Genomic DNA, 144,179 nt, shown 5'->3' with positions numbered 1-144,179 from the left:
AAGCATTCTTAAAAGCGAAAAATGGAGCTGGAGGAATCAGGCTCCCTGACTTCAGACGATACTGAAAAGCTACAGTAATCAAGACATTATGGTACTGGAACAGAAACAGAAATTTAGATCAAAGGCACAGGATACAATGCCCAGAGATAAACACACGCACTTATGGTCACATTATGTTTGGTAAAGAAGGAAGAATATAGAGTGGGGAAAAGACAGCCTCTTCAATAAGTGGTGCTGGGAAAACTGGACAGGTACCTGGAAAAGTATGAAATTAGAACACTCCCTAACCTCATACTCAAAAATAAACTCAAAATGGATTAAACACCTAAATGTAAGGACAGGCACTATCAAACTCTTAGGGGAAAACATCAGCAGAACACTCTATGACAGAAATTACAGCAAGATCCTTTTTGACCCCCTCCTAGACAAATGGAAATAAAGACAAAAATAAACAACCGGGACCTAATGAAACTTCAAAGATTTGCAAAGCCAACGCAACCATACTCAAGACGAAAAGACCACCCTTAAAATGGAGGAACATATTTGCAAAGGAAGCAAAAGACAAAGGATTCATCTCCAAAATTTACAAGCAGCTCATGCAGCTCAATAAAAAAAAAAAAAAAAAAAAAACGCAATCCATAAGTGGTCTGAAGACCTAAAGAGACATTTCCCCACTTAAGATAGACAGATTGCCCACAAACACATGAAAGAATGCTCCCCATCACTAATCGTTACGGATAGGAAATCGAAACTACGAGGAGATATCATCTCACACCTGTCAGAATGACCAGCATCAGATAAGCTAGTAACAATAAATGCTGGAGAGGGTGTTCAGAAAGGGAACACTCTTGCACTGTTGGTGGGATTCTAAATTGATACAGTCACTCTGGAGAACAGTATGGAGGTTCCTTAAGAAACGAAGAATACAACTACCATAGGAGACAGCAATCGCACTACTGGACATATACCCAGAGAACAGCGTACTTCCAAAAGACACAGGCACCCCAATGTTCACTGCAGCAGTTTTACAACACCCCGGTCATGGAAGCAACCTAAATGCCCATCGACAGGCCAATGGATAAGGAAGTTGTGGTACCTATAGACAATGGAATATTCCTCAGGCATGAAAAGGAATGAAATTGAGACATTTGTGGAGACCTGGATGGATTTAGAGACTGTCATACAGAGTGAAGTCAGTCAGAAAGTGAAAAACAAATATCGTCCATTCACACATGTATGTGGAACCTAGAGAAATGGTACATATGAAACGGTTTGCAGCGCAGATGTTGAGACACAGATGGAGTGAACAAAAGTATGCACACCAAGGGAGGAAAACAGCAGTGGGGCGGTGATGGTGGTGTGCTCAATTGGGCAAAGGGATTGATATGTATACACTGATGTGTATAAAATTGATGACTGATTCAAGAAAATAAAAATTAAAATCAAATTAAAGTTAAAAAAATAAAAAAAAATACAAAGAATATGGAAGAAATGGACGTCTAACACTTTGCTGGTGGAATGTAAAATATAGTAAACACTTTGAAATATCTCTTATCTTGTCTTCAAAACGTACAAAGGCAGTTATCTTATGATCCCATAGTTCCACCCCTGGATATAACACAAGTGTTTTAGTCTGGGTTCTACAGAGGAACAGAACCCATTAGCTGCCTGAGGTGGGTTGGAGGGGAGGGAAGAGAGCACGAGAGATTGAGAGAGAAATTGAGATTGAGAGATGTCATTGAATTGTCTTAAGTATTGTGAGTGCTGGGAACTCTAAAATATTCAGGGAAGTCTGACACTGGAGACTGTGGAACAGCTGGTCATGCAGATCCCGTTTTTCCTTGAAAGGGCTGTCTTTTCTGTTAAGGACTTTTAGAATGATCAAAAGATAACGCCTCATTCTTCGTTATGTAGAGTGCATTTATTTGCTAGGGCTGCCAGACACAAGGACCACAGTTTACATGACTTAACAGAAATTAGCCCATTGATATATACAGAGAGAGTAACAAGACAAACATAGCCATCTACAATCCAAAGACACCAATCGTACTGAATTAGGGCAAAACCTGATGGCCTCATTTTAACTTCATTACAGTACTAAAGACCCTATCTCTAGAGACTGTGGATTCTATATGCAACTTGTTTCTACTGAAGGAAGAAAATTCCGTCCAAAACACACAACCTGTAATCTCCCAAATTTTATGTTCTTTTTTGCACGAGAAATGCATTCACTTCAAGGAATCCCATTCTAAAACTCCTTTTGGCAACAACTCTAAATGCCAACTCTTATTTAAATACCATCTCTAGCTGTTAAACCCTGAAGACATACAACCTGTTTGCTTTCAAAACACAATTCTGGAAAGAGGAAGTAAAGCTGTCACTGTTTGCAGATGACATGATACTATATATACGGATACCAAAAGAGGCTACCAGGAACATACGAGAGGTAATCAATGAATTTGGTAAAGGAGCATGATACAAAATCAGTGTACTGAAATATCTGGCATTCGTATATACTAATGATGAAACATCTGAAAGTGAACGGAGAAAACCCTCCTCTGTACCATTACAACAAAAAGCATAACATATCTACGGCTCAGCCTACCGAAGGAGACAAAAGACCTGGATGCAGAAAATTATAAGACACTGATGAAAGAAATTAAAGGTGATACAAACACATGGAGAGATATGTCACATTCTTGGATAGGAAGAATCAACATTGTGAAAATGACTCTACTACCCAAAGCAAGCTACCGATTTAATGCAATCCCTATCAAAGTACCACTGGAATTTCTCACAGATCTAGAAGCAAAAATGTAACCATTTGTATGGGAACACATAAGACCCCGAATAGCCAAAGCATTCTTAAAAGCGAAAAATGGAGCTGGAGGAATCAGGCTCCCTGACTTCAGACGATACTGAAAAGCTACAGTAATCAAGACATTATGGTACTGGCACAGAAACAGAAATTTAGATCAAAGGCACAGGATACAATGCCCAGAGATAAACACACGCACTTATGGTCACATTATGTTTGGTAAAGAAGGAAGAATATAGAGTGGGGAAAAGACAGCCTCTTCAATAAGTGGTGCTGGGAAAACTGGACAGGTACCTGGAAAAGTATGAAATTAGAACACTCCCTAACCTCATACTCAAAAATAAACTCAAAATGGATTAAACACCTAAATGTAAGGACAGGCACTATCAAACTCTTAGGGGAAAACATCAGCAGAACACTCTATGACAGAAATTACAGCAAGATCCTTTTTGACCCCCTCCTAGACAAATGGAAATAAAGACAAAAATAAACAACCGGGACCTAATGAAACTTCAAAGATTTGCAAAGCCAACGCAACCATACTCAAGACGAAAAGACCACCCTTAAAATGGAAGAACATATTTGCAAAGGAAGCAAAAGACAAAGGATTCATCTCCAAAATTTACAAGCAGCTCATGCAGCTCAATAAAAAAAAAAAAAAAAAAAACGCAATCCATAAGTGGTCTGAAGACCTAAAGAGACATTTCCCCACTTAAGATAGACAGATTGCCCACAAACACATGAAAGAATGCTCCCCATCACTAATCGTTACGGATAGGAAATCAAAACTACGAGGAGATATCATCTCACTCCTGTCAGAATGACCAGCATCAGATAAGCTAGAAACAATAAATGCTGGAGAGGGTGTGGAGAAAGGGAACACTCTTGCACTGTTGGTGGGATTCTAAATTGATACAGTCACTATGGAGAACAGTATGGAGGTTCCTTAAGAAACGAAGAATACAACTACCATAGGAGACAGCAATCCCACTACTGGACATATACCCAGAGAACAGCGTACTTCCAAAAGACACAGGCACCCCAATGTTCACTGCAGCAGTATTTACAACACCCCGGTCATGGAAGCAACCTAAATGCCCATCGACAGGCCAATGGATAAGGAAGTTGTGGTACCTATAGACAATGGAATATTCCTCAGGCATGAAAAGGAATGAAATTGAGACATTTGTGGAGACCTGGATGGATTTAGAGACTGTCATACAGAGTGAAGTCAGTCAGAAAGTGAAAAACAAATATCGTCCATTCACACATGTATGTGGAACCTAGAGAAATGGTACATATGAACCGGTTTGCAGCGCAGATGTTGAGACACAGATGGAGTGAACAAAAGTATGCACACCAAGGGAGGAAAAGAGCAGTGGGGCGGTGATGGTGGTGTGCTCAATTGGGCAAAGGGATTGATATGTATACACTGATGTGTATAAAATTCATGACTGATTCAAGAAAATAAAAATTAAAATCAAATTAAAGTTAAAAAAATAAAAAAATACAAAGAATATGGAAGAAATGGACGTCTAACACTTTGCTGGTGGAATGTAAAATACAGCAAACACTTTGAAAAATCTCTTATCTTGTCTTCAAAACGTACAAAGGCAGTTACCTTATGATCCCATAGTTCCACCCCTGGATATAACACAAGTGTTTTAGTCTGGGTTCTACAGAGGAACAGAACCCATTAGCTGCCTGAGGTGGGTTGGAGGGGAGGGAAGAGAGCACGAGAGATTGAGAGAGAGATTGAGATTGAGAGATGTCATTGAATTGTCTTAAGTATTGTGAGTGCTGGGAAGTCTAAAATATTCAGGGAAGTCTGACACTGGAGACTGTGGAACAGCTGGTCATGCAGATCCCTTTTTTCCTTGAAAGGGCTGTCTTTTCTGTTAAGGACTTTTAGAATGATCAAAAGATAACGCCTCATTCTTCGTTATGTAGAGTGCATTTATTTGCTAGGGCTGCCAGACACAAGGACCACAGTTTACATGACCTAACAGAAATTAGCCCATTGATATATACAGAGAGAGTAACAAGACAAACATAGCCATCTACAATCCAATGACACCAATCGTACTGAATTAGGGCAAAACCTGATGGCCTCATTTTAACTTCATTACAGTACTAAAGATCCTATCTCTAGAGACTGTGGATTCTATATGCAACTTGTTTGTACTGAAGGAAGAAAATTCCGTCCAAAACACACAACCTGTAGTCTCCCAAATTTTATGTTCTTTTTTGCACGAGAAATGCATTCACTTCAAGGAATCCCATTCTAAAACTCCTTTTGGCAACAACTCTAAATGCCAACTCTTATTTAAATACCATCTCTAGCTGTTAAACCCTGAAGGCATACAACCTGTTTGCTTTCAAAACACAATGCTGGAAAGAGGAAGTAAAGCTGTCACTGTTTGCAGATGACATGATACTATATATACGGATACCTAAAGAGGCTACCAGGAACATACGAGAGGTAATCAATGAATTTGGTAAAGGAGCATGATACAAAATTAGTGTACTGAAATCGCTGCCTTTCGTATATACTAATGATGAAACATCTGAAAGTGAACGGAGAAAACCGTCCTCTGTACCATTACAACAAAAAGCATAACATATCTACGGCTCAGCCTACCGAAGGAGACAAAAGACCTGGATGCAGAAAATTATAAGACACTGATGAAAGAAATTAAAGGTGATACAAACACATGGAGAGATATGTCACATTCTTGGATAGGAAGAATCAACATTGTGAAAATGACTCTACTACCCAAAGCAAGCTACCGATTTAATGCAATCCCTATCAAAGTACCACTGGCATTTCTCACAGATCTAGAAGCAAAAATGTCACCATTTGTATGGGAACACATAAGACCCCGAATAGCCAAAGCATTCTTGAAAGCGAAAAATGGAGCTGGAGGAATCAGGCTCCCTGACTTCAGACGATACTGAAAAGTTACAGTAATCAAGACATTATGGTACTGGCACAGAAACAGAAATATAGATCAAAGGCACAGGATAGAATGCCCAGAGATAAACACACGCACTTATGGTCACATTATGTTTGGTAAAGAAGGAAGAATATAGAGTGGGGAAAAGACAGCCTCTTCAATAAGTGGTGCTGGGAAAACTGGACAGGTACCTGGAAAAGTATGAAATTAGAACACTCCCTAACCCCATACTCAAAAATAAACTCAAAATGGATTAAACACCTAAATTTAAGGACAGGTACTATCAAACTCTTAGGGGAAAACATCAGCAGAACACTCTATGACAGAAATTACAGCAAGATCCTTTTTGACCCCCTCCTAGACAAATGGAAATAAAGACAAAAATAAACAACCGGGACCTAATGAAACTTCAAAGATTTGCACAGCCAACGCAACCATACTCAAGACGAAAAGACCACCCTTAAAATGGAAGAACATATTTGCAAAGGAAGCAAAAGACAAAGGATTCATCTCCAAAATTTACAAGCAGCTCATGCAGCTCAATAAAAAAAAAAAAAAAAAAAAAACGCAATCCATATGTGTTCTGAAGACCTAAAGAGACATTTCCCCACTTAAGATAGACAGATTGCCCACAAACACATGAAAGAATGCTCCCCATCACTAATCGTTACGGATAGGAAATCAAAACTACGAGGAGATATCATCTCACTCCTGTCAGAATGACCAGCATCAGATAAGCTAGAAACAATAAATGCTGGAGAGGGTGTGGAGAAAGGGAACACTCTTGCACTGTTGGTGGGATTCTAAATTGATACAGTCACTATGGAGAACAGTATGGAGGTTCCTTAAGAAACGAAGAATACAACTACCATAGGAGACAGCAATCCCACTACTGGACATATACCCAGAGAACAGCGTACTTCCAAAAGACACAGGCACCCCAATGTTCACTGCAGCAGTATTTACAACACCCCGGTCATGGAAGCAACCTAAATGCCCATCGACAGGCCAATGGATAAGGAAGTTGTGGTACCTATAGACAATGGAATATTCCTCAGGCATGAAAAGGAATGAAATTGAGACATTTGTGGAGACCTGGATGGATTTAGAGACTGTCATACAGAGTGAAGTCAGTCAGAAAGTGAAAAACAAATATCGTCCATTCACACATGTATGTGGAACCTAGAGAAATGGTACATATGAACCGGTTTGCAGCGCAGATGTTGAGACACAGATGGAGTGAACAAAAGTATGCACACCAAGGGAGGAAAAGAGCAGTGGGGCGGTGATGGTGGTGTGCTCAATTGGGCAAAGGGATTGATATGTATACACTGATGTGTATAAAATTCATGACTGATTCAAGAAAATAAAAATTAAAATCAAATTAAAGTTAAAAAAATAAAAAAATACAAAGAATATGGAAGAAATGGACGTCTAACACTTTGCTGGTGGAATGTAAAATACAGCAAACACTTTGAAAAATCTCTTATCTTGTCTTCAAAACGTACAAAGGCAGTTACCTTATGATCCCATAGTTCCACCCCTGGATATAACACAAGTGTTTTAGTCTGGGTTCTACAGAGGAACAGAACCCATTAGCTGCCTGAGGTGGGTTGGAGGGGAGGGAAGAGAGCACGAGAGATTGAGAGAGAGATTGAGATTGAGAGATGTCATTGAATTGTCTTAAGTATTGTGAGTGCTGGGAAGTCTAAAATATTCAGGGAAGTCTGACACTGGAGACTGTGGAACAGCTGGTCATGCAGATCCCTTTTTTCCTTGAAAGGGCTGTCTTTTCTGTTAAGGACTTTTAGAATGATCAAAAGATAACGCCTCATTCTTCGTTATGTAGAGTGCATTTATTTGCTAGGGCTGCCAGACACAAGGACCACAGTTTACATGACCTAACAGAAATTAGCCCATTGATATATACAGAGAGAGTAACAAGACAAACATAGCCATCTACAATCCAATGACACCAATCGTACTGAATTAGGGCAAAACCTGATGGCCTCATTTTAACTTCATTACAGTACTAAAGATCCTATCTCTAGAGACTGTGGATTCTATATGCAACTTGTTTGTACTGAAGGAAGAAAATTCCGTCCAAAACACACAACCTGTAGTCTCCCAAATTTTATGTTCTTTTTTGCACGAGAAATGCATTCACTTCAAGGAATCCCATTCTAAAACTCCTTTTGGCAACAACTCTAAATGCCAACTCTTATTTAAATACCATCTCTAGCTGTTAAACCCTGAAGGCATACAACCTGTTTGCTTTCAAAACACAATGCTGGAAAGAGGAAGTAAAGCTGTCACTGTTTGCAGATGACATGATACTATATATACGGATACCTAAAGAGGCTACCAGGAACATACGAGAGGTAATCAATGAATTTGGTAAAGGAGCATGATACAAAATTAGTGTACTGAAATCGCTGCCTTTCGTATATACTAATGATGAAACATCTGAAAGTGAACGGAGAAAACCCTCCTCTGTACCATTACAACAAAAAGCATAACATATCTACGGCTCAGCCTACCGAAGGAGACAAAAGACCTGGATGCAGAAAATTATAAGACACTGATGAAAGAAATTAAAGGTGATACAAACACATGGAGAGATATGTCACATTCTTGGATAGGGAGAATCAACATTGTGAAAATGACTCTACTACCCAAAGCAAGCTACCGATTTAATGCAATCCCTATCAAACTACCACTGGCATTTTTCACAGATCTAGAGGCAAAAATGTCACCATTTGTATGGGAACACATAAGACCCCGAATAGCCAAAGCATTCTTGAAAGCGAAAAATGGAGCTGGAGGAATCAGGCTCCCTGACTTCAGACGATACTGAAAAGCTACAGTAATCAAGACATTATGGTACTGGCACCGAAACAGAAATATAGATCCAAGGCACAGGATAGAATGCCCAGAGATAAACACACGCACTTATGGTCACATTATGTTTGGTAAAGAAGGAAGAATATAGAGTGGGGAAAAGACAGCCTCTTTAATAAGTGGTGCTGGGAAAACTGGACAGGTACCTGGAAAAGTATGAAATTAGAACACTCCCTAACCCCATTCTCAAAAATAAACTCAAAATGGATTAAACACCTAAATGTAAGGACAGGCACTTTCAAACTCTTAGGGGAAAACATCAGCAGAACACTCTATGACAGAAATTACAGCAAGATCCTTTTTGACCCCCTCCTAGACAAATGGAAATAAAGACAAAAATAAACAACCGGGACCTAATGAAACTTCAAAGATTTGCACAGCCAACGCAACCATACTCAAGACGAAAAGACCACCCTTAAAATGGAAGAACATATTTGCAAAGGAAGCAACAGACAAAGGATTCATCTCCAAAATTTACAAGCAGCTCATGCAGCTCAATAAAAAAAAAAAAAAAACACAACCAAAAACTGGTCTGAAGACCTATAGAGACATTTCCCCACTTAAGATAGACAGATTTCCCACAAACACATGAAAGAATGCTCCCCATCACTAATCGTTACGGATAGGAAATCAAAACTACGAGGAGATATCATCTCACACCTGTCAGAATGACCAGCAACAGATAAGCTAGAAACAATAAATGCTGGAGAGGGTGTGGAGAAAGGGAACACTCTTGCACTGTTGGTGGGATTCTAAATTGATACAGTCACTATGGAGAACAGTATGGAGGTTCCTTAAGAAACGAAGAATACAACTACCATAGGAGACAGCAATCCCACTACTGGACATATACCCAGAGAACAGCGTACTTCCAAAAGACACAGGCACCCCAATGTTCACTGCAGCAGTATTTACAACACCCCGGTCATGGAAGCAACCTAAATGCCCATCGACAGGCCAATGGATAAGGAAGTTGTGGTACCTATAGAAAATGGAATATTCCTCAGGCATGAAAAGGAATGAAATTGAGACATTTGTGGAGACCTGGATGGCTTTAGAGACTGTCATACAGAGTGACGTCAGTCAGAATGTGAAAAACAAATATCGTCCATTCACACATGTATGTGGAACCTAGAGAAATGGTACATATGAACCGGTTTGCAGCGCAGATGTTGAGACACAGATGGAGTGAACAAAAGTATGCACACCAAGGGAGGAAAACAGCAGTGGGGCGGTGATGGTGGTGTGCTCAATTGGGCAAAGGGATTGATATGTATACACTGATGTGTATAAAATTGATGACTGATTCAAGAAAATAAAAATTAAAATCAAATTAAAGTTAAAAAAATAAAAAAAATATGAAGAATATGGAAGAAATGGACGTCTAACACTTTGCTGGTGGAATGCAAAATACAGAAAACACTTTGAAAAATCTCTTATCTTGTCTTCAAAACGTACAAAGGCAGTTATCTTATGATCCCATAGTTCCACCCCTGGATATAACACAAGTGTTTTAGTCTGGGTTCTACAGAGGAACAGAACCCATTAGCTGCCTGAGGTGGGTTGGAGGGGAGGGAAGAGAGCACGAGAGATTGAGAGAGAAATTGAGAATGAGAGATGTCATTGAATTGTCTTAAGTATTGTGAGTGCTGGGAACTCTAAAATATTCAGGGAAGTCTGACACTGGAGACTGTGGAACAGCTTGTCATGCAGATCCCGTTTTTCCTTGAAAGGGCTGTCTTTTCTGTTAAGGACTTTTAGAATGATCAAAAGATAACGCCTCATTCTTCGTTATGTAGAGTGCATTTATTTGCTAAGGCTGCCAGACACAAGGACCACAGTTTACATGACTTAACAGAAATTAGCCCATTGATATATACAGAGAGAGTAACAAGACAAACATAGCCATCTACAATCCAAAGACACCAATCGTACTGAATTAGGGCAAAACCTGATGGCCTCATTTTAACTTCATTACAGTACTAAAGACCCTATCTCTAGAGACTGTGGATTCTATATGCAACTTGTTTGTACTGAAGGAAGAAAATTCCGTCCAAAACACACAACCTGTAGTCTCCCAAATTTTATGTTCTTTTTTGCACGAGAAATGCATTCACTTCAAGGAATCCCATTCTAAAACTCCTTTTGGCAACAACTCTAAATGCCAACTCTTATTTAAATACCATCTCTAGCTGTTAAACCCTGAAGACATACAACCTGTTTGCTTTCAAAACACAATTCTGGAAAGAGGAAGTAAAGCTGTCACTGTTTGCAGATGACATGATACTATATATACGGATACCAAAAGAGGCTACCAGGAACATACGAGAGGTAATCAATGAATTTGGTAAAGGAGCATGATACAAAATCAGTGTACTGAAATATCTGGCATTCGTATATACTAATGATGAAACATCTGAAAGTGAACGGAGAAAACCCTCCTCTGTACCATTACAACAAAAAGCATAACATATCTACGGCTCAGCCTACCGAAGGAGACAAAAGACCTGGATGCAGAAAATTATAAGACACTGATGAAAGAAATTAAAGGTGATACAAACACATGGAGAGATATGTCACATTCTTGGATAGGAAGAATCAACATTGTGAAAATGACTCTACTACCCAAAGCAAGCTACCGATTTAATGCAATCCCTATCAAAGTACCACTGGCATTTCTCACAGATCTAGAAGCAAAAATGTAACCATTTGTATGGGAACACATAAGACCCCGAATAGCCAAAGCATTCTTAAAAGCGAAAAATGGAGCTGGAGGAATCACGGTCCCTGACAACAGACGATACTGCAAAGCTACAGTAATCAAGACATTATGGTACTGGCACAGAAACAGAAATTTAGATCAAAGGCACAGGATAGAATGCCCAGAGATAAACACACGCACTTATGGTCACATTATGTTTGGTAAAGAAGGAAGAATATAGAGTGGGGAAAAGACAGCCTCTTCAATAAGTGGTGCTGGGAAAACTGGACAGGTACCTGGAAAAGTATGAAATTAGAACACTCCCTAACCCTATACTCAAAAATAAACTCAAAATGGATTAAACACCTAAATTTAAGGACAGGTACTATCAAACTCTTAGGGGAAAACATCAGCAGAACACTCTATGACAGAAATTACAGCAAGATCCTTTTTGACCCCCTCCTAGACAAATGGAAATAAAGACAAAAATAAACAACCGGGACCTAATGAAACTTCAAAGATTTGCACAGCCAACGCAACCATACTCAAGACGAAAAGACCACCCTTAAAATGGAAGAACATATTTGCAAAGGAAGCAAAAGACAAAGGATTCATCTCCAAAATTTACAAGCAGCTCATGCAGCTCAATAAAAAAAAAAAAAAAAAAAAACGCAATCCATATGTGGTCTGAAGACCTAAAGAGACATTTCCCCACTTAAGATAGACAGATTGCCCACAAACACATGAAAGAATGCTCCCCATCACTAATCGTTACGGATAGGAAATCAAAACTACGAGGAGATATCATCTCACTCCTGTCAGAATGACCAGCATCAGATAAGCTAGAAACAATAAATGCTGGAGAGGGTGTGGAGAAAGGGAACACTCTTGCACTGTTGGTGGGATTCTAAATTGATACAGTCACTATGGAGAACAGTATGGAGGTTCCTTAAGAAACGAAGAATACAACTACCATAGGAGACAGCAATCCCACTACTGGACATATACCCAGAGAACAGCGTACTTCCAAAAGACACAGGCACCCCAATGTTCACTGCAGCAGTATTTACAACACCCCGGTCATGGAAGCAACCTAAATGCCCATCGACAGGCCAATGGATAAGGAAGTTGTGGTACCTATAGACAATGGAATATTCCTCAGGCATGAAAAGGAATGAAATTGAGACATTTGTGGAGACCTGGATGGATTTAGAGACTGTCATACAGAGTGACGTCAGTCAGAAAGTGAAAAACAAATATCGTCCATTCACACATGTATGTGGAACCTAGAGAAATGGTACATATGAACCGGTTTGCAGCGCAGATGTTGAGACACAGATGGAGTGAACAAAAGTATGCACACCAAGGGAGGAAAAGAGCAGTGGGGCGGTGATGGTGGTGTGCTCAATTGGGCAAAGGGATTGATATGTATACACTGATGTGTATAAAATTCATGACTGATTCAAGAAAATAAAAATTAAAATCAAATTAAAGTTAAAAAAATAAAAAAATACAAAGAATATGGAAGAAATGGACGTCTAACACTTTGCTGGTGGAATGTAAAATACAGCAAACACTTTGAAAAATCTCTTATCTTGTCTTCAAAACGTACAAAGGCAGTTACCTTATGATCCCATAGTTCCACCCCTGGATATAACACAAGTGTTTTAGTCTGGGTTCTACAGAGGAACAGAACCCATTAGCTGCCTGAGGTGGGTTGGAGGGGAGGGAAGAGAGCACGAGAGATTGAGAGAGAGATTGAGATTGAGAGATGTCATTGAATTGTCTTAAGTATTGTGAGTGCTGGGAAGTCTAAAATATTCAGGGAAGTCTGACACTGGAGACTGTGGAACAGCTGGTCATGCAGATCCCTTTTTTCCTTGAAAGGGCTGTCTTTTCTGTTAAGGACTTTTAGAATGATCAAAAGATAACGCCTCATTCTTCGTTATGTAGAGTGCATTTATTTGCTAGGGCTGCCAGACACAAGGACCACAGTTTACATGACCTAACAGAAATTAGCCCATTGATATATACAGAGAGAGTAACAAGACAAACATAGCCATCTACAATCCAATGACACCAATCGTACTGAATTAGGGCAAAACCTGATGGCCTCATTTTAACTTCATTACAGTACTAAAGATCCTATCTCTAGAGACTGTGGATTCTATATGCAACTTGTTTGTACTGAAGGAAGAAAATTCCGTCCAAAACACACAACCAGTAGTCTCCCAAATTTTATGTTCTTTTTTGCACGAGAAATGCATTCACTTCAAGGAATCCCATTCTAAAACTCCTTTTGGCAACAACTCTAAATGCCAACTCTTATTTAAATACCATCTCTAGCTGTTAAACCCTGAAGGCATACAACCTGTTTGCTTTCAAAACACAATGCTGGAAAGAGGAAGTAAAGCTGTCACTGTTTGCAGATGACATGATACTATATATACGGATACCTAAAGAGGCTACCAGGAACATACGAGAGGTAATCAATGAATTTGGTAAAGGAGCATGATACAAAATTAGTGTACTGAAATCGCTGCCTTTCGTATATACTAATGATGAAACATCTGAAAGTGAACGGAGAAAACCGTCCTCTGTACCATTACAACAAAAAGCATAACATATCTACGGCTCAGCCTACCGAAGGAGACAAAAGACCTGGATGCAGAAAATTATAAGACACTGATGAAAGAAATTAAAGGTGATACAAACACATGGAGAGATATGTCACATTCTTGGATAGGAAGAATCAACATTGTGAAAATGACTCTACTACCCAAAGCAAGCTACCGATTTAATGCAATCCCTATCAAACTACCACTGGCATTTTTCACAGATCTAGAGGCAAAAATGTCACCATTTGTATGGGAACACATAAGACCCCGAATAGCCAAAGCATTCTTGAAAGCGAAAAATGGAGCTGGAGGAATCAGGCTCCCTGACTTCAGACGATACTGAAAAGCTACAGTAATCAAGACATTATGGTACTGGCACCGAAACAGAAATATAGATCCAAGGCACAGGATAGAATGCCCAGAGATAAACACACGCACTTATGGTCACATTATGTTTGGTAAAGAAGGAAGAATATAGAGTGGGGAAAAGACAGCCTCTTCAATAAGTGGTGCTGGGAAAACTGGACAGGTACCTGGAAAAGTATGAAATTAGAACACTCCCTAACCCCATTCTCAAAAATAAACTCAAAATGGATTAAACACCTAAATGTAAGGACAGGCACTATCAAACTCTTAGGGGAAAACATCAGCAGAACACTCTATGACAGAAATTACAGCAAGATCCTTTTTGACCCCCTCCTAGACAAATGGAAATAAAGACAAAAATAAACAACCGGGACCTAATGAAACTTCAAAGATTTGCACAGCCAACGCAACCATACTCAAGACGAAAACACCACCCTTAAAATGGAAGAACATATTTGCAAAGGAAGCAACAGACAAAGGATTCATCTCCAAAATTTACAAGCAGCTCATGCAGCTCAATAAAAAAAAAAAAAAACACAACCAAAAACTGGTCTGAAGACCTATAGAGACATTTCCCCACTTAAGATAGACAGATTTCCCACAAACACATGAAAGAATGCTCCCCATCACTAATCGTTACGGATAGGAAATCAAAACTACGAGGAGATATCATCTCACACCTGTCAGAATGACCAGCATCAGATAAGCTAGAAACAATAAATGCTGGAGAGGGTGTGGAGAAAGGGAACACACTTGCACTGTTGGTGGGATTCTAAATTGATACAGTCACTATGGAGAACAGTATGGAGGTTCCTTAAGAAACGAAGAATACAACTACCATAGGAGACAGCAATCCCACTACTGGACATATACCCAGAGAACAGCGTACTTCCAAAAGACACAGGCACCCCAATGTTCACTGCAGCAGTATTTACAACACCCCGGTCATGGAAGCAACCTAAATGCCCATCGACAGGCCAATGGATAAGGAAGTTGTGGTACCTATAGAAAATGGAATATTCCTCAGGCATGAAAAGGAATGAAATTGAGACATTTGTGGAGACCTGGATGGATTTAGAGACTGTCATACAGAGTGAAGTCAGTCAGAATGTGAAAAACAAATATCGTCCATTCACACATGTATGTGGAACCTAGAGAAATGGTACATATGAACCGGTTTGCAGCGCAGATGTTGAGACACAGATGGAGTGAACAAAAGTTTGCACACCAAGGGAGGAAAACAGCAGTGCGGCGGTGATGGTGGTGTGCTCAATTGGGCAAAGGGATTGATATGTATACACTGATGTGTATAAAATTGATGACTGATTCAAGAAAATAAAAATTAAAATCAAATTAAAGTTAAAAAAATAAAAAAAATATGAAGAATATGGAAGAAATGGACGTCTAACACTTTGCTGGTGGAATGCAAAATACAGAAAACACTTTGAAAAATCTCTTATCTTGTCTTCAAAACGTACAAAGGCAGTTACCTTATAATCCCATAGTTCCACCCCTGGATACAACACAAGTGTTTTAGTCTGGGTTCTACAGAGGAACAGAACCCATTAGCTGCCTGAGGTGGGTTGGAGGGGAGGGAAGAGAGCACGAGAGATTGAGAGAGAAATTGAGAATGAGAGATGTCATTGAATTGTCTTAAGTATTGTGAGTGCTGGGAACTCTAAAATATTCAGGGAAGTCTGACACTGGAGACTGTGGAACAGCTTGTCATGCAGATCCCGTTTTTCCTTGAAAGGGCTGTCTTTTCTGTTAAGGACTTTTAGAATGATCAAAAGATAACGCCTCATTCTTCGTTATGTAGAGTGCATTTATTTGCTAAGGCTGCCAGACACAAGGACCACAGTTTACATGACTTAACAGAAATTAGCCCATTGATATATACAGAGAGAGTAACAAGACAAACATAGCCATCTACAATCCAAAGACACCAATCGTACTGAATTAGGGCAAAACCTGATGGCCTCATTTTAACTTCATTACAGTACTAAAGACCCTATCTCTAGAGACTGTGGATTCTATATGCAACTTGTTTGTACTGAAGGAAGAAAATTCCGTCCAAAACACACAACCTGTAGTCTCCCAAATTTTATGTTCTTTTTTGCACGAGAAATGCATTCACTTCAAGGAATCCCATTCTAAAACTCCTTTTGGCAACAACTCTAAATGCCAACTCTTATTTAAATACCATCTCTAGCTGTTAAACCCTGAAGACATACAACCTGTTTGCTTTCAAAACACAATTCTGGAAAGAGGAAGTAAAGCTGTCACTGTTTGCAGATGACATGATACTATATATACGGATACCTAAAGAGGCTACCAGGAACATACGAGAGGTAATCAATGAATTTGGTAAAGGAGCATGATACAAAATTAGTGTACTGAAATCGCTGCCTTTCGTATATACTAATGATGAAACATCTGAAAGTGAACGGAGAAAACCGTCCTCTGTACCATTACAACAAAAAGCATAACATATCTACGGCTCAGCCTACCGAAGGAGACAAAAGACCTGGATGCAGAAAATTATAAGACACTGATGAAAGAAATTAAAGGTGATACAAACACATGGAGAGATATGTCACATTCTTGGATAGGAAGAATCAACATTGTGAAAATGACTCTACTACCCAAAGCAAGCTACCGATTTAATGCAATCCCTATCAAACTACCACTGGCATTTTTCACAGATCTAGAGGCAAAAATGTCACCATTTGTATGGGAACACATAAGACCCCGAATAGCCAAAGCATTCTTGAAAGCGAAAAATGGAGCTGGAGGAATCAGGCTCCCTGACTTCAGACGATACTGAAAAGCTACAGTAATCAAGACATTATGGTACTGGCACCGAAACAGAAATATAGATCCAAGGCACAGGATAGAATGCCCAGAGATAAACACACGCACTTATGGTCACATTATGTTTGGTAAAGAAGGAAGAATATAGAGTGGGGAAAAGACAGCCTCTTCAATAAGTGGTGCTGGGAAAACTGGACAGGTACCTGGAAAAGTATGAAATTAGAACACTCCCTAACCCCATTCTCAAAAATAAACTCAAAATGGATTAAACACCTAAATGTAAGGACAGGCACTATCAAACTCTTAGGGGAAAACATCAGCAGAACACTCTATGACAGAAATTACAGCAAGATCCTTTTTGACCCCCTCCTAGACAAATGGAAATAAAGACAAAAATAAACAACCGGGACCTAATGAAACTTCAAAGATTTGCACAGCCAACGCAACCATACTCAAGACGAAAACACCACCCTTAAAATGGAAGAACATATTTGCAAAGGAAGCAACAGACAAAGGATTCATCTCCAAAATTTACAAGCAGCTCATGCAGCTCAATAAAAAAAAAAAAAAACACAACCAAAAACTGGTCTGAAGACCTATAGAGACATTTCCCCACTTAAGATAGACAGATTTCCCACAAACACATGAAAGAATGCTCCCCATCACTAATCGTTACGGATAGGAAATCAAAACTACGAGGAGATATCATCTCACACCTGTCAGAATGACCAGCATCAGATAAGCTAGAAACAATAAATGCTGGAGAGGGTGTGGAGAAAGGGAACACACTTGCACTGTTGGTGGGATTCTAAATTGATACAGTCACTATGGAGAACAGTATGGAGGTTCCTTAAGAAACGAAGAATACAACTACCATAGGAGACAGCAATCCCACTACTGGACATATACCCAGAGAACAGCGTACTTCCAAAAGACACAGGCACCCCAATGTTCACTGCAGCAGTATTTACAACACCCCGGTCATGGAAGCAACCTAAATGCCCATCGACAGGCCAATGGATAAGGAAGTTGTGGTACCTATAGAAAATGGAATATTCCTCAGGCATGAAAAGGAATGAAATTGAGACATTTGTGGAGACCTGGATGGATTTAGAGACTGTCATACAGAGTGAAGTCAGTCAGAATGTGAAAAACAAATATCGTCCATTCACACATGTATGTGGAACCTAGAGAAATGGTACATATGAACCGGTTTGCAGCGCAGATGTTGAGACACAGATGGAGTGAACAAAAGTTTGCACACCAAGGGAGGAAAACAGCAGTGGGGCGGTGATGGTGGTGTGCTCAATTGGGCAAAGGGATTGATATGTATACACTGATGTGTATAAAATTGATGACTGATTCAAGAAAATAAAAATTAAAATCAAATTAAAGTTAAAAAAATAAAAAAAATATGAAGAATATGGAAGAAATGGACGTCTAACACTTTGCTGGTGGAATGCAAAATACAGAAAACACTTTGAAAAATCTCTTATCTTGTCTTCAAAACGTACAAAGGCAGTTACCTTATAATCCCATAGTTCCACCCCTGGATACAACACAAGTGTTTTAGTCTGGGTTCTACAGAGGAACAGAACCCATTAGCTGCCTGAGGTGGGTTGGAGGGGAGGGAAGAGAGCACGAGAGATTGAGAGAGAAATTGAGAATGAGAGATGTCATTGAATTGTCTTAAGTATTGTGAGTGCTGGGAACTCTAAAATATTCAGGGAAGTCTGACACTGGAGACTGTGGAACAGCTTGTCATGCAGATCCCGTTTTTCCTTGAAAGGGCTGTCTTTTCTGTTAAGGACTTTTAGAATGATCAAAAGATAACGCCTCATTCTTCGTTATGTAGAGTGCATTTATTTGCTAAGGCTGCCAGACACAAGGACCACAGTTTACATGACTTAACAGAAATTAGCCCATTGATATATACAGAGAGAGTAACAAGACAAACATAGCCATCTACAATCCAAAGACACCAATCGTACTGAATTAGGGCAAAACCTGATGGCCTCATTTTAACTTCATTACAGTACTAAAGACCCTATCTCTAGAGACTGTGGATTCTATATGCAACTTGTTTGTACTGAAGGAAGAAAATTCCGTCCAAAACACACAACCTGTAGTCTCCCAAATTTTATGTTCTTTTTTGCACGAGAAATGCATTCACTTCAAGGAATCCCATTCTAAAACTCCTTTTGGCAACAACTCTAAATGCCAACTCTTATTTAAATACCATCTCTAGCTGTTAAACCCTGAAGACATACAACCTGTTTGCTTTCAAAACACAATTCTGGAAAGAGGAAGTAAAGCTGTCACTGTTTGCAGATGACATGATACTATATATACGGATACCAAAAGAGGCTACCAGGAACATACGAGAGGTAATCAATGAATTTGGTAAAGGAGCATGATACAAAATCAGTGTACTGAAATATCTGGCATTCGTATATACTAATGATGAAACATCTGAAAGTGAACGGAGAAAACCCTCCTCTGTACCATTACAACAAAAAGCATAACATATCTACGGCTCAGCCTACCGAAGGAGACAAAAGACCTGGATGCAGAAAATTATAAGACACTGATGAAAGAAATTAAAGGTGATACAAACACATGGAGAGATATGTCACATTCTTGGATAGGAAGAATCAACATTGTGAAAATGACTCTACTACCCAAAGCAAGCTACCGATTTAATGCAATCCCTATCAAAGTACCACTGGCATTTCTCACAGATCTAGAAGCAAAAATGTAACCATTTGTATGGGAACACATAAGACCCCGAATAGCCAAAGCATTCTTAAAAGCGAAAAATGGAGCTGGAGGAATCACGGTCCCTGACAACAGACGATACTGCAAAGCTACAGTAATCAAGACATTATGGTACTGGCACAGAAACAGAAATTTAGATCAAAGGCACAGGATAGAATGCCCAGAGATAAACACACGCACTTATGGTCACATTATGTTTGGTAAAGAAGGAAGAATATAGAGTGGGGAAAAGACAGCCTCTTCAATAAGTGGTGCTGGGAAAACTGGACAGGTACCTGGAAAAGTATGAAATTAGAACACTCCCTAACCCTATACTCAAAAATAAACTCAAAATGGATTAAACACCTAAATTTAAGGACAGGTACTATCAAACTCTTAGGGGAAAACATCAGCAGAACACTCTATGACAGAAATTACAGCAAGATCCTTTTTGACCCCCTCCTAGACAAATGGAAATAAAGACAAAAATAAACAACCGGGACCTAATGAAACTTCAAAGATTTGCACAGCCAACGCAACCATACTCAAGACGAAAAGACCACCCTTAAAATGGAAGAACATATTTGCAAAGGAAGCAAAAGACAAAGGATTCATCTCCAAAATTTACAAGCAGCTCATGCAGCTCAATAAAAAAAAAAAAAAAAAAAAACGCAATCCATATGTGGTCTGAAGACCTAAAGAGACATTTCCCCACTTAAGATAGACAGATTGCCCACAAACACATGAAAGAATGCTCCCCATCACTAATCGTTACGGATAGGAAATCAAAACTACGAGGAGATATCATCTCACTCCTGTCAGAATGACCAGCATCAGATAAGCTAGAAACAATAAATGCTGGAGAGGGTGTGGAGAAAGGGAACACTCTTGCACTGTTGGTGGGATTCTAAATTGATACAGTCACTATGGAGAACAGTATGGAGGTTCCTTAAGAAACGAAGAATACAACTACCATAGGAGACAGCAATCCCACTACTGGACATATACCCAGAGAACAGCGTACTTCCAAAAGACACAGGCACCCCAATGTTCACTGCAGCAGTATTTACAACACCCCGGTCATGGAAGCAACCTAAATGCCCATCGACAGGCCAATGGATAAGGAAGTTGTGGTACCTATAGACAATGGAATATTCCTCAGGCATGAAAAGGAATGAAATTGAGACATTTGTGGAGACCTGGATGGATTTAGAGACTGTCATACAGAGTGACGTCAGTCAGAAAGTGAAAAACAAATATCGTCCATTCACACATGTATGTGGAACCTAGAGAAATGGTACATATGAACCGGTTTGCAGCGCAGATGTTGAGACACAGATGGAGTGAACAAAAGTATGCACACCAAGGGAGGAAAAGAGCAGTGGGGCGGTGATGGTGGTGTGCTCAATTGGGCAAAGGGATTGATATGTATACACTGATGTGTATAAAATTCATGACTGATTCAAGAAAATAAAAATTAAAATCAAATTAAAGTTAAAAAAATAAAAAAATACAAAGAATATGGAAGAAATGGACGTCTAACACTTTGCTGGTGGAATGTAAAATACAGCAAACACTTTGAAAAATCTCTTATCTTGTCTTCAAAACGTACAAAGGCAGTTACCTTATGATCCCATAGTTCCACCCCTGGATATAACACAAGTGTTTTAGTCTGGGTTCTACAGAGGAACAGAACCCATTAGCTGCCTGAGGTGGGTTGGAGGGGAGGGAAGAGAGCACGAGAGATTGAGAGAGAGATTGAGATTGAGAGATGTCATTGAATTGTCTTAAGTATTGTGAGTGCTGGGAAGTCTAAAATATTCAGGGAAGTCTGACACTGGAGACTGTGGAACAGCTGGTCATGCAGATCCCTTTTTTCCTTGAAAGGGCTGTCTTTTCTGTTAAGGACTTTTAGAATGATCAAAAGATAACGCCTCATTCTTCGTTATGTAGAGTGCATTTATTTGCTAGGGCTGCCAGACACAAGGACCACAGTTTACATGACCTAACAGAAATTAGCCCATTGATATATACAGAGAGAGTAACAAGACAAACATAGCCATCTACAATCCAATGACACCAATCGTACTGAATTAGGGCAAAACCTGATGGCCTCATTTTAACTTCATTACAGTACTAAAGATCCTATCTCTAGAGACTGTGGATTCTATATGCAACTTGTTTGTACTGAAGGAAGAAAATTCCGTCCAAAACACACAACCAGTAGTCTCCCAAATTTTATGTTCTTTTTTGCACGAGAAATGCATTCACTTCAAGGAATCCCATTCTAAAACTCCTTTTGGCAACAACTCTAAATGCCAACTCTTATTTAAATACCATCTCTAGCTGTTAAACCCTGAAGGCATACAACCTGTTTGCTTTCAAAACACAATGCTGGAAAGAGGAAGTAAAGCTGTCACTGTTTGCAGATGACATGATACTATATATACGGATACCTAAAGAGGCTACCAGGAACATACGAGAGGTAATCAATGAATTTGGTAAAGGAGCATGATACAAAATTAGTGTACTGAAATCGCTGCCTTTCGTATATACTAATGATGAAACATCTGAAAGTGAACGGAGAAAACCGTCCTCTGTACCATTACAACAAAAAGCATAACATATCTACGGCTCAGCCTACCGAAGGAGACAAAAGACCTGGATGCAGAAAATTATAAGACACTGATGAAAGAAATTAAAGGTGATACAAACACATGGAGAGATATGTCACATTCTTGGATAGGAAGAATCAACATTGTGAAAATGACTCTACTACCCAAAGCAAGCTACCGATTTAATGCAATCCCTATCAAACTACCACTGGCATTTTTCACAGATCTAGAGGCAAAAATGTCACCATTTGTATGGGAACACATAAGACCCCGAATAGCCAAAGCATTCTTGAAAGCGAAAAATGGAGCTGGAGGAATCAGGCTCCCTGACTTCAGACGATACTGAAAAGCTACAGTAATCAAGACATTATGGTACTGGCACCGAAACAGAAATATAGATCCAAGGCACAGGATAGAATGCCCAGAGATAAACACACGCACTTATGGTCACATTATGTTTGGTAAAGAAGGAAGAATATAGAGTGGGGAAAAGACAGCCTCTTCAATAAGTGGTGCTGGGAAAACTGGACAGGTACCTGGAAAAGTATGAAATTAGAACACTCCCTAACCCCATTCTCAAAAATAAACTCAAAATGGATTAAACACCTAAATGTAAGGACAGGCACTATCAAACTCTTAGGGGAAAACATCAGCAGAACACTCTATGACAGAAATTACAGCAAGATCCTTTTTGACCCCCTCCTAGACAAATGGAAATAAAGACAAAAATAAACAACCGGGACCTAATGAAACTTCAAAGATTTGCACAGCCAACGCAACCATACTCAAGACGAAAACACCACCCTTAAAATGGAAGAACATATTTGCAAAGGAAGCAACAGACAAAGGATTCATCTCCAAAATTTACAAGCAGCTCATGCAGCTCAATAAAAAAAAAAAAAAACACAACCAAAAACTGGTCTGAAGACCTATAGAGACATTTCCCCACTTAAGATAGACAGATTTCCCACAAACACATGAAAGAATGCTCCCCATCACTAATCGTTACGGATAGGAAATCAAAACTACGAGGAGATATCATCTCACACCTGTCAGAATGACCAGCATCAGATAAGCTAGAAACAATAAATGCTGGAGAGGGTGTGGAGAAAGGGAACACACTTGCACTGTTGGTGGGATTCTAAATTGATACAGTCACTATGGAGAACAGTATGGAGGTTCCTTAAGAAACGAAGAATACAACTACCATAGGAGACAGCAATCCCACTACTGGACATATACCCAGAGAACAGCGTACTTCCAAAAGACACAGGCACCCCAATGTTCACTGCAGCAGTATTTACAACACCCCGGTCATGGAAGCAACCTAAATGCCCATCGACAGGCCAATGGATAAGGAAGTTGTGGTACCTATAGAAAATGGAATATTCCTCAGGCATGAAAAGGAATGAAATTGAGACATTTGTGGAGACCTGGATGGATTTAGAGACTGTCATACAGAGTGAAGTCAGTCAGAATGTGAAAAACAAATATCGTCCATTCACACATGTATGTGGAACCTAGAGAAATGGTACATATGAACCGGTTTGCAGCGCAGATGTTGAGACACAGATGGAGTGAACAAAAGTATGCACACCAAGGGAGGAAAACAGCAGTGGGGCGGTGATGGTGGTGTGCTCAATTGGGCAAAGGGATTGATATGTATACACTGATGTGTATAAAATTGATGACTGATTCAAGAAAATAAAAATTAAAATCAAATTAAAGTTAAAAAAATAAAAAAAATATGAAGAATATGGAAGAAATGGACGTCTAACACTTTGCTGGTGGAATGCAAAATACAGAAAACACTTTGAAAAATCTCTTATCTTGTCTTCAAAACGTACAAAGGCAGTTACCTTATAATCCCATAGTTCCACCCCTGGATACAACACAAGTGTTTTAGTCTGGGTTCTACAGAGGAACAGAACCCATTAGCTGCCTGAGGTGGGTTGGAGGGGAGGGAAGAGAGCACGAGAGATTGAGAGAGAGATTGAGATTGAGAGATGTCATTGAATTGTCTTAAGTATTGTGAGTGCTGGGAAGTCTAAAATATTCAGGGAAGTCTGACACTGGAGACTGTGGAACAGCTGGTCATGCAGATCCCTTTTTTCCTTGAAAGGGCTGTCTTTTCTGTTAAGGACTTTTAGAATGATCAAAAGATAACGCCTCATTCTTCGTTATGTAGAGTGCATTTATTTGCTAGGGCTGCCAGACACAAGGACCACAGTTTACATGACCTAACAGAAATTAGCCCATTGATATATACAGAGAGAGTAACAAGACAAACATAGCCATCTACAATCCAAGGACACCAATCGTACTGAATTAGGGCAAAACCTGATGGCCTCATTTTAACTTCATTACAGTACTAAAGATCCTATCTCTAGAGACTGTGGATTCTATATGCAACTTGTTTGTACTGAAGGAAGAAAATTCCGTCCAAAACACACAACCTGTAGTCTCCCAAATTTTATGTTCTTTTTTGCACGAGAAATGCATTCACTTCAAGGAATCCCATTCTAAAACTCCTTTTGGCAACAACTCTAAATGCCAACTCTTATTTAAATACCATCACTAGCTGTTAAACCCTGAAGGCATACAACCTGTTTGCTTTCAAAACACAATGCTGGAAAGAGGAAGTAAAGCTGTCACTGTTTGCAGATGACATGATACTATATATACGGATACCTAAAGAGGCTACCAGGAACATACGAGAGGTAATCAATGAATTTGGTAAAGGAGCATGATACAAAATTAGTGTACTGAAATCGCTGCCATTTGTATATACTAATAATGAAACATCTGAAAGTGAACGGAGAAAACCCTCCTCTGTACCATTACAACGAAAAGCATAACATATCTACGGCTCAGCCTACCGAAGGAGACAAAAGACTTGGATGCAGAAAATTATAAGACACTGATGGAAGAAATTAAAGGTGATACAAACACATGGAGAGATATGTCACATTCTTGGATAGGAAGAATCAACATTGTGAAAATGACTCTACTACCTAAAGCAAGCTACCGATTTAATGCAATCCCTATCAAACTACCACTGGCATTTTTCACAGATCTAGAAGCAAAAATGTCACCATTTGTATGGGAACACATAAGACCCCGAATAGCCAAAGCATTCTTGAAAGCGAAAAATGGAGCTGGAGGAATCAGGCTCCCTGACTTCAGACGAAACTGAAAAGCTACAGTAATCAAGACATTATGGTACTGGCACAGAAACAGAAATATAGATCAAAGGCACAGGATAGAATGCCCAGAGATAAACACACGCACTTATGGTCACATTATGTTTGGTAAAGAAGGAAGAATATAGAGTGGGGAAAAGACAGCCTCTTCAATAAGTGGTGCTGGGAAAACTGGACAGGTACCTGGAAAAGTATGAAATTAGAACACTCCCTAACCCCATACTCAAAAATAAACTCAAAATGGATTAAACACCTAAATTTAAGGACAGGTACTATCAAACTCTTAGGGGAAAACATCAGCAGAAGACTCTATGACAGAAATTACAGCAAGATCCTTTTTGACCCCCTCCTAGACAAATGGAAATAAAGACAAAAATAAACAACCGGGACCTAATGAAACTTCAAAGATTTGCACAGCCAACGCAACCATACTCAAGACGAAAAGACCACCCTTAAAATGGAAGAACATATTTGCAAAGGAAGCAAAAGACAAAGGATTCATCTCCGAAATTTACAAGCAGCTTATGCAGCTCAATAAAAAAAAAAAAAAAAAAAAAAACGCAATCCATATGTGGTCTGAAGACCTAAAGAGACATTTCCCCACTTAAGATAGACAGATTGCCCACAAACACATGAAAGAATGCTCCCCATCACTAATCGTTACGGATAGGAAATCAAAACTACGAGGAGATATCATCTCACTCCTGTCAGAATGACCAGCATCAGATAAGCTAGAAACAATAAATGCTGGAGAGGGTGTGGAGAAAGGGAACACTCTTGCACTGTTGGTGGGATTCTAAATTGATACAGTCACTATGGAGAACAGTATTGAGGTTCCTTAAGAAACGAAGAATACAACTACCATAGGAGACAGCAATCCCACTACTGGACATATACCCAGAGAACAGCGTACTTCCAAAAGACACAGGCACCCCAATGTTCACTGCAGCAGTATTTACAACACCCCGGTCATGGAAGCAACCTAAATGCCCATCGACAGGCCAATGGATAAGGAAGTTGTGGTACCTATAGACAATGGAATATTCCTCAGGCATGAAAAGGAATGAAATTGAGACATTTGTGGAGACCTGGATGGATTTAGAGACTGTCATACAGAGTGAAGTCAGTCAGAAAGTGAAAAACAAATATCGTCCATTCACACATGTATGTGGAACCTAGAGAAATGGTACATATGAACCGGTTTGCAGCGCAGATGTTGAGACACAGATGGAGTGAACAAAAGTATGCACACCAAGGGAGGAAAAGAGCAGTGGGGCGGTGATGGTGGTGTGCTCAATTGGGCAAAGGGATTGATATGTATACACTGATGTGTATAAAATTGATGACTGATTCAAGAAAATAAAAATTAAAATCAAATTAAAGTTAAAAAAATAAAAAAATACAAAGAATATGGAAGAAATGGACGTCTAACACTTTGCTGGTGGAATGTAAAATACAGCAAACACTTTGAAAAATCTCTTATCTTGTCTTCAAAACGTACAAAGGCAGTTACCTTATGATCCCATAGTTCCACCCCTGGATATAACACAAGTGTTTTAGTCTGGGTTCTACAGAGGAACAGAACCCATTAGCTGCCTGAGGTGGGTTGGAGGGGAGGGAAGAGAGCACGAGAGATTGAGAGAGAGATTGAGATTGAGAGATGTCATTGAATTGTCTTAAGTATTGTGAGTGCTGGGAAGTCTAAAATATTCAGGGAAGTCTGACACTGGAGACTGTGGAACAGCTGGTCATGCAGATCCCTTTTTTCCTTGAAAGGGCTGTCTTTTCTGTTAAGGAGCTTTAGAATGATCAAAAGATAACGCCTCATTCTTCGTTATGTAGAGTGCATTTATTTGCTAGGGCTGCCAGACACAAGGACCACAGTTTACATGACCTAACAGAAATTAGCCCATTGATATATACAGAGAGAGTAACAAGACAAACATAGCCATCTACAATCCAAGGACACCAATCGTACTGAATTAGGGCAAAACCTGATGGCCTCATTTTAACTTCCTTACAGTACTAAAGATCCTATCTCTAGAGACTGTGGATTCTATATGCAACTTGTTTGTACTGAAGGAAGAAAATTCCGTCCAAAACACACAACCTGTAGTCTCCCAAATTTTATGTTCTTTTTTGCACGAGAAATGCATTCACTTCAAGGAATCCCATTCTAAAACTCCTTTTGGCAACAACTCTAAATGCCAACTGTTATTTAAATACCATCACTAGCTGTTAAACCCTGAAGGCATACAACCTGTTTGCTTTCAAAACACAATGCTGGAAAGAGGAAGTAAAGCTGTCACTGTTTGCAGATGACATGATACTATATATACGGATACCTAAAGAGGCTACCAGGAACATACGAGAGGTAATCAATGAATTTGGTAAAGGAGCATGATACAAAATTAGTGTACTGAAATCGCTACCATTTGTATATACTAATAATGAAACATCTGAAAGTGAACGGAGAAAACCCTCCTCTGTACCATTACAACGAAAAGCATAACATATCTACGGCTCAGCCTACCGAAGGAGACAAAAGACCTGGATGCAGAAAATTATAAGACACTGATGGAAGAAATTAAAGGTGATACAAACACATGGAGAGATATGTCACATTCTTGGATAGGAAGAATCAACATTGTGAAAATGACTCTACTACCCAAAGCAAGCTACCGATTTAATGCAATCCCTATCAAAGTACCACTGGCATTTCTCACAGATCTAGAAGCAAAAATGTAACCATTTGTATGGGAACACATAAGACCCCGAATAGCCAAAGCATTCTTAAAAGCGAAAAATGGAGCTGGAGGAATCAGGCTCCCTGACTTCAGACGATACTGCAAAGCTACAGTAATCAAGACATTATGGTACTGGCACAGAAACAGAAATTTAGATCAAAGGCACAGGATACAATGCCCAGAGATAAACACACGCACTTATGGTCACATTATGTTTGGTAAAGAAGGAAGAATATAGAGTGGGGAAAAGACAGCCTCTTCAATAAGTGGTGCTGGGAAAACTGGACAGGTACCTGGAAAAGTATGAAATTAGAACACTCCCTAACCTCATACTCAAAAATAAACTCAAAATGGATTAAACACCTAAATGTAAGGACAGGCACTATCAAACTCTTAGGGGAAAACATCAGCAGAACACTCTATGACAGAAATTACAGCAAGATCCTTTTTGACCCCCTCCTAGACAAATGGAAATAAAGACAAAAATAAACAACCGGGACCTAATGAAACTTCAAAGATTTGCAAAGCCAACGCAACCATACTCAAGACGAAAAGACCACCCTTAAAATGGAAGAACATATTTGCAAAGGAAGCAAAAGACAAAGGATTCATCTCCAAAATTTACAAGCAGCTCATGCAGCTCAATAAAAAAAAAAAAAAAAAAAACGCAATCCATAAGTGGTCTGAAGACCTAAAGAGACATTTCCCCACTTAAGATAGACAGATTGCCCACAAACACATGAAAGAATGCTCCCCATCACTAATCGTTACGGATAGGAAATCGAAACTACGAGGAGATATCATCTCACACCTGTCAGAATGACCAGCATCAGATAAGCTAGTAACAATAAATGCTGGAGAGGGTGTGGAGAAAGGGAACACTCTTGCACTGTTGGTGGGATTCTAAATTGATACAGTCACTCTGGAGAACAGTATGGAGGTTCCTTAAGAAACGAAGAATACAACTACCATAGGAGACAGCAATCCCACTACTGGACATATACCCAGAGAACAGCGTACTTCCAAAAGACACAGGCACCCCAATGTTCACTGCAGCAGTTTTACAACACCCCGGTCATGGAAGCAACCTAAATGCCCATCGACAGGCCAATGGATAAGGAAGTTGTGGTACCTATAGACAATGGAATATTCCTCAGGCATGAAAAGGAATGAAATTGAGACATTTGTGGAGACCTGGATGGATTTAGAGACTTTCATACAGAGTGAAGTCAGTCAGAAAGTGAAAAACAAATATCGTCCATTCACACATGTATGTGGAACCTAGAGAAATGGTACATATGAAACGGTTTGCAGCGCAGATGTTGAGACACAGATGGAGTGAACAAAAGTATGCACACCAAGGGAGGAAAACAGCAGTGGGGCGGTGATGGTGGTGTGCTCAATTGGGCAAAGGGATTGATATGTATACACTGATGTGTATAAAATTGATGACTGATTCAAGAAAATAAAAATTAAAATCAAATTAAAGTTAAAAAAATAAAAAAAATACAAAGAATATGGAAGAAATGGACGTCTAACACTTTGCTGGTGGAATGTAAAATATAGCAAACACTTTGAAATATCTCTTATCTTGTCTTCAAAACGTACAAAGGCAGTTATCTTATGATCCCATAGTTCCACCCCTGGATATAACACAAGTGTTTTAGTCTGGGTTCTACAGTGGAACAGAACCCATTAGCTGCCTGAGGTGGGTTGGAGGGGAGGGAAGAGAGCACGAGAGATTGAGAGAGAGATTGAGATTGAGAGATGTCATTGAATTGTCTTAACTATTGTGAGTGCTGGGAACTCTAAAATATTCAGGGAAGTCTGACACTGGAGACTGTGGAACAGCTGGTCATGCAGATCCCGTTTTTCCTTGAAAGGGCTGTCTTTTCTGTTAAGGACTTTTAGAATGATCAAAAGATAACGCCTCATTCTTCGTTATGTAGAGTGCATTTATTTGCTAGGGCTGCCAGACACAAGGACCACAGTTTACATGACTTAACAGAAATTAGCCCATTGATATATACAGAGAGAGTAACAAGACAAACATAGCCATCTACAATCCAAGGACACCAATCGTACTGAATTAGGGCAAAACCTGATGGCCTCATTTTAACTTCATTACAGTACTAAAGACCCTATCTCTAGAGACTGTGGATTCTATATGCAACTTGTTTGTACTGAAGGAAGAAAATTCCGTCCAAAACACACAACCTGTAGTCTCCCAAATTTTATGTTCTTTTTTGCACGAGAAATGCATTCACTTCAAGGAATCCCATTCTAAAACTCCTTTTGGCAACAACTCTAAATGTCAACTCTTATTTAAATACCATCTCTAGCTGTTAAACCCTGAAGACATACAACCTGTTTGCTTTCAAAACACAATTCTGGAAAGAGGAAGTAAAGCTGTCACTGTTTGCAGATGACATGATACTATATATACGGATACCAAAAGAGGCTACCAGGAACATACGAGAGGTAATCAATGAATTTGGTAAAGGAGCATGATACAAAATCAGTGTACTGAAATATCTGGCATTCGTATATACTAATGATGAAACATCTGAAAGTGAACGGAGAAAACCCTCCTCTGTACCATTACAACAAAAAGCATAACATATCTACGGCTCAGCCTACCGAAGGAGACAAAAGACCTGGATGCAGAAAATTATAAGACACTGATGAAAGAAATTAAAGGTGATACAAACACATGGAGAGATATGTCACATTCTTGGATAGGAAGAATCAACATTGTGAAAATGACTCTACTACCCAAAGCAAGCTACCGATTTAATGCAATCCCTATCAAAGTACCACTGGCATTTCTCACAGATCTAGAAGCAAAAATGTAACCATTTGTATGGGAACACATAAGACCCCGAATAGCCAAAGCATTCTTGAAAGCGAAAAATGGAGCTGGAGGAATCAGGCTCCCTGACTTCAGACGATACTGAAAAGTTACAGTAATCAAGACATTATTGTACTGGCACAGAAACAGAAATATAGATCAAAGGCACAGGATAGAATGCCCAGAGATAAACACACGCACTTATGGTCACATTATGTTTGGTAAAGAAGGAAGAATATAGAGTGGGGAAAAGACAGCCTCTTCAATAAGTGGTGCTGGGAAAACTGGACAGGTACCTGGAAAAGTATGAAATTAGAACACTCCCTAACCCTATACTCAAAAATAAACTCAAAATGGATTAAACACCTAAATTTAAGGACAGGTACTATCAAACTCTTAGGGGAAAACATCAGCAGAACACTCTATGACAGAAATTACAGCAAGATCCTTTTTGACCCCCTCCTAGACAAATGGAAATAAAGACAAAAATAAACAACCGGGACCTAATGAAACTTCAAAGATTTGCACAGCCAACGCAACCATACTCAAGACGAAAAGACCACCCTTAAAATGGAAGAACATATTTGCAAAGGAAGCAAAAGACAAAGGATTCATCTCCGAAATTTACAAGCAGCTCATGCAGCTCAATAAAAAAAAAAAAAAAAAAAACGCAATCCATATGTGGTCTGAAGACCTAAAGAGACATTTCCCCACTTAAGATAGACAGATTGCCCACAAACACATGAAAGAATGCTCCCCATCACTAATCGTTACGGATAGGAAATCAAAACTACGAGGAGATATCATCTCACTCCTGTCAGAATGACCAGCATCAGATAAGCTAGAAACAATAAATGCTGGAGAGGGTGTGGAGAAAGGGAACACTCTTGCACTGTTGGTGGGATTCTAAATTGATACAGTCACTATGGAGAACAGTATGGAGGTTCCTTAAGAAACGAAGAATACAACTACCATAGGAGACAGCAATCCCACTACTGGACATATACCCAGAGAACAGCGTACTTCCAAAAGACACAGGCACCCCAATGTTCACTGCAGCAGTATTTACAACACCCCGGTCATGGAAGCAACCTAAATGCCCATCGACAGGCCAATGGATAAGGAAGTTGTGGTACCTATAGACAATGGAATATTCCTCAGGCATGAAAAGGAATGAAATTGAGACATTTGTGGAGACCTGGATGGATTTAGAGACTGTCATACAGAGTGAAGTCAGTCAGAAAGTGAAAAACAAATATCGTCCATTCACACATGTATGTGGAACCTAGAGAAATGGTACATATGAACCGGTTTGCAGCGCAGATGTTGAGACACAGATGGAGTGAACAAAAGTATGCACACCAAGGGAGGAAAAGAGCAGTGGGGCGGTGATGGTGGTGTGCTCAATTGGGCAAAGGGATTGATATGTATACACTGATGTGTATAAAGTTCATGACTGATTCAAGAAAATAAAAATTAAAATCAAATTAAAGTTAAAAAAATAAAAAAATACAAAGAATATGGAAGAAATGGACGTCTAACACTTTGCTGGTGGAATGTAAAATACAGCAAACACTTTGAAAAATCTCTTATCTTGTCTTCAAAACGTACAAAGGCAGTTACCTTATGATCCCATAGTTCCACCCCTGGATATAACACAAGTGTTTTAGTCTGGGTTCTACAGAGGAACAGAACCCATTAGCTGCCTGAGGTGGGTTGGAGGGGAGGGAAGAGAGCACGAGAGATTGAGAGAGAGATTGAGATTGAGAGATGTCATTGAATTGTCTTAAGTATTGTGAGTGCTGGGAAGTCTAAAATATTCAGGGAAGTCTGACACTGGAGACTGTGGAACAGCTGGTCATGCAGATCCCTTTTTTCCTTGAAAGGGCTGTCTTTTCTGTTAAGGACTTTTAGAATGATCAAAAGATAACGCCTCATTCTTCGTTATGTAGAGTGCATTTATTTGCTAGGGCTGCCAGACACAAGGACCACAGTTTACATGACCTAACAGAAATTAGCCCATTGATATATACAGAGAGAGTAACAAGACAAACATAGCCATCTACAATCCAATGACACCAATCGTACTGAATTAGGGCAAAACCTGATGGCCTCATTTTAACTTCATTACAGTACTAAAGATCCTATCTCTAGAGACTGTGGATTCTATATGCAACTTGTTTGTACTGAAGGAAGAAAATTCCGTCCAAAACACACAACCTGTAGTCTCCCAAATTTTATGTTCTTTTTTGCACGAGAAATGCATTCACTTCAAGGAATCCCATTCTAAAACTCCTTTTGGCAACAACTCTAAATGCCAACTCTTATTTAAATACCATCTCTAGCTGTTAAACCCTGAAGGCATACAACCTGTTTGCTTTCAAAACACAATGCTGGAAAGAGGAAGTAAAGCTGTCACTGTTTGCAGATGACATGATACTATATATACGGATACCTAAAGAGGCTACCAGGAACATACGAGAGGTAATCAATGAATTTGGTAAAGGAGCATGATACAAAATTAGTGTACTGAAATCGCTGCCTTTCGTATATACTAATGAAGAAACATCTGAAAGTGAACGGAGAAAACCGTCCTCTGTACCATTACAACAAAAAGCATAACATATCTACGGCTCAGCCTACCGAAGGAGACAAAAGACCTGGATGCAGAAAATTATAAGACACTGATGAAAGAAATTAAAGGTGATACAAACACATGGAGAGATATGTCACATTCTTGGATAGGAAGAATCAACATTGTGAAAATGACTCTACTACCCAAAGCAAGCTACCGATTTAATGCAATCCCTATCAAAGTACCACTGGCATTTCTCACAGATCTAGAAGCAAAAATGTCACCATTTGTATGGGAACACATAAGACCCCGAATAGCCAAAGCATTCTTGAAAGCGAAAAATGGAGCTGGAGGAATCAGGCTCCCTGACTTCAGACGATACTGAAAAGTTACAGTAATCAAGACATTATGGTACTGGCACAGAAACAGAAATATAGATCAAAGGCACAGGATAGAATGCCCAGAGATAAACACACGCACTTATGGTCACATTATGTTTGGTAAAGAAGGAAGAATATAGAGTGGGGAAAAGACAGCCTCTTCAATAAGTGGTGCTGGGAAAACTGGACAGGTACCTGGAAAAGTATGAAATTAGAACACTCCCTAACCCCATACTCAAAAATAAACTCAAAATGGATTAAACACCTAAATTTAAGGACAGGTACTATCAAACTCTTAGGGGAAAACATCAGCAGAACACTCTATGACAGAAATTACAGCAAGATCCTTTTTGACCCCCTCCTAGACAAATGGAAATAAAGACAAAAATAAACAACCGGGACCTAATGAAACTTCAAAGATTTGCACAGCCAACGCAACCATACTCAAGACGAAAAGACCACCCTTAAAATGGAAGAACATATTTGCAAAGGAAGCAAAAGACAAAGGATTCATCTCCAAAATTTACAAGCAGCTCATGCAGCTCAATAAAAAAAAAAAAAAAAAAAAAACGCAATCCATATGTGGTCTGAAGACCTAAAGAGACATTTCCCCACTTAAGATAGACAGATTGCCCACAAACACATGAAAGAATGCTCCCCATCACTAATCGTTACGGATAGGAAATCAAAACTACGAGGAGATATCATCTCACTCCTGTCAGAATGACCAGCATCAGATAAGCTAGAAACAATAAATGCTGGAGAGGGTGTGGAGAAAGGGAACACTCTTGCACTGTTGGTGGGATTCTAAATTGATACAGTCACTATGGAGAACAGTATGGAGGTTCCTTAAGAAACGAAGAATACAACTACCATAGGAGACAGCAATCCCACTACTGGACATATACCCAGAGAACAGCGTACTTCCAAAAGACACAGGCACCCCAATGTTCACTGCAGCAGTATTTACAACACCCCGGTCATGGAAGCAACCTAAATGCCCATCGACAGGCCAATGGATAAGGAAGTTGTGGTACCTATAGACAATGGAATATTCCTCAGGCATGAAAAGGAATGAAATTGAGACATTTGTGGAGACCTGGATGGATTTAGAGACTGTCATACAGAGTGAAGTCAGTCAGAAAGTGAAAAACAAATATCGTCCATTCACACATGTATGTGGAACCTAGAGAAATGGTACATATGAACCGGTTTGCAGCGCAGATGTTGAGACACAGATGGAGTGAACAAAAGTATGCACACCAAGGGAGGAAAAGAGCAGTGGGGCGGTGATGGTGGTGTGCTCAATTGGGCAAAGGGATTGATATGTATACACTGATGTGTATAAAATTCATGACTGATTCAAGAAAATAAAAATTAAAATCAAATTAAAGTTAAAAAAATAAAAAAATACAAAGAATATGGAAGAAATGGACGTCTAACACTTTGCTGGTGGAATGTAAAATACAGCAAACACTTTGAAAAATCTCTTATCTTGTCTTCAAAACGTACAAAGGCAGTTACCTTATGATCCCATAGTTCCACCCCTGGATATAACACAAGTGTTTTAGTCTGGGTTCTACAGAGGAACAGAACCCATTAGCTGCCTGAGGTGGGTTGGAGGGGAGGGAAGAGAGCACGAGAGATTGAGAGAGAGATTGAGATTGAGAGATGTCATTGAATTGTCTTAAGTATTGTGAGTGCTGGGAAGTCTAAAATATTCAGGGAAGTCTGACACTGGAGACTGTGGAACAGCTGGTCATGCAGATCCCTTTTTTCCTTGAAAGGGCTGTCTTTTCTGTTAAGGAGTTTTAGAATGATCAAAAGATAACGCCTCATTCTTCGTTATGTAGAGTGCATTTATTTGCTAGGGCTGCCAGACACAAGGACCACAGTTTACATGACCTAACAGAAATTAGCCCATTGATATATACAGAGAGAGTAACAAGACAAACATAGCCATCTACAATCCAACGACACCAATCGTACTGAATTAGGGCAAAACCTGATGGCCTCAATTTAACTTCCTTACAGTACTAAAGATCCTATCTCTAGAGACTGTGGATTCTATATGCAACTTGTTTGTACTGAAGGAAGAAAATTCCGTCCAAAACACACAACCTGTAGTCTCCCAAATTTTATGTTCTTTTTTGCACGAGAAATGCATTCACTTCAAGGAATCCCATTCTAAAACTCCTTTTGGCAACAACTCTAAATGCCAACTCTTATTTAAATACCATCACTAGCTGTTAAACCCTGAAGGCATACAACCTGTTTGCTTTCAAAACACAATGCTGGAAAGAGGAAGTAAAGCTGTCACTGTTTGCAGATGACATGATACTATATATACGGATACCTAAAGAGGCTACCAGGAACATACGAGAGGTAATCAATGAATTTGGTAAAGGAGCATGATACAAAATTAGTGTACTGAAATCGCTGCCTTTCGTATATACTAATGATGAAACATCTGAAAGTGAACGGAGAAAACCCTCCTCTGTACCATTACAACAAAAAGCATAACATATCTACGGCTCAGCCTACCGAAGGAGACAAAAGACCTGGATGCAGAAAATTATAAGACACTGATGAAAGAAATTAAAGGTGATACAAACACATGGAGAGATATGTCACATTCTTGGATAGGAAGAATCAACATTGTGAAAATGACTCTACTACCCAAAGCAAGCTACCGATTTAATGCAATCCCTATCAAACTACCACTGGCATTTTTCACAGATCTAGAGGCAAAAATGTCACCATTTGTATGGGAACACATAAGACCCCGAATAGCCAAAGCATTCTTGAAAGCGAAAAATGGAGCTGGAGGAATCAGGCTCCCTGACTTCAGACGATACTGAAAAGCTACAGTAATCAAGACATTATGGTACTGGCACCGAAACAGAAATATAGATCCAAGGCACAGGATAGAATGCCCAGAGATAAACACACGCACTTATGGTCACATTATGTTTGGTAAAGAAGGAAGAATATAGAGTGGGGAAAAGACAGCCTCTTCAATAAGTGGTGCTGGGAAAACTGGACAGGTACCTGGAAAAGTATGAAATTAGAACACTCCCTAACCCCATTCTCAAAAATAAACTCAAAATGGATTAAACACCTAAATGTAAGGACAGGCACTATCAAACTCTTAGGGGAAAACATCAGCAGAACACTCTATGACAGAAATTACAGCAAGATCCTTTTTGACCCCCTCCTAGACAAATGGAAATAAAGACAAAAATAAACAACCGGGACCTAATGAAACTTCAAAGATTTGCACAGCCAACGCAACCATACTCAAGACGAAAACACCACCCTTAAAATGGAAGAACATATTTGCAAAGGAAGCAACAGACAAAGTATTCATCTCCAAAATTTACAAGCAGCTCATGCAGCTCAATAAAAAAAAAAAAAACACACAACCAAAAACTGGTCTGAAGACCTATAGAGACATTTCCCCACTTAAGATAGACAGATTTCCCACAAACACATGAAAGAATGCTCCCCATCACTAATCGTTACGGATAGGAAATCAAAACTACGAGGAGATATCATCTCACACCTGTCAGAATGACCAGCATCAGATAAGCTAGAAACAATAAATGCTGGAGAGGGTGTGGAGAAAGGGAACACACTTGCACTGTTGGTGGGATTCTAAATTGATACAGTCACTATGGAGAACAGTATGGAGGTTCCTTAAGAAACGAAGAATACAACTACCATAGGAGACAGCAATCCCACTACTGGACATATACCCAGAGAACAGCGTACTTCCAAAAGACACAGGCACCCCAATGTTCACTGCAGCAGTATTTACAACACCCCGGTCATGGAAGCAACCTAAATGCCCATCGACAGGCCAATGGATAAGGAAGTTGTGGTACCTATAGACAATGGAATATTCCTCAGGCATGAAAAGGAATGAAATTGAGACATTTGTGGAGACCTGGATGGATTTAGAGACTGTCATACAGAGTGAAGTCAGTCAGAAAGTGAAAAACAAATATCGTCCATTAACACATGTATGTGGAACCTAGAGAAATGGTACATATGAACCGGTTTGCAGCGCAGATGTTGAGACACAGATGGAGTGAGCAAAAGTATGCACACCAAGGGAGGAAAAGAGCAGTGGGGCGGTGATGGTGGTGTGCTCAATTGGGCAAAGGGATTGATATGTATACACTGATGTGTATAAAATTCATGACTGATACAAGAAAATAAAAATTAAAATCAAATTAAAGTTAAAAAAATAAAAAAATACAAAGAATATGGAAGAAATGGACGTCTAACACTTTGCTGGTGGAATGTAAAATACAGCAAACACTTTGAAAAATCTCTTATCTTGTCTTCAAAACGTACAAAGGCAGTTACCTTATGATCCCATAGTTCCACCCCTGGATATAACACAAGTGTTTTAGTCTGGGTTCTACAGAGGAACAGAACCCATTAGCTGCCTGAGGTGGGTTGGAGGGGAGGGAAGAGAGCACGAGAGATTGAGAGAGAGATTGAGATTGAGAGATGTCATTGAATTGTCTTAAGTATTGTGAGTGCTGGGAAGTCTAAAATATTCAGGGAAGTCTGACACTGGAGACTGTGGAACAGCTGGTCATGCAGATCCCTTTTTTCCTTGAAAGGGCTGTCTTTTCTGTTAAGGAGTTTTAGAATGATCAAAAGATAACGCCTCATTCTTCGTTATGTAGAGTGCATTTATTTGCTAGGGCTGCCAGACACAAGGACCACAGTTTACATGACCTAACAGAAATTAGCCCATTGATATATACAGAGAGAGTAACAAGACAAACATAGCCATCTACAATCCAACGACACCAATCGTACTGAATTAGGGCAAAACCTGATGGCCTCAATTTAACTTCCTTACAGTACTAAAGATCCTATCTCTAGAGACTGTGGATTCTATATGCAACTTGTTTGTACTGAAGGAAGAAAATTCCGTCCAAAACACACAACCTGTAGTCTCCCAAATTTTATGTTCTTTTTTGCACGAGAAATGCATTCACTTCAAGGAATCCCATTCTAAAACTCCTTTTGGCAACAACTCTAAATGCCAACTCTTATTTAAATACCATCACTAGCTGTTAAACCCTGAAGGCATACAACCTGTTTGCTTTCAAAACACAATGCTGGAAAGAGGAAGTAAAGCTGTCACTGTTTGCAGATGACATGATACTATATATACGGATACCTAAAGAGGCTACCAGGAACATACGAGAGGTAATCAATGAATTTGGTAAAGGAGCATGATACAAAATTAGTGTACTGAAATCGCTGCCTTTCGTATATACTAATGATGAAACATCTGAAAGTGAACGGAGAAAACCGTCCTCTGTACCATTACAACAAAAAGCATAACATATCTACGGCTCAGCCTACCGAAGGAGACAAAAGACCTGGATGCAGAAAATTATAAGACACTGATGAAAGAAATTAAAGGTGATACAAACACATGGAGAGATATGTCACATTCTTGGATAGGAAGAATCAACATTGTGAAAATGACTCTACTACCCAAAGCAAGCTACCGATTTAATGCAATCCCTATCAAACTACCACTGGCATTTTTCACAGATCTAGAGGCAAAAATGTCACCATTTGTATGGGAACACATAAGACCCCGAATAGCCAAAGCATTCTTGAAAGCGAAAAATGGAGCTGGAGGAATCAGGCTCCCTGACTTCAGACGATACTGAAAAGCTACAGTAATCAAGACATTATGGTACTGGCACCGAAACAGAAATATAGATCCAAGGCACAGGATAGAATGCCCAGAGATAAACACACGCACTTATGGTCACATTATGTTTGGTAAAGAAGGAAGAATATAGAGTGGGGAAAAGACAGCCTCTTCAATAAGTGGTGCTGGGAAAACTGGACAGGTACCTGGAAAAGTATGAAATTAGAACACTCCCTAACCCCATTCTCAAAAATAAACTCAAAATGGATTAAACACCTAAATGTAAGGACAGGCACTATCAAACTCTTAGGGGAAAACATCAGCAGAACACTCTATGACAGAAATTACAGCAAGATCCTTTTTGACCCCCTCCTAGACAAATGGAAATAAAGACAAAAATAAACAACCGGGACCTAATGAAACTTCAAAGATTTGCACAGCCAACGCAACCATACTCAAGACGAAAACACCACCCTTAAAATGGAAGAACATATTTGCAAAGGAAGCAACAGACAAAGGATTCATCTCCAAAATTTACAAGCAGCTCATGCAGCTCAATAAAAAAAAAAAAAAAACACAACCAAAAACTGGTCTGAAGACCTATAGAGACATTTCCCCACTTAAGATAGACAGATTTCCCACAAACACATGAAAGAATGCTCCCCATCACTAATCGTTACGGATAGGAAATCAAAACTACGAGGAGATATCATCTCACACCTGTCAGAATGACCAGCATCAGATAAGCTAGAAACAATAAATGCTGGAGAGGGTGTGGAGAAAGGGAACACACTTGCACTGTTGGTGGGATTCTAAATTGATACAGTCACTATGGAGAACAGTATGGAGGTTCCTTAAGAAACGAAGAATACAACTACCATAGGAGACAGCAATCCCACTACTGGACATATACCCAGAGAACAGCGTACTTCCAAAAGACACAGGCACCCCAATGTTCACTGCAGCAGTATTTACAACACCCCGGTCATGGAAGCAACCTAAATGCCCATCGACAGGCCAATGGATAAGGAAGTTGTGGTACCTATAGAAAATGGAATATTCCTCAGGCATGAAAAGGAATGAAATTGAGACATTTGTGGAGACCTGGATGGATTTAGAGACTGTCATACAGAGTGAAGTCAGTCAGAATGTGAAAAACAAATATCGTCCATTCACACATGTATGTGGAACCTAGAGAAATGGTACATATGAACCGGTTTGCAGCGCAGATGTTGAGACACAGATGGAGTGAACAAAAGTATGCACACCAAGGGAGGAAAACAGCAGTGGGGCGGTGATGGTGGTGTGCTCAATTGGGCAAAGGGATTGATATGTATACACTGATGTGTATAAAATTGATGACTGATTCAAGAAAATAAAAATTAAAATCAAATTAAAGTTAAAAAAATAAAAAAAATATGAAGAATATGGAAGAAATGGACGTCTAACACTTTGCTGGTGGAATGCAAAATACAGAAAACACTTTGAAAAATCTCTTATCTAGTCTTCAAAACGTACAAAGGCAGTTACCTTATGATCCCATAGTTCCACCCCTGGATATAACACAAGTGTTTTAGTCTGGGTTCTACAGAGGAACAGAACCCATTAGCTGCCTGAGGTGGGTTGGAGGGGAGGGAAGAGAGCACGAGAGATTGAGAGAGAGATTGAGATTGAGAGATGTCATTGAATTGTCTTAAGTATTGTGAGTGCTGGGAAGTCTAAAATATTCAGGGAAGTCTGACACTGGAGACTGTGGAACAGCTGGTCATGCAGATCCCTTTTTTCCTTGAAAGGGCTGTCTTTTCTGTTAAGGACTTTTAGAATGATCAAAAGATAACGCCTCATTCTTCGTTATGTAGAGTGCATTTATTTGCTAGGGCTGCCAGACACAAGGACCACAGTTTACATGACCTAACAGAAATTAGCCCATTGATATATACAGAGAGAGTAACAAGACAAACATAGCCATCTACAATCCAAGGACACCAATCGTACTGAATTAGGGCAAAACCTGATGGCCTCATTTTAACTTCATTACAGTACTAAAGATCCTATCTCTAGAGACTGTGGATTCTATATGCAACTTGTTTGTACTGAAGGAAGAAAATTCCGTCCAAAACACACAACCTGTAGTCTCCCAAATTTTATGTTCTTTTTTGCACGAGAAATGCATTCACTTCAAGGAATCCCATTCTAAAACTCCTTTTGGCAACAACTCTAAATGCCAACTCTTATTTAAATACCATCACTAGCTGTTAAACCCTGAAGGCATACAACCTGTTTGCTTTCAAAACACAATGCTGGAAAGAGGAAGTAAAGCTGTCACTGTTTGCAGATGACATGATACTATATATACGGATACCTAAAGAGGCTACCAGGAACATACGAGAGGTAATCAATGAATTTGGTAAAGGAGCATGATACAAAATTAGTGTACTGAAATCGCTGCCATTTGTATATACTAATAATGAAACATCTGAAAGTGAACGGAGAAAACCCTCCTCTGTACCATTACAACGAAAAGCATAATATATCTACGGCTCAGCCTACCGAAGGAGACAAAAGACCTGGATGCAGAAAATTATAAGACACTGATGGAAGAAATTAAAGGTGATACAAACACATGGAGAGATATGTCACATTCTTGGATAGGAAGAATCAACATTGTGAAAATGACTCTACTACCTAAAGCAAGCTACCGATTTAATGCAATCCCTATCAAACTACCACTGGCATTTTTCACAGATCTAGAAGCAAAAATGTCACCATTTGTATGGGAACACATAAGACCCCGAATAGCCAAAGCATTCTTGAAAGCGAAAAATGGAGCTGGAGGAATCAGGCTCCCTGACTTCAGACGAAACTGAAAAGCTACAGTAATCAAGACATTATGGTACTGGCACAGAAACAGAAATATAGATCAAAGGCACAGGATAGAATGCCCAGAGATAAACACACGCACTTATGGTCACATTATGTTTGGTAAAGAAGGAAGAATATAGAGTGGGGAAAAGACAGCCTCTTCAATAAGTGGTGCTGGGAAAACTGGACAGGTACCTGGAAAAGTATGAAATTAGAACACTCCCTAACCCCATACTCAAAAATAAACTCAAAATGGATTAAACACCTAAATTTAAGGACAGGTACTATCAAACTCTTAGGGGAAAACATCAGCAGAAGACTCTATGACAGAAATTACAGCAAGATCCTTTTTGACCCCCTCCTAGACAAATGGAAATAAAGACAAAAATAAACAACCGGGACCTAATGAAACTTCAAAGATTTGCACAGCCAACGCAACCATACTCAAGACGAAAAGACCACCCTTAAAATGGAAGAACATATTTGCAAAGGAAGCAAAAGACAAAGGATTCATCTCCGAAATTTACAAGCAGCTTATGCAGCTCAATAAAAAAAAAAAAAAAAAACGCAATCCATATGTGGTCTGAAGACCTAAAGAGACATTTCCCCACTTAAGATAGACAGATTGCCCACAAACACATGAAAGAATGCTCCCCATCACTAATCGTTACGGATAGGAAATCAAAACTACGAGGAGATATCATCTCACTCCTGTCAGAATGACCAGCATCAGATAAGCTAGAAACAATAAATGCTGGAGAGGGTGTGGAGAAAGGGAACACTCTTGCACTGTTGGTGGGATTCTAAATTGATACAGTCACTATGGAGAACAGTATTGAGGTTCTTTAAGAAACGAAGAATACAACTACCATAGGAGACAGCAATCCCACTACTGGACATATACCCAGAGAACAGCGTACTTCCAAAAGACACAGGCACCCCAATGTTCACTGCAGCAGTATTTACAACACCCCGGTCATGGAAGCAACCTAAATGCCCATCGACAGGCCAATGGATAAGGAAGTTGTGGTACCTATAGACAATGGAATATTCCTCAGGCATGAAAAGGAATGAAATTGAGACATTTGTGGAGACCTGGATGGATTTAGAGACTGTCATACAGAGTGAAGTCAGTCAGAAAGTGAAAAACAAATATCGTCCATTCACACATGTATGTGGAACCTAGAGAAATGGTACATATGAACCGGTTTGCAGCGCAGATGTTGAGACACAGATGGAGTGAACAAAAGTATGCACACCAAGGGAGGAAAAGAGCAGTGGGGCGGTGATGGTGGTGTGCTCAATTGGGCAAAGGGATTGATATGTATACACTGATGTGTATAAAATTCATGACTGATTCAAGAAAATAAAAATTAAAATCAAATTAAAGTTAAAAAAATAAAAAAATACAAAGAATATGGAAGAAATGGACGTCTAACACTTTGCTGGTGGAATGTAAAATACAGCAAACACTTTGAAAAATCTCTTATCTTGTCTTCAAAACGTACAAAGGCAGTTACCTTATGATCCCATAGTTCCACCCCTGGATATAACACAAGTGTTTTAGTCTGGGTTCTACAGAGGAACAGAACCCATTAGCTGCCTGAGGTGGGTTGGAGGGGAGGGAAGAGAGCACGAGAGATTGAGAGAGAGATTGAGATTGAGAGATGTCATTGAATTGTCTTAAGTATTGTGAGTGCTGGGAAGTCTAAAATATTCAGGGAAGTCTGACACTGGAGACTGTGGAACAGCTGGTCATGCAGATCCCTTTTTTCCTTGAAAGGGCTGTCTTTTCTGTTAAGGACTTTTAGAATGATCAAAAGATAACGCCTCATTCTTCGTTATGTAGAGTGCATTTATTTGCTAGGGCTGCCAGACACAAGGACCACAGTTTACATGACCTAACAGAAATTAGCCCATTGATATATACAGAGAGAGTAACAAGACAAACATAGCCATCTACAATCCAAGGACACCAATCGTACTGAATTAGGGCAAAACCTGATGGCCTCATTTTAACTTCCTTACAGTACTAAAGATCCTATCTCTAGAGACTGTGGATTCTATATGCAACTTGTTTGTACTGAAGGAAGAAAATTCCGTCCAAAACACACAACCTGTAGTCTCCCAAATTTTATGTTCTTTTTTGCACGAGAAATGCATTCACTTCAAGGAATCCCATTCTAAAACTCCTTTTGGCAACAACTCTAAATGCCAACTCTTATTTAAATACCATCACTAGCTGTTAAACCCTGAAGGCATACAACCTGTTTGCTTTCAAAACACAATGCTGGAAAGAGGAAGTAAAGCTGTCACTGTTTGCAGATGACATGATACTATATATACGGATACCTAAAGAGGCTACCAGGAACATACGAGAGGTAATCAATGAATTTGGTAAAGGAGCATGATACAAAATTAGTGTACTGAAATCGCTGCCATTTGTATATACTAATAATGAAACATCTGAAAGTGAACGGAGAAAACCCTCCTCTGTACCATTACAACGAAAAGCATAACATATCTACGGCTCAGCCTACCGAAGGAGACAAAAGACCTGGATGCAGAAAATTATAAGACACTGATGGAAGAAATTAAAGGTGATACAAACACATGGAGAGATATGTCACATTCTTGGATAGGAAGAATCAACATTGTGAAAATGACTCTACTACCTAAAGCAAGCTACCGATTTAATGCAATCCCTATCAAACTACCACTGGCATTTTTCACAGATCTAGAAGCAAAAATGTCACCATTTGTATGGGAACACATAAGACCCCGAATAGCCAAAGCATTCTTGAAAGCGAAAAATGGAGCTGGAGGAATCAGGCTCCCTGACTTCAGACGAAACTGAAAAGCTACAGTAATCAAGACATTATGGTACTGGCACAGAAACAGAAATATAGATCAAAGGCACAGGATAGAATGCCCAGAGATAAACACACGCACTTATGGTCACATTATGTTTGGTAAAGAAGGAAGAATATAGAGTGGGGAAAAGACAGCCTCTTCAATAAGTGGTGCTGGGAAAACTGGACAGGTACCTGGAAAAGTATGAAATTAGAACACTCCCTAACCCCATACTCAAAAATAAACTCAAAATGGATTAAACACCTAAATTTAAGGACAGGTACTATCAAACTCTTAGGGGAAAACATCAGCAGAAGACTCTATGACAGAAATTACAGCAAGATCCTTTTTGACCCCCTCCTAGACAAATGGAAATAAAGACAAAAATAAACAACCGGGACCTAATGAAACTTCAAAGATTTGCACAGCCAACGCAACCATACTCAAGACGAAAAGACCACCCTTAAAATGGAAGAACATATTTGCAAAGGAAGCAAAAGACAAAGGATTCATCTCCGAAATTTACAAGCAGCTTATGCAGCTCAATAAAAAAAAAAAAAAGAAAAAACGCAATCCATATGTGGTCTGAAGACCTAAAGAGACATTTCCCCACTTAAGATAGACAGATTGCCCACAAACACATGAAAGAATGCTCCCCATCACTAATCGTTACGGATAGGAAATCAAAACTACGAGGAGATATCATCTCACTCCTGTCAGAATGACCAGCATCAGATAAGCTAGAAACAATAAATGCTGGAGAGGGTGTGGAGAAAGGGAACACTCTTGCACTGTTGGTGGGATTCTAAATTGATACAGTCACTATGGAGAACAGTATTGAGGTTCCTTAAGAAACGAAGAATACAACTACCATAGGAGACAGCAATCCCACTACTGGACATATACCCAGAGAACAGCGTACTTCCAAAAGACACAGGCACCCCAATGTTCACTGCAGCAGTATTTACAACACCCCGGTCATGGAAGCAACCTAAATGCCCATCGACAGGCCAATGGATAAGGAAGTTGTGGTACCTATAGACAATGGAATATTCCTCAGGCATGAAAAGGAATGAAATTGAGACATTTGTGGAGACCTGGATGGATTTAGAGACTGTCATACAGAGTGAAGTCAGTCAGAAAGTGAAAAACAAATATCGTCCATTCACACATGTATGTGGAACCTAGAGAAATGGTACATATGAACCGGTTTGCAGCGCAGATGTTGAGACACAGATGGAGTGAACAAAAGTATGCACACCAAGGGAGGAAAAGAGCAGTGGGGCGGTGATGGTGGTGTGCTCAATTGGGCAAAGGGATTGATATGTATACACTGATGTGTATAAAATTGATGACTGATTCAAGAAAATAAAAATTAAAATCAAATTAAAGTTAAAAAAATAAAAAAATACAAAGAATATGGAAGAAATGGACGTCTAACACTTTGCTGGTGGAATGTAAAATACAGCAAACACTTTGAAAAATCTCTTATCTTGTCTTCAAAACGTACAAAGGCAGTTACCTTATGATCCCATAGTTCCACCCCTGGATATAACACAAGTGTTTTAGTCTGGGTTCTACAGAGGAACAGAACCCATTAGCTGCCTGAGGTGGGTTGGAGGGGAGGGAAGAGAGCACGAGAGATTGAGAGAGAGATTGAGATTGAGAGATGTCATTGAATTGTCTTAAGTATTGTGAGTGCTGGGAAGTCTAAAATATTCAGGGAAGTCTGACACTGGAGACTGTGGAACAGCTGGTCATGCAGATCCCTTTTTTCCTTGAAAGGGCTGTCTTTTCTGTTAAGGACTTTTAGAATGATCAAAAGATAACGCCTCATTCTTCGTTATGTAGAGTGCATTTATTTGCTAGGGCTGCCAGACACAAGGACCACAGTTTACATGACCTAACAGAAATTAGCCCATTGATATATACAGAGAGAGTAACAAGACAAACATAGCCATCTACAATCCAAGGACACCAATCGTACTGAATTAGGGCAAAACCTGATGGCCTCATTTTAACTTCATTACAGTACTAAAGACCCTATCTCCAGAGACTGTGGATTCTATTTGCAACGTGTTTGTACTGAAGGAAGAAAATGCCGTCCAAAACACAGATTCCTGTAGTCTCCCAAATTTCATGTTCTTTTTTTCACAAGAAATGCATTCACTTCATGGAATCCCATCCTAAAACTCATTCTGGCAACAACTCTAAATGCCAACTCTTATTTAAATAGCATCTCTAGCTGTTATACCCTGAAGGCAGTCAAGCTGTTTGCATTCAAAACACAATGCTGGAAAGAAGAAGTAAAGCTGTCACTGTTTTCCGGTGACATGATACTATATATACGGATTCCTAAAGAGGCTACCAGGAAGATACGAGAGGTAATCAATGAATTTGGTAAAGAAGCATGATACAAAATTAGTGTACTGAAATCGCTGCCTTTCGTATATACTAATGATGAAAGATCTGAAAGTGAACGTAGAAAACCCTCCTCTTTACCATTACAACAAAAAGCATAACATATCTAGGGCTCAGCCTACCTAAGGAGACAAAAGACCTGGATGCAGAAAATTATAAGACACTGATGAAAGAAATTAAAGGTGATACAAACACATCTAGAGATATGTCATATTCTTGGATAGGAAGAATCAACATTGTTAAAATGACTCTACTACCCAAAGCAAGCTACTGATTTAATGCAATTCCTATCAAACTACCACTGGCATTTTTCACAGATCTAGAAGCAAAAATGTCACCATTTGTATGGGAACACATAAGACCCCGAAAGCCAAAGCATTCTTGAAAGTGAAAAATGGAGCTGGAGGAATCAGGCTCCCTGACTTCAGACGATACTGCAAAGCTACAGTAATCAAGATATTATGGTACTGGCACAGAAACAGAAATATAGATCCAAGGCACAGGATAGAATGCCCAGAGAGAAACACACGCACTTAGGGTCACCTTATGTTTGGTAAAGAAGGAAGAATATAGAGTGGGGAAAAGACAGCCTCTTCAATAAGTGGTGCTGGGAAAACTGGACGGGTACCTGGAAAAGTATGAAATGAGAACACTCCCTAACCCCATACTCAAAAATAAACTCAAAATGGATTAAACACCTAAATGTAAGGACAGGCACTATCAAACTCTTAGGGGAAAACATCAGCAGAAGACTCTATGACAGAAATTACAGCAAGATCCTTTTTGACCCCCTCTTAGAGAAATGGAAATAAAGACAAAAATAAACAACCAGGACCTAATTAAACTTCAAAGATTTGCACAGCCAACGCAACCATACTCAAGACGAAAAGACCACCCTCAAAATGGAAGAACATATTTGCAAAGGAAGCAACAGACAAAGGATTCATCTCCAAAATTTACAAGCACCTCATGCAGCTCAATAAAAAAAAAAAAAAAACGCAATCCAAAAGTGGTCTGAAGACCTAAAGAGATATTTCCCCACTTAAGATAGACAGATTTCCCACAAACACATGCAAGAATGTTCCCCGTCACTAATCGTTACGGAAATGAAATCAAAACTACGAGGAGATATCATCTCACACCTCTCAGAATGACCAGCATCAGATAAGCTAGAAACAATAAATGCTGGAGAGGGTGTGGAGAAAGGGAACACTCTTGCACTGTTGGTGGGACTCTAAATTGATATAGTCACTATGGAGAACAGTATGGAGGTTCCTTAAGAAACGAAGAATACAACTACCATAGGAGCCAGCAATCCCACTACTGGGCATATACCCAGAGATCAGCATACTTCCAAAAGACACATGCACCCCAATGTTCACTGCAGCAGTATTTACAACACCCCGGTCATGGAAGCAACCTAAATGCCCATCGACAGGCCAATGGATAAGGAAGTTGTGGTACATATAGACAATGGAATATTCCTCAGGCATGAAACTGAATGAAATTGAGTCATTTGTGGAGACCTGGATGGATTTAGAGACTGTCATACAGAGTGAAGTCAGTCAGAAAGTGAAAAACAAATATCGTCCATTCACACATGTATGTGGAACCTAGAGAAATGGTACATATGAACCGGTTTGCAGGGCAGATGCTGAGACACAGATGGAGTGAACAAAAGTATGCACACCAAGGGAGGAAAACAGCAGTGGGGCGGTGATGGTGCTGTGCTCAATTGGGCCAAGGGATTGATATGTATACACTGATGTGTATAAAATTGATGACTGATTCAAGAAAATAAAAATTAAAATCAAATTAAAGTTAAAAAAATAAGAAAATACAAAGAATATGGAAGAAATGGACGTCTAATACTTTGCTGGTGGAATGTAAAATATAGCAAACACTTTGAAAAATCTCTTACCTTGTATTCAAAACTTACAAGGCAGTTACCATATGATCCCATAGTTCCACCACTGGGTATAACACAAGTGTTTTAGTCTGGGTTCTACAGAGGAACAGAACCCATTAGCTGCCTGAGGTGGGTTGGAGGGGAGGGAAGAGAGCACGAGACATTGAGAGAGAGACTGAGATTGAGAGATTTCATTGAATTGTCTTAAAGTATTGTGAGTGCTGGGAAGTCTAAAATATTCAGGGAAGTCTGACACACTGGAGACTGTGGAACAGCTGGTCATGCAGATCCCTTTTTTCCTGAAACGGCTGTCTTTTCTGTTAAGGACTTTTAGAATGATCAAAAGATAAGGCCTCATCCTTCGTTATGTAGGGTGCATTTATTTGCTAGGGCTGCCAGAAGCAAGGACCACAGATTACATGACCTAACAGAAATTAGCCCATTGATATATACAAGAGAGTAGTAAGAAAAACATAGCCATCTACAATCCAACGACACCAATCGTACTGAATTAGGGCATAACCTGAAGGCCTCATTTTAACTTCATTACAGTACTAAAGACCCTATCTCCAGAGACTGTGGATTCTATTTGCAACGTGTTTGTACTGAAGGAAGAAAATTCCGTCCAAAACACAGAGTCCTGAAGTCTCCCAAATTTCATGTTCTTTTTTTCACGAGAAATGCATTCACTTCATGGAATCCCATCCTAAAACTCATTCTGGCAACAACTCTAAATGCCAACTCTTATTTAAATAGCATCTCTAACTGTTATACCCTGAAGGCAGACAACCTGTTTGCATTCAAAACACAATGCTGGAAAGAAGAAGTAAAGCTGTCACTGTTTGCCGGTGACATGATACTATATATACGGATTCCTAAAGAGGCTACCAGGAAGATACGAGAGGTAATCAATGAATTTGGTAAAGAAGCATGATACAATATTAGTGTACTGAAATCGCTGCCATTCGTATATACTAATGATGAAACATCTGAAAGTGAACGTAGAAAACCCTCCTCTTTACCATTACAACAAAAAGCATAACATATCTAGGGCTCAGCCTACCTAAGGAGACAAAAGACCTGGATGCAGAAAATTATAAGACACTGATGAAAGAAATTAAAGGTGATAGAAACACATGGAGAGATATGTCATATTCTTGGATAGGAAAAATCAACATTGTTAAAATGACTCTACTACCCAAAGCAAGCTACTGATTTAATGCAATTACTATCAAACTACCACTGGCATTTTTCACAGATCTAGAAGCAAAAATGTCACCATTTGTATGGGAACACATAAGACCCCGAAAGCCAAAGCATTCTTGAAAGTGAAAAATGGAGCTGGAGGAATCAGGCTCCCTGACTTCAGACGACATTGCAAAGCTACAGTAATCAAGACATTATGGTACTGGCACAGAAACAGAAATATAGATCCAAGGCTAAGGATAGAATGCCCAGAGATAAACACACGCACTTATGGTCACCTTCTGTTTGGTAAAGAAGGAAGAATATAGAGTGGGGAAAAGACAGCCTCTTCAATAAGTGGTGCTGGGAAAACTGGACAGGTACCTGGAAAAGTATGAAATGAGAACACTCCCTAACCCCATACTCAAAAATACACTCAAAATCGATTAAACACCTAAATGTAAGGACAGGCACTATCAAACTCTTAGGGGAAAACATCAGCAGAACACTCTATGACAGAAATTACAGCAAGTTCCTCTTTGACCACCTCCGAGAGAAATGGAAATAAAGACAAAAATAAACAACCGGGACCTAATGCAACTTCAAAGATTTGCACAGCCAACGCAACCATACGCAAGACGAAAAGACCACCCTTAAAATGGAAGAACATATTTGCAAAGGAAGCAACAGACAAAGGATTCATCTCCAAAATTTACAAGCAGCTCATGCAGCTCAATAACAAAAACAAAAAAAACGCAATCCAAATGTGGGCTGAAGACCTAAAGAGACATTTCCCCACAGAAGATAGACAGATTGCCCACAAACACATGAAAGAATGCTCCCCATCACTAATCGTTACGGAAAGGAAATCAAAACTACGAGGAGATATCATCTCACACCTGTCAGAATGACCAGCATCAGATAAGCTGGAAACAATAAATGCTGGAGAGTGTGTGGAGAAAGGGAACACTCTTGCACTGTTGGTGGGAATCTTAATTGATACAGTCACTATGGAGAACAGTATGGAGGTTCCTTAAGAAACGAAGAATACAACTACCATAGGAGCCAGCAATCCCACTACTGGGCATATACCCAGAGAACAGCGTACTTCCAAAAGACACAGGCACCCCAATGTTCACTGCAGCAGTATTTACAACACCCCGGTCATGGAAGCAACCTAAATGCCCATCGACAGGCCAATGGATAAGGAAGTTGTGGTACCTATAGACAATGGAATATTCCTCAGGCATGAAAAGGAATGAAATTGAGTCATTTATGGAGACCTGGATGGATTTAGAGACTGTCATACAGAGTGAAGTCAGTCAGAAAGTGAAAAACAAATATCGTCCATTCACACAAGAATGTGGAACCTAGAGAAATGGTACATATGAACCGGTTTGCAGGGCAGATGTTGAGACACAGATGGAGTGAACAAAAGTATGCACACCAAGGGAGGAAAAGAGCAGTGGGGCGGTGATGGTGCTGTGCTCAATTGGGCAAAGGGATTGATATGTATACACTGATGTGTATAAAATTGATGACTGATTCAAGAAAATAAAAATTAAAATCAAATTAAAGTTAAAAAAATAAGAAAATACAAAGAATATGGAAGAAATGGACGTCTAATACTTTGCTGGTGGAATGTAAAATATAGCAAACACTTTGAAAAATCTCTTACCTTGTCTTCAAAACTTACAAGGCAGTTACCTTATGATCCCATAGTTCCACCACTGGGTATAACACAAGTGTTTTAGTCTGGGTTCTACAGAGGAACAGAACCCATTAGCTGCCTGAGGTGGGTTGGAGGGGAGGGAAGAGAGCACGAGAGATTGAGAGAGAGATTGAGATTGAGAGATTTCATTGAATTGTCTTAAGTATTGTGAGTGCTGGGAAGTCTAAAATATTCAGGGAAGTCTGACACACTGGAGACTGTGGAAACAGCTGGTCATGCAGATCCCTTTTTTCCTTGAAAGGGCTGTCTTTTCTGTTAAGGACTTTTAGAATGATCAAAAGATAATGCCTCATCCTTCGTTATGAAGGGTGCATTTATTTGCTAGGGCTGCCAGAAGCAAGGACCACAGATTACATGACCTAACAGAAATTAGCCCATTGATATATACAGAGAGAGTAACAAGATAAACATAGCCATCTACAATCCAAGGACACCAATTGTACTGAATTAGGGCAAAACCTGATGGCCTCATTTTAACTTCATTACAATATTAAAGACCCTATCTCCAGAGACTGTGGATTCTATTTTCATCGTCTTTGTACTGAAGGAAGAAAATTCCGTCCAAAACACAGATTCCTGTAGTCTCACAGATTTCATGTTCTTTTTTTCACGAGAAATGCATTCACTTCATGGAATCCCATCCTAAAACTCATTCTGGCAACAACTCTAAATGCCAACTCTTATTTAAATAGCATCTCTAGCTGTTATACCCTGAAGGCAGACAACCTGTTTGCATTCAAAACACAATGCTGGAAAGGAGAAGTAAAGCTGTCACTGTTTGCCGGTGACATGAAACTATATATACGGATTCCTAAAGAGGCTACCAGGAACATACGAGAGGTTATCAATGAATTTGGTAAAGGAGTATGATACAAAATTAGTGTACTGAAATCGCTGCCATTCGTATATACTAATGATGAAACATCTGAAAGTGAACGTAGAAAACCTTCCTCTTTACCATTACAACAAAAAGCATAACATATCTAGGGTTCAGCCTACCTAAGGAGACAAAAGATCTGGATGCAGAAAATTATAAGACACTGATGAAAGAAATTAAAGGTGATACAAACACATGGAGAGATATGTCATATTCTTGGATAGGAAGAATCAACATTGTGAAAATGACTCTACTACCCAAAGCAAGCTACTGATTTAATGCAATCCCTATCAAACTACCACTGGCATTTTTCACAGATCTAGAAGCAAAAATGTCACCATTTGTATGGGAACACATAAGATCCCGAATAGCGAAAGCATTCTTGAAAGTGAAAAATGGAGCTGGAGGAATATGGCTCCCTGACTTCAGACGACACTGTAAAGCTACAGTAATCAAGACATTATGGTACTGGCACAGAAACAGAAATATAGATCCAAGGCACAGGATAGAATGCCCAGAGATAAACACACGCACTTATGGTCACCTTATGTTTGGTAAAGAAGGAAGAATATAGAGTGGGGAAAAGACAGCCTCTTCAATAAGTGGTGGTGGGAAAACTGGACAGGTACCTTTAAAAGTATGAAATGAGAATACTCCCTAAGCCCATACTAAAAAATAAACTCAAAATGGATTAAACACCTAAATGTAAGGACAGGCACTATCAAACTCTTAGGGGAAAACATCAGCAGAACACTCTATGACAGAAATTACAGCAAGATCCTTTTTGACCACCTCCTAGAGAAATGGAAATAAAGACAAAAATAAACAACCGGGACCTAATGCAACTTCAAAGATTTGCACAGCCAACGCAACCATACGCAAGACGAAAAGACCACCCTTAAAATGGAAGAACATATTTGCAAAGGAAGCAACAGACAAAGGATTCATCTCCAAAATTTACAAGCAGCTCATGCAGCTCAATATCAAAAATAAAAAAAACGCAATCCAATAGTGGGCTGAAGACCTAAAGAGACATTTCCCCACAGAAGATAGACAGATTGCCCACAAACACATGAAAGAATGCTCCCCATCACTAATCGTTACGGAAAGGAAATCAAAACTACGAGGAGATATCATCTCACACCTGTCAGAATGACCAGCATCAGATAACCTAGAAACAATAAATGCTGGAGAGGGTGTGGAGAAAGGGAACACTCTTGCACTGTTGGTGGGAATCTAAATTGATACAGTCACTATGAAGAACAGTATGGAGGTTCCTTAAGAAACGAAGAATACAACTACCATAGGAGCCAGCAATCCCACTACTGGGCATATACCCAGAGAACAGCGTACTTCCAAAAGACACATGCACCCCAATGTTCACTGCAGCAGTATTTACAACACCCCGGTCATGGAAGCAACCTAAATGCCCATCGACAGGCCAATGGATAAGGAAGTTGTGGTACATATAGACAATGGAATATTCCTCAGGCATGAAAAGGAATGAAATTGAGTCATTTATGGAGACCTGGATGGATTTAGAGACTGTAATACAGAGTGCAGTCAGTCAGAAACTGAAAAACAAATATCGTCCATTCACACATGTATGTGGAACCTAGAGAAATGGTACATATGAATTGGTTTGCAGCGCAGATGTTGAGACACAGATGGAGTGAACAAAAGTATGCACACCAAGGGAGGAAAACAGCAGTGGGGCGGTGATGGTGGTGTGCTCAATTGGGCAAAGGGATCGATATGTATACACTGATGTGTATAAAATTGATGACTGATTCTAGAAAATAAAAATTAAAATCAAATTAAAGTTAAAAAATTAAAAAAATACAAAGAATATGGAAGAAATGGAAGTCTAATACTTTGCTGGTGGAATGTAAAATATAGCAAACACTTTGAAAAATCTCTTATCTTGTCTTCAAAACGTACAAAGGCAGTTACCTTATAATCTCATAGTTCCACCACTGGATATAACACAAGTGTTTTAGTCTGGGTTCTAAAGAGGAACAGAACCCATTAGATGCCTGAGGTGTGTTGGAGGGGAGGGAAGAAAGCACGAGAGATTGAGATTGAGAGATTTCATTGAATTGTCTTAAGAATTGTGAGTGCTGGGAAGTCTAAAATATTCAGGGCAGTCTGACACACTGCAGACTGTGGAAACAGCTGGTCATGCAGATCCCTTTTTTCCTTGAAAGGGCTGTCTTTTCTGTTAAGGACTTTTAGAATGATCAAATGATAACGCCTCATCCTTCGTTATGAAGGGTGCATTTATTTGCTAGGGCTTCCAGAAGCTAGGACCACAGATTACATGACCTAACAGAAATTAGTCCATTGATATATACAGAGAGAGTAACAAGACAAACATAGCCATCTACAATCCAAGGACACCAATCGTACTGAATTAGGGCAAAACCTGATGGCCTCATTTTAACTTCATTACAGGTCTAAAGACCCTATCTCCAGAGACTGTGGATTCTATTTACAACGTGTTTGTAATGAAGGAAGAAAATTCCGTCCAAAACACAGATTCCTGTAGTCTCCCAAATTTCATGTTCTTTTTTTCACGAGAAATGCATTCACTTCATGGAATCCCATCCTAAAACTCATTCTGGCAACAACTCTAAATGCCAACTCTTATTTAAATAGCATCTCTAGCTCTTATACCCTGAAGGCAGTCAAGCTGTTTGCATTCAAAACACAATGCTGGAAAGAAGAAGTAAAGCTGTCACTGTTTGCCGGTGACATGATACTATATATACGGATTCCTAAAGAGGCTACCAGGAACATACGAGAGGTAATCAATGAATTTGGTAAAGGAGCATGATACAAAATTAGTGTACTGAAATCGCTGCCATTCGTATATACTAATGATGAAACTTCTGAAAGTGAACGTAGAAAACCCTCCTCTTTACCATTACAACAGAAAGCATAACATATCTACGGCTCAGCCTACCTAAGGAGACAAAAGACCTGGATGCAGAAAATTATAAGACACTGATGAAAGAAATTAAAGGTGATACAAACACATGGAGAGATATGTCATATTCTTAGATAGGAAGAATCAACATTGTGAAAATGACTCTACTACCCAAAGCAAGCTACTGATTTAATGCAATCCCTATCAAACTACCACTGGCATTTTTCACAGATCCAGAAGCAAAAATGTCACCATTTGTATAGGAACATCTAAGTACCCGAATAGCCAAAGCAGTCTTGAAAGTGAAAAATGGAGCTGGAGGAATCAGGCTCCCTGACTTCAGACGACTCTGCAAAGCTACAGTAATCAAGACATTATGGTACTGGCACAGAATCAGAAATATAGATCCAAGGCACAGGATAGAATGCCCAGAGATAAACACACGCACTTATGGTCACCTTCTGTTTGGTAAAGAAGGAAGAATATAGAGTGGGGAAAAGACAGCCTCTTCAATAAGTGGTGCTGGGAAAACTGGACAGGTACCTGGAAAAGTATGAAATGAGAACACTCCCTAACCCCATACTCAAAAATAAACTCAAAATGGATTAAACACCTAAATGTAAGGACAGGCACTATCAAACTCTTAGGGGAAAACATCAGCAGAAGACTCTATGACAGAAAGTACAGCAAGATCCTTTTTGACCACCTCCTAGAGAAATGGAAATAAAGACAAAAATCAACAACCGGGACCTAATGCAACTTCAAAGATTTGCACAGCCAACGCAACCATACGCAAGACGAAAAGACCACCCTTAAAATGGAAGAACATATTTGCAAAGGAAGCAACAGACAAAGGATTCATCTCCAAAATTTACAAGCAGCTCATGCAGCTCAATATCAAAAATAAAAAAAACGCAATCCAATAGTGGGCTGAAGACCTAAAGAGACATTTCCCCACAGAAGATAGACAGATTGCTCACAATCACATGAAAGAATGCTCCCCATCACTAATAGTTAGGGAAAGGAAATCAAAACTACGAGGACATATCATCTCACACCTCTCAGAATGACCAGCATCAGATAAGCTAGAAACAATAAATGCTGGAGAGGGTGTGGAGTAAGGGAACACTCTTGCACTGTTGGTGGGAATCTAAATTGACACAGTCACTATGGAGAAGAGTATGGAGGTTCCTTAAGAAACGAAGAATACAACTACCATAGGAGCCAGCAATCCCCCTACTGGGCATATACCCAGAGAACAGCGTACTTCCACAAGACACATGCACCCCAATGTTCACTGCAGCAGTATTTAAAACACCCCGGTCATGGAAGCAACCTAAATGCCCATCGACAGGCCAATGGATAAGGAAGTTGTGGTACCTATAGACAAGGGAATATTCCTCAGGCATGAAAAGGAATGAAATTGAGTCATTTGTGGAGACCTGGATGGATTTAGAGACTGTCATACAGAGTGAAGTCAGTCAGAAAGTGACAATCAAATATCGTCCATTCACACAAGTATGTGGAACCTAGAGAAATGGTACATATGAACCGGTTTGCAGGGCAGATGTTGAGACACAGATGGAGTGAACAAAAGTATGCACACCAAGGGAGGAAAACAGCAGTGGGGCGGTGATGGTGGTGTGCTCAATTGGGCAAAGGGATTGATATGTATACACTGATGTGTATAAAATTGATGACTGATTCAAGAAAATAAAAATTAAAATCAAATTAAAGTTAAAAAAATAAAAAAATACAAAGAATATGGAAGAAATGGAAGTCTAATACTTTGCTGGTGGAATGTAAAATATAGCAAACACTTTGAAAAATCTCTTATCTTGTCTTCAAAAGGTACAAAGGCAGTTACCTTATGATCCCATAGTTCCACCCCTGGATATAACACAAGTGTTTTAGTCTGGGTTCTACAGAGGAACAGAACCCATTAGCTGCCTGAGGTGTGTTGGAGGGGAGGGAAGAGAGCACGAGAGATTGAGAGAGAGATTGAGATTGAGAGATTTCATTGAATTGTCTTAAGTATTGTGAGTGCTGGGAAGTCTAAAATATTCAAGGAAGTCTAACACACTGGAGACTGTGGAAACAGCTGGTCATGCAGATCCCTTTTTTCCTTGAAAGGGCTGTCTTTTCTGTTAAGGACTTTTAGAATGATCAAAAGATATTGCCTCATCCTTCGTTATGAAGGGTGCATTTATTTGCTAGGGCTGCCAGAAGCAAGGACCACAGATTACATGACATAACAGAAATTAGCCCATTGATATATACAGAGAGAGTAACAAGACAAACATAGCCATCTACAATCCAAGGACACCAATCGTACTGAATTAGGGCAAAACCTGATGGCCTCATTTTAACTTCATTACAGTACTAAAGACCCTATCTCCAGAGACTGTGGATTCTAATTGCAACGTGTTTGTACTGAAGGAAGAAAATTCCGTCCAAAACACAGATTCCTGTAGTCTCCAAAATTTCATGTTCTTTTTTTCACGAGAAATGCATTCACTTCATGGAATCCCATCCTAAAACTCATTCTGGCAACAACTCTAAATGCCAACTCTTATTTAAATAGCATCTCTAGCTGTTATACCCTGAAGGCTGTCAAGCTGTTTGCATTCAAAACACAATGCTGGAAAGAAGAAGTAAAGCTGTCACTGTTTGCCGGTGACATGATACTATATATACGGATTCCTAAAGAGGCTACCAGGAACATACGAGAGGTAATCAATGAATTTGGTAAAGGAGCATGATACAAAATTAGTGTACTCAAATCGCTGCCATTCGTATATACTAATGATGAAACTTCTGAAAGTGAACGTAGAAAACCCTCCTCTTTACCATTACAACAGAAAGCATAACATATCTAGGGCTCAGCTTACCTAAGGAGACAAAAGACCTGGATGCAGAAAATTATAAGACACTGATGAAAGAAATTAAAGGTGATACAAACACATGGAGAGATATGTCATATTCTTAGATAGGAAGAATCAACATTGTGAAAATGACTCTACTACCCAAAGCAAGCTACTGATTTAATGCAATCCCTATCAAACTACCACTGGCATTTTTCACAGATCTAGAAGCAAAAATGTCACCATTTGTATGGGAACACCTAAGTACCCGAATAGCCAAAGCATTCTTGAAAGTGAAAAATGGAGCTGGAGGAATCAGGCTCCCTGACTTCAGACGACTCTGAAAAGCTACAGTAATCAAGACATTATGGTACTGGCACAGAATCAGAAATATAGATCCAAGGCACAGGATAGAATGCCCAGAGATAAACACACGCACTTATGGTCATCTTTTGTTTGGTAAAGAAGGAAGAATATAGAGTGGGGAAAAGACAGCCTCTTCAATAAGTGGTGCTGGGAAAACTGGACAGGTACCTGGAAAAGTATGAAATGAGAACACTCCCTAACCCCATACTCAAAAATAAACTCAAAATGGATTAAACACCTAAATGTAAGGACAGGCACTATCAAACTCTTAGGGAAAAACATCAGCAGAAGACTCTATGACAGAAAGTACAGCAAGATCCTTTTTGACCACCTCCTAGAGAAATGGAAATAAAGACAAAAATAAACAACCGGGACCTAATGCAACTTCAAAGATTTGCACAGCCAACGCAACCATACGCAAGACGAAAAGACCACCCTTAAAATGGAAGAACATATTTGCAAAGGAAGCAACAGACAAAGGATTCATCTCCAAAATTTACAAGCAGCTCATGCAGCTCAATATCAAAAATAAAAAAAACGCAATCCAATAGTGGGCTGAAGACCTAAAGAGACATTTCCCCACAGAAGATAGACAGATTGCCCACAATCACATGAAAGAATGCTCCCCATCACTAATCGTTACGGAAAGGAAATCAAAACTACGAGGACATATCATCTCACACCTCTCAGAATGACCAGCATCAGATAAGCTAGAAACAATAAATGCTGGAGAGGGTGTGGAGTAAGGGAACACTCTTGCACTGTTGTTGGGAATCTAAATTGACACAGTCACTATGGAGAAGAGTATGGAGGTTCCTTAAGAAACGAAGAATACAACTACCATAGGAGCCAGCAATCCCCCTACTGGGCATGTACCCAGAGAACAGCGTACTTCCAAAAGACACATGCACCCCAATGTTCACTGCAGCAGTATTTACAACACCCCGGTCATGGAAGCAACCTAAATGCCCATCGACAGGCCAATGGATAAGGAAGTTGTGGTACCTATAGACAATGGAATATTCCTCAGGCATGAAAAGGAATGAAATTGAGTCATTTGTGGAGACCTGGATGGATTTAGAGACTGTCATACAGAGTGAAGTCAGTCAGAAAGTGAAAATCAAATATCGTCCATTTACACAAGTATGTGGAACCTAGAGAAATGGTACATATGAACCGGTATGCAGCGCAGATGTTGAGACACAGATGGAGTGAACAAAAGTATGCACACCAAGGGAGGAAAACAGCAGTGGGGCGGTGATGGAGGTGTGCTCAATTGGGCAAAGGGATTGATATGTATACACTGATGTGTATAAAATTGATGACTGATTCAAGAAAATAAAAATTAAAATCAAATTAAAGTTAAAAAAATAAAAAAATACAAAGAATATGGAAGAAATGGAAGTCTAATACTTTGCTAGTGGAATATAAAATATAGCAAACACATTGAAAAATCTCTTATCTTGTCTTCAAAACGTACAAAGGCAGTTACCTTATGATCCCATAGTTCCACCCCTGGATATAACACAAGTGTTTTAGTCTGGGTTCTACAGAGGAACAGAACCCATTAGCTGCCTGAGGTGCGTTGGAGGGGAGGGAAGAGAGCACGAGAGATTGAGAGAGATTGAGATTGAGAGATGTCATTGAATTGCCTTAAGTATTGTGAGTGGTGGGAAGTCTAAAATATTCAGGGAAGTCTGACACACTGGAGACTGTGGAAACAGCTGGTCATGCAGATCCCTTTTTTCCTTGAAAGGGCTGTCTTTTCTGTTAAGGACTTTTAGAATGATCAAAAGATAATGCCTCATCCTTCGTTATGAAGGGTGCATTTATTTGCTAGGGCTGCCAGAAGCAAGGACCACAGATTACATGACCTAACAGAAATTAGCCCATTGATATATACAGAGAGTAACAAGACAAACATAGCCATCTACAATCCAAGGACACCAATCGTACTGAATTAGGGCAAAACCTGATGGCCTCATTTTAACTTCATTACAGTACTAAAGACCCTATCTCCAGAGACTGTGGATTCTATTTGCAACATGTTTGTACTGAAGGAAGAAAATTCCGTCCAAAACACAGATTCCTGTAGTCTCCCAAATTTCATGTTCTTTTTTTCTCGAGAAATGCATTCACTTCATGGAATCCCATCCTAAAACTCATTCTGGCAACAACTCTAAATGCCAACTCTTATTTAAATAGCATCTCTAACTGTTATACCCTGAAGGCAGACAACCTGTTTGCATTCAAAACACAATGCTGGAAAGAAGAAGTAAAGCTGTCACTGTTTGCCGGTGACATGATACTATATATACGGATTCCTAAAGAGGCTACCAGGAACATACGAGAGGTAATCAATGAATTTGGTAAAGGAGCATGATACAAAATTAGTGTACTGAAATCGCTGCCATTCGTATATACTAATGATGAAACTTCTGAAAGTGAACGTAGAAAACCCTCCTCTTTACCATTACAACAGAAAGCATAACATATCTAGGGCTCAGCCTACTTAAGGAGACAAAAGACCTGGAAGCAGAAAATTATAAGACACTGATGAAAGAAATTAAAGGTGATACAAACACATGGAGAGATATGTCACATTCTTGGATAGGAAGAATCAACATTGTGAAAATGACTCTACTACCCAAAGCAAGCTACTGATTTAATGCAATCCCTATCAAACTACCACTGGCATTTTTCACAGATCCAGAAGCAAAAATGTCACCATTTGTATAGGAACATCTAAGTACCCGAATAGCCAAAGCAGTCTTGAAAGTGAAAAATGGAGCTGGAGGAATCAGGCTCCCTGACTTCAGACGACTCTGCAAAGCTACAGTAATCAAGACATTATGGTACTGGCACAGAATCAGAAATATAGATCCAAGGCACAGGATAGAATGCCCAGAGATAAACACACGCACTTATGGTCACCTTCTGTTTGGTAAAGAAGGAAGAATATAGAGTGGGGAAAAGACAGCCTCTTCAATAAGTGGTGCTGGGAAAACTGGACAGGTACCTGGAAAAGTATGAAATGAGAACACTCCCTAACCCCATACTCAAAAATAAACTCAAAATGGATTAAACACCTAAATGTAAGGACAGGCACTATCAAACTCTTAGGGGAAAACATCAGCAGAAGACTCTATGACAGAAAGTACAGCAAGATCCTTTTTGACCACCTCCTAGAGAAATGGAAATAAAGACAAAAATCAACAACCGGGACCTAATGCAACTTCAAAGATTTGCACAGCCAACGCAACCATACGCAAGACGAAAAGACCACCCTTAAAATGGAAGAACATATTTGCAAAGGAAGCAACAGACAATGGATTCATCTCCAAAATTTACAAGCAGCTCATGCAGCTCAATATCAAAAATAAAAAAAACGCAATCCAATAGTGGGCTGAAGACCTAAAGAGACATTTCCCCACAGAAGATAGACAGATTGCTCACAATCACATGAAAGAATGCTCCCCATCACTAATAGTTAGGGAAAGGAAATCAAAACTACGAGGACATATCATCTCACACCTCTCAGAATGACCAGCATCAGATAAGCTAGAAACAATAAATGCTGGAGAGGGTGTGGAGTAAGGGAACACTCTTGCACTGTTGGTGGGAATCTAAATTGACACAGTCACTATGGAGAAGAGTATGGAGGTTCCTTAAGAAACGAAGAATACAACTACCATAGGAGCCAGCAATCCCCCTACTGGGCATATACCCAGAGAACAGCCTACTTCCAAAAGACACATGCACCCCAATGTTCACTGCAGCAGTATTTAAAACACCCCGGTCATGGAAGCAACCTAAATGCCCATCGACAGGCCAATGGATAAGGAAGTTGTGGTACCTATAGACAATGGAATATTCCTCAGGCATGAAAAGGAATGAAATTGAGTCATTTGTGGAGACCTGGATGGATTTAGAGACTGTCATACAGAGTGAAGTCAGTCAGAAAGTGACAATCAAATATCGTCCATTCACACAAGTATGTGGAACCTAGAGAAATGGTACATATGAACCGGTTTGCAGGGCAGATGTTGAGACACAGATGGAGTGAACAAAAGTATGCACACCAAGGGAGGAAAACAGCAGTGGGGCGGTGATGGTGGTGTGCTCAATTGGGCAAAGGGATTGATATGTATACACTGATGTGTATAAAATTGATGACTGATTCAAGAAAATAAAAATTAAAATCAAATTAAAGTTAAAAAAATAAAAAAATACAAAGAATATGGAAGAAATGGAAGTCTAATACTTTGCTGGTGGAATGTAAAATATAGCAAACACTTTGAAAAATCTCTTATCTTGTCTTCAAAACGTACAAAGGCAGTTACCTTATGATCCCATAGTTCCACCCCTGGATATAACACAAGTGTTTTAGTCTGGGTTCTACAGAGGAACAGAACCCATTAGCTGCCTGAGGTGGGTTGGAGGGGAGGGAAGAGAGCACGAGAGATTGAGAGAGAGATTGAGATTGAGAGATTTCATTGAATTGTCTTAAGTATTGTGAGTGCTGGGAAGTCTAAAATATTCAAGGAAGTCTGACACACTGGAGACTGTGGAAACAGCTGGTCATGCAGATCCCTTTTTTCCTTGAAAGGGCTGTCTTTTCTGTTAAGGACTTTTAGAATGATCAAAAGATAATGCCTCATCCTTCGTTATGAAGGGTGCATTTATTTGCTAGGGCTGCCAGAAGCAAGGACCACAGATTACATGACATAACAGAAATTAGCCCATTGATATATACAGAGAGAGTAACAAGACAAACATAGCCATCTACAATCCAAGGACACCAATCGTACTGAATTAGGGCAAAACCTGATGGCCTCATTTTAACTTCATTACAGTACTAAAGACCCTATCTCCAGAGACTGTGGATTCTAATTGCAACGTGTTTGTACTGAAGGAAGAAAATTCCGTCCAAAACACAGATTCCTGTAGTCTCCAAAATTTCATGTTCTTTTTTTCACGAGAAATGCATTCACTTCATGGAATCCCATCCTAAAACTCATTCTGGCAACAACTCTAAATGCCAACTCTTATTTAAATAGCATCTCTAGCTGTTATACCCTGAAGGCTGTCAAGCTGTTTGCATTCAAAACACAATGCTGGAAAGAAGAAGTAAAGCTGTCACTGTTTGCCGGTGACATGATACTATATATACGGATTCCTAAAGAGGCTACCAGGAACATACGAGAGGTAATCAATGAATTTGGTAAAGGAGCATGATACAAAATTAGTGTACTCAAATCGCTGCCATTCGTATATACTAATGATGAAACTTCTGAAAGTGAACGTAGAAAACCCTCCTCTTTACCATTACAACAGAAAGCATAACATATCTAGGGCTCAGCTTACCTAAGGAGACAAAAGACCTGGATGCAGAAAATTATAAGACACTGATGAAAGAAATTAAAGGTGATACAAACACATGGAGAGATATGTCATATTCTTAGATAGGAAGAATCAACATTGTGAAAATGACTCTACTACCCAAAGCAAGCTACTGATTTAATGCAATCCCTATCAAACTACCACTGGCATTTTTCACAGATCTAGAAGCAAAAATGTCACCATTTGTATGGGAACACCTAAGTACCCGAATAGCCAAAGCATTCTTGAAAGTGAAAAATGGAGCTGGAGGAATCACGCTCCCTGACTTCAGACGACTCTGAAAAGCTACAGTAATCAAGACATTATGGTACTGGCACAGAATCAGAAATATAGATCCAAGGCACAGGATAGAATGCCCAGAGATAAACACACGCACTTATGGTCATCTTTTGTTTGGTAAAGAAGGAAGAATATAGAGTGGGGAAAAGACAGCCTCTTCAATAAGTGGTGCTGGGAAAACTGGACAGGTACCTGGAAAAGTATGAAATGAGAACACTCCCTAACCCCATACTCAAAAATAAACTCAAAATGGATTAAACACCTAAATGTAAGGACAGGCACTATAAAACTCTTAGGGAAAAACATCAGCAGAAGACTCTATGACAGAAAGTACAGCAAGATCCTTTTTGACCACCTCCTAGAGAAATGGAAATAAAGACAAAAATAAACAACCGGGACCTAATGCAACTTCAAAGATTTGCACAGCCAACGCAACCATACGCAAGACGAAAAGACCACCCTTAAAATGGAAGAACATATTTGCAAAGGAAGCAACAGACAAAGGATTCATCTCCAAAATTTACAAGCAGCTCATGCAGCTCAATATCAAAAATAAAAAAAACGCAATCCAATAGTGGGCTGAAGACCTAAAGAGACATTTCCCCACAGAAGATAGACAGATTGCCCACAATCACATGAAAGAATGCTCCCCATCACTAATCGTTACGGAAAGGAAATCAAAACTACGAGGACATATCATCTCACACCTCTCAGAATGACCAGCATCAGATAAGCTAGAAACAATAAATGCTGGAGAGGGTGTGGAGTAAGGGAACACTCTTGCACTGTTGTTGGGAATCTAAATTGACACAGTCACTATGGAGAAGAGTATGGAGGTTCCTTAAGAAACGAAGAATACAACTACCATAGGAGCCAGCAATCCCCCTACTGGGCATGTACCCAGAGAACAGCGTACTTCCAAAAGACACATGCACCCCAATGTTCACTGCAGCAGTATTTACAACACCCCGGTCATGGAAGCAACCTAAATGCCCATCGACAGGCCAATGGATAAGGAAGTTGTGGTACCTATAGACAATGGAATATTCCTCAGGCATGAAAAGGAATGAAATTGAGTCATTTGTGGAGACCTGGATGGATTTAGAGACTGTCATACAGAGTGAAGTCAGTCAGAAAGTGAAAATCAAATATCGTCCATTTACACAAGTATGTGGAACCTAGAGAAATGGTACATATGAACCGGTATGCAGCGCAGATGTTGAGACACAGATGGAGTGAACAAAAGTATGCACACCAAGGGAGGAAAGCAGCAGTGGGGCGGTGATGGAGGTGTGCTCAATTGGGGAAAGGGATTGATATGTATACACTGATGTGTATAAAATTGATGACTGATTCAAGAAAATAAAAATTAAAATCAAATTAAAGTTAAAAAAATAAAAAAATACAAAGAATATGGAAGAAATGGAAGTCTAATACTTTGCTAGTGGAATATAAAATATAGCAAACACTTTGAAAAATCTCTTATCTTGTCTTCAAAACGTACAAAGGCAGTTACCTTATGATCCCATAGTTCCACCCCTGGATATAACACAAGTGTTTTAGTCTGGGTTCTACAGAGGAACAGAACCCATTAGCTGCCTGAGGTGCGTTGGAGGGGAGGGAAGAGAGCACGAGAGATTGAGAGAGAGATTGAGATTGAGAGATGTCATTGAATTGCCTTAAGTATTGTGAGTGGTGGGAAGTCTAAAATATTCAGGGAAATCTGACACACTGGAGACTGTGGAAACAGCTGGTCATGCAGATCCCTTTTTTCCTAGAAAGGGCTGTTTTTCTGTTAAGGACTTTTAGAATGATCAAAAGATAATGCCTCATCCTTCGTTATGAAGGGTGCATTTATTTGCTAGGGCTGCCAGAAGCAAGGACCACAGATTACATGACCTAACAGAAATTAGCCCATTGATATATACAGAGAGAGTAACAAGACAAACATAGCCATCTACAATCCAAGGACACCAATCGTACTGAATTAGGGCAAAACCTGATGGCCTCATTTTAACTTCATTACAGTACTAAAGACCCTATCTCCAGAGACTGTGGATTCTAATTGCAACGTGTTTGTACTGAAGGAAGAAAATTCCGTCCAAAACACAGATTCCTGTAGTCTCCAAAATTTCATGTTCTTTTTTTCACGAGAAATGCATTCACTCCATGGAATCCCATCCTAAAACTCATTCTGGCAACAACTCTAAATGCCAACTCTTATTTAAATAGCAACTCTAGCTGTTATACCCTGAAGGCTGTCAAGCTGTTTGCATTCAAAACACAATGCTGGAAAGAAGAAGTAAAGCTGTCACTGTTTGCCGGTGACATGATACTATATATACGGATTCCTAAAGAGGCTACCAGGAACATACGAGAGGTAATCAATGAATTTGTTAAAGGAGCATGATACAAAATTAGTGTACTCAAATCGCTGCCATTCGTATATACTAATGATGAAACTTCTGAAAGTGAACGTAGAAAACCCTCCTCTTTACCATTACAACAGAAAGCATAACATATCTAGGGCTCAGCTTACGTAAGGAGACAAAAGACCTGGATGCAGAAAATTATAAGACACTGATGAAAGAAATTAAAGGTGATACAAACACATGGAGAGATATGTCATATTCTTAGATAGGAAGAATCAACATTGTGAAAATGACTCTACTACCCAAAGCAAGCTACTGATTTAATGCAATCCCTATCAAACTACCACTGGCATTTTTCACAGATCTAGAAGCAAAAATGTCACCATTTGTATGGGAACACCTAAGTACCCGAATAGCCAAAGCATTCTTGAAAGTGAAAAATGGAGCTGGAGGAATCAGGCTCCCTGACTTCAGACGACTCTGAAAAGCTACAGTAATCAAGACATTATGGTACTGGCACAGAAACAGAAATATAGATCCAAGGCACAGGATAGAATGCCCAGAGATAAACACACGCACTTATGGTCACCTTATGTTTGGTAAAGAAGGAAGAATATAGAGTGGGGAAAAGACAGCCTCTTCAATAAGTGGTGCTGGGAAAACTGGACAGGTACCTGGAAAAGTATGAAATGAGAACACTCCCTAACCCCATACTCAAAAATAAACTCAAAATGGATTAAACACCTAAATGTAAGGACAGGCACTATCAAACTCTTAGGGAAAAACATCAGCAGAAGACTCTATGACAGAAAGTACAGCAAGATCCTTTTTGACCACCTCCTAGAGAAATGGAAATAAAGACAAAAATAAACAACCGGGACCTAATGCAACTTCAAAGATTTGCACAGCCAACGCAACCATACGCAAGACGAAAAGACCACCCTTAAAATGGAAGAACATATTTGCAAAGGAAGCAACAGACAAAGGATTCATCTCCAAAATTTACAAGCAGCTCATGCAGCTCAATATCAAAAATAAAAAAAACGCAATCCAATAGTGGGCTGAAGACCTAAAGAGACATTTCCCCACAGAAGATAGACAGATTGCCCACAATCACATGAAAGAATGCTCCCCATCACTAATCGTTACGGAAAGTAAATCAAAACTACGAGGACATATCATCTCACACCTCTCAGAATGACCAGCATCAGATAAGCTAGAAACAATAAATGCTGGAGAGGGTGTGGAGTAAGGGAACACTCTTGCACTGTTGTTGGGAATCTAAATTGACACAGTCACTATGGAGAAGAGTATGGAGGTTCCTTAAGAAACGAAGAATACAACTACCATAGGAGCCAGCAATCCCCCTACTGGGCATGTACCCAGAGAACAGCGTACTTCCAAAAGACACATGCACCCCAATGTTCACTGCAGCAGTATTTACAACACCCCGGTCATGGAAGCAACCTAAATGCCCATCGACAGGCCAATGGATAAGGAAGTTGTGGTACCTATAGACAATGGAATATTCCTCAGGCATGAAAAGGAATGAAATTGAGTCATTTGTGGAGACCTGGATGGATTTAGAGACTGTCATACAGAGTGAAGTCAGTCAGAAAGTGAAAATCAAATATCGTCCATTTACACAAGTATGTGGAACCTAGAGAAATGGTACATATGAACCGGTATGCAGCGCAGATGTTGAGACACAGATGGAGTGAACAAAAGTATGCACACCAAGGGAGGAAAGCAGCAGTGGGGCGGTGATGGAGGTGTGCTCAATTGGGCAAAGGGATTGATATGTATACACTGATGTGTATAAAATTGATGACTGATTCAAGAAAATAAAAATTAAAATCAAATTAAAGTTAAAAAAATAAAAAAATACAAAGAATATGGAAGAAATGGAAGTCTAATACTTTGCTAGTGGAATATAAAATATAGCAAACACTTTGAAAAATCTCTTATCTTGTCTTCAAAACGTACAAAGGCAGTTACCTTATGATCCCATAGTTCCACCCCTGGATATAACACAAGTGTTTTAGTCTGGGTTCTACAGAGGAACAGAACCCATTAGCTGCCTGAGGTGGGTTGGAGGGGAGGGAAGAGAGCACGAGAGATTGAGAGAGAGATTGAGATTGAGAGATTTCATTGAATTGTCTTACGTATTGTGAGTGCTGGGAAGTCTAAAATATTCAGGGAAGTCTGACACACTGGAGACTGTGGAAACAGCTGGTCATGCAGATCCCTTTTTTCCTTGAAAGGGCTGTCTTTTCTGTTAAGGACTTTTAGAATGATCAAAAGATAATGCCTCATCCTTCGTTAGGAAGGGTGCATTTATTTGCTAGGGCTGCCAGAAGCAAGGACCACAGATTACATGACCTAACAGAAATTAGCCCATTGATATATACAGAGAGAGTAACAAGACAAACATAGCCATCTACAATCCAAGGACACCAATCGTACTGAATTAGGGCAAAACCTGATGGCCTCATTTTAACTTCATTACAGTACTAAAGACCCTATCTCCAGAGACTGTGGATTCTATTTGCAACGTGTTTGTACTGAAGGAAGAAAATTCCGTCCAAAACACACATTCCGGTAGTCTCCCAAATTTCATGTTCTTTTTTTCACGAGAAATGCATTCACTTCATGGAATCCCATCCTAAAACTCATTCTGGCAACAACTCTAAATGCCAACTCTTATTTAAATAGCATCTCTAACTGTTATACCCTGAAGGCAGACAACCTGTTTGCATTCAAAACACAATGCTGGAAAGAAGAAGTAAAGCTGTCACTGTTTGCCGGTGACATGATACTATATATACGGATTCCTAAAGAGGCTACCAGGAACATACGAGAGGTAATCAATGAATTTGGTAAAGGAGCATGATACAAAATTAGTGTACTGAAATCGCTGCCATTCGTATATACTAATGATGAAACTTCTGAAAGTGAACGTAGAAAACCCTCCTCTTTACCATTACAACAGAAAGCATAACATATCTAGGGCTCAGCCTACTTAAGGAGACAAAAGACCTGGAAGCAGAAAATTATAAGACACTGATGAAAGAAATTAAAGGTGATACAAACACATGGAGAGATATGTCACATTCTTGGATAGGAAGAATCAACATTGTGAAAATGACTCTACTACCCAAAGCAAGCTACTGATTTAATGCAATCCCTATCAAACTACCACTGGCATTTTTCACAGATCCAGAAGCAAAAATGTCACCATTTGTATAGGAACATCTAAGTACCCGAATAGCCAAAGCAGTCTTGAAAGTGAAAAATGGAGCTGGAGGAATCAGGCTCCCTGACTTCAGACGACTCTGCAAAGCTACAGTAATCAAGACATTATGGTACTGGCACAGAATCAGAAATATAGATCCAAGGCACAGGATAGAATGCCCAGAGATAAACACACGCACTTATGGTCACCTTCTGTTTGGTAAAGAAGGAAGAATATAGAGTGGGGAAAAGACAGCCTCTTCAATAAGTGGTGCTGGGAAAACTGGACAGGTACCTGGAAAAGTATGAAATGAGAACACTCCCTAACCCCATACTCAAAAATAAACTCAAAATGGATTAAACACCTAAATGTAAGGACAGGCACTATCAAACTCTTAGGGGAAAACATCAGCAGAAGACTCTATGACAGAAAGTACAGCAAGATCCTTTTTGACCACCTCCTAGAGAAATGGAAATAAAGACAAAAATCAACAACCGGGACCTAATGCAACTTCAAAGATTTGCACAGCCAACGCAACCATACGCAAGACGAAAAGACCACCCTTAAAATGGAAGAACATATTTGCAAAGGAAGCAACAGACAATGGATTCATCTCCAAAATTTACAAGCAGCTCATGCAGCTCAATATCAAAAATAAAAAAAACGCAATCCAATAGTGGGCTGAAGACCTAAAGAGACATTTCCCCACAGAAGATAGACAGATTGCTCACAATCACATGAAAGAATGCTCCCCATCACTAATAGTTAGGGAAAGGAAATCAAAACTACGAGGACATATCATCTCACACCTCTCAGAATGACCAGCATCAGATAAGCTAGAAACAATAAATGCTGGAGAGGGTGTGGAGTAAGGGAACACTCTTGCACTGTTGGTGGGAATCTAAATTGACACAGTCACTATGGAGAAGAGTATGGAGGTTCCTTAAGAAACGAAGAATACAACTACCATAGGAGCCAGCAATCCCCCTACTGGGCATATACCCAGAGAACAGCCTACTTCCAAAAGACACATGCACCCCAATGTTCACTGCAGCAGTATTTAAAACACCCCGGTCATGGAAGCAACCTAAATGCCCATCGACAGGCCAATGGATAAGGAAGTTGTGGTACCTATAGACAATGGAATATTCCTCAGGCATGAAAAGGAATGAAATTGAGTCATTTGTGGAGACCTGGATGGATTTAGAGACTGTCATACAGAGTGAAGTCAGTCAGAAAGTGACAATCAAATATCGTCCATTCACACAAGTATGTGGAACCTAGAGAAATGGTACATATGAACCGGTTTGCAGGGCAGATGTTGAGACACAGATGGAGTGAACAAAAGTATGCACACCAAGGGAGGAAAACAGCAGTGGGGCGGTGATGGTGGTGTGCTCAATTGGGCAAAGGGATTGATATGTATACACTGATGTGTATAAAATTGATGACTGATTCAAGAAAATAAAAATTAAAATCAAATTAAAGTTAAAAAAATAAAAAAATACAAAGAATATGGAAGAAATGGAAGTCTAATACTTTGCTGGTGGAATGTAAAATATAGCAAACACTTTGAAAAATCTCTTATCTTGTCTTCAAAACGTACAAAGGCAGTTACCTTATGATCCCATAGTTCCACCCCTGGATATAACACAAGTGTTTTAGTCTGGGTTCTACAGAGGAACAGAACCCATTAGCTGCCTGAGGTGGGTTGGAGGGGAGGGAAGAGAGCACGAGAGATTGAGAGAGAGATTGAGATTGAGAGATTTCATTGAATTGTCTTAAGTATTGTGAGTGCTGGGAAGTCTAAAATATTCAAGGAAGTCTGACACACTGGAGACTGTGGAAACAGCTGGTCATGCAGATCCCTTTTTTCCTTGAAAGGGCTGTCTTTTCTGTTAAGGACTTTTAGAATGATCAAAAGATAATGCCTCATCCTTCGTTATGAAGGGTGCATTTATTTGCTAGGGCTGCCAGAAGCAAGGACCACAGATTACATGACATAACAGAAATTAGCCCATTGATATATACAGAGAGAGTAACAAGACAAACATAGCCATCTACAATCCAAGGACACCAATCGTACTGAATTAGGGCAAAACCTGATGGCCTCATTTTAACTTCATTACAGTACTAAAGACCCTATCTCCAGAGACTGTGGATTCTAATTGCAACGTGTTTGTACTGAAGGAAGAAAATTCCGTCCAAAACACAGATTCCTGTAGTCTCCAAAATTTCATGTTCTTTTTTTCACGAGAAATGCATTCACTTCATGGAATCCCATCCTAAAACTCATTCTGGCAACAACTCTAAATGCCAACTCTTATTTAAATAGCATCTCTAGCTGTTATACCCTGAAGGCTGTCAAGCTGTTTGCATTCAAAACACAATGCTGGAAAGAAGAAGTAAAGCTGTCACTGTTTGCCGGTGACATGATACTATATATACGGATTCCTAAAGAGGCTACCAGGAACATACGAGAGGTAATCAATGAATTTGGTAAAGGAGCATGATACAAAATTAGTGTACTCAAATCGCTGCCATTCGTATATACTAATGATGAAACTTCTGAAAGTGAACGTAGAAAACCCTCCTCTTTACCATTACAACAGAAAGCATAACATATCTAGGGCTCAGCTTACCTAAGGAGACAAAAGACCTGGATGCAGAAAATTATAAGACACTGATGAAAGAAATTAAAGGTGATACAAACACATGGAGAGATATGTCATATTCTTAGATAGGAAGAATCAACATTGTGAAAATGACTCTACTACCCAAAGCAAGCTACTGATTTAATGCAATCCCTATCAAACTACCACTGGCATTTTTCACAGATCTAGAAGCAAAAATGTCACCATTTGTATGGGAACACCTAAGTACCCGAATAGCCAAAGCATTCTTGAAAGTGAAAAATGGAGCTGGAGGAATCACGCTCCCTGACTTCAGACGACTCTGAAAAGCTACAGTAATCAAGACATTATGGTACTGGCACAGAATCAGAAATATAGATCCAAGGCACAGGATAGAATGCCCAGAGATAAACACACGCACTTATGGTCATCTTTTGTTTGGTAAAGAAGGAAGAATATAGAGTGGGGAAAAGACAGCCTCTTCAATAAGTGGTGCTGGGAAAACTGGACAGGTACCTGGAAAAGTATGAAATGAGAACACTCCCTAACCCCATACTCAAAAATAAACTCAAAATGGATTAAACACCTAAATGTAAGGACAGGCACTATAAAACTCTTAGGGAAAAACATCAGCAGAAGACTCTATGACAGAAAGTACAGCAAGATCCTTTTTGACCACCTCCTAGAGAAATGGAAATAAAGACAAAAATAAACAACCGGGACCTAATGCAACTTCAAAGATTTGCACAGCCAACGCAACCATACGCAAGACGAAAAGACCACCCTTAAAATGGAAGAACATATTTGCAAAGGAAGCAACAGACAAAGGATTCATCTCCAAAATTTACAAGCAGCTCATGCAGCTCAATATCAAAAATAAAAAAAACGCAATCCAATAGTGGGCTGAAGACCTAAAGAGACATTTCCCCACAGAAGATAGACAGATTGCCCACAATCACATGAAAGAATGCTCCCCATCACTAATCGTTACGGAAAGGAAATCAAAACTACGAGGACATATCATCTCACACCTCTCAGAATGACCAGCATCAGATAAGCTAGAAACAATAAATGCTGGAGAGGGTGTGGAGTAAGGGAACACTCTTGCACTGTTGTTGGGAATCTAAATTGACACAGTCACTATGGAGAAGAGTATGGAGGTTCCTTAAGAAACGAAGAATACAACTACCATAGGAGCCAGCAATCCCCCTACTGGGCATGTACCCAGAGAACAGCGTACTTCCAAAAGACACATGCACCCCAATGTTCACTGCAGCAGTATTTACAACACCCCGGTCATGGAAGCAACCTAAATGCCCATCGACAGGCCAATGGATAAGGAAGTTGTGGTACCTATAGACAATGGAATATTCCTCAGGCATGAAAAGGAATGAAATTGAGTCATTTGTGGAGACCTGGATGGATTTAGAGACTGTCATACAGAGTGAAGTCAGTCAGAAAGTGAAAATCAAATATCGTCCATTTACACAAGTATGTGGAACCTAGAGAAATGGTACATATGAACCGGTATGCAGCGCAGATGTTGAGACACAGATGGAGTGAACAAAAGTATGCACACCAAGGGAGGAAAGCAGCAGTGGGGCGGTGATGGAGGTGTGCTCAATTGGGGAAAGGGATTGATATGTATACACTGATGTGTATAAAATTGATGACTGATTCAAGAAAATAAAAATTAAAATCAAATTAAAGTTAAAAAAATAAAAAAATACAAAGAATATGGAAGAAATGGAAGTCTAATACTTTGCTAGTGGAATATAAAATATAGCAAACACTTTGAAAAATCTCTTATCTTGTCTTCAAAACGTACAAAGGCAGTTACCTTATGATCCCATAGTTCCACCCCTGGATATAACACAAGTGTTTTAGTCTGGGTTCTACAGAGGAACAGAACCCATTAGCTGCCTGAGGTGCGTTGGAGGGGAGGGAAGAGAGCACGAGAGATTGAGAGAGAGATTGAGATTGAGAGATGTCATTGAATTGCCTTAAGTATTGTGAGTGGTGGGAAGTCTAAAATATTCAGGGAAATCTGACACACTGGAGACTGTGGAAACAGCTGGTCATGCAGATCCCTTTTTTCCTAGAAAGGGCTGTTTTTCTGTTAAGGACTTTTAGAATGATCAAAAGATAATGCCTCATCCTTCGTTATGAAGGGTGCATTTATTTGCTAGGGCTGCCAGAAGCAAGGACCACAGATTACATGACCTAACAGAAATTAGCCCATTGATATATACAGAGAGAGTAACAAGACAAACATAGCCATCTACAATCCAAGGACACCAATCGTACTGAATTAGGGCAAAACCTGATGGCCTCATTTTAACTTCATTACAGTACTAAAGACCCTATCTCCAGAGACTGTGGATTCTAATTGCAACGTGTTTGTACTGAAGGAAGAAAATTCCGTCCAAAACACAGATTCCTGTAGTCTCCAAAATTTCATGTTCTTTTTTTCACGAGAAATGCATTCACTCCATGGAATCCCATCCTAAAACTCATTCTGGCAACAACTCTAAATGCCAACTCTTATTTAAATAGCAACTCTAGCTGTTATACCCTGAAGGCTGTCAAGCTGTTTGCATTCAAAACACAATGCTGGAAAGAAGAAGTAAAGCTGTCACTGTTTGCCGGTGACATGATACTATATATACGGATTCCTAAAGAGGCTACCAGGAACATACGAGAGGTAATCAATGAATTTGTTAAAGGAGCATGATACAAAATTAGTGTACTCAAATCGCTGCCATTCGTATATACTAATGATGAAACTTCTGAAAGTGAACGTAGAAAACCCTCCTCTTTACCATTACAACAGAAAGCATAACATATCTAGGGCTCAGCTTACGTAAGGAGACAAAAGACCTGGATGCAGAAAATTATAAGACACTGATGAAAGAAATTAAAGGTGATACAAACACATGGAGAGATATGTCATATTCTTAGATAGGAAGAATCAACATTGTGAAAATGACTCTACTACCCAAAGCAAGCTACTGATTTAATGCAATCCCTATCAAACTACCACTGGCATTTTTCACAGATCTAGAAGCAAAAATGTCACCATTTGTATGGGAACACCTAAGTACCCGAATAGCCAAAGCATTCTTGAAAGTGAAAAATGGAGCTGGAGGAATCAGGCTCCCTGACTTCAGACGACTCTGAAAAGCTACAGTAATCAAGACATTATGGTACTGGCACAGAAACAGAAATATAGATCCAAGGCACAGGATAGAATGCCCAGAGATAAACACACGCACTTATGGTCACCTTATGTTTGGTAAAGAAGGAAGAATATAGAGTGGGGAAAAGACAGCCTCTTCAATAAGTGGTGCTGGGAAAACTGGACAGGTACCTGGAAAAGTATGAAATGAGAACACTCCCTAACCCCATACTCAAAAATAAACTCAAAATGGATTAAACACCTAAATGTAAGGACAGGCACTATCAAACTCTTAGGGAAAAACATCAGCAGAAGACTCTATGACAGAAAGTACAGCAAGATCCTTTTTGACCACCTCCTAGAGAAATGGAAATAAAGACAAAAATAAACAACCGGGACCTAATGCAACTTCAAAGATTTGCACAGCCAACGCAACCATACGCAAGACGAAAAGACCACCCTTAAAATGGAAGAACATATTTGCAAAGGAAGCAACAGACAAAGGATTCATCTCCAAAATTTACAAGCAGCTCATGCAGCTCAATATCAAAAATAAAAAAAACGCAATCCAATAGTGGGCTGAAGACCTAAAGAGACATTTCCCCACAGAAGATAGACAGATTGCCCACAATCACATGAAAGAATGCTCCCCATCACTAATCGTTACGGAAAGTAAATCAAAACTACGAGGACATATCATCTCACACCTCTCAGAATGACCAGCATCAGATAAGCTAGAAACAATAAATGCTGGAGAGGGTGTGGAGTAAGGGAACACTCTTGCACTGTTGTTGGGAATCTAAATTGACACAGTCACTATGGAGAAGAGTATGGAGGTTCCTTAAGAAACGAAGAATACAACTACCATAGGAGCCAGCAATCCCCCTACTGGGCATGTACCCAGAGAACAGCGTACTTCCAAAAGACACATGCACCCCAATGTTCACTGCAGCAGTATTTACAACACCCCGGTCATGGAAGCAACCTAAATGCCCATCGACAGGCCAATGGATAAGGAAGTTGTGGTACCTATAGACAATGGAATATTCCTCAGGCATGAAAAGGAATGAAATTGAGTCATTTGTGGAGACCTGGATGGATTTAGAGACTGTCATACAGAGTGAAGTCAGTCAGAAAGTGAAAATCAAATATCGTCCATTTACACAAGTATGTGGAACCTAGAGAAATGGTACATATGAACCGGTATGCAGCGCAGATGTTGAGACACAGATGGAGTGAACAAAAGTATGCACACCAAGGGAGGAAAGCAGCAGTGGGGCGGTGATGGAGGTGTGCTCAATTGGGCAAAGGGATTGATATGTATACACTGATGTGTATAAAATTGATGACTGATTCAAGAAAATAAAAATTAAAATCAAATTAAAGTTAAAAAAATAAAAAAATACAAAGAATATGGAAGAAATGGAAGTCTAATACTTTGCTAGTGGAATATAAAATATAGCAAACACTTTGAAAAATCTCTTATCTTGTCTTCAAAACGTACAAAGGCAGTTACCTTATGATCCCATAGTTCCACCCCTGGATATAACACAAGTGTTTTAGTCTGGGTTCTACAGAGGAACAGAACCCATTAGCTGCCTGAGGTGCGTTGGAGGGGAGGGAAGAGAGCACGAGAGATTGAGAGAGAGATTGAGATTGAGAGATGTCATTGAATTGCCTTAAGTATTGTGAGTGGTGGGAAGTCTAAAATATTCAGGGAAATCTGACACACTGGAGACTGTGGAAACAGCTGGTCATGCAGATCCCTTTTTTCCTAGAAAGGGCTGTTTTTCTGTTAAGGACTTTTAGAATGATCAAAAGATAATGCCTCATCCTTCGTTATGAAGGGTGCATTTATTTGCTAGGGCTGCCAGAAGCAAGGACCACAGATTACATGACCTAACAGAAATTAGCCCATTGATATATACAGAGAGAGTAACAAGACAAACATAGCCATCTACAATCCAAGGACACCAATCGTACTGAATTAGGGCAAAACCTGATGGCCTCATTTTAACTTCATTACAGTACTAAAGACCCTATCTCCAGAGACTGTGGATTCTAATTGCAACGTGTTTGTACTGAAGGAAGAAAATTCCGTCCAAAACACAGATTCCTGTAGTCTCCAAAATTTCATGTTCTTTTTTTCACGAGAAATGCATTCACTCCATGGAATCCCATCCTAAAACTCATTCTGGCAACAACTCTAAATGCCAACTCTTATTTAAATAGCAACTCTAGCTGTTATACCCTGAAGGCTGTCAAGCTGTTTGCATTCAAAACACAATGCTGGAAAGAAGAAGTAAAGCTGTCACTGTTTGCCGGTGACATGATACTATATATACGGATTCCTAAAGAGGCTACCAGGAACATACGAGAGGTAATCAATGAATTTGTTAAAGGAGCATGATACAAAATTAGTGTACTCAAATCGCTGCCATTCGTATATACTAATGATGAAACTTCTGAAAGTGAACGTAGAAAATCCTCCTCTTTACCATTACAACAGAAAGCATAACATATCTAGGGCTCAGCTTACGTAAGGAGACAAAAGACCTGGATGCAGAAAATTATAAGACACTGATGAAAGAAATTAAAGGTGATACAAACACATGGAGAGATATGTCATATTCTTAGATAGGAAGAATCAACATTGTGAAAATGACTCTACTACCCAAAGCAAGCTACTGATTTAATGCAATCCCTATCAAACTACCACTGGCATTTTTCACAGATCTAGAAGCAAAAATGTCACCATTTGTATGGGAACACCTAAGTACCCGAATAGCCAAAGCATTCTTGAAAGTGAAAAATGGAGCTGGAGGAATCAGGCTCCCTGACTTCAGACGACTCTGAAAAGCTACAGTAATCAAGACATTATGGTACTGGCACAGAAACAGAAATATAGATCCAAGGCACAGGATAGAATGCCCAGAGATAAACACACGCACTTATGGTCACCTTATGTTTGGTAAAGAAGGAAGAATATAGAGTGGGGAAAAGACAGCCTCTTCAATAAGTGGTGCTGGGAAAACTGGACAGGTACCTGGAAAAGTATGAAATGAGAACACTCCCTAACCCCATACTCAAAAATAAACTCAAAATGGATTAAACACCTAAATGTAAGGACAGGCACTATCAAACTCTTAGGGAAAAACATCAGCAGAAGACTCTATGACAGAAAGTACAGCAAGATCCTTTTTGACCACCTCCTAGAGAAATGGAAATAAAGACAAAAATAAACAACCGGGACCTAATGCAACTTCAAAGATTTGCACAGCCAACGCAACCATACGCAAGACGAAAAGACCACCCTTAAAATGGAAGAACATATTTGCAAAGGAAGCAACAGACAAAGGATTCATCTCCAAAATTTACAAGCAGCTCATGCAGCTCAATATCAAAAATAAAAAAAACGCAATCCAATAGTGGGCTGAAGACCTAAAGAGACATTTCCCCACAGAAGATAGACAGATTGCCCACAATCACATGAAAGAATGCTCCCCATCACTAATCGTTACGGAAAGGAAATCAAAACTACGAGGACATATCATCTCACACCTCTCAGAATGACCAGCATCAGATAAGCTAGAAACAATAAATGCTGGAGAGGGTGTGGAGTAAGGGAACACTCTTGCACTGTTGTTGGGAATCTAAATTGACACAGTCACTATGGAGAAGAGTATGGAGGTTCCTTAAGAAACGAAGAATACAACTACCATAGGAGCCAGCAATCCCCCTACTGGGCATGTACCCAGAGAACAGCGTACTTCCAAAAGACACATGCACCCCAATGTTCACTGCAGCAGTATTTACAACACCCCGGTCATGGAAGCAACCTAAATGCCCATCGACAGGCCAATGGATAAGGAAGTTGTGGTACCTATAGACAATGGAATATTCCTCAGGCATGAAAAGGAATGAAATTGAGTCATTTGTGGAGACCTGGATGGATTTAGAGACTGTCATACAGAGTGAAGTCAGTCAGAAAGTGAAAATCAAATATCGTCCATTTACACAAGTATGTGGAACCTAGAGAAATGGTACATATGAACCGGTATGCAGCGCAGATGTTGAGACACAGATGGAGTGAACAAAAGTATGCACACCAAGGGAGGAAAGCAGCAGTGGGGCGGTGATGGTGGTGTGCTCAATTGGGCAAAGGGATTGATATGTATACACTGATGTGTATAAAATTGATGACTGATTCAAGAAAATAAAAATTAAAATCAAATTAAAGTTAAAAAAATAAAAAAATACAAAGAATATGGAAGAAATGGAAGTCTAATACTTTGCTAGTGGAATATAAAATATAGCAAACACTTTGAAAAATCTCTTATCTTGTCTTCAAAACGTACAAAGGCAGTTACCTTATGATCCCATAGTTCCACCCCTGGATATAACACAAGTGTTTTAGTCTGGGTTCTACAGAGGAACAGAACCCATTAGCTGCCTGAGGTGCGTTGGAGGGGAGGGAAGAGAGCACGAGAGATTGAGAGAGAGATTGAGATTGAGAGATGTCATTGAATTGCCTTAAGTATTGTGAGTGGTGGGAAGTCTAAAATATTCAGGGAAATCTGACACACTGGAGACTGTGGAAACAGCTGGTCATGCAGATCCCTTTTTTCCTAGAAAGGGCTGTTTTTCTGTTAAGGACTTTTAGAATGATCAAAAGATAATGCCTCATCCTTCGTTATGAAGGGTGCATTTATTTGCTAGGGCTGCCAGAAGCAAGGACCACAGATTACATGACCTAACAGAAATTAGCCCATTGATATATACAGAGAGAGTAACAAGACAAACATAGCCATCTACAATCCAAGGACACCAATCGTACTGAATTAGGGCAAAACCTGATGGCCTCATTTTAACTTCATTACAGTACTAAAGACCCTATCTCCAGAGACTGTGGATTCTAATTGCAACGTGTTTGTACTGAAGGAAGAAAATTCCGTCCAAAACACAGATTCCTGTAGTCTCCAAAATTTCATGTTCTTTTTTTCACGAGAAATGCATTCACTCCATGGAATCCCATCCTAAAACTCATTCTGGCAACAACTCTAAATGCCAACTCTTATTTAAATAGCAACTCTAGCTGTTATACCCTGAAGGCTGTCAAGCTGTTTGCATTCAAAACACAATGCTGGAAAGAAGAAGTAAAGCTGTCACTGTTTGCCGGTGACATGATACTATATATACGGATTCCTAAAGAGGCTACCAGGAACATACGAGAGGTAATCAATGAATTTGTTAAAGGAGCATGATACAAAATTAGTGTACTCAAATCGCTGCCATTCGTATATACTAATGATGAAACTTCTGAAAGTGAACGTAGAAAACCCTCCTCTTTACCATTACAACAGAAAGCATAACATATCTAGGGCTCAGCTTACGTAAGGAGACAAAAGACCTGGATGCAGAAAATTATAAGACACTGATGAAAGAAATTAAAGGTGATACAAACACATGGAGAGATATGTCATATTCTTAGATAGGAAGAATCAACATTGTGAAAATGACTCTACTACCCAAAGCAAGCTACTGATTTAATGCAATCCCTATCAAACTACCACTGGCATTTTTCACAGATCTAGAAGCAAAAATGTCACCATTTGTATGGGAACACCTAAGTACCCGAATAGCCAAAGCATTCTTGAAAGTGAAAAATGGAGCTGGAGGAATCAGGCTCCCTGACTTCAGACGACTCTGAAAAGCTACAGTAATCAAGACATTATGGTACTGGCACAGAAACAGAAATATAGATCCAAGGCACAGGATAGAATGCCCAGAGATAAACACACGCACTTATGGTCACCTTATGTTTGGTAAAGAAGGAAGAATATAGAGTGGGGAAAAGACAGCCTCTTCAATAAGTGGTGCTGGGAAAACTGGACAGGTACCTGGAAAAGTATGAAATGAGAACACTCCCTAACCCCATACTCAAAAATAAACTCAAAATGGATTAAACACCTAAATGTAAGGACAGGCACTATCAAACTCTTAGGGAAAAACATCAGCAGAAGACTCTATGACAGAAAGTACAGCAAGATCCTTTTTGACCACCTCCTAGAGAAATGGAAATAAAGACAAAAATAAACAACCGGGACCTAATGCAACTTCAAAGATTTGCACAGCCAACGCAACCATACGCAAGACGAAAAGACCACCCTTAAAATGGAAGAACATATTTGCAAAGGAAGCAACAGACAAAGGATTCATCTCCAAAATTTACAAGCAGCTCATGCAGCTCAATATCAAAAATAAAAAAAACGCAATCCAATAGTGGGCTGAAGACCTAAAGAGACATTTCCCCACAGAAGATAGACAGATTGCCCACAATCACATGAAAGAATGCTCCCCATCACTAATCGTTACGGAAAGTAAATCAAAACTACGAGGACATATCATCTCACACCTCTCAGAATGACCAGCATCAGATAAGCTAGAAACAATAAATGCTGGAGAGGGTGTGGAGTAAGGGAACACTCTTGCACTGTTGTTGGGAATCTAAATTGACACAGTCACTATGGAGAAGAGTATGGAGGTTCCTTAAGAAACGAAGAATACAACTACCATAGGAGCCAGCAATCCCCCTACTGGGCATGTACCCAGAGAACAGCGTACTTCCAAAAGACACATGCACCCCAATGTTCACTGCAGCAGTATTTACAACACCCCGGTCATGGAAGCAACCTAAATGCCCATCGACAGGCCAATGGATAAGGAAGTTGTGGTACCTATAGACAATGGAATATTCCTCAGGCATGAAAAGGAATGAAATTGAGTCATTTGTGGAGACCTGGATGGATTTAGAGACTGTCATACAGAGTGAAGTCAGTCAGAAAGTGAAAATCAAATATCGTCCATTCACACAAGTATGTGGAACCTAGAGAAATGGTACATATGAACCGATTTGCAGCGCAGATGTTGAGACACAGATGGAGTGAACAAAAGTATGCACACCAAGGGAGGAAAACAGCAGTGGGGCGGTGATGGTGGTGTGCTCAATTGGGCAAAGGGATTGATATGTATACACTGATGTGTATAAAATTGATGACTGATTCAAGAAAATAAAAATTAAAATCAAATTAAAGTTAAAAAAATAAAAAAATACAAAGAATATGGAAGAAATGGAAGTCTAATACTTTGCTGGTGGAATGTAAAATATAGCAAACACTTTGAAAAATCTCTTATCTTGTCTTCAAAACGTACAAAGGCAGTTAACTTATGATCCCATAGTTCCACCCCTGGATATAACACAAGTGTTTTAGTCTGGGTTCTACAGAGGAACAGAACCCATTAGCTGCCTGAGGTGCGTTGGAGGGGAGGGAAGAGAGCACGAGAGATTGAGAGAGAGATTGAGATTGAGAGATGTCATTGAATTGCCTTAAGTATTGTGAGTGGTGGGAAGTCTAAAATATTCAGGGAAGTCTGACACACTGGAGACTGTGGAAACAGCTGGTCATGCAGATCCCTTTTTTCCTTGAAAGGGCTGTCTTTTCTTTTAAGGACTTTTAGAATGATCAAAAGATAATGCCTCATCCTTCGTTAGGAAGGGTGCATTTATTTGCTAGGGCTGCCAGAAGCAAGGACCACAGATTACATGACCTAACAGAAATTAGCCCATTGATATATACAGAGAGAGTAACAAGACAAACAGCCATCTACAATCCAAGGACACCAATCGTACTGAATTAGGGCAAAACCTGATGGCCTCATTTTAACTTCATTACAGTACTAAAGACCCTATCTCCAGAGACTGTGGATTCTATTTGCAATGTGTTTGTACTGAAGGAAAAAAATTCCGTCCAAAACACACATTCCGGTAGTCTCCCAAATTTCATGTTCTTTTTTTCACGAGAAATGCATTCACTTCATGGAATCCCATCCTAAAACTCATTCTGGCAACAACTCTAAATGCCAACTCTTATTTAAATAGCATCTGTAGCTGTTATACCCTGAAGGCAGTCAAGCTGTTTGCATTCAAAACACAATGCTGGAAAGAAGAAGTAAAGCTGTCACTGTTTGCCGGTGACATGATACTATATATACGGATTCCTAAAGAGGCTACCAGGAACATACGAGAGGTAATCAATGAATTTGGTAAAGGAGCATGATACAAAATTAGTGTACTGAAATCGCTGCCATTCGTATATACTAATGATGAAACTTCTGAAAGTGAACGTAGAAAACCCTCCTCTTTACCATTACAACAGAAAGCATAACATGTCTAGGGCTCAGCCTACCTAAGGAGACAAAAGACCTGGATGCAGAAAATTATAAGACACTGATGAAAGAAATTAAAGGTGATACAAACACATGGAGAGATATGTCATATTCTTAGATAGGAAGAATCAACTTTGTGAAAATGACTCTACTACCCAAAGCAAGCTACTGATTTAATGCAATCCCTATCAAACTACCACTGGCATTTTTCACAGATCTAGAAGCAAAAATGTCACCATTTGTATGGGAACACCTAAGTACCCGAATAGCCAAAGCATTCTTGAAAGTGAAAAATGGAGCTGGAGGAATCAGGCTCCCTGACTTCAGACGACTCTGCAAAGCTACAGTAATCAAGACATTATGGTACTGGCACAGAATCAGAAATATAGATCCAAGGCACAGGATAGAATGCCCAGAGATATACACACGCACTTATGGTCACCTTCTGTTTGGTAAAGAAGGAAGAATATAGAGTGGGGAAAAGACAGCCTCTTCAATAAGTGGTGCTGGGAAAACTGGACAGGTACCTGGAAAAGTATGAAATGAGAACACTCCCTAACCCCATACTCAAAAATAAACTCAAAATGGATTAAACACCTTAATGTAAGGACAGGCACTATCAAACTCTTAGGGGAAAACATCAGCAGAAGACTCTATGAAAGAAAATACAGCAAGATCCTTTTTGACCACTTCCTAGAGAAATGGAAATAAAGACAAAAATAAACAACCAGGACCTAATGAAACTTCAAAGATTTGCACAGCCAATGCAACCATACTCAAGACGAAAAGACCACCCTCAAAATGGAAGAACATATTTGCAAAGGAAGCAACAGACAAAGGATTCATCTCCAAAATTTACAAGCAGCTCATGCAGCTCAATAAAAAAAAAAAAAACCGCAATCCAAAAGTGGTCTGAAGACCTAAAGAGACATTTCCCCACTTAAGATAGACAGATTTCCCACAAACATATGAAAGAATGCTCCCCATCACTAATCGTTACGGATAGGAAATCAAAACTACGAGGTGATATCATCTCACACCTGTCAGAATAACCAGCATCAGATAAGCTAGAAACAATAAATGCTGGAGAGGGTGTGCAGAAAGGGAACACTCTTGCAGTGTTGGTGGGAATCTAAGTTGATACAGTCACTATGGACAACAGTATGGAGGTTCCTTAAGAAACGAAGAATACAACTACCATAGGAGCCAGCAATCCCACTACTGGGCATATACCCAGAGAACAGCGTACTTCCAAAAGACACAGGCACCCCAATGTTCACTGCAGCAGTATTTACAACACCCCGGTCATGGAAGCAACCTAAATGCCCATCGACAGGCCAATGGATAAGGAAGTTGTGGTACCTATAGACAATGGAATATTCCTCAGGCATGAAAAGGAATGAAATTGAGTCATTTGTGGAGACCTGGATGGATTTAGAGACTGTCATACAGAGTGAAGTCAGTCAGAAAGTGAAAAACAAATATCGTCCATTCACACATGTATGTGGAACCTAGAGAAATGGTACATATGAACCGGTTTGCAGGGCAGATGTTGAGACACAGATGGAGTGAACAAAAGTATGCACACCAAGGGAGGAAAAGAGCAGTGGGGCGGTGATGGTGCTGTGCTCAATTGGGCAAAGGGATTGATATGTATACACTGATGTGTATAAAATTGATGACTGATTCAAGAAAATAAAAATTAAAATCAAATTAAAGTTAAAAAAATAAGAAAATACAAAGAATATGGAAGAAATGGACGTCTAATACTTTGCTGGTGGAATGTAAAATATAGCAAACACTTTGAAAAATCTCTTACGTTGTCTTCAAAACTTACAAGGCAGTTACCTTATGATCCCATAGTTCCACCACTGGGTATAACACAAGTGTTTTAGTCTGGGTTCTACAGAGGAACAGAACCCATTAGCTGCCTGAGGTGGGTTGGAGGGGAGGGAAGAGAGCACGAGAGATTGAGAGAGAGATTGAGATTGAGAGATTTCATTGAATTGTCTTAAGTATTGTGAGTGCTGGGAAGTCTAAAATATTCAGGGAAGTCTGACACACTGGAGACTGTGGAAACAGCTGGTCATGCAGATCCCTTTTTTCCTTGAAAGGGCTGTCTTTTCTGTTAAGGACTTTTAGAATGATCAAAAGATAATGCCTCATCCTTCGTTATGAAGGGTGCATTTATTTGCTAGGGCTGCCAGAAGCAAGGACCACAGATTACATGACCTAACAGAAATTAGCCCATTGATATATACAGAGAGAGTAACAAGATAAACATAGCCATCTACAATCCAAGGACACCAAACGTACTGAATTAGGGCAAAACCTGATGGCCTCATTTTAACTTCATTACAGTACTAAAGACCCTATCTCCAGAGACTGTGGATTCTATTTGCAACGTGTTTGTACTGAAGGAAGATAATTCCGTCCAAAACAGAGATTCCTGTAGTCTCCCAAATTTCATGTTCTTTTTTTCACGAGAAATGCTTTCACTTCATGGAATCCCATCCTAAAACTCATTCTGGCAACAACTCTAAATGCCAACTCTTATTTAAATAGCATCTCTAGCTGTTATACCCTGAAGGCAGACAACCAGTTTGCATTCAAAACACAATGCTGGAAAGAAGAAGTAAAGCTGTCACTGTTTGCCGGTGACATGATACTATATATACGGATTCCTAAAGAGGCTACCAGGAACATTCGAGAGGAAATCAATGAATTTGGTAAAGGAGCATGATACAAAATTAATGTACTGAAATCGCTGCCATTCGTATATACTAATGATGAAACATCTGAAAGTGAACGTAGAAAACGCTCCTCTTTACCATTACAACAAAAAGCATAACATATCTAGGGCTCAGCCTACCTAAGGAGACAAAAGACCTGAATGCAGAAAATTATAAGACACTGATGAAAGAAATTAAAGGTGATACAAACACATGGAGAGATATGTCATATTCTTGGATAGGAAGAATCAACATTGTGAAAATGACTCTACTACCCAAAGCAAGCTACTGATTTAATGCAATCCCTATCAAACTACCACTGGCATTTTTCACAGATCTAGAAGCAAAAATGTCACCATTTGTATGGGAACACATAAGATCCCGAATAGCCAAAGCATTCTTTAAAGTGATAAATCGAGCTGGAGGAATATGGCTCCGTGACTTCAGACGACATTGCAAAGCTACAGTAATCAAGACATTATGGTACTGGCACAGAAACAGAAATATAGATCCAAGGCACAGGATAGAATGCCCAGAGATAAACACACGCACTTATGGTCACCTTATGTTTGGTAAAGAAGGAAGAATATAGAGTGGGGAAAAGACAGCCTCTTCAATAAGTGGTGCTGGGAAAACTGGACAGGTACCCGGAAAAGTATGAAATGAGAACACTCCCTAACCCCATACTCAAAAATAAACTCAAAATGGATTAAACACCTAAATGTAAGGACAGGCACTATCAAACTCTTAGGGGAAAACATCAGCAGAACACTCTATGACAGAAATTACAGCAAGATCCTTTTTGACCTCCCCCTAGAGAAATGGAAATAAAGACAAAAATAAAAAACCGGGACCTAATGCAACTTCAAAGATTTGCACAGCCAACGCAACCATACGCAAGACGAAAAGATCACCCTTAAAATGGAAGAACATATTGGCAAAGGAAGCAACAGACAAAGGATTCATCTCCAAAATTTACAAGCAGCTCATGCAGCTCAATATAAAAAACAAAAAAAACGCAATCCAATAGTGGGCTGAAGACCTAAAGAGACATTTCCCCACAGAAGATAGACAGATTGCCCACAAACACATGAAAGAATGCTCCCCATCACTAATCGTTACGGAAAGGAAATCAAAACTACGAGGAGATATCATCTCACACCTCTCAGAATGACCAGCATCAGATAAGCTAGAAACAATAAATGCTGGAGAGGGTGTGGAGAAAGGGAACACTCTTGCACTGTTGGTGGGAATCTTAATTGATACAGTCACTATGGAGAAGAGTATGGAGGTTCCTTAAGAAACGAAGAATACAACTACCATAGGAGCCAGCAATCCCACTACTGGGCATATACCCAGAGAACAGCGTACTTCCAAAAGACACAGGCACCCCAATGTTCACTGCAGCAGTATTTACAACACCCCGGTCATGGAAGCAACCTAAATGCCCATCGACAGGCCAATGGATAAGGAAGTTGTGGTACATATAGACAATGGAATATTCCTCAGGCATGTAAAGGAATGAAATTGAGTCATTTGTGGAGACCTGGATGGATTTAGAGACTGTCATACAGAGTGAAGTCAGTCAGAAAGTGAAAATCAAATATCGTCCATTTACACAAGTATGTGGAACCTAGAGAAATGGTACATATGAACCGGTATGCAGCGCAGATGTTGAGACACAGATGGAGTGAACAAAAGTATGCACACCAAGGGAGGAAAGCAGCAGTGGGGCGGTGATGGAGGTGTGCTCAATTGGGCAAAGGGATTGATATGTATACACTGATGTGTATAAAATTGATGACTGATTCAAGAAAATAAAAATTAAAATCAAATTAAAGTTAAAAAAATAAAAAAATACAAAGAATATGGAAGAAATGGAAGTCTAATACTTTGCTAGTGGAATATAAAATATAGCAAACACTTTGAAAAATCTCTTATCTTGTCTTCAAAACGTACAAAGGCAGTTACCTTATGATCCCATAGTTCCACCCCTGGATATAACACAAGTGTTTTAGTCTGGGTTCTACAGAGGAACAGAACCCATTAGCTGCCTGAGGTGCGTTGGAGGGGAGGGAAGAGAGCACGAGAGATTGAGAGAGAGATTGAGATTGAGAGATGTCATTGAATTGCCTTAAGTATTGTGAGTGGTGGGAAGTCTAAAATATTCAGGGAAATCTGACACACTGGAGACTGTGGAAACAGCTGGTCATGCAGATCCCTTTTTTCCTAGAAAGGGCTGTTTTTCTGTTAAGGACTTTTAGAATGATCAAAAGATAATGCCTCATCCTTCGTTATGAAGGGTGCATTTATTTGCTAGGGCTGCCAGAAGCAAGGACCACAGATTACATGACCTAACAGAAATTAGCCCATTGATATATACAGAGAGAGTAACAAGACAAACATAGCCATCTACAATCCAAGGACACCAATCGTACTGAATTAGGGCAAAACCTGATGGCCTCATTTTAACTTCATTACAGTACTAAAGACCCTATCTCCAGAGACTGTGGATTCTAATTGCAACGTGTTTGTACTGAAGGAAGAAAATTCCGTCCAAAACACAGATTCCTGTAGTCTCCAAAATTTCATGTTCTTTTTTTCACGAGAAATGCATTCACTCCATGGAATCCCATCCTAAAACTCATTCTGGCAACAACTCTAAATGCCAACTCTTATTTAAATAGCAACTCTAGCTGTTATACCCTGAAGGCTGTCAAGCTGTTTGCATTCAAAACACAATGCTGGAAAGAAGAAGTAAAGCTGTCACTGTTTGCCGGTGACATGATACTATATATACGGATTCCTAAAGAGGCTACCAGGAACATACGAGAGGTAATCAATGAATTTGTTAAAGGAGCATGATACAAAATTAGTGTACTCAAATCGCTGCCATTCGTATATACTAATGATGAAACTTCTGAAAGTGAACGTAGAAAACCCTCCTCTTTACCATTACAACAGAAAGCATAACATATCTAGGGCTCAGCTTACGTAAGGAGACAAAAGACCTGGATGCAGAAAATTATAAGACACTGATGAAAGAAATTAAAGGTGATACAAACACATGGAGAGATATGTCATATTCTTAGATAGGAAGAATCAACATTGTGAAAATGACTCTACTACCCAAAGCAAGCTACTGATTTAATGCAATCCCTATCAAACTACCACTGGCATTTTTCACAGATCTAGAAGCAAAAATGTCACCATTTGTATGGGAACACCTAAGTACCCGAATAGCCAAAGCATTCTTGAAAGTGAAAAATGGAGCTGGAGGAATCAGGCTCCCTGACTTCAGACGACTCTGAAAAGCTACAGTAATCAAGACATTATGGTACTGGCACAGAAACAGAAATATAGATCCAAGGCACAGGATAGAATGCCCAGAGATAAACACACGCACTTATGGTCACCTTATGTTTGGTAAAGAAGGAAGAATATAGAGTGGGGAAAAGACAGCCTCTTCAATAAGTGGTGCTGGGAAAACTGGACAGGTACCTGGAAAAGTATGAAATGAGAACACTCCCTAACCCCATACTCAAAAATAAACTCAAAATGGATTAAACACCTAAATGTAAGGACAGGCACTATCAAACTCTTAGGGAAAAACATCAGCAGAAGACTCTATGACAGAAAGTACAGCAAGATCCTTTTTGACCACCTCCTAGAGAAATGGAAATAAAGACAAAAATAAACAACCGGGACCTAATGCAACTTCAAAGATTTGCACAGCCAACGCAACCATACGCAAGACGAAAAGACCACCCTTAAAATGGAAGAACATATTTGCAAAGGAAGCAACAGACAAAGGATTCATCTCCAAAATTTACAAGCAGCTCATGCAGCTCAATATCAAAAATAAAAAAAACGCAATCCAATAGTGGGCTGAAGACCTAAAGAGACATTTCCCCACAGAAGATAGACAGATTGCCCACAATCACATGAAAGAATGCTCCCCATCACTAATCGTTACGGAAAGTAAATCAAAACTACGAGGACATATCATCTCACACCTCTCAGAATGACCAGCATCAGATAAGCTAGAAACAATAAATGCTGGAGAGGGTGTGGAGTAAGGGAACACTCTTGCACTGTTGTTGGGAATCTAAATTGACACAGTCACTATGGAGAAGAGTATGGAGGTTCCTTAAGAAACGAAGAATACAACTACCATAGGAGCCAGCAATCCCCCTACTGGGCATGTACCCAGAGAACAGCGTACTTCCAAAAGACACATGCACCCCAATGTTCACTGCAGCAGTATTTACAACACCCCGGTCATGGAAGCAACCTAAATGCCCATCGACAGGCCAATGGATAAGGAAGTTGTGGTACCTATAGACAATGGAATATTCCTCAGGCATGAAAAGGAATGAAATTGAGTCATTTGTGGAGACCTGGATGGATTTAGAGACTGTCATACAGAGTGAAGTCAGTCAGAAAGTGAAAATCAAATATCGTCCATTCACACAAGTATGTGGAACCTAGAGAAATGGTACATATGAACCGATTTGCAGCGCAGATGTTGAGACACAGATGGAGTGAACAAAAGTATGCACACCAAGGGAGGAAAACAGCAGTGGGGCGGTGATGGTGGTGTGCTCAATTGGGCAAAGGGATTGATATGTATACACTGATGTGTATAAAATTGATGACTGATTCAAGAAAATAAAAATTAAAATCAAATTAAAGTTAAAAAAATAAAAAAATACAAAGAATATGGAAGAAATGGAAGTCTAATACTTTGCTGGTGGAATGTAAAATATAGCAAACACTTTGAAAAATCTCTTATCTTGTCTTCAAAACGTACAAAGGCAGTTAACTTATGATCCCATAGTTCCACCCCTGGATATAACACAAGTGTTTTAGTCTGGGTTCTACAGAGGAACAGAACCCATTAGCTGCCTGAGGTGGGTTGGAGGGGAGGGAAGAGAGCACGAGAGATTGAGAGAGAGATTGAGATTGAGAGATTTCATTGAATTGTCTTAAGTATTGTGAGTGCTGGGAAGTCTAAAATATTCAGGGAAGTCTGACACACTGGAGACTGTGGAAACAGCTGGTCATGCAGATCCCTTTTTTCCTTGAAAGGGCTGTCTTTTCTGTTAAGGACTTTTAGAATGATCAAAAGATAATGCCTCATCCTTCGTTATGAAGGGTGCATTTATTTGCTAGGGCTGCCAGAAGCAAGGACCACAGATTACATGACCTAACAGAAATTAGCCCATTGATATATACAGAGAGAGTAACAAGATAAACATAGCCATCTACAATCCAAGGACACCAAACGTACTGAATTAGGGCAAAACCTGATGGCCTCATTTTAACTTCATTACAGTACTAAAGACCCTATCTCCAGAGACTGTGGATTCTATTTGCAACGTGTTTGTACTGAAGGAAGATAATTCCGTCCAAAACACAGATTCCTGTAGTCTCCCAAATTTCATGTTCTTTTTTTCACGAGAAATGCTTTCACTTCATGGAATCCCATCCTAAAACTCATTCTGGCAACAACTCTAAATGCCAACTCTTATTTAAATAGCATCTCTAGCTGTTATACCCTGAAGGCAGACAACCAGTTTGCATTCAAAACACAATGCTGGAAAGAAGAAGTAAAGCTGTCACTGTTTGCCGGTGACATGATACTATATATACGGATTCCTAAAGAGGCTACCAGGAACATTCGAGAGGAAATCAATGAATTTGGTAAAGGAGCATGATACAAAATTAATGTACTGAAATCGCTGCCATTCGTATATACTAATGATGAAACATCTGAAAGTGAACGTAGAAAACGCTCCTCTTTACCATTACAACAAAAAGCATAACATATCTAGGGCTCAGCCTACCTAAGGAGACAAAAGACCTGAATGCAGAAAATTATAAGACACTGATGAAAGAAATTAAAGGTGATACAAACACATGGAGAGATATGTCATATTCTTGGATAGGAAGAATCAACATTGTGAAAATGACTCTACTACCCAAAGCAAGCTACTGATTTAATGCAATCCCTATCAAACTACCACTGGCATTTTTCACAGATCTAGAAGCAAAAATGTCACCATTTGTATGGGAACACATAAGATCCCGAATAGCCAAAGCATTCTTTAAAGTGATAAATCGAGCTGGAGGAATATGGCTCCGTGACTTCAGACGACATTGCAAAGCTACAGTAATCAAGACATTATGGTACTGGCACAGAAACAGAAATATAGATCCAAGGCACAGGATAGAATGCCCAGAGATAAACACACGCACTTATGGTCACCTTATGTTTGGTAAAGAAGGAAGAATATAGAGTGGGGAAAAGACAGCCTCTTCAATAAGTGGTGCTGGGAAAACTGGACAGGTACCCGGAAAAGTATGAAATGAGAACACTCCCTAACCCCATACTCAAAAATAAACTCAAAATGGATTAAACACCTAAATGTAAGGACAGGCACTATCAAACTCTTAGGGGAAAACATCAGCAGAACACTCTATGACAGAAATTACAGCAAGATCCTTTTTGACCTCCCCCTAGAGAAATGGAAATAAAGACAAAAATAAAAAACCGGGACCTAATGCAACTTCAAAGATTTGCACAGCCAACGCAACCATACGCAAGACGAAAAGATCACCCTTAAAATGGAAGAACATATTGGCAAAGGAAGCAACAGACAAAGGATTCATCTCCAAAATTTACAAGCAGCTCATGCAGCTCAATATAAAAAACAAAAAAAACGCAATCCAATAGTGGGCTGAAGACCTAAAGAGACATTTCCCCACAGAAGATAGACAGATTGCCCACAAACACATGAAAGAATGCTCCCCATCACTAATCGTTACGGAAAGGAAATCAAAACTACGAGGAGATATCATCTCACACCTCTCAGAATGACCAGCATCAGATAAGCTAGAAACAATAAATGCTGGAGAGGGTGTGGAGAAAGGGAACACTCTTGCACTGTTGGTGGGAATCTTAATTGATACAGTCACTATGGAGAAGAGTATGGAGGTTCCTTAAGAAACGAAGAATACAACTACCATAGGAGCCAGCAATCCCACTACTGGGCATATACCCAGAGAACAGCGTACTTCCAAAAGACACAGGCACCCCAATGTTCACTGCAGCAGTATTTACAACACCCCGGTCATGGAAGCAACCTAAATGCCCATCGACAGGCCAATGGATAAGGAAGTTGTGGTACATATAGACAATGGAATATTCCTCAGGCATGTAAAGGAATGAAATTGAGTCATTTGTGGAGACCTGGATGGATTTAGAGACTGTCATACAGAGTGAAGTCAGTCAGAAAGTGAAAATCAAATATCGTCCATTTACACAAGTATGTGGAACCTAGAGAAATGGTACATATGAACCGGTATGCAGCGCAGATGTTGAGACACAGATGGAGTGAACAAAAGTATGCACACCAAGGGAGGAAAGCAGCAGTGGGGCGGTGATGGAGGTGTGCTCAATTGGGCAAAGGGATTGATATGTATACACTGATGTGTATAAAATTGATGACTGATTCAAGAAAATAAAAATTAAAATCAAATTAAAGTTAAAAAAATAAAAAAATACAAAGAATATGGAAGAAATGGAAGTCTAATACTTTGCTAGTGGAATATAAAATATAGCAAACACTTTGAAAAATCTCTTATCTTGTCTTCAAAACGTACAAAGGCAGTTACCTTATGATCCCATAGTTCCACCCCTGGATATAACACAAGTGTTTTAGTCTGGGTTCTACAGAGGAACAGAACCCATTAGCTGCCTGAGGTGCGTTGGAGGGGAGGGAAGAGAGCACGAGAGATTGAGAGAGAGATTGAGATTGAGAGATGTCATTGAATTGCCTTAAGTATTGTGAGTGGTGGGAAGTCTAAAATATTCAGGGAAATCTGACACACTGGAGACTGTGGAAACAGCTGGTCATGCAGATCCCTTTTTTCCTAGAAAGGGCTGTTTTTCTGTTAAGGACTTTTAGAATGATCAAAAGATAATGCCTCATCCTTCGTTATGAAGGGTGCATTTATTTGCTAGGGCTGCCAGAAGCAAGGACCACAGATTACATGACCTAACAGAAATTAGCCCATTGATATATACAGAGAGAGTAACAAGACAAACATAGCCATCTACAATCCAAGGACACCAATCGTACTGAATTAGGGCAAAACCTGATGGCCTCATTTTAACTTCATTACAGTACTAAAGACCCTATCTCCAGAGACTGTGGATTCTAATTGCAACGTGTTTGTACTGAAGGAAGAAAATTCCGTCCAAAACACAGATTCCTGTAGTCTCCAAAATTTCATGTTCTTTTTTTCACGAGAAATGCATTCACTCCATGGAATCCCATCCTAAAACTCATTCTGGCAACAACTCTAAATGCCAACTCTTATTTAAATAGCAACTCTAGCTGTTATACCCTGAAGGCTGTCAAGCTGTTTGCATTCAAAACACAATGCTGGAAAGAAGAAGTAAAGCTGTCACTGTTTGCCGGTGACATGATACTATATATACGGATTCCTAAAGAGGCTACCAGGAACATACGAGAGGTAATCAATGAATTTGTTAAAGGAGCATGATACAAAATTAGTGTACTCAAATCGCTGCCATTCGTATATACTAATGATGAAACTTCTGAAAGTGAACGTAGAAAACCCTCCTCTTTACCATTACAACAGAAAGCATAACATATCTAGGGCTCAGCTTACGTAAGGAGACAAAAGACCTGGATGCAGAAAATTATAAGACACTGATGAAAGAAATTAAAGGTGATACAAACACATGGAGAGATATGTCATATTCTTAGATAGGAAGAATCAACATTGTGAAAATGACTCTACTACCCAAAGCAAGCTACTGATTTAATGCAATCCCTATCAAACTACCACTGGCATTTTTCACAGATCTAGAAGCAAAAATGTCACCATTTGTATGGGAACACCTAAGTACCCGAATAGCCAAAGCATTCTTGAAAGTGAAAAATGGAGCTGGAGGAATCAGGCTCCCTGACTTCAGACGACTCTGAAAAGCTACAGTAATCAAGACATTATGGTACTGGCACAGAAACAGAAATATAGATCCAAGGCACAGGATAGAATGCCCAGAGATAAACACACGCACTTATGGTCACCTTATGTTTGGTAAAGAAGGAAGAATATAGAGTGGGGAAAAGACAGCCTCTTCAATAAGTGGTGCTGGGAAAACTGGACAGGTACCTGGAAAAGTATGAAATGAGAACACTCCCTAACCCCATACTCAAAAATAAACTCAAAATGGATTAAACACCTAAATGTAAGGACAGGCACTATCAAACTCTTAGGGAAAAACATCAGCAGAAGACTCTATGACAGAAAGTACAGCAAGATCCTTTTTGACCACCTCCTAGAGAAATGGAAATAAAGACAAAAATAAACAACCGGGACCTAATGCAACTTCAAAGATTTGCACAGCCAACGCAACCATACGCAAGACGAAAAGACCACCCTTAAAATGGAAGAACATATTTGCAAAGGAAGCAACAGACAAAGGATTCATCTCCAAAATTTACAAGCAGCTCATGCAGCTCAATATCAAAAATAAAAAAAACGCAATCCAATAGTGGGCTGAAGACCTAAAGAGACATTTCCCCACAGAAGATAGACAGATTGCCCACAATCACATGAAAGAATGCTCCCCATCACTAATCGTTACGGAAAGTAAATCAAAACTACGAGGACATATCATCTCACACCTCTCAGAATGACCAGCATCAGATAAGCTAGAAACAATAAATGCTGGAGAGGGTGTGGAGTAAGGGAACACTCTTGCACTGTTGTTGGGAATCTAAATTGACACAGTCACTATGGAGAAGAGTATGGAGGTTCCTTAAGAAACGAAGAATACAACTACCATAGGAGCCAGCAATCCCCCTACTGGGCATGTACCCAGAGAACAGCGTACTTCCAAAAGACACATGCACCCCAATGTTCACTGCAGCAGTATTTACAACACCCCGGTCATGGAAGCAACCTAAATGCCCATCGACAGGCCAATGGATAAGGAAGTTGTGGTACCTATAGACAATGGAATATTCCTCAGGCATGAAAAGGAATGAAATTGAGTCATTTGTGGAGACCTGGATGGATTTAGAGACTGTCATACAGAGTGAAGTCAGTCAGAAAGTGAAAATCAAATATCGTCCATTCACACAAGTATGTGGAACCTAGAGAAATGGTACATATGAACCGATTTGCAGCGCAGATGTTGAGACACAGATGGAGTGAACAAAAGTATGCACACCAAGGGAGGAAAACAGCAGTGGGGCGGTGATGGTGGTGTGCTCAATTGGGCAAAGGGATTGATATGTATACACTGATGTGTATAAAATTGATGACTGATTCAAGAAAATAAAAATTAAAATCAAATTAAAGTTAAAAAAATAAAAAAATACAAAGAATATGGAAGAAATGGAAGTCTAATACTTTGCTGGTGGAATGTAAAATATAGCAAACACTTTGAAAAATCTCTTATCTTGTCTTCAAAACGTACAAAGGCAGTTAACTTATGATCCCATAGTTCCACCCCTGGATATAACACAAGTGTTTTAGTCTGGGTTCTACAGAGGAACAGAACCCATTAGCTGCCTGAGGTGCGTTGGAGGGGAGGGAAGAGAGCACGAGAGATTGAGAGAGAGATTGAGATTGAGAGATGTCATTGAATTGCCTTAAGTATTGTGAGTGGTGGGAAGTCTAAAATATTCAGGGAAGTCTGACACACTGGAGACTGTGGAAACAGCTGGTCATGCAGATCCCTTTTTTCCTTGAAAGGGCTGTCTTTTCTTTTAAGGACTTTTAGAATGATCAAAAGATAATGCCTCATCCTTCGTTAGGAAGGGTGCATTTATTTGCTAGGGCTGCCAGAAGCAAGGACCACAGATTACATGACCTAACAGAAATTAGCCCATTGATATATACAGAGAGAGTAACAAGACAAACAGCCATCTACAATCCAAGGACACCAATCGTACTGAATTAGGGCAAAACCTGATGGCCTCATTTTAACTTCATTACAGTACTAAAGACCCTATCTCCAGAGACTGTGGATTCTATTTGCAACGTGTTTGTACTGAAGGAAGAAAATTCCGTCCAAAACACACATTCCGGTAGTCTCCCAAATTTCATGTTCTTTTTTTCACGAGAAATGCATTCACTTCATGGAATCCCATCCTAAAACTCATTCTGGCAACAACTCTAAATGCCAACTCTTATTTAAATAGCATCTGTAGCTGTTATACCCTGAAGGCAGTCAAGCTGTTTGCATTCAAAACACAATGCTGGAAAGAAGAAGTAAAGCTGTCACTGTTTGCCGGTGACATGATACTATATATACGGATTCCTAAAGAGGCTACCAGGAACATACGAGAGGTAATCAATGAATTTGGTAAAGGAGCATGATACAAAATTAGTGTACTGAAATCGCTGCCATTCGTATATACTAATGATGAAACTTCTGAAAGTGAACGTAGAAAACCCTCCTCTTTACCATTACAACAGAAAGCATAACATGTCTAGGGCTCAGCCTACCTAAGGAGACAAAAGACCTGGATGCAGAAAATTATAAGACACTGATGAAAGAAATTAAAGGTGATACAAACACATGGAGAGATATGTCATATTCTTAGATAGGAAGAATCAACTTTGTGAAAATGACTCTACTACCCAAAGCAAGCTACTGATTTAATGCAATCCCTATCAAACTACCACTGGCATTTTTCACAGATCTAGAAGCAAAAATGTCACCATTTGTATGGGAACACCTAAGTACCCGAATAGCCAAAGCATTCTTGAAAGTGAAAAATGGAGCTGGAGGAATCAGGCTCCCTGACTTCAGACGACTCTGCAAAGCTACAGTAATCAAGACATTATGGTACTGGCACAGAATCAGAAATATAGATCCAAGGCACAGGATAGAATGCCCAGAGATATACACACGCACTTATGGTCACCTTCTGTTTGGTAAAGAAGGAAGAATATAGAGTGGGGAAAAGACAGCCTCTTCAATAAGTGGTGCTGGGAAAACTGGACAGGTACCTGGAAAAGTATGAAATGAGAACACTCCCTAACCCCATACTCAAAAATAAACTCAAAATGGATTAAACACCTTAATGTAAGGACAGGCACTATCAAACTCTTAGGGGAAAACATCAGCAGAAGACTCTATGAAAGAAAATACAGCAAGATCCTTTTTGACCACTTCCTAGAGAAATGGAAATAAAGACAAAAATAAACAACCAGGACCTAATGAAACTTCAAAGATTTGCACAGCCAATGCAACCATACTCAAGACGAAAAGACCACCCTCAAAATGGAAGAACATATTTGCAAAGGAAGCAACAGACAAAGGATTCATCTCCAAAATTTACAAGCAGCTCATGCAGCTCAATAAAAAAAAAAAAAACCGCAATCCAAAAGTGGTCTGAAGACCTAAAGAGACATTTCCCCACTTAAGATAGACAGATTTCCCACAAACATATGAAAGAATGCTCCCCATCACTAATCGTTACGGATAGGAAATCAAAACTACGAGGTGATATCATCTCACACCTGTCAGAATAACCAGCATCAGATAAGCTAGAAACAATAAATGCTGGAGAGGGTGTGCAGAAAGGGAACACTCTTGCAGTGTTGGTGGGAATCTAAGTTGATACAGTCACTATGGAGAACAGTATGGAGGTTCCTTAAGAAACGAAGAATACAACTACCATAGGAGCCAGCAATCCCACTACTGGGCATATACCCAGAGAACAGCGTACTTCCAAAAGACACAGGCACCCCAATGTTCACTGCAGCAGTATTTACAACACCCCGGTCATGGAAGCAACCTAAATGCCCATCGACAGGCCAATGGATAAGGAAGTTGTGGTACCTATAGACAATGGAATATTCCTCAGGCATGAAAAGGAATGAAATTGAGTCATTTGTGGAGACCTGGATGGATTTAGAGACTGTCATACAGAGTGAAGTCAGTCAGAAAGTGAAAAACAAATATCGTCCATTCACACATGTATGTGGAACCTAGAGAAATGGTACATATGAACCGGTTTGCAGGGCAGATGTTGAGACACAGATGGAGTGAACAAAAGTATGCACACCAAGGGAGGAAAAGAGCAGTGGGGCGGTGATGGTGCTGTGCTCAATTGGGCAAAGGGATTGATATGTATACACTGATGTGTATAAAATTGATGACTGATTCAAGAAAATAAAAATTAAAATCAAATTAAAGTTAAAAAAATAAGAAAATACAAAGAATATGGAAGAAATGGACGTCTAATACTTTGCTGGTGGAATGTAAAATATAGCAAACACTTTGAAAAATCTCTTACGTTGTCTTCAAAACTTACAAGGCAGTTACCTTATGATCCCATAGTTCCACCACTGGGTATAACACAAGTGTTTTAGTCTGGGTTCTACAGAGGAACAGAACCCATTAGCTGCCTGAGGTGGGTTGGAGGGGAGGGAAGAGAGCACGAGAGATTGAGAGAGAGATTGAGATTGAGAGATTTCATTGAATTGTCTTAAGTATTGTGAGTGCTGGGAAGTCTAAAATATTCAGGGAAGTCTGACACACTGGAGACTGTGGAAACAGCTGGTCATGCAGATCCCTTTTTTCCTTGAAAGGGCTGTCTTTTCTGTTAAGGACTTTTAGAATGATCAAAAGATAATGCCTCATCCTTCGTTATGAAGGGTGCATTTATTTGCTAGGGCTGCCAGAAGCAAGGACCACAGATTACATGACCTAACAGAAATTAGCCCATTGATATATACAGAGAGAGTAACAAGATAAACATAGCCATCTACAATCCAAGGACACCAAACGTACTGAATTAGGGCAAAACCTGATGGCCTCATTTTAACTTCATTACAGTACTAAAGACCCTATCTCCAGAGACTGTGGATTCTATTTGCAACGTGTTTGTACTGAAGGAAGATAATTCCGTCCAAAACACAGATTCCTGTAGTCTCCCAAATTTCATGTTCTTTTTTTCACGAGAAATGCTTTCACTTCATGGAATCCCATCCTAAAACTCATTCTGGCAACAACTCTAAATGCCAACTCTTATTTAAATAGCATCTCTAGCTGTTATACCCTGAAGGCAGACAACCAGTTTGCATTCAAAACACAATGCTGGAAAGAAGAAGTAAAGCTGTCACTGTTTGCCGGTGACATGATACTATATATACGGATTCCTAAAGAGGCTACCAGGAACATTCGAGAGGAAATCAATGAATTTGGTAAAGGAGCATGATACAAAATTAATGTACTGAAATCGCTGCCATTCGTATATACTAATGATGAAACATCTGAAAGTGAACGTAGAAAACGCTCCTCTTTACCATTACAACAAAAAGCATAACATATCTAGGGCTCAGCCTACCTAAGGAGACAAAAGACCTGAATGCAGAAAATTATAAGACACTGATGAAAGAAATTAAAGGTGATACAAACACATGGAGAGATATGTCATATTCTTGGATAGGAAGAATCAACATTGTGAAAATGACTCTACTACCCAAAGCAAGCTACTGATTTAATGCAATCCCTATCAAACTACCACTGGCATTTTTCACAGATCTAGAAGCAAAAATGTCACCATTTGTATGGGAACACATAAGATCCCGAATAGCCAAAGCATTCTTTAAAGTGATAAATCGAGCTGGAGGAATATGGCTCCGTGACTTCAGACGACATTGCAAAGCTACAGTAATCAAGACATTATGGTACTGGCACAGAAACAGAAATATAGATCCAAGGCACAGGATAGAATGCCCAGAGATAAACACACGCACTTATGGTCACCTTATGTTTGGTAAAGAAGGAAGAATATAGAGTGGGGAAAAGACAGCCTCTTCAATAAGTGGTGCTGGGAAAACTGGACAGGTACCCGGAAAAGTATGAAATGAGAACACTCCCTAACCCCATACTCAAAAATAAACTCAAAATGGATTAAACACCTAAATGTAAGGACAGGCACTATCAAACTCTTAGGGGAAAACATCAGCAGAACACTCTATGACAGAAATTACAGCAAGATCCTTTTTGACCTCCCCCTAGAGAAATGGAAATAAAGACAAAAATAAAAAACCGGGACCTAATGCAACTTCAAAGATTTGCACAGCCAACGCAACCATACGCAAGACGAAAAGATCACCCTTAAAATGGAAGAACATATTGGCAAAGGAAGCAACAGACAAAGGATTCATCTCCAAAATTTACAAGCAGCTCATGCAGCTCAATATAAAAAACAAAAAAAACGCAATCCAATAGTGGGCTGAAGACCTAAAGAGACATTTCCCCACAGAAGATAGACAGATTGCCCACAAACACATGAAAGAATGCTCCCCATCACTAATCGTTACGGAAAGGAAATCAAAACTACGAGGAGATATCATCTCACACCTCTCAGAATGACCAGCATCAGATAAGCTAGAAACAATAAATGCTGGAGAGGGTGTGGAGAAAGGGAACACTCTTGCACTGTTGGTGGGAATCTTAATTGATACAGTCACTATGGAGAAGAGTATGGAGGTTCCTTAAGAAACGAAGAATACAACTACCATAGGAGCCAGCAATCCCACTACTGGGCATATACCCAGAGAACAGCGTACTTCCAAAAGACACAGGCACCCCAATGTTCACTGCAGCAGTATTTACAACACCCCGGTCATGGAAGCAACCTAAATGCCCATCGACAGGCCAATGGATAAGGAAGTTGTGGTACATATAGACAATGGAATATTCCTCAGGCATGTAAAGGAATGAAATTGAGTCATTTGTGGAGACCTGGATGGATTTAGAGACTGTCATACAGAGTGAAGTCAGTCAGAAAGTGAAAAACAAATATCGTCCATTCACACAAGTATGTGGAACCTAGAGAAATGGTACATATGAACCGGTTTGCAGCGCAGATGTTGAGACACAGATGGAGTGAACAAAAGTATGCACACCAAGGGAGGAAAACAGCAGTGGGGCGATGATGGTGGTGTGCTCAATTGGGCAAAGGGATTGATATGTATACACTGATGTGTATAAAATTGATGACTGATTCAAGAAAATAAAAATTAAAATCAAATTAAAGTTAAAAAAATAAAAAAATACAAAGAATATGGAAGAAATGGAAGTCTAATACTTTGCTGGTGGAATGTAAAATATAGCAAACACTTTGAAAACTCTCTTATCTTGTCTTCAAAACGAACAAAGGCAGTTACCTTATGATCCCATAGTTCCACCCCTGGATATAACACAAGTGTTTTAGTCTGGGTTCTACAGAGGAACAGAACCCATTAGCTGCCTGAGGTGGGTTGGAGGGGAGGGAAGAGAGCACGAGAGATTGAGAGAGAGATTGAGATTGAGAGATTTCATTGAATTGTCTTAAGTATTGTGAGTGCTGGGAAGTCTAAAATATTCAGGGAAGTCTGACACACTGGAGACTGTGGAAACAGCTGGTCATGCAGATCCCTTTTTTCCTTGAAAGGGCTGTCTTTTCTGTTAAGGACTTTTAGAATGATCAAAAGATAATGCCTCATCCTACGTTATGAAGGGTGCATTTATTTGCTAGGGCTGCCAGAAGCAAGGACCACAGATTACATGACTTAACAGAAATTAGCCCATTGATATATACAGAGAGAGTAACAAAATAAACATAGCCATCTACAATCCAAGGACACCAATCATACTGAATTAGGGAAAAACCTGATGGCCTCATTTTAACTTCATTACAGTACTAAAGACCCTATCTCCAGAGACTGTGGATTCTATTTGCAACGTGTTTGTACTGAAGGAAGAAAATTCCGTCCAAAACACAGATTCCTGTAGTCTCCCAAATTTCATGTTCTTTTTTTTACGAGAAATGCATTCACTTCATGGAATCCCATCCTAAAACTCATTCTGGCAACAACTCTAAATGCCAACTCTTATTTAAATAGCATCTCTAGCTGTTATACCCTGAAGGCAGACAACCTGTTTGCATTCAAAACACAATGCTGGAGAGAAGAAGTAAAGCTGTCACTGTTTTCCGGTGACATGATACTATATATACGAATTCCTAAAGAGGCTACAAGGAACATTCGAGAGGTAATCAATGAATTTGGTAAAGGAGCATGATACAAAATTAGTGTACTGAAATCTCTGCCATTCGTATATACTAATGATGAAACATCTGAAAGTGAACGTAGAAAACCCTCCTCTTTACCATTACAACAAAAAGCATAACATATCTAGGGCTCAGCCTACCGAAGGAGACAAAAGACCTGGATGCAGAAAATTATAAGACACTGACGAAAGAAATTAAAGGTGATACAAACACATGGAGAGATATGTCATATTCTTGGATAGGAAGAATCAACATTGTGAAAATGACTCTACTACCCAAAGCAAGCTACCGATTTAATGCAGTCCCTATCAAACTACCACTGGCATTTCTCACAGATCTAGAAGCAAAAATGTCACCATTTGTATGGGAACAAAAAAGACCCCGAATAGCCAAAGCATTCTTGAAAGCGAAAAATGGAGCTGGAGAAATCACGGTCCCTGACAACAGACGATACTGCAAAGCTACAGTAATGAAGACATTATGGTACTGGCACAGAAACAGAAATATAGATCCAAGGCACAGGATAGAATGCCCAGAGATAAACACACGCACTTATGGTCACCTTATGTTTGGTAAAGAAGGAAGAATATAGAGTGGGGAAAAGACAGCCTCTTCAATAAGTGGTGCTGGGAAAACTGGACAGGTACCCGGAAAAGTATGAAATGAGAACATTCCCTAACCCCATACTCAAAAATAAACTCAAAATGGATTAAACACCTAAATGTAAGGACAGGCACTATCAAACTCTTAGGGGAAAACATCAGCAGAACACTCTATGACAGAAATTACAGCAAGATCCTTTTTGACCTCCCCCTAGAGAAATGGAAATAAAGACAAAAATAAACAACCGGGACCTAATGCAACTTCAAAGATTTGCACAGCAAACGCAACCATACGCAACACGAAAAGATCACCCTTAAAATGGAAGAACATATTTGCAAAGGAAGCAACAGACAAAGGCTTCATCTCCAAAATTTACAAGCAGCTCATGCAGCTCAATATCAAAAACAAAAAAAACGCCATCCAATAGTGGGCTGAAGACCTAAAGAGACATTTCCCCACAGAAGATAGACAGATTGCCCACAAACAGATGAAAGAATGCTCCCCATCACTAATCGTTACGGAAAGGAAATCAAAACTACGAGGAGATATCATCTCACACCTCTCAGAATGACCAGCATCAGATAAGCTAGAAACAATAAATGCTGGAGAGGGTGTGGAGAAAGGGAACACTCTTGCACTGTTGGTGGGAATCTTAATTGATACAGTCACTATGGAGAACAGTATGGAGGTTCCTTAAGAAACGAAGAATACAACTACCATAGGAGCCAGCAATCCCACTCCTGGGCATATACCCAGAGAACAGCGTACTTCCAAAAGACACAGGCACCCCAATGTTCACTGCAGCAGTATTTACAACACCCCGGTCATGGAAGCAACCTAAATGCCCATCGACAGGCCAATGCATAAGGAAGTTGTGGTACATATAGACAATGGAATATTCCTCAGGCATGAAAAGGAATGAAATTGAGTCATTTGTGGAGACCTGGATGGATTTAGAGACTGTCATACAGAGTGAAGTCAGTCAGAAAGTGAAAAACAAATATCGTCCATTCACACATGTATGTGGAACCTAGAGAAATGGTACATATGAACCGGTTTGCAGCGCAGATGTTGAGACACAGATGGAGTGAACAAAAGTATGCACACCAAGGGAGGAAAACAGCAGTGGGGCGATGATGGTGGTGTGCTCAATTGGGCAAAGGGATTGATATGTATACACTGATGTGTATAAAATTGATGACTGATTCAAGAAAATAAAAATTAAAATCAAATTAAAGTTAAAAAAATAAAAAAATACAAAGAATATGGAAGAAATGGAAGTCTAATACTTTGCTGGTGGAATGTAAAATATAGCAAACACTTTGAAAACTCTCTTATCTTGTCTTCAAAACGAAAAAAGGCAGTTACCTTATGATCCCATAGTTCCACCCCTGGATATAACACAAGTGTTTTAGTCTGGGTTCTACAGAGGAACAGAACCCATTAGCTCCCTGAGGTGGGTTGGAGGGGAGGGAAGAGAGCACGAGAGATTGAGAGAGAGATTGAGATTGAGAGATTTCATTGAATTGTCTTAAGTATTGTGAGTGCTGGGAAGTCTAAAATATTCAGGGAAGTCTGACACACTGGAGACTGTGGAAACAGCTGGTCATGCAGATCCCTTTTTTCCTTGAAAGGGCTGTCTTTTCTGTTAAGGACTTTTAGAATGATCAAAAGATAATGCCTCATCCTACGTTATGAAGGGTGCATTTATTTGCTAGGGCTGCCAGAAGCAAGGACCACAGATTACATGACTTAACAGAAATTAGCCCATTGATATATACAGAGAGAGTAACAAAATAAACATAGCCATCTACAATCCAAGGACACCAATCATACTGAATTAGGGAAAAACCTGATGGCCTCATTTTAACTTCATTACAGTACTAAAGACCCTATCTCCAGAGACTGTGGATTCTATTTGCAACGTGTTTGTACTGAAGGAAGAAAATTCCGTCCAAAACACAGATTCCTGTAGTCTCCCAAATTTCATGTTCTTTTTTTTACGAGAAATGCATTCACTTCATGGAATCCCATCCTAAAACTCATTCTGGCAACAACTCTAAATGCCAACTCTTATTTAAATAGCATCTCTAGCTGTTATACCCTGAAGGCAGACAACCTGTTTGCATTCAAAACACAATGCTGGAGAGAAGAAGTAAAGCTGTCACTGTTTTCCGGTGACATGATACTATATATACGGATTCCTAAAGAGGCTACAAGGAACATTCGAGAGGTAATCAATGAATTTGGTAAAGGAGCATGATACAAAATTAGTGTACTGAAATCTCTGCCATTCGTATATACTAATGATGAAACATCTGAAAGTGAACGTAGAAAACCCTCCTCTTTACCATTACAACAAAAAGCATAACATATCTAGGGCTCAGCCTACCGAAGGAGACAAAAGACCTGGATGCAGAAAATTATAAGACACTGACGAAAGAAATTAAAGGTGATACAAACACATGGAGAGATATGTCATATTCTTGGATAGGAAGAATCAACATTGTGAAAATGACTCTACTACCCAAAGCAAGCTACCGATTTAATGCAGTCCCTATCAAACTACCACTGGCATTTCTCACAGATCTAGAAGCAAAAATGTCACCATTTGTATGGGAACAAAAAAGACCCCGAATAGCCAAAGCATTCTTGAAAGCGAAAAATGGAGCTGGAGAAATCACGGTCCCTGACAACAGACGATACTGCAAAGCTACAGTAATGAAGACATTATGGTACTGGCACAGAAACAGAAATATAGATCCAAGGCACAGGATAGAATGCCCAGAGATAAACACACGCACTTATGGTCACCTTATGTTTGGTAAAGAAGGAAGAATATAGAGTGGGGAAAAGACAGCCTCTTCAATAAGTGGTGCTGGGAAAACTGGACAGGTACCCGGAAAAGTATGAAATGAGAACACTCCCTAACCCCATACTCAAAAATAAACTCAAAATGGATTAAACACCTAAATGTAAGGACAGGCACTATCAAACTCTTAGGGGAAAACATCAGCAGAACACTGTATGACAGAAATTACAGCAAGATCCTTTTTGACCTCCCCCTAGAGAAATGGAAATAAAGACAAAAATAAACAACCGGGACCTAATGCAACTTCAAAGATTTGCACAGCAAACGCAACCATACGCAACACGAAAAGATCACCCTTAAAATGGAAGAACATATTTGCAAAGGAAGCAACAGACAAAGGCTTCATCTCCAAAATTTACAAGCAGCTCATGCAGCTCAATATCAAAAACAAAAAAAACGCCATCCAATAGTGGGCTGAAGACCTAAAGAGACATTTCCCCACAGAAGATAGACAGATTGCCCACAAACACATGAAAGAATGCTCCCCATCACTAATCGTTACGGAAAGGAAAACAAAACTACGAGGAGATATCATCTCACACCTCTCAGAATGACCAGCATCAGATAAGCTAGAAACAATAAATGCTGGAGAGGGTGTGGAGAAAGGGAACACTCTTGCACTGTTGGTGGGAATCTTAATTGATACAGTCACTATGGAGAACAGTATGGAGGTTCCTTAAGAAACGAAGAATACAACTACCATAGGAGCCAGCAATCCCACTCCTGGGCATATACCCAGAGAACAGCGTACTTCCAAAAGACACAGGCACCCCAATGTTCACTGCAGCAGTATTTACAACACCCCGGTCATGGAAGCAACCTAAATGCCCATCGACAGGCCAATGCATAAGGAAGTTGTGGTACATATAGACAATGGAATATTCCTCAGGCATGAAAAGGAATGAAATTGAGTCATTTGTGGAGACCTGGATGGATTTAGAGACTGTCATACAGAGTGAAGTCAGTCAGAAAGTGAAAAACAAATATCGTCCATTCACACATGTATGTGGAACCTAGAGAAATGGTACATATGAACCGGTTTGCAGCGCAGATGTTGAGACACAGATGGAGTGAACAAAAGTATGCACACCAAGGGAGGAAAACAGCAGTGGGGCGATGATGGTGGTGTGCTCAATTGGGCAAAGGGATTGATATGTATACACTGATGTGTATAAAATTGATGACTGATTCAAGAAAATAAAAATTAAAATCAAATTAAAGTTAAAAAAATAAAAAAATACAAAGAATATGGAAGAAATGGAAGTCTAATACTTTGCTGGTGGAATGTAAAATATAGCAAACACTTTGAAAACTCTCTTATCTTGTCTTCAAAACGAAAAAAGGCAGTTACCTTATGATCCCATAGTTCCACCCCTGGATATAACACAAGTGTTTTAGTCTGGGTTCTACAGAGGAACAGAACCCATTAGCTCCCTGAGGTGGGTTGGAGGGGAGGGAAGAGAGCACGAGAGATTGAGAGAGAGATTGAGATTGAGAGATTTCATTGAATTGTCTTAAGTATTGTGAGTGCTGGGAAGTCTAAAATATTCAGGGAAGTCTGACACACTGGAGACTGTGGAAACAGCTGGTCATGCAGATCCCTTTTTTCCTTGAAAGGGCTGTCTTTTCTGTTAAGGACTTTTAGAATGATCAAAAGATAATGCCTCATCCTACGTTATGAAGGGTGCATTTATTTGCTAGGGCTGCCAGAAGCAAGGACCACAGATTACATGACTTAACAGAAATTAGCCCATTGATATATACAGAGAGAGTAACAAAATAAACATAGCCATCTACAATCCAAGGACACCAATCATACTGAATTAGGGAAAAACCTGATGGCCTCATTTTAACTTCATTACAGTACTAAAGACCCTATCTCCAGAGACTGTGGATTCTATTTGCAACGTGTTTGTACTGAAGGAAGAAAATTCCGTCCAAAACACAGATTCCTGTAGTCTCCCAAATTTCATGTTCTTTTTTTTACGAGAAATGCATTCACTTCATGGAATCCCATCCTAAAACTCATTCTGGCAACAACTCTAAATGCCAACTCTTATTTAAATAGCATCTCTAGCTGTTATACCCTGAAGGCAGACAACCTGTTTGCATTCAAAACACAATGCTGGAGAGAAGAAGTAAAGCTGTCACTGTTTTCCGGTGACATGATACTATATATACGGATTCCTAAAGAGGCTACAAGGAACATTCGAGAGGTAATCAATGAATTTGGTAAAGGAGCATGATACAAAATTAGTGTACTGAAATCTCTGCCATTCGTATATACTAATGATGAAACATCTGAAAGTGAACGTAGAAAACCCTCCTCTTTACCATTACAACAAAAAGCATAACATATCTAGGGCTCAGCCTACCGAAGGAGACAAAAGACCTGGATGCAGAAAATTATAAGACACTGACGAAAGAAATTAAAGGTGATACAAACACATGGAGAGATATGTCATATTCTTGGATAGGAAGAATCAACATTGTGAAAATGACTCTACTACCCAAAGCAAGCTACCGATTTAATGCAGTCCCTATCAAACTACCACTGGCATTTCTCACAGATCTAGAAGCAAAAATGTCACCATTTGTATGGGAACAAAAAAGACCCCGAATAGCCAAAGCATTCTTGAAAGCGAAAAATGGAGCTGGAGAAATCACGGTCCCTGACAACAGACGATACTGCAAAGCTACAGTAATGAAGACATTATGGTACTGGCACAGAAACAGAAATATAGATCCAAGGCACAGGATAGAATGCCCAGAGATAAACACACGCACTTATGGTCACCTTATGTTTGGTAAAGAAGGAAGAATATAGAGTGGGGAAAAGACAGCCTCTTCAATAAGTGGTGCTGGGAAAACTGGACAGGTACCTGGAAAAGTATGAAATGAGAACACTCCCTAACCCCATACTCAAAAATAAACTCAAAATGGATTAAACACCTAAATGTAAGGACAGGCACTATCAAACTCTTAGGGGAAAACATCAGCAGAACACTGTATGACAGAAATTACAGCAAGATCCTTTTTGACCTCCCCCTAGAGAAATGGAAATAAAGACAAAAATAAACAACCGGGACCTAATGCAACTTCAAAGATTTGCACAGCAAACGCAACCATACGCAACACGAAAAGATCACCCTTAAAATGGAAGAACATATTTGCAAAGGAAGCAACAGACAAAGGCTTCATCTCCAAAATTTACAAGCAGCTCATGCAGCGCAATATCAAAAACAAAAAAAACGCCATCCAATAGTGGGCTGAAGACCTAAAGAGACATTTCCCCACAGAAGATAGACAGATTGCCCACAAACACATGAAAGAATGCTCCCCATCACTAATCGTTACGGAAAGGAAATCAAAACTACGAGGAGATATCATCTCACACCTCTCAGAATGACCAGCATCAGATAAGCTAGAAACAATAAATGCTGGAGAGGGTGTGGAGAAAGGGAACACTCTTGCACTGTTGGTGGGAATCTTAATTGATACAGTCACTATGGAGAACAGTATGGAGGTTCCTTAAGAAACGAAGAATACAACTACCATAGGAGCCAGCAATCCCACTCCTGGGCATATACCCAGAGAACAGCGTACTTCCAAAAGACACAGGCACCCCAATGTTCACTGCAGCAGTATTTACAACACCCCGGTCATGGAAGCAACCTAAATGCCCATCGACAGGCCAATGCATAAGGAAGTTGTGGTACACATAGACAATGGAATATTCCTCAGGCATGAAAAGGAATGAAATTGAGTCATTTGTGGAGACCTGGATGGATTTAGAGACTGTCATACAGAGTGAAGTCAGTCAGAAAGTGAAAAACAAATATCGTCCATTCACACAAGTATGTGGAACCTAGAGAAATGGTACATATGAACCGGTTTGCAGCGCAGATGTTGAGACACAGATGGAGTGAACAAAAGTATGCACACCAACGGAGGAAAACAGCAGTGGGGCGATGATGGTGGTGTGCTCAATTGGGCAAAGGGATTGATATGTATACACTGATGTGTATAAAATTGATGACTGATTCAAGAAAATAAAAATTAAAATCAAATTAAAGTTAAAAAAATAAAAAAATACAAAGAATATGGAAGAAATGGAAGTCTAATACTTTGCTGGTGGAATGTAAAATATAGCAAACACTTTGAAAACTCTCTTATCTTGTCTTCAAAACGAACAAAGGCAGTTACCTTATGATCCCATAGTTCCACCCCTGGATATAACACAAGTGTTTTAGTCTGGGTTCTACAGAGGAACAGAACCCATTAGCTGCCTGAGGTGGGTTGGAGGGGAGGGAAGAGAGCACGAGAGATTGAGAGAGAGATTGAGATTGAGAGATTTCATTGAATTGTCTTAAGTATTGTGAGTGCTGGGAAGTCTAAAATATTCAGGGAAGTCTGACACACTGGAGACTGTGGAAACAGCTCGTCATGCAGATCCCTTTTTTCCTTGAAAGGGCTGTCTTTTCTGTTAAGGACTTTTAGAATGATCAAAAGATAATGCCTCATCCTACGTTATGAAGGGTGCATTTATTTGCTAGGGCTGCCAGAAGCAAGGACCACAGATTACATGACTTAACAGAAATTAGCCCATTGATATATACAGAGAGAGTAACAAAATAAACATAGCCATCTACAATCCAAGGACACCAATCATACTGAATTAGGGAAAAACCTGATGGCCTCATTTTAACTTCATTACAGTACTAAAGACCCTATCTCCAGAGACTGTGGATTCTATTTGCAACGTGTTTGTACTGAAGGAAGAAAATTCCGTCCAAAACACAGATTCCTGTAGTCTCCCAAATTTCATGTTCTTTTTTTCACGAGAAATGCATTCACTTCATGGAATCCCATCCTAAAACTCATTCTGGCAACAACTCTAAATGCCAACTCTTATTTAAATAGCATCTCTAGCTGTTATACCCTGAAGGCAGACAACCTGTTTGCATTCAAAACACAATGCTGGAGAGAAGAAGTAAAGCTGTCACTGTTTGCCGGTGACATGATACTATATATACGGATTCCTAAAGAGGCTACCAGGAACATTCGAGAGGTAATCAATGAATTTGGTAAGGGAGCATGATACAAAATTAGTGTACTGAAATCTCTGCCATTCGTATATACTAATGATGAAACATCTGAAAGTGAACGTAGAAAACCCTCCTCTTTACCATTACAACAAAAAGCATAACATATCTAGGGCTCAGCCTACCGAAGGAGACAAAAGACCTGGATGCAGAAAATTATAAGACACTGACGAAAGAAATTAAAGGTGATACAAACACATGGAGAGATATGTCATATTCTTGGATAGGAAAAATCAACATTGTGAAAATGACTCTACTACCCAAAGCAAGCTACCGATTTAATGCAGTCCCTATCAAACTACGACTGGCATTTCTCACAGATCTAGAAGCAAAAATGTCACCATTTGTATGGGAACAAAAAAGACCCCGAATAGCCAAAGCATTCTTGAAAGCGAAAAATGGAGCTGGAGAAATCACGGTCCCTGACAACAGACGATACTGCAAAGCTACAGTAATGAAGACATTATGGTACTGGCACAGAAACAGAAATATAGATCCAAGGCACAGGATAGAATGCCCAGAGATAAACACACGCACTTATGGTCACCTTATGTTTGGTAAAGAAGGAAGAATATAGAGTGGGGAAAAGACAGCGTCTTCAATAAGTGGTGCTGGGAAAACTGGACAGGTACCCGGAAAAGTATGAAATGAGAACACTCCCTAACCCCATACTCAAAAATAAACTCAAAATGGATTAAACACCTAAATGTAAGGACAGGCACTATCAAACTCTTAGGGGAAAACATCAGCAGAACACTGTATGACAGAAATTACAGCAAGATCCTTTTTGACCTCCCCCTAGAGAAATGGAAATAAAGACAAAAATAAACAACCGGGACCTAATGCAACTTCAAAGATTTGCACAGCCAACGCAACCATACGCAAGACGAAAAGATCACCCTTAAAATGGAAGAACATATTTGCAAAGGAAGCAACAGACAAAGGCTTCATCTCCAAAATTTACAAGCAGCTCATGCAGCTCAATAAAAAAAAAAAAAAAACGCAACCCAAAAGTGGTCTGAAGACCTAAAGAGACATTTCCCCTCTTAAGATAGACAGATTTCCCACAAACACATGAAAGAATGCTCCCCATCACTAAACGTTACGGATAGGAAATCAAAACTACGAGGAGATATCATCTCACACCTGTCAGAATGACCAGCATCAGATAAGCTAGAAACAATAAATGCTGGAGAGGGTGTGGAGAAAGGGAACACTCTTGCACTGTTGGTGGGAATCTAAATTGATACAGTCACTATGGAGAACAGTATGGAGGTTCCTTAAGAAACGAAGAATACAACTACCATAGGAGCCAGCAATCCCACTACTGGGCATATACCCAGAGAACAGCGTACTTCCAAAAGACACAGGCACCCCAATGTTCACTGCAGCAGTATTTACAACACCCAGGTCACGGAAGCATCCTAAATGCCCATCGACAGGCCAATGGATAAGGAAGTTGTGGTACATATAGACAATGGAATATTCCTCAGGCATGAAAAGGAATGAAATTGAGTCATTTGTGGAGACCTGGATGGATTTAGAGACTGTCATACAGAGTGAAGTCAGTCAGAAAGTGAAAAACAAATATCGTCCATTCACACAAGTATGTGGAACCTAGAGAAATGTTACATATGAACCGGTTTGCAGCGCAGATGTTGAGACACAGATGGAGTGAACAAAAGTATGCACACCAAGGGAGGAAAACAGCAGTGGGGCGGTGATGGTGGTGTGCTCAATTGGGCAAAGGGATTGATATGTATACACTGATGTGTATAAAATTGATGACTGATTCTAGAAAATAAAAATTAAAATCAAATTAAAGTTAAAAAAATAAAAAAATACAAAGAATATGGAAGAAATGGAAGTCTAATACTTTGCTGGTGGAATGTAAAATATAGCAAACACTTTGAAAAATCTCTTATCTTGTCTTCAAAACGTACAAAGGCAGTTACCTTATGATCCCACAGTTCCACCCCTGGATATAACACAAGTGTTTTAGTCTGCGTTCTACAGAGGAACAGAACCCATTAGCTGCCTGAGGTGGGTTGGAGGGGAGGGAAGAGAGCACGAGAGATTGAGATTGAGAGATTTCATTGAATTGTCTTAAGTATTGTGAGTGCTGGGAAGTCTAAAATATTCAGGGAAGTCTGACACACTGGAGACTGTGGAAACAGCTGGTCATGCAGATCCCTTTTTTCCTTGAAAGGGCTGTCTTTTCTGTTAAGGACTTTTAGAATGATCAAAAGATAATGCCTCATCCTTCGTTATGAAGGGTGCATTTATTTGCTAGGGCTGCCAGAAGCAAGGACCACAGATTACATGACCTAACAGAAATTAGCCCATTGATATATACAGAGAGAGTAACAAGACAAACATAGCCATCTACAATCCAAGGACACCAATCGTACTGAATTAGGGCAAAACCTGATGGCCTCATTTTAACTTCATTACAGTACTAAAGACCCTATCTCCAGAGACTGTGGATTCTATTTGCAACGTGTTTGTACTGAAGGAAGAAAATTCCGTCCAAAACACAGATTCCTGAAGTCTCCCAAATTTCATGTTCTTTTTTTCACGAGAAATGCATTCACTTCATGGAATCCCATCCTAAAACTCATTCTGGCAACAACTCTAAATTCCAACTCTTATTTAAATAGCATCTCTAGCTGTTATACCCTGAAGGCAGACAACCTGTTTGCATTCAAAACACAATGCTGGAAAGAAGAAGTAAAGCTGTCACTGTTTGCCGGTGACATGATACTATATATACGGATTCCTAAAGAGGCTACCAGGAACATACGAGAGGTAATCAATGAATTTGGTAAAGGAGCATGATACAAAATTAGTGTGCTGAAATCGCTGCCATTCGTATATACTAATGATGAAACATCTGAAAGTGAACGTAGAAAACCGTCATCTTTACCATTACAACAAAAAGCATAACATATCTAGGGCTCAGCCTACCTAAGGAGACAAAAGACCTGGATGCAGAAAATTATAAGACACTGATGAAAGAAATTAAAGGTGATACAAACACATGGAGAGATATGTCATATTCTTGGATAGGAAGAATCAACATTGTGAAAATGACTCTACTACCCAAAGCAAGCTACTGATTTAATGCAATTCCTATCAAACTACCACTGGCATTTTTCACAGATCTAGAAGCAAAAATGTCACCATTTGTATGGGAACACATAAGACCCCGAAAGCCAAAGCATTCTTGAAAGTGAAAAATGGAGCTGGAGGAATCAGGCTCCCTGACTTCAGACGACACTGCAAAGCTACAGTAATCAAGACATTATGGTACTGGCACAGAAACATAAATATAGATCCAAGGTACAGGATAGAATGCCCAGAGATTAACACACGCACTTATGGTCACCTTATGTTTGGTAAAGAAGGTAGAATATAGAGTGGGGAAAAGACAGCCTCTTCAATAAGTGGTGCTGGGAAAACTGGACAGGTACCTGGAAAAGTACGAAATGAGAACACTCCCTAACCCCATACTCAATAATAAACTCAAAATGGATTAAACACCTAAATGTAAGGACAGGCACTATCAAACTCTTAGGGGAAAACATCAGCAGAACACTCTACGACAGAAATTACAGCAAGTTCCTTTTTGACCACCTCCTAGAGAAATGGAAATAAAGGCAAAAATAAACAACCGGGACCTAATGAAACTTCAAAGATTTGCACAGCCAACGCAACCATACGCAAGACGAAAAGACCACCCGTAAAATGGAAGAACATATTTGCAAAGGAAGCAACAGACAAAGGATTCATCTCCAAAATTTACAAGCAGCTCATGCAGCTCAATAACAAAAACAAAAAAAAGGATTCCAAAAGTGGGCTGAAAACCTAAAGAGACATTTCCCCACAGAAGATAGACAGATTGCCCACAAACACATGAAAGAATGCTCCCCATCACTAATCGTTACGGAAAGGAAATCAAAACTACGAGGAGATATCATCTCACACCTGTCAGAATGACCAGCATCAGATAACCTAGAAACAATAAATCCTGGAGAGGGTGTGGAGAAAGGGAACACTCGCACTGTTGGTGGGAATCTAAATTGATACCGTCAGTATGGAGAACAGTATGGAGGTTCCTTAAGAAACGAAGAATACAACTACCATAGGAGCCAGCAATCCCAGTACTGGGCATATACCCAGAGAACAGCGTACTTCCAAAAGACACATGCACCCCAATGTTCACTGCAGCAGTATTTACAACACCCCGGTCATGGAAGCAACCTAAATGCCCATCGACAGGCCAATGGATAAGGAAGTTGTGGTACATATAGACAATGGAATATTCCTCAGGCATGAAAAGGAATGAAATTGAGTCATTTGTGGAGACCTGGATGGATTTAGAGACTGTAATACAGAGTGAAGTCAGTCAGAAAGTGAAAAACAAATATCGTCCATTCACACATGTATGTGGAACCTAGAGAAATGGTACATATGAACCGGTTTGCAGCGCAGATGTTGAGACACAGATGGAGTGAACAAAAGTATGCACACCAAGGGAGGAAAACAGCAGTGGGGCGGTGATGGTGGTGTGCTCAATTGGGCAAAGGGATTGATATGTATACACTGATGTGTATAAAATTGATGACTGATTCAAGAAAATAAAAATTAAAATCAAATTAAAGTTAAAAAAATAAAAAAATACAAAGAATATGGAAGAAATGGAAGTCTAATACTTTGCTGGTGGAATGTAAAATATAGCAAACACTTTGAAAAATCTCTTATCTTGTCTTCAAAACGTACAAAGGCAGTTACCTTATGATCCCATAGTTCATCACTGGATATAACACAAGTGCTTTAGTCTGGGTTCTAAAGAGGAACAGAACCCATTGGCTGCTTGAGGTGTGTTAGAGGGGAGGGAAGAGAGCACGAGAGATTGAGAGAGAGATTGAGATTGAGAGATTTCATTGAATTGTCTTAAGTATTGTGAGTGCTGGGAAGTCTAAAATATTCAGGGAAGTCTGACACACTGGAGACTGTGGAAACAGCTGGTCATGCAGATCCCTTTTTTCCTTGAAAGGGCTGTCTTTTCTGTTAAGGACTTTTAGAATGATCAAAAGATAACGCCTCATCCTTCTTTATGAAGGGTGCATTTATTTGCTAGGGCTGCCAGAAGCAAGGACCACAGATTACATGACCTAACAGAAATTAGTCCATTGATATATACAGAGAGAGTAACAAGACAAACATAGCCATCTACAATCCAAGGACACCAATCGTACTGAATTAGGGCAAAACCTGATGGCCTCATTTTAACTTCATTACAGTACTAAAGACCCTATCTCCAGAGACTGTGGATTCTATTTGCAACGTGTTTGTACTGAAGGAAGAAAATTCCGTCCACAACACAGATTCCTGTAGTCTCCCAAATTTCATGTTCTTTTTTTCACGAGAAATGCATTCACCTCATGGAATCCCATCCTAAAACTCATTCTGGCAACAACTCTAAATGCCAACTCTTATTTAAATAGCATCTCTAGCTGTTATACCCTGAAGGCAGACAACCTGTTTGCATTCAAAACACAATGCTGGAGAGAAGAAGTAAAGCTGTCACTGTTTGCCGGTGACATGATACTATATATACGTATTCCTAAAGAGGCTACCAGGAACATTCGAGAAGTAATCAATGAATTTGGTAAAGGAGCATGATACAAAATTAGTGTACTGAAATCTCTGCCATTCGTATATACTAATGATGAAACATCTGAAAGTGAACGTAGAAAACCCTCCTCTTTACCATTACAACAAAAAGCATAACATATCTAGGGCTCAGCCTACCGAAGGAGACAAAAGACCTGGATGCAGAAAATTATAAGACACTGACGAAAGAAATTAAAGGTGATACAAACACATGGAGAGATATGTCACATTCTTGGATAGGAAGAATCAACATTGTGAAAATGACTCTACTACCCAAAGCAAGCTACCGATTTAATGCAATCCCTATCAAACTACCACTGGCATTTTTCACAGATCTAGAAGCAAAAATGTCACCATTTGTATGGGAACACATAAGACCCCGAATAGCCAAAGCATTCTTGAAAGCGAAAAATGGAGCTGGAGGAATCAGGCTCCCTGATTTCAGACGATACTGCAAAGCTACAGTAATCAAGACATTATGGAACTGGCACAGAAACAGAAATATAGATCCAAGGCACAGGATAGAATGCCCAGAGATTAACACACGCACTTATGGTCACCTTATGTTTGGTAAAGAAGTAAGAATATAGAGTGGGGAAAAGACAGCCTCTTCAATAAGTGGTGCTTTGAAAACTGGACAGGTACCTGGAAAAGTATGAAATGAGAACACTCCCTAACCCCATACTCAAAAATAAACTCAAAATGGATTAAACACCTAAATGTAAGGACAGGCACTATCAAACTCTTAGGGGAAAACATCAGCAGAACACTCTATGACAGAAATTACAGCAAGATCCTTTTTGACCCCCTCCTAGAGAAATGGAAATAAAGACAAAAATAAACAACCGGGACCTAATGAAACTTCAAAGATTTGCACAGCCAACACAACCATACTCAATATGAAAAGACCACCCTTAAAATGGAAGAACATATTTGCAAAGGAAGCAACAGACAAAGGATTCATCTTCAAAATTTACAAGCAGCTCATGCAGCTCAATAAAAAAAAAAAAAAACGCAACCCAAAAGTGGTCTGAAGACCTAAAGAGACATTTCCCCTCTTAAGATAGACAGATTTCCCACAAACACATGAAAGAATGCTCCCCATCACTAATCGTTACGGATAGGAAATCAAAACAACGAGGAGATATCATCTCACACCTGTCAGAATGACCAGCATCAGATAAGCTAGAAACAATAAATGCTGGAGAGGGTGTGGAGAAAGGGAACACTCTTGCACTGTTGGTGGGAATCTAAATTGATACAGTCACTATGGAGAACAGTATGGAGGTTCCTTAAGAAACGAAGAATACAACTACCATAGGAGCCAGCAATCCCACTACTGGGCATATACCCAGAGAACAGCGTACTTCCAAAAGACACAGGCACCCCAATGTTCACTGCAGCAGTATTTACAACACCCAGGTCACGGAAGCATCCTAAATGCCCATCGACAGGCCAATGGATAAGGAAGTTGTGGTACATATAGACAATGGAATATTCCTCAGGCATGAAAAGGAATGAAATTGAGTCATTTGTGGAGACCTGGATGGATTTAGAGACTGTCATACAGAGTGAAGTCAGTCAGAAAGTGAAAAACAAATATCGTCCATTCACACAAGTATGTGGAACCTAGAGAAATGTTACATATGAACCGGTTTGCAGCGCAGATGTTGAGACACAGATGGAGTGAACAAAAGTATGCACACCAAGGGAGGAAAACAGCAGTGGGGCGGTGATGGTGGTGTGCTCAATTGGGCAAAGGGATTGATATGTATACACTGATGTGTATAAAATTGATGACTGATTCTAGAAAATAAAAATTAAAATCAAATTAAAGTTAAAAAAATAAAAAAATACAAAGAATATGGAAGAAATGGAAGTCTAATACTTTGCTGGTGGAATGTAAAATATAGCAAACACTTTGAAAAATCTCTTATCTTGTCTTCAAAACGTACAAAGGCAGTTACCTTATGATCCCACAGTTCCACCCCTGGATATAACACAAGTGTTTTAGTCTGCGTTCTACAGAGGAACAGAACCCATTAGCTGCCTGAGTTGGGTTGGAGGGGAGGGAAGAGAGCACGAGAGATTGAGATTGAGAGATTTCATTGAATTGTCTTAAGTATTGTGAGTGCTGGGAAGTCTAAAATATTCAGGGAAGTCTGACACACTGGAGACTGTGGAAACAGCTGGTCATGCAGATCCCTTTTTTCCTTGAAAGGGCTCTCTTTTCTGTTAAGGACTTTTAGAATGATCAAAAGATAATGCCTCATCCTTCGTTATGAAGGGTGCATTTATTTGCTAGGGCTGCCAGAAGCAAGGACCACAGATTACATGACCTAACAGAAATTAGCCCATTGATATATACAGAGAGAGTAACAAGACAAACATAGCCATCTACAATCCAAGGACACCAATCGTACTGAATTAGGGAAAAACCTGATGGCCTCATTTTAACTTCATTACAGTACTAAAGACCCTATCTCCAGAGACTGTGGATTCTATTTGCAACGTGTTTGTACTGAAGGAAGAAAATTCCGTCCAAAACACAGATTCCTGAAGTCTCCCAAATTTCATGTTCTTTTTTTCACGAGAAATGCATTCACTTCATGGAATCCCATCCTAAAACTCATTCTGGCAACAACTCTAAATTCCAACTCTTATTTAAATAGCATCTCTAGCTGTTATACCCTGAAGGCAGACAACCTGTTTGCATTCAAAACACAATGCTGGAAAGAAGAAGTAAAGCTGTCACTGTTTGCCGGTGACATGATACTATATATACGGATTCCTAAAGAGGCTACCAGGAACATACGAGAGGTAATCAATGAATTTGGTAAAGGAGCATGATACAAAATTAGTGTGCTGAAATCGCTGCCATTCGTATATACTAATGATGAAACATCTGAAAGTGAACGTAGAAAACCGTCATCTTTACCATTACAACAAAAAGCATAACATATCTAGGGCTCAGCCTACCTAAGGAGACAAAAGACCTGGATGCAGAAAATTATAAGACACTGATGAAAGAAATTAAAGGTGATACAAACACATGGAGAGATATGTCATATTCTTGGATAGGAAGAATCAACATTGTGAAAATGACTCTACTACCCAAAGCAAGCTACTGATTTAATGCAATTCCTATCAAACTACCACTGGCATTTTTCACAGATCTAGAAGCAAAAATGTCACCATTTGTATGGGAACACATAAGACCCCGAAAGCCAAAGCATTCTTGAAAGTGAAAAATGGAGCTGGAGGAATCAGGCTCCCTGACTTCAGACGACACTGCAAAGCTACAGTAATCAAGACATTATGGTACTGGCACAGAAACATAAATATAGATCCAAGGCACAGGATAGAATGCCCAGAGATTAACACACGCACTTATGGTCACCTTATGTTTGGTAAAGAAGGTAGAATATAGAGTGGGGAAAAGACAGCCTCTTCAATAAGTGGTGCTGGGAAAACTGGACAGGTACCTGGAAAAGTACGAAATGAGAACACTCCCTAACCCCATACTCAATAATAAACTCAAAATGGATTAAACACCTAAATGTAAGGACAGGCACTATCAAACTCTTAGGGGAAAACATCAGCAGAACACTCTACGACAGAAATTACAGCAAGTTCCTTTTTGACCACCTCCTAGAGAAATGGAAATAAAGGCAAAAATAAACAACCGGGACCTAATGAAACTTCAAAGATTTGCACAGCCAACGCAACCATACGCAAGACGAAAAGACCACCCTTAAAATGGAAGAACATATTTGCAAAGGAAGCAACAGACAAAGGATTCATCTCCAAAATTTACAAGCAGCTCATGCAGCTCAATAACAAAAACAAAAAAAAGGATTCCAAAAGTGGGCTGAAAACCTAAAGAGACATTTCCCCACAGAAGATAGACAGATTGCCCACAAACACATGAAAGAATGCTCCCCATCACTAATCGTTACGGAAAGGAAATCAAAACTACGAGGAGATATCATCTCACACCTGTCAGAATGACCAGCATCAGATAACCTAGAAACAATAAATCCTGGAGAGGGTGTGGAGAAAGGGAACACTCGCACTGTTGGTGGGAATCTAAATTGATACCGTCAGTATGGAGAACAGTATGGAGGTTCCTTAAGAAACGAAGAATACAACTACCATAGGAGCCAGCAATCCCACTACTGGGCATATACCCAGAGAACAGCGTACTTCCAAAAGACACATGCACCCCAATGTTCACTGCAGCAGTATTTACAACACCCCGGTCATGGAAGCAACCTAAATGCCCATCGACAGGCCAATGGATAAGGAAGTTGTGGTACATATAGACAATGGAATATTCCTCAGGCATGAAAAGGAATGAAATTAAGTCATTTGTGGAGACCTGGATGGATTTAGAGACTGTCATACAGAGTGAAGTCAGTCAGAAAGTGAAAAACAAATATCGTCCATTCACACATGTATGTGGAACCTAGAGAAATGGTACATATGAACCGGTTTGCAGCGCAGATGTTGAGACACAGATGGAGTGAACAAAAGTATGCACACCAAGGGAGGAAAACAGCAGTGGGGCGGTGATGGTGGTGTGCTCAATTGGGCAAAGGGATTGATATGTATACACTGATGTGTATAAAATTGATGACTGATTCAAGAAAATAAAAATTAAAATCAAATTAAAGTTAAAAAAATAAAAAAAATACAAAGAATATGGAAGAAATGGAAGTCTAATACTTTGCTGGTGGAATGTAAAATATAGCAAACACTTTGAAAAATCTCTTATCTTGTCTTCAAAACGTACAAAGGCAGTTACCTTATGATCCCATAGTTCATCACTGGATATAACACAAGTGCTTTAGTCTGGGTTCTAAAGAGGAACAGAACCCATTGGCTGCCTGAGGTGTGTTAGAGGGGAGGGAAGAGAGCACGAGAGATTGAGAGAGAGATTGAGATTGAGAGATTTCATTGAATTGTCTTAAGTATTGTGAGTGCTGGGAAGTCTAAAATATTCAGGGAAGTCTGACACACTGGAGACTGTGGAAACAGCTGGTCATGCAGATCCCTTTTTTCCTTGAAAGGGCTGTCTTTTCTGTTAAGGACTTTTAGAATGATCAAAAGATAACGCCTCATCCTTCGTTATGAAGGGTGCATTTATTTGCTAGGGCTGCCAGAAGCAAGGACCACAGATTACATGACCTAACAGAAATTAGTCCATTGATATATACAGAGAGAGTAACAAGACAAACATAGCCATCTACAATCCAAGGACACCAATCGTACTGAATTAGGGCAAAACCTGATGGCCTCATTTTAACTTCATTACAGTACTAAAGACCCTATCTCCAGAGACTGTGGATTCTATTTGCAACGTGTTTGTAATGAAGGAAGAAAATTCCGTCCACAACACAGATTCCTGTACTCTCCAAAATTTCATGTTCCCTTTTGCACGAGAAATGCATTCACTTCATGGAATCCCATCCTAAAACTCATTCTGGCAACAACTCTAAATGCCAACTCTTATTTAAATAGCATCTCTAGCTGTTATACCCTGAAGGCAGACAACCTGTTTGCATTCAAAACACAATGCTGGAAAGAAGAAGTAAAGCTATCACTGTTTGCCGGTGACATGATACTATATATACGGATTCCTAAAGAGGCTACCAGGAACATACGAGAGGTTATCAATTAATTTGGTAAAGGAGTATGATACAAAATTAGTGTACTGAAATCGCTGCCATTCGTATATACTAATGATGAAACATCTGAAAGTGAACGTAGAAAACCCTCCTCTTTACCATTACAACAAAAAGCATAACATATCTAGGGCTCAGCCTACCTAAGGAGACAAAAGACCTGGATGCAGAAAATTATAAGACACTGATGAAAGAAATTAAAGGTGATACAAACACATGGAGAGATATGTCATATTCTTGGATAGGAAGAATCAACATTGTGAAAATGACTCTACTACCCAAAGCAAGCTACTGATTTAATGCAATTCCTATCAAACTACCACTGGCATTTTTCACAGATCTAGAAGCAAAAATGTCACCATTTGTATGGGAACACATAAGACCCCGAAAGCCAAAGCATTCTTGAAAGTGAAAAATGGAGCTGGAGGAATCAGGCTCCCTGGCTTCAGAAGACACTGCAAAGCTACAGTAATCAAGACATTATGGTACTGGCACAGAAACAGAAATATAGATCCAAGGCACAGGATAGAATGCCCAGAGATAAACACACGCACTTATGGTCACCTTATGTTTGGTAAAGAAGGAAGAATATAGAGTGGGGAAAAGACAGCCTCTTCAATAAGTGGTGCTGGGAAAACTGGACAGGTACCTGGAAAAGTATGAAATGAGAACACTACCTAACCCCATACTCAAAAATAAACTCAAAATGGATTAAACACCTAAATGTAAGGGCAGGCACTATCAAACTCTTAGGGGAAAACATCAGCAGAACACTCTATGACAGAAATTACAGCAAGATCCTTTTTGACCCCCTTCTAGAGAAATGGAAATAAAGACAAAAATAAACAAACGGGACCTAATGAAACTTCAAAGATTTGCACAGCCAACGCAACCATACTCAAGACGAAAAGACCACCCTTAAAATGAAAGAACATATTTGCAAAGGAAGCAACAGACAAAGGGTTCATCTCCAAAATTTACAAGCAGCTCATGCAGCTCAATAACAAAAACAAAAAAAAGGATTCCAAATGTGGGCTGAAGACCTAAGGGGACATTTCCCGACAGAAGATAGACAGATTGCCCACAAACACATGAAAGAATGCTCCCCATCACTAATCGTTACGGAAAGGAAATCAAAACTACGAGGAGATATCATCTCACACCTGTCAGAATGACCAGCATCAGATAAGCTAGAAACAATAAATGCTGGAGAGGGTGTGGAGAAAGGGAACACTCTTGCACTGTTGGTGGGAATCTAAATTGATACCGTCACTATGGAGAACAGTATGGAGGTTCCTTAAGAAATGAAGAATACAACTACCATAGGAGCCAGCAATCCCACTACTGGGCATATACCCAGAGGACAGCGTACTTCCAAAAGACACATGCACCCCAATGTTCACTCTAGCAGTATTTACAACACCCCGGTCATGGAAGCAACCTAAATGCCCATCGACAGGCCAATGGATAAGGAGGTTGTGGTACATATAGACAATGGAATATTCCTCAGGCATGAAAAGGAATGAAATTGAGTCATTTGTGGAGACCTGGATGGATTTAGAGACTGTCATACAGAGTGAAGTCAGTCAGAAAGTGAAAAACAAATATCGTCCATTCACACAACTATGTGGAACCTAGAGAAATGGTACATATGAACCGGTTTGCAGCGCAGATGTTGAGACACAGATGGAGTGAACAAAAGTATGCACACCAAGGGAGGAAGACAGCAGTGGGGCGGTGATGGTGGTGTGCTCAATTGGGCAAAGGGATTGATATGTATACCCTGATGTGTATAAAATTGATGACTGATTCAAGAAAATAAAAATTAAAATCAAATTAAAGTTAAAAAAATAAAAAAATACAAAGAATATGGAAGAAATGGAAGTCTAATACTTTGCTGGTGGAATGTAAAATATAGCAAACACTTTGAAAAATCTCTTATCTTGTCTTCAAAACGTACAAAGGCAGTTACCTTATGATCACATAGTTCCACCCATGGATATAACACAAGTGTTTTAGTCTGGGTTCTACAGAGGAACAGAACCCATTAGCTGCCTGAGGTGGGTTGGAGGGGAGGGAAGAGAGCACGAGAGATTGAGAGAGAGATTGAGATTGAGAGATTTCATTGAATTGTCTTAAGTGTTGTGAGTGCTGGGAAGTCTAAAATATTCAGGGAAGTCTGACACACTGGAGACTGTGGAAACAGCTGGTCATGCAGATCCCTTTTTTCCTTGAAAGGGCTGTCTTTTCTGTTAAAGACTTTTAGAATGATCAAAAGATAATGCCTCATCCTTCGTTATGAAGGGTGCATTTATTTGCTAGGGCTGCCAGAAGCAAGGACCACAGATTACATGACCTAACAGAAATTAGTCCATTGATATATACAGAGAGAGTAACAAGACAAACATAGCCATCTACAATCCAAGGACACCAATCGTACTGAATTAGGGCAAAACCTGATGGCCTCATTTTAACTTCATTACAGTACTAAAGACCCTATCTCCAGAGACTGTGGATTCTATTTGCAACGTGTTTGTACTGAAGGAAGAAAATTCCGTTCAACACACAGATTCCTGTAGCCTCCCAAATTTCATGTTCTTTTCTGCACGAGAAATGCGTTCACTTCATGGATTCCCATCCTAAAACTCATTCTGGCAACAACTCTAAATGCCAACTCTTATTTAAATAGCATCTCTAGCTGTTATACCCTGAAGGCAGACCACCTGTTTGCATTCAAACCAGAATGCTGGAAAGAAGAAGTAAAGCTGTCACTGTTTGCCAGTGACATGATACTATATATACGGATTCCTAAAGAGGCTACCAGGAACATAAGAGAGGTTATCAATGAATGTGGTAAAGGAGTATGATACAAAATTAGTGTACTGAAATCGCTGCCATTCGTATATACTAATGATGAAACATCTGAAAGTGAACGTAGAAAACCCTCCTCTTTACCATTACAACAAAAAGCATAACATATCTAGGGCTCAGCCTACCGAAGGAGACAAAAGACCTGGATGCAGAAAATTGTAAGACACTGATGAAAGAAATTAAAGGTGATACAAACACATGGAGAGATATGTCATATTCTTGGATAGGAAGAATCAACATTGTGAAAATGACTCTACTACCCAAAGCAAGCTACTGATTTAATGCAATTCCTATCAAACTACAGCTGGCATTTTTCACAGATCTAGAAGCAAAAATGTCACCATTTGTATGGGAACACATAAGACCCCGAAAGCCAAAGCATTCTTGAAAGTGAAAAATGGAGCTGGAGGAATCAGGCTCCCTGGCTTCAGACGACACTGCAAAGCTACAGTAATCAAGACATTATGGTACTGGCACAGAAACAGAAATATAGATCCAAGGCACAGGAAAGAATGCCCAGAGATAAACACACGCACTTATGGTCACCTTATGTTTCGTAAAGAAGGAAGAATATAGAGTGGGGAAAAGACAGCCTCTTCAATAAGTGGTGCTGGGAAAACTGGACAGGTACCTGGAAAAATATGAAATGAGAACACTCCCTAACCCCATACTCAAAAATAAACTCAAAATGGATTAAACACCTAAATGTAAGGGCAGGCACTATCAAACTCTTAGGGGAAAACATCAGCAGAACACTCTATGACAGAAATTACAGCAAGATCCTTTTTGACCCCCTCCTAGAGAAATGGAAATAAAGACAAAAATAAACAACCGGGACCTAATGAAACTTCAAAGATTTGCACAGCCAACACAACCATACTCAAGACGAAAAGACCACCCTTAAAATGGAAGAACATATTTGCAAAGGAAGCAACAGACAAAGGATTCATCTCCAAAATTTACAAGCAGCTCATGCACCTCAATAAAAAAAAAAAAACACAATCAAAAAGTGGTCTGAAGACCTAAAGAGACATTTCCCCACTTAAGATAGACAGATTTCCCACAAACACATGAAAGAATGCTCCCCATCACTAATCGTTACGGATAGGAAATCAAAACTACGAGGAGATATCATCTCACACCTGTCAGAGTGACCAGCATCAGATAAGCTAGAAACAATAAATGCTGGAGAGGGTTTGGAGAAAGGGAACACTCTTGCACTGTTGGTGGGAATCTAAATTGATACAGTCACTAAGGAGAAAAGTATGGAGGTTCCTCAAGAAACGAAGAATACAACTACCATAGGAGACAGCAATCCCACTACTGGGCATATACCCAGAGAACAGCGTACTTCCAAAAGACACATACACCCAATGTTCACTGCAGCAGTATTTACAACACCCCGGTCATGCAACCAACCTAAATGTCCATCGACAGGCCAATGGATAAGGAAGTTGTGGTACCTATAGACAATGGAATATTCCTCAGGCATGAAAAGGAATGAAATTGAGTCATTTGTGGAGACGTGGATGGATTTAGAGACTGTCATACAGAGTGAAGTCAGTCAGAAAGTGAAAAACAAATATCGTCCATTCACACATGTATGTGGAACCTAGAGAAATGGTACATATGAACCGGTTTGCAGGGCAGATGTTGAGACACAGATGGAGTGAACAAAAGTATGCACACCAAGGGAGGAAAACAGCAGTGGGGCGGTGATGGTGGTGTGCTCAATTGGGCAAAGGGATTGATATGTATACACTGATGTGTATAAAATTGATGACTGATTCAAGAAAATAAAAATTAAAATCAAATTAAAGTTAAAAAAATAAAAAAAATACAAAGAATATGGAAGAAATGGAAGTCTAATACTTTGCTGGTGGAATGTAAAATATAGCAACCACTTTGAAAAATCTCTTATCTTGTCTTCAAAACGTACAAAGGCAGTTACCTTATGATCCCATAGTTCCACCCCTGGATATAACACAAGTGTTTTAGTTTGGCTTCTACAGAGGAACAGAACCCATTAGCTGCCTGAGGTGGGTTGGAGAGGAGGGAAGAGAGCACGAGAGATTGAGAGAGAGATTGAGATTGAGAGATTTCATTGAATTGTCTTAAGTATTGTGAGTGCTGGGAAGTCTAAAATATTCAGGGAAGTCTGACACACTGGAGACTCTGGAAACAGCTAGTCATGCAGATCCCTTTTTTCCTTGAAAGGGCTGTCTTTTCTGTTAAGGACTTTTAGAATGATCAAAAGATAATGCCTCATACTTCGTTATGAATGGTGCATTTATTGCTAGGGCTGTCAGAAGCAAGGACCACAGATTACATGACCTAACAGAAATTAGCCCATTGATATATACAGAGAGAGTAACAAGACAAACATAGCCATCTACAATCCAAGGACACCAATCGTATTGAATTAGGGCAAAACCTGATGGCCTCATGTTAACTTCATTACAGTACTAAAGACCCTATCTCCAGAGACTGTGGATTCTATTTGCAACGTGTTTGTACTAAAGGAAGAAAATTCCGTCCAAAACACAGAGTCCTGTAGTCTCCCAAATTTCATGTTCTTTTTTTCACGAGAAATGCATTCACTTCATGGAATCCCATCCTAAAACTCATTCTGGCAACAACTCTAAATGCCAACTCTTATTTAAATAGCATCTCTAGCTGTTATACCCAGAAGGCAGACACCCTGTTTGCATTCAAAACACAATGCTGGAGAGAAGAAGTAAAGCTGTCACTGTTTGCCGGTGACATGATACTATATATACGGATTCCTAAAGAGGCTACAAGGAACATTCGAGAGGTAATCAATGAATTTGGTAAAGGAGCATGATACAAAATTAGTGTACTGAAATCTCTGCCATTCGTATATACTAATGATGAAACATCTGAAAGTGAACGTAGAAAACCCTCCTCTTTACCATTACAACAAAAAGCATAACATATCTAGGGCTCAGCCTACCGAAGGAGACAAAAGACCTGGATGCAGAAAATTATAAGACACTGACGAAAGAAATTAAAGGTGATACAAACACATGGAGAGATATGTCACATTCTTGGATAGGAAGAATCAACATTGTGAAAATGACTCTACTACCCAAAGCAAGCTACCGATTTAATGCAATCCCTATCAAACTACCACTGGCATTTTTCACAGATCTAGAAGCAAAAATGTCACCATTTGTATGGGAACACATAAGACCCCGAATAGCCAAAGCATTCTTGAAAGCGAAAAATGGAGCTGGAGGAATCAGGCTCCCTGATTTCAGACGATACTGCAAAGCTACAGTAATCAAGACATTATGGAACTGGCACAGAAACAGAAATATAGATCCAAGGCACAGGATAGAATGCCCAGAGATTAACACACGCACTTATGGTCACCTTATGTTTGGTAAAGAAGTAAGAATATAGAGTGGGGAAAAGACAGCCTCTTCAATAAGTGGTGCTTTGAAAACTGGACAGGTACCTGGAAAAGTATGAAATGAGAACACTCCCTAACCCCATACTCAAAAATAAACTCAAAATGGATTAAACACCTAAATGTAAGGACAGGCACTATCAAACTCTTAGGGGAAAACATCAGCAGAACACTCTATGACAGAAATTACAGCAAGATCCTTTTTGACCCCCTCCTAGAGAAATGGAAATAAAGACAAAAATAAACAACCGGGACCTAATGAAACTTCAAAGATTTGCACAGCCAACACAACCATACTCAAGATGAAAAGACCACCCTTAAAATGGAAGAACATATTTGCAACGGAAGCAACAGACAAAGGATTCATCTTCAAAATTTACAAGCAGCTCATGCAGCTCAATAAAAAAAAAAAAAAACGCAACCCAAAAGTGGTCTGAAGACCTAAAGAGACATTTCCCCTCTTAAGATAGACAGATTTCCCACAAACACATGAAAGAATGCTCCCCATCACTAATCGTTACGGATAGGAAATCAAAACTACGAGGAGATATCATCTCACACCTGTCAGAATGACCAGCATCAGATAAGCTAGAAACAATAAATGCTGGAGAGGGTGTGGAGAAAGGGAACACTCTTGCACTGTTGGTGGGAATCTAAATTGATACAGTCACTATGGAGAACAGTATGGAGGTTCCTTAAGAAACGAAGAATACAACTACCATAGGAGCCAGCAATCCCACTACCGGGCATATACCCAGAGAACAGCGTACTTCCAAAAGACACAGGCACCCCAATGTTCACTGCAGCAGTATTTACAACACCCAGGTCACGGAAGCATCCTAAATGCCCATCGACAGGCCAATGGATAAGGAAGTTGTGGTACATATAGACAATGGAATATTCCTCAGGCATGAAAAGGAATGAAATTGAGTCATTTGTGGAGACCTGGATGGATTTAGAGACTGTCATACAGAGTGAAGTCAGTCAGAAAGTGAAAAACAAATATCGTCCATTCACACAAGTATGTGGAACCTAGAGAAATGTTACATATGAACCGGTTTGCAGCGCAGATGTTGAGACACAGATGGAGTGAACAAAAGTATGCACACCAAGGGAGGAAAACAGCAGTGGGGCGGTGATGGTGGTGTGCTCAATTGGGCAAAGGGATTGATATGTATACACTGATGTGTATAAAATTGATGACTGATTCTAGAAAATAAAAATTAAAATCAAATTAAAGTTAAAAAAATAAAAAAATACAAAGAATATGGAAGAAATGGAAGTCTAATACTTTGCTGGTGGAATGTAAAATATAGCAAACACTTTGAAAAATCTCTTATCTTGTCTTCAAAACGTACAAAGGCAGTTACCTTATGATCCCACAGTTCCACCCCTGGATATAACACAAGTGTTTTAGTCTGCGTTCTACAGAGGAACAGAACCCATTAGCTGCCTGAGGTGGGTTGGAGGGGAGGGAAGAGAGCACGAGAGATTGAGATTGAGAGATTTCATTGAATTGTCTTAAGTATTGTGAGTGCTGGGAAGTCTAAAATATTCAGGGAAGTCTGACACACTGGAGACTGTGGAAACAGCTGGTCATGCAGATCCCTTTTTTCCTTGAAAGGGCTGTCTTTTCTGTTAAGGACTTTTAGAATGATCAAAAGATAATGCCTCATCCTTCGTTATGAAGGGTGCATTTATTTGCTAGGGCTGCCAGAAGCAAGGACCACAGATTACATGACCTAACAGAAATTAGCCCATTGATATATACAGAGAGAGTAACAAGACAAACATAGCCATCTACAATCCAAGGACACCAATCGTACTGAATTAGGGCAAAACCTGATGGCCTCATTTTAACTTCATTACAGTACTAAAGACCCTATCTCCAGAGACTGTGGATTCTATTTGCAACGTGTTTGTACTGAAGGAAGAAAATTCCGTCCAAAACACAGATTCCTGAAGTCTCCCAAATTTCATGTTCTTTTTTTCACGAGAAATGCATTCACTTCATGGAATCCCATCCTAAAACTCATTCTGGCAACAACTCTAAATTCCAACTCTTATTTAAATAGCATCTCTAGCTGTTATACCCTGAAGGCAGACAACCTGTTTGCATTCAAAACACAATGCTGGAAAGAAGAAGTAAAGCTGTCACTGTTTGCCGGTGACATGATACTATATATACGGATTCCTAAAGAGGCTACCAGGAACATACGAGAGGTAATCAATGAATTTGGTAAAGGAGCATGATACAAAATTAGTGTGCTGAAATCGCTGCCATTCGTATATACTAATGATGAAACATCTGAAAGTGAACGTAGAAAACCGTCATCTTTACCATTACAACAAAAAGCATAACATATCTAGGGCTCAGCCTACCTAAGGAGACAAAAGACCTGGATGCAGAAAATTATAAGACACTGATGAAAGAAATTAAAGGTGATACAAACACATGGAGAGATATGTCATATTCTTGGATAGGAAGAATCAACATTGTGAAAATGACTCTACTACCCAAAGCAAGCTACTGATTTAATGCAATTCCTATCAAACTACCACTGGCATTTTTCACAGATCTAGAAGCAAAAATGTCACCATTTGTATGGGAACACATAAGACCCCGAAAGCCAAAGCATTCTTGAAAGTGAAAAATGGAGCTGGAGGAATCAGGCTCCCTGACTTCAGACGACACTGCAAAGCTACAGTAATCAAGACATTATAGTACTGGCACAGAAACATAAATATAGATCCAAGGCACAGGATAGAATGCCCAGAGATTAACACACGCACTTATGGTCACCTTATGTTTGGTAAAGAAGGTAGAATATAGAGTGGGGAAAAGACAGCCTCTTCAATAAGTGGTGCTGGGAAAACTGGACAGGTACCTGGAAAAGTACGAAATGAGAACACTCCCTAACCCCATACTCAATAATAAACTCAAAATGGATTAAACACCTAAATGTAAGGACAGGCACTATCAAACTCTTAGGGGAAAACATCAGCAGAACACTCTACGACAGAAATTACAGCAAGTTCCTTTTTGACCACCTCCTAGAGAAATGGAAATAAAGGCAAAAATAAACAACCGGGACCTAATGAAACTTCAAAGATTTGCACAGCCAACGCAACCATACGCAAGACGAAAAGACCACCCTTAAAATGGAAGAACATATTTGCAAAGGAAGCAACAGACAAAGGATTCATCTCCAAAATTTACAAGCAGCTCATGCAGCTCAATAACAAAAACAAAAAAAAGGATTCCAAAAGTGGGCTGAAAACCTAAAGAGACATTTCCCCACAGAAGATAGACAGATTGCCCACAAACACATGAAAGAATGCTCCCCATCACTAATCGTTACGGAAAGGAAATCAAAACTACGAGGAGATATCATCTCACACCTGTCAGAATGACCAGCATCAGATAAGCTAGAAACAATAAATCCTGGAGAGGGTGTGGAGAAAGGGAACACTCGCACTGTTGGTGGGAATCTAAATTGATACCGTCAGTATGGAGAACAGTATGGAGGTTCCTTAAGAAACGAAGAATACAACTACCATAGGAGCCAGCAATCCCACTACTGGGCATATACCCAGAGAACAGCGTACTTCCAAAAGACACATGCACCCCAATGTTCACTGCAGCAGTATTTACAACACCCCGGTCATGGAAGCAACCTAAATGCCCATCGACAGGCCAATGGATAAGGAAGTTGTGGTACATATAGACAATGGAATATTCCTCAGGCATGAAAAGGAATGAAATTGAGTCATTTGTGGAGACCTGGATGGATTTAGAGACTGTAATACAGAGTGAAGTCAGTCAGAAAGTGAAAAACAAATATCGTCCATTCACACATGTATGTGGAACCTAGAGAAATGGTACATATGAACCGGTTTGCAGCGCAGATGTTGAGACACAGATGGAGTGAACAAAAGTATGCACACCAAGGGAGGAAAACAGCAGTGGGGCGGTGATGGTGGTGTGCTCAATTGGGCAAAGGGATTGATATGTATACACTGATGTGTATAAAATTGATGACTGATTCAAGAAAATAAAAATTAAAATCAAATTAAAGTTAAAAAAATAAAAAAAATACAAAGAATATGGAAGAAATGGAAGTCTAATACTTTGCTGGTGGAATGTAAAATATAGCAAACACTTTGAAAAATCTCTTATTTTGTCTTCAAAACGTACAAAGGCAGTTACCTTATGATCCCATAGTTCATCACTGGATATAACACAAGTGCTTTAGTCTGGGTTCTAAAGAGGAACAGAACCCATTGGCTGCCTGAGGTGTGTTAGAGGGGAGGGAAGAGAGCACGAGAGATTGAGAGAGAGATTGAGATTGAGAGATTTCATTGAATTGTCTTAAGTATTGTGAGTGCTGGGAAGTCTAAAATATTCAGGGAAGTCTGACACACTGGAGACTGTGGAAACAGCTGGTCATGCAGATCCCTTTTTTCCTTGAAAGGGCTGTCTTTTCTGTTAAGGACTTTTAGAATGATCAAAAGATAACGCCTCATCCTTCGTTATGAAGGGTGCATTTATTTGCTAGGGCTGCCAGAAGCAAGGACCACAGATTACATGACCTAACAGAAATTAGCCCATTGATATATACAGAGAGAGTAACAAGACAAACATAGCCATCTACAATCCAAGGACACCAATCGTACTGAATTAGGGCAAAACCTGATGGCCTCATTTTAACTTCATTACAGTACTAAAGACCCTATCTCCAGAGACTGTGGATTCTATTTGCAACGTGTTTGTACTGAAGGAAGAAAATTCCGTCCAAAACACAGATTCCTGTAGTCTCCCAAATTTCATGTTCTTTTTTTCACGAGAAATGCATTCACTTCATGGAATCCCATCCTAAAACTCATTCTGGCAACAACTCTAAATGCCAACTCTTATTTAAATAGCATCTCTAGCTGTTATACCCAGAAGGCAGACAACCTGTTTGCATTCAAAACACAATGCTGGAAAAAAGAAGTAAAGCTGTCAGTGTATGCCTGTGACCTGATACTATATATACGGATTCCTAAAGAGGCTACCAGGAACATACGAGAGGTAATCAATGAATTTGGTAAAGGAGCATGATACAAAATTAGTGTACTGAAATCGCTGCCATTCGTATATACTAATGATGAAACTTCTGAAAGTGAATGTAGAAAACCCTCCTCTTTACCATTACAACAAAAAGCATAACATATCTAGGGCTCAGCCTCCCTAAGGAGACAAAAGACCTGGATGCAGAAAATTATAAGACACTGATGAAAGAAATTAAAGGTGATACAAACACATGGAGAGATATGTCACATTCTTGGATAGGAAGAATAAGCATTGTGAAAATGACTCTACTACCCAAAGCAAGCTACCGATTTAATGCACTCCCTATCAAACTACCACTGGCATTTTTCACAGATCTAGAATCAAAAATGTCACCATTTGTATGGGAACACATAAGACCCCGAATAGCCAAAGCATTCTTGAAAGCGAAAAATGGAGCTGGAGGAATCAGGCTCCCTGACTTCAGACGATACTGAAAAGCTACAGTAATCAAGACATTATGGTACTGGCACAGAAACAGAAATATAGATCCAAGGCACAGGATAGAATGTCCAGAGATAAACACACGCACTTATGGTCACCTTATGTTTGGTAAAGAAGGAAGAATATAGAGTGGGGAAAAGACAGCCTCTTCAATAAGTGGTGCTGGGAAAACTGGACAGGTACCTGGAAAAGTATGAAATGAGAACACTCCCTAACCCCATACTCAAAAATAAACTCAAAATGGATTAAACACCTAAATGTAAGGACAGGCACTATCAAACTCTTAGGGGAAAACATCAGCAGAACACTCTATGACAGAAATTACAGCAAGTTCCTTTTTGACCACCTCCTAGAGAAATGGAAATAAAGACAAAAATAAACAACCGGGACCTAATGCAACTTCAAAGATTTGCACAGCCAACGCAACCATACGCAAGACGAAAAGACCACCCTTAAAATGGAAGAACATATTTGCAAAGGAAGCAACAGACAAAGGATTCATCTCCAAAAGTTACAAGCAGCTCATGCAGCTCAATAACAAAAACAAAAAAAACGCAATCCAAAAGTGGGCAGAAGACCTAAAGAGACATTTCCCCACAGAAGATAGACAGATTGCCCACAGACACATGAAAGAATGATCCCCATCACTAATCGTTACGGAAAGGAAATCAAAACTACGAGGAGATATCATCTCACACCTGTCAGAATGACCAGCATCAGATAACCTAGAAACAATAAATGCTGGAGAGGGTGTGGAGAAAGGGAACACTCTTGCACTGTTGGTGGGAATCTAAATTGATACAGTCACTATGGAGAACAGTATGGAGGTTCCTTAAGAAACGAAGAATACAACTACCATAGGAGCCAGCAATCCCACTACTGGGCATATACCCAGAGAACAGCGTACTTCCAAAAGACACATGCACCCCAATGTTCACTGCAGCAGTATTTACAACACCCCGGTCATGGAAGCAACCTAAATGCCCATCGACAGGCCAATGGATAAGGAAGATGTGGTACATATAGACAATGGACTATTCCTCAGGCATGAAAAGGAATGAAATTGAGTCATTTGTGGAGACCTGGATGGATTTAGAGACTGTCATACAGAGTGAAGTCAGTCACAAGGTGAAAAACAAATATCGTCCATTCACACAAGTATGTGGAACCTAGAGAAATGGTACATATGAACCGGTTTGCAGCGCAGATGTTGAGACACAGATGGAGTGAACAAAAGTATGCACACCAAGGGAGGAAAACAGCAGTGGAGCGGTGATGGTGGTGTGCTCAATTGGGCAAAGGGATTGATATGTATACACTGATGTGTATAAAATTGATGACTGATTCAAGAAACTAAAAATTAAAATCAAATTAAAGTTAAAAAATAAAAAAATACAAAGAATATGGAAGAAATGGAAGTCTAATACTTTGCTGGTGGAATGTAAAATATAGCAAACACTTTGAAAAATCTCTTATCTTGTCTTCAAAACGTACAAAGGCAGTTACCTTATGATCCCATAGTTCCACCCCTGGATATAACACAAGTGTTTTAGTCTGGGTTCTACAGAGGAACAGAACCCATTAGCTGCCTGAGGTGGGTTGGAGGGGAGGGAAGAGAGCACGAGAGATTGAGAGAGAGATTGAGATTGAGAGATTTCATTGAATTGTCTTACGTATTGTGAGTGCTGGGAAGTCTAAAATATTCAGGGAAGTCTGACACACTGGAGACTGTGGAAACAGCTGGTCATGCAGATCCCTTTTTTCCTTGAAAGGGCTGTCTTTTGTGTTAAGGACTTTTAGAATGATCAAAAGATAATGCCTCATCCTTCGTTATGAAGGGTGCATTTATTTGCTAGGGCTGCCAGAAGCAAGGACCACAGATTACATGACCTAACATAAATTAGCCCATTGATATATACAGAGAGAGTAACAAGACAAACATAGCCATCTACAATCCAAGGACACCAATCGTACTGAATTAGGGCAAAACCTGATGGCCTCATTTTAACTTCATTACAGTACTAAAGACCCTATCTCCAGAGACTGTGGATTCTATTTGCAACGTGTTTGTACTGAAGGAAGAAAATTCCGTCCAAAACACAGATTCCTGTAGTCTCCCAAATTTCATGTTCTTTTTTTCACGAGAAATGCATTCACTTCATGGAATCCCATCCTAAAACTCATTCTGGCAACAACTGTAAATGCCAACTCTTATTTAAATAGCATCTCTAGCTGTTATACCCAGAAGGCAGACAACCTGTTTGCATTCAAAACACAATGCTGGAAAAAAGAAGTAAAGCTGTCAGTGTTTGCCGGTGACATGATACTATATATACGGATTCCTAAAGAGGCTACCAGGAACATACGAGAGGTAATCAATGAATTTGGTAAAGGAGCATGATACAAAATTAGTGTACTGAAATCGCTGCCATTCGTATATACTAATGATGAAACTTCTGAAAGTGAATGTAGAAAACCCTCCTCTTTACCATTACAACAAAAAGCATAACATATCTAGGGCTCAGCCTCCCTAAGGAGACAAAAGACCTGGATGCAGAAAATTATAAGACACTGATGAAAGAAATTAAAGGTGATACAAACACATGGAGAGATATGTCACATTCTTGGATAGGAAGAATAAGCATTGTGAAAATGACTCTACTACCCAAAGCAAGCTACCGATTTAATGCACTCCCTATCAAACTACCACTGGCATTTTTCACAGATCTAGAATCAAAAATGTCACCATTTGTATGGGAACACATAAGACCCCGAATAGCCAAAGCATTCTTGAAAGCGAAAAATGGAGCTGGAGGAATCAGGCTCCCTGACTTCAGACGATACAGAAAAGCTACAGTAATCAAGACATTATGGTACTGGCACAGAAACAGAAATATAGATCCAAGGCACAGGATAGAATGTCCAGAGATAAACACACGCACTTATGGTCACCTTATGTTTGGTAAAGAAGGAAGAATATAGAGTGGGGAAAAGACAGCCTCTTCAATAAGTGGTGCTGGGAAAACTGGACAGGTACCTGGAAAAGTATGAAATGAGAACACTCCCTAACCCCATACTCAAAAATAAACTCAAAATGGATTAAACACCTAAATGTAAGGACAGGCACTATCAAACTCTTAGGGGAAAACATCAGCAGAACACTCTATGACAGAAATTACAGCAAGTTCCTTTTTGACCACCTCCTAGAGAAATGGAAATAAAGACAAAAATAAACAACCGGGACCTAATGCAACTTCAAAGATTTGCACAGCCAACGCAACCATACGCAAGACGAAAAGACCACCCTTAAAATGGAAGAACATATTTGCAAAGGAAGCAACAGACAAAGGATTCATCTCCAAAAGTTACAAGCAGCTCATGCAGCTCAATAACAAAAACAAAAAAAACGCAATCCAAAAGTGGGCTGAAGACCTAAAGAGACATTTCCCCACAGAAGATAGACAGATTGCCCACAAACACATGAAAGAATGATCCCCATCACTAATCGTTACGGAAAGGAAATCAAAACTACGAGGAGATATCATCTCACACCTGTCAGAATGACCAGCATCAGATAACCTAGAAACAATAAATGCTGGAGAGGGTGTGGAGAAAGGGAACACTCTTGCACTGTTGGTGGGAATCTAAATTGATACAGTCACTATGGAGAACAGTATGGAGGTTCCTTAAGAAACGAAGAATACAACTACCATAGGAGCCAGCAATCCCACTACTGGGCATATACCCAGAGAACAGCGTACTTCCAAAAGACACATGCACCCCAATGTTCACTGCAGCAGTATTTACAACACCCCGGTCATGGAAGCAACCTAAATGCCCATCGACAGGCCAATGGATAAGGAAGTTGTGGTACATATAGACAATGGACTCTTCCTCAGGCATGAAAAGGAATGAAATTGAGTCATTGGTGGAGACCTGGATGGATTTAGAGACTGTCATACAGAGTGAAGTCAGTCACAAGGTGAAAAACAAATATCGTCCATTCACACAAGTATGTGGAACCTAGAGAAATGGTACATATGAACCGGTTTGCAGCGCAGATGTTGAGACACAGATGGAGTGAACAAAAGTATGCACACCAAGGGAGGAAAACAGCAGTGGAGCGGTGATGGTGGTGTGCTCAATTGGGCAAAGGGATTGATATGTATACACTGATGTGTATAAAATTGATGAGTGATTCAAGAAGCTAAAAATTAAAATCAAATTAAAGTTAAAAAAATAAAAAAATACAAAGAATATGGAAGAAATGGAAGTCTAATACTTTGCTGCTGGAATGTAAAATATAGCAAACACTTTGAAAAATCTCTTATCTTGTCTTCAAAAGGTACAAAGGCAGTTACCTTATGATCCCATAGTTCCACCCGTGGATATAACACAAATGTTTTAGTCTGGGTTCTACAGAGGAACAGAACCCATTAGCTGCCTGAGGTGGGTTGGAGGGGAGGGAAGAGAGCACGAGAGATTGAGAGAGAGATTGAGATTGAGAGATTTCATTGAATTGTCTTACGTATTGTGAGTGCTGGGAAGTCTAAAATATTCAGGGAAGTCTGACACACTGGAGACTGTGGAAACAGCTGGTCATGCAGATCCCTTTTTTCCTTGAAAGGGCTGTCTTTTCTGTTAAGGACTTTTAGAATGATCAAAAGATAATGCCTCATCCTTCGTTATGAAGGGTGCATTTATTTGCTAGGGCTGCCAGAAGCAAGGACCACAGATTACATGACCTAACATAAATTAGCCCATTGATATATACAGAGAGAGTAACAAGACAAACATAGCCATCTACAATCCAAGGACACCAATCGTACTGAATTAGGGCAAAACCTGATGGCCTCATTTTAACTTCATTACAGTACTAAAGACCCTATCTCCAGAGACTGTGGATTCTATTTGCAACGTGTTTGTACTGAAGGAAGAAAATTCCGTCCAAAACACAGATTCCTGTAGTCTCCCAAATTTCATGTTCTTTTTTTCACGAGAAATGCATTCACTTCATGGAATCCCATCCTAAAACTCATTCTGGCAACAACTGTAAATGCCAACTCTTATTTAAATAGCATCTCTAGCTGTTATACCCAGAAGGCAGACAACCTGTTTGCATTCAAAACACAATGCTGGAAAAAAGAAGTAAAGCTGTCAGTGTTTGCCGGTGACATGATACTATATATACGGATTCCTAAAGAGGCTACCAGGAACATACGAGAGGTAATCAATGAATTTGGTAAAGGAGCATGATACAAAATTAGTGTACTGAAATCGCTGCCATTCGTATATACTAATGATGAAACTTCTGAAAGTGAATGTAGAAAACCCTCCTCTTTACCATTACAACAAAAAGCATAACATATCTAGGGCTCAGCCTCCCTAAGGAGACAAAAGACCTGGATGCAGAAAATTATAAGACACTGATGAAAGAAATTAAAGGTGATACAAACACATGGAGAGATATGTCACATTCTTGGATAGGAAGAATAAGCATTGTGAAAATGACTCTACTACCCAAAGCAAGCTACCGATTTAATGCACTCCCTATCAAACTACCACTGGCATTTTTCACAGATCTAGAATCAAAAATGTCACCATTTGTATGGGAACACATAAGACCCCGAATAGCCAAAGCATTCTTGAAAGCGAAAAATGGAGCTGGAGGAATCAGGCTCCCTGACTTCAGACGATACTGAAAAGCTACAGTAATCAAGACATTATGGTACTGGCACAGAAACAGAAATATAGATCCAAGGCACAGGATAGAATGTCCAGAGATAAACACACGCACTTATGGTCACCTTATGTTTGGTAAAGAAGGAAGAATATAGAGTGGGGAAAAGACAGCCTCTTCAATAAGTGGTGCTGGGAAAACTGGACAGGTACCTGGAAAAGTATGAAATGAGAACACTCCCTAACCCCATACTCAAAAATAAACTCAAAATGGATTAAACACCTAAATGTAAGGACAGGCACTATCAAACTCTTAGGGGAAAACATCAGCAGAACACTCTATGACAGAAATTACAGCAAGTTCCTTTTTGACCACCTCCTAGAGAAATGGAAATAAAGACAAAAATAAACAACCGGGACCTAATGCAACTTCAAAGATTTGCACAGCCAACGCAACCATACGCAAGACGAAAAGACCACCCTTAAAATGGAAGAACATATTTGCAAAGGAAGCAACAGACAAAGGATTCATCTCCAAAAGTTACAAGCAGCTCATGCAGCTCAATAACAAAAACAAAAAAAACGCAATCCAAAAGTGGGCTGAAGACCTAAAGAGACATTTCCCCACAGAAGATAGACAGATTGCCCACAAACACATGAAAGAATGATCCCCATCACTAATCGTTACGGAAAGGAAATCAAAACTACGAGGAGATATCATCTCACACCTGTCAGAATGACCAGCATCAGATAACCTAGAAACAATAAATGCTGGAGAGGGTGTGGAGAAAGGGAACACTCTTGCACTGTTGGTGGGAATCTAAATTGATACAGTCACTATGGAGAACAGTATGGAGGTTCCTTAAGAAACGAAGAATACAACTACCATAGGAGCCAGCAATCCCACTACTGGGCATATACCCAGAGAACAGCGTACTTCCAAAAGACACATGCACCCCAATGTTCACTGCAGCAGTATTTACAACACCCCGGTCATGGAAGCAACCTAAATGCCCATCGACAGGCCAATGGATAAGGAAGTTGTGGTACATATAGACAATGGACTATTCCTCAGGCATGAAAAGGAATGAAATTGAGTCATTGGTGGAGACCTGGATGGATTTAGAGACTGTCATACAGAGTGAAGTCAGTCACAAGGTGAAAAACAAATATCGTCCATTCACACAAGTATGTGGAACCTAGAGAAATGGTACATATGAACCGGTTTGCAGCGCAGATGTTGAGACACAGATGGAGTGAACAAAAGTATGCACACCAAGGGAGGAAAACAGCAGTGGAGCGGTGATGGTGGTGTGCTCAATTGGGCAAAGGGATTGATATGTATACACTGATGTGTATAAAATTGATGAGTGATTCAAGAAGCTAAAAATTAAAATCAAATTAAAGTTAAAAAAATAAAAAAATACAAAGAATATGGAAGAAATGGAAGTCTAATACTTTGCTGCTGGAATGTAAAATATAGCAAACACTTTGAAAAATCTCTTATCTTGTCTTC

This window comes from Balaenoptera physalus (assembly GCF_965194825.1).
Source record: "Balaenoptera physalus genome assembly, chromosome: Y".
NCBI classification, from domain to species: domain Eukaryota; kingdom Metazoa; phylum Chordata; class Mammalia; order Artiodactyla; family Balaenopteridae; genus Balaenoptera; species Balaenoptera physalus.
Note: the sequence above shows the minus strand (reverse complement) of the source record.